This window comes from Monodelphis domestica, chromosome 2 (genome assembly GCF_027887165.1).
Source record: "Monodelphis domestica isolate mMonDom1 chromosome 2, mMonDom1.pri, whole genome shotgun sequence".
NCBI lineage: Eukaryota > Metazoa > Chordata > Mammalia > Didelphimorphia > Didelphidae > Monodelphis > Monodelphis domestica.
In genome coordinates, this window is record NC_077228.1 from 360,779,732 (window position 1) to 360,903,891 (window position 124,160).

The 124,160-nt window shown below is 35.8% G+C and overlaps 1 protein-coding gene across 4 annotated transcripts; it reads right to left on the minus strand.

Annotated features, from left to right (window-relative positions):
- Nucleotides 1-8,907: 8,907 nt before the first annotated feature.
- Nucleotides 8,908-96,788, minus strand: USP45 (ubiquitin specific peptidase 45). Of its 4 annotated transcripts, none has more exons than XM_001367781.4 (18): nt 96,621-96,788; nt 84,964-85,073; nt 73,565-73,734; nt 72,712-72,815; nt 71,867-71,967; nt 53,189-53,337; nt 52,493-52,588; nt 50,658-50,788; nt 34,718-34,805; nt 29,017-29,098; nt 26,721-26,812; nt 25,187-25,243; nt 24,867-25,010; nt 21,467-22,157; nt 17,622-17,719; nt 15,717-15,803; nt 14,743-14,896; nt 8,908-13,576 (listed from the first exon to the last, which is right to left on the minus strand). In XM_001367781.4, exons 2-18 carry the CDS (start codon nt 85,061-85,063, stop codon nt 13,446-13,448), a joined length of 2,475 nt encoding a protein of 824 aa, XP_001367818.1. In that variant the 5' UTR covers nt 85,064-85,073; nt 96,621-96,788; the 3' UTR covers nt 8,908-13,445. The 4 variants fall into 4 exon arrangements, with proteins under 4 accessions (XP_001367818.1, XP_056674597.1, XP_056674596.1 ...); XM_056818619.1 differs by having other exon boundaries at nt 73,565-73,731; nt 96,621-96,777; XM_056818618.1 differs by having other exon boundaries at nt 95,799-96,686.
- Nucleotides 96,789-124,160: the final 27,372 nt, after the last annotated feature.

Genomic DNA, 124,160 nt, shown 5'->3' on the forward strand with positions numbered 1-124,160 from the left:
AATTGAAATTAAAAGAATTCACAGATCACCTCCAGAAATTCTCAAATGATAACTTGCAGGAATATAATAACTATATTCAAGAGCCACCAAGTCAAGGAGAAAATACTTCAAACAGTCAGAAAGAAACCATTCAAATACCATGGAGCTACAATCAGGATCACACAGGGCCTAGCAGCTTCTACATTAAAAGTTTGAAAAGCATGGAATATGATATTCAGGAAGGCAAAAGATTTGGGTTTACAACACAGTCACCAATCCAGCAAAACTGAGTATACTCTTTCAGGGGAAAAAATGGTCATTCAATCCAAGCATTCCTAAAGAATAAGCCAGGCCTAAACAAAAGATCTGAAGTCTAAACACAAGACACAAGAGAAGCTCAAAAAGGTAAATAAGAGAAAATTTAAGGGACTTGTTAAAGACAAAATGTTTATATGTCTACATGGAAAGATTACTCTGAGTAGTAGAGAAGATAGAAGGAATTTACTCAAAAAGATGGTGGAAAAGTAAGCTGATTATGATGATGATATATATATATATGTAAATGTTATGATACAGGGGTGTATGGGGTGCTCAGGGAGGAGTAGTATCTCTGGTATGGAGGGCTTGTTGTGCCCTCCTAGGGCAGCTCTCCAACCTCTGACCCTCACCTGACATCCAGCTCTCACTTGTGGCTCCTAGTAGCTGCTAGCATGCGGCAGCAGCCACACCCCAGGCAACAGCTTTGACAGGCCGGCTAAACCTTGTGAGGGTAGCTATCGGGTTGTCGACCCCTGGTGAACTAAGGCTTTGCTCACCCAGGATGTGAAGACTGCTTTGGCCGAACAGATGGAAGAAACCAATAAGAAGGTTCAATGGCTGAGAGGGCAACGCAGCAAAGCACTGTGGAGTGCTTAGGGCATGTTGGAGCACAAAAGACAACACCACCATCCAATGCAGCTGAGGAAGTCTCCAGGTGTAATGATTTTTCGTGCCAATGGACCCAGGCTTCCAACGCCGAGAGAGTAGGACTGTCTCTGTGCACACTCATCTACATCACAGATGAAAGCGCTGTAATGGTAGAAATTTTAGGCTTCTGGGAGAGGTTATGAGCACTGTAATGGTTAAAAATGTGGCTACAGGATTTATGTAATATTGAACAATGGCCGCCAAGGAATTTACTTATGAAATTCCTAAAATGAAGCACTCAAGTCAGAATGAAGTTTATGGAGGCTTAATCACACTGGGAGTAGGGAAAGGAGAGGGAGAGAAGGAGAGAAGAGAAAAGGGAAAGGGGCTACTCAACCTCTGACCAAGGCAGAGGGAGTTTTAGGCCCAAAGGGCCAAGGTGGAAAGAATCAGTCCTTAACTCACGTGAGTGATCTGAAGGAAAGCTGTCTGCGGGCATCCTCCCTGTCCAAGCTCCTAACACCAACTCCTGTCTCGCTCTCTCCACAGGAAGTGAGCGAATTCCAGAGGCTGTTCCCTACCTCACTTCATGTGTCTCACAAATGCCAATGGTTGGCTCTAGCTTGGCTTAGGACAGCCCAGGTGGGCAGTTAGTTATTTCTGATTTGTCATTGACTAGCACATGCCCGTGTAGTGTGGGTGTGCACAATTTTTGGGTGCTAGACCAAGATGGAGACTTTTAAAATTCACAGCGCACAAAGACAATCATCATCCTCGGTTATCGAGAGACTACTACTATTACTACTATGATACAGAACAATATGTACATATATATGATATGTATGCATATGATATGTAAAAAATCAATCAAGGGCTAAAAGTGTGGGTTGCATTGAGAGAAAGGGAAAGGAGAAATAAAATGGGCTGAATAATATAACATAAAGATCATTATAGAGAGGGCAGGATAAGGGTGGTAATGGGCAATGCTTAAACTTTACTCTCATTGTAAATGGCTCAGAGAGGGTAAAACAAGTATACTGGTGGGGTATAGAATTCTATCTTACCTCCCAGAGAAGTATAAGGGGAATAAGAGAAAGAGAGAGATAATTAGAGGGAAGGAGGTGTGTGTGTGTGTGTGTGTGTGTGTGTGTGTGTGTGTGTGTGTGTGTGTGTGTGACAAAAAGCAAAACACTGGTGAGGAGAACAGAGAGAAAGGAATAGAACAGGATTTAAAAGGGGGTAATATGATAAATGGCAAAACACAGTTAGTAATCATAACACTGAATGTGAATGGGATGAACTCACCCATTAAATGGAAATGGATGGCAGAGTAGATTAAAACCAGAATCCTACTATATGTTGTTTATAAGAAACACATTTGAGGCAGGGTGACACACACAGATTTAAGGTAAAAGGCTGGAGCAGAATTTATTATGTGTCATCTAGAGTAAAAAAAGCAGGAGTAGCAATCATGATACCAGACAAAGCTAAAGTAGAAATTGATCTGATTAAAAGAAGGAAATTACATTCTGTTAAAGGGTAGTATAAACAATGAAGTAATATCATTACATTTATGCACCAAATGGCATAACATTTAGATTTCTAAAAGAAAAATTAAAGGAGCCCTAGGAGTAAATAGATAGTAAGACCATATTAGTGAGGAAGGCATTTCAACTTTCCCCTTTCAGAACTAGATAAATTGAACCAAAAAATAAATAAGAAAAAAGTAAGGGAAGTAAATGAAATGCTAGAAAAATTAGTTAATAGATATCTGGAGAAAACTGAATAGGAATAAAAAGGAATATACCTTCTCAGCAGCACATGGTACATATACAAAGATCAAACATATACTAGGGCATAGAAATATTGGAAATGCAGAAAAGCAGAAATAATAAATACAACCTTTCTAGATCATAATGCGGTAACAATCATATTTAACAAGGGTCTATGGAAAGGCAAATTTAAAATTGGAAACTAAATAATCTAATTCTTTAAAATTGGTGGGTCAAAAATCAGAAATAATTATGGACTTTATTAAAGAGAATGACAAGGAGGCATCATATCAAAACCTATGGGATACAGCCAAAGGAAAAAAAAGTATATCTCTAAGTGACTATAGCAACAAAATAGAAAGGAAGTTCAATGAATTGGGCTTGCAACTTAAAAAATTAAGAAAAAAGAACAAATTTAAAACCCCAGATAAAAACTAAATTGGAAGTCCTAAAAATTAAAGGAGATAATTAATCAAATGGAAAGTAAAAGAACTATTGAACTAAATAAGGCTAGGAGCTGGTAGAAAGAAAAAAAAACAAACCAACAAATAAAACAGATAAAGTACTGGTTAATCTAATTAAAAAAAGAAAGAAGAGAATCAAATTAACAGTATCAAAGATGAAAAGGATGATCTCAACTCTAATGAAGAGAAAATTAAGATAATTAAGAACTACTTTGCCCAATCATGTGGCAATATGACAATCTAGGTAAAATGGGCGAATATTTACAAAAACATAAATTGCCTTGATTAAGAAAAGAGGAAATTGAACTTCCTAAGAAAAATCCCCAGGGCTAGATGGATTCACAAGTGAATTCTATCAAACAGCCCAGGTGTGAAGTGATGAGGGTGTGGCCAAGATGGTGTCAGAAGCGAAAGAATAACATTTGTTTTGAAGGTAGAAATGACAGGCATCAGCAACAGATTAGATATGGAGATGAATAGTGAGGAATAAAGATGACACCGAATTTACACACCTAAAGGACTAAGGTGCCCCTCGGTCAGACTGATGCTTCCTGAACTTCTCTCTACTTCCTTTTCATGTGGTCTACAGGATGTTCTGATAAAATTGTTATTGACACCACCGAATTTCACCCATAGTTTCTTCATATATATATTTCTGTGTTTTTCACATGAATATATTCATGGGCTTCATCTCACCAAGACACAGTAATACCTGCTTAAAGGTTAAGTTTATTTCCTGGTATTAGGATTATTAGTTTTTCTTGTTTGGTACCCATGCTTTGTGAATTTGTATAGACTTCTAAGATCATGGATTTTTTTGAGTAGGTTCTTTCTTGGATTTTGACTATTAAAACTTCTGGGTAGTTTTGGAACTGCCATTCTTTCCACATTACAGTTATTTCATATAAAATTGAGCTTGATGGCTATACCTTGGGAATAGTCTACATTTTTGTTCCTTTCAATTTAAAGACTCTTTTTAGTTTTGCAAGACTCCAGGACAAATTTTAATAGCCTTTGTTAGGTGTACTGAATCTCTGTCCAGAAGGGTATTATTTGAGTATTTCAGTTTATGGCACATAAATCAAAATCTTAAAAGTGTATTAACAAGAGGTTTACTTCTCAAACTCCTCTTCTGCATCTTTTGTCTTTGATAGGCAGCAGTAATAAAACCTGCGTCTCAAAAGTCTTAAAATTTTTGCCCAAGATGTAATCACCTTTGTCAGTGCTTTCTAGGTTCCTTCCTGAAATTTCATCTGTATGCATGTTAATCAACAAATGTGGGTAGTAATCATTTACTTCTGACAAATCTTGGGAAGTTTTCTTTCTGGGAAGACAATAGAAATAATTTTTCAATTCCAAGCCTTAGTGCTCCTCTGTAAGATTCTTCCATCTGCCAACCACCTTTTCTTCTTTGAAACCTTCTTTTTCTTGGTTTTCACATCAAAGAGTTTTTATACCTTACTGTTCCTGATAACATGTAGCCTATATTTCTCAAGCCCATTTACCCTCTTTTCTATGAGGCACATCAGTTTGAAATTTAAACACTGATATTTATTTGATTCTAGCAGAAACACATTTTTTTAACAACTTCATGTATATAATGGGTACCATCATATTGCTTGTCTTCTCAATGGATGGGGGAGGAGGTGCAGAATTTTGAACTCAAATAAAAATTGAATACTAAATTAAAACAATATAAACATTATATTCAGTACTAATTGAAAAAGTCTACCTGATCTTACTGTTACTGGAAGTGAGATATCAAATTCTTATCTTTCTTGATAGTACTTCTCTTGGAGATTTAGCTGGGGCAATTGTTTTGTGGATGATTATAACTAAGAATCATCAATTTTATCACCTCTACCACCATGACACCTTGCTAGTCTTCTTAGTACCTAAAGGCATGGGGGAGAAGCCCAAGGTGGCCAGTAGTAGCAGAAAAATTTTGGAACCTCTCAGAATTTTCTTCCAAACTTGATCATGACAAAGCATTTTGAAAGGACATTGGTCAAAACAGGATGAGTAAAGGGGCTCTCCCACTAGACACAGCATGAAAAGTAGAGAGTGAGAAGGGATTCCTATGCTATAAGGGGGCAAAGGTGCACAAGGAAAAGAGCAGGTCTGTCCTATGATCTAGCTATACCTCTGCTGGGTTTCTACCCCCAAGAGATAATAAGGAAAAAGACTTGTACAAAAATATTTATAGGTGTACTTTGAGTTGGCAAAAAAAAAAAGGAAAATGGGGGATGTCTCTTGACTGGGGAATTGCTAAACAAATTGTTGTATCTGATGGTGATGAAATACTCTTGTGCTGAAAGGAATGATGAACTGGAGGCATTCCATGTGAAGGCCAGAGTCAGAGTCAGGGCCAGCAAAACCCCCAAATTCTTCGGGGGAGGGGAGGTGCTGGCTGAAAGTACCTTAGACTCACCCCTGAGCCAGGGCAGTGAGACTCCAGGCTTAATAATTGAAAGCTCGGTCCTGCAGTAGGGGCAGCAGCATGGCATGGGGTTGGGGGGGGGGGGGAACAGGGGCCAGGAAGATAGCCTTAGGGCAAAATTCGGCAGAGTGCTACACCACAGACCCACCCTTCAAAATAAAAGCCACTGGAGGTGGGGCTCAGAGCTGCAGCCTTAGTATCAGCAACAGCTGAGGAAGATAGCTTCAGGGCAAAATGCTCTGAAGCATGCTACACAAAAAACACCATAGATATACCAGCCCTCACTCAAGCCTCTGACATGGAAGGGAAGATAGTCCTAAGGCAAAGCCCTGTGAGACAGAAGCTAAGATAGCAATGACCACCAATATGCAGGAATCCCAATCCTCCACCAGGAAAAGGAATAAACAGCAACAAAAAAAGCTCTAGACCTTGGAAAATGTCTATGGAGAAAAAAAAGCAAAATACAGAAAGCTGCAACAGAAGAGAGCGAGAAAAACAAGCAAACACATGCAAACTACCACCCCCACCACCCCCAATAGAAATTGGTCACAAGCTCTGGAGAACTCAAAAAGAAGTTTGAAAACCAAGTTAGAAAGATAAAATGGGAAGAAAAGTGGGGAAAAGAAATGAAATATAAAAAGGAAAACAATAGCTTAAAAGACAAAATTGCCCAAATGGAAAGAGGCACAAAAAACAAATGAAATAATGAGCAAATTGGAGTCCTTAGCACCTAAAGTTCGAATCCAGGTTCTTTTCCAATTATATTATTAACACAGTCCACGAGAAAAGTTGTCTCTGATTTAGACATGATTCCTTATGTCTAGGATCCTCTACAACCACTTTCTGGAATCTTCTAGGAATGTTTTGCTAGAAAACTCCCACTCCTCATTAAACATAATGCCTACAATATAAGGTGGAAAACCAATTATTTGTCTTGTGAGATTCTGCTCCTTGCAACACAATGCCTACCGTGGGGCTGACAGTCACATTTGGGGAAGAAAAGTATATCCTGGCTGTCATATAAGGAGGATGCCTCTCAAAGATTCACTGATTTCTTCCCTGGTCTACCATGAACTCAAGATCACTGCAGTTAAGGTCCCAGGGAGTATACCTGCATCCTCTTGATTCTAGCTTATATTCATTTCACTAGTGACCAGGATCGGAATATATTCTTATTCCCATTTCTACTTCCAACTGTGGAGTCAATCATTCCCATCAATTGACAATTAATTGCCACACAGGGTAGTCAAAACAATCCAGCTGAGGTAGTAAGGCACCCTGAAGGAATGACAGGAGGCTGCATATACCAGATTAAGTTAAATCACTACCACTACCTTCATCACTATCTTCTCATATCTTGATGGAGAAGGCTCAAGATTCTGAACCAAGAACCTTGAGAAAAGCAGAGCTTTCAGTCTTGTGGTCTCAATCATCATCAAGAAGCAATGTCTGTGGAGATACAACCTGGCAATTTTGTTCCTATAGGTGCTACAGCTTCACCTACTGAAGACCCAGAGAAGAACATTCTTGCCATTGAAGTTCTTGGAACTGTCAAATGATTCAATGATAGAGATTGCTATTATGTTATCAATCAAAATGACATTAGAGGCATTAACATCTGCTTTCCTATTGCACCCTAAAGACCACGGTTTTTCCATCTGACTTACAGTTGAAACCTTCCATATGCATCCCCAACTTTCCCTCAGTAGAATCTGAATTCCTTGCAAATAGGGACTTTATATATTTATCTCTAGTACTTTGCACATATTACGTACTTAATAAAAGTTTTATTCACTTTGTCATTCTTTATGGCCTTGGTTGTCTCATTTTAAGTCACATTCTTTATCTTGTGTGTTAAAATACACCTATATGTAAAGGCTTCTTGTTTTGCCTAGTTTTATTCTTCTGCCAAAATTCCTTTGTCTCAGTCACAGACTAAAACACCTGACTTTAACAACTATATTTTTTGAGTGTTCCACCTGCTGAATTCTTTCTACTCTTCCCCTTAGGTTCTTCTTCAGGCTGTCTCTTTATCCTTTCAGCTCTAGCCTTTCTCCTCTTTCTCAGCTTTTTCTCCTTGAATCATTTTTGTATTAATAATTTTCCCTTAAATTATCAGGTCCTCTCAAATTTCTTTTCTCCCATTTAGTCTCTGGTCTTTTTTACAATTTTTACAATGGTGGTCCCCCCCACCCCCCCAATAACTTTGGATTCCTGTCCTTTCTTTCATACAATCATCACTAAAAGCAAGTAGAATGAATGGAATATATAAGAATGATGGACTGAAACTAAGATGATGAAATATAATAGGAATAAAAGTAAAGTACTAAATCCAGGTTTTTTAAAAAATTAATTGCACCAATATAGGATGGTGGAGACCTGGCTTAACAATTTATTTGCGAAGAACCAAGTGGGGCAGCTGGGTAGCTCAGTGGATTGAGAGCTAGGCCTAGAGATGGGAGGTCCTAGGTTCAAATCTAGCCTTAGACACTTCCTAGCTGTGTGACCCTGGGCAAGTCACTTGACCCCCCTTGCCTAGCCCCTTACCACTCTTCTGCTTTGTAGCCAATACACAGTGCTGACTCCAAGATGGAAGGTAAGGGTTAAAAAACAAACAAACAAAAAAACCCAAGTAATTTTAGCTGAAGGCAGATATTGTGAAAAACTCATGTGTTCTTAAATTGCAATATTAGAAACATAATGTCAAGTTGAAAGGAGTTAATAGTAACAGTTACCTTGAACCCTATGTATCAAACCCTATGTAGTATGATTATACCCACTTCTTAGCACCACATTTTTGGAAAGATATTGGCAAATCTGAAAATTATTGTATGGTTTAACCTTTAAGGAACTGGCTATCTAAGAGGGTGAATGAAGATTTTATCACTATATAGACTAGATGATCATTTGTTAGGGTTGTAGTAGAGGGGGAACTTATACCAAGTGGGAAATTGAACTAAGTGACCTCTATGTTTGTTACAGTTCTGAGATTCTATGAACCAATCAAATTTTTCGTGAAAATCTAAAAATGGAGATTTTAAACGTAAGCTAAGTATTCCTATAAGTTGTTTAAAGAGGGGAAAAAAGAAGGCCTATGATGTTGTTCTGGATAAATATTACTATAAAGGATTTATTTAATGATAGGAACCAGAATCATACATAATGAGGACTCTAAAGTATGAAGGTTTATCATAGTAGCACAGAAGCAAATATCTATAGGGATGAAGTCAGAGAAACAAAGTACCAAAAGCATCCTCAATAACAAAGATGAAACACTGTTAGCCAAAACTATTGTAACAATCTTCTTTGTAAAGTCAATTATGTATTATCAGTCTTAAGACATACATTGGATAAACCAATATTTATTAAGAATTTACATATTTTACCCAATAAAATCAACCTGTTCAACCAGATGCATGATTATCTTTTATAAAACATTGTAGAATATTTAAATTACAGATATAATGAAAGATATCCATTTATAACCAATCTAAAATTTTTTAATTAAAAATATATTCTCATCTCATCTGTCTGTTGTATTATATAAATACATTTCCTCTTGACAATTTTACATCAACAACAAACATTTCAAATAACTAAAAATACAGTCATATTTGATAATGCACTAAGTACTAAACTGAAGTTTAGTTTTATTGCACATAAAATATAAATCCTGTTAAGGGTATTCTATAAGAGATCATGCAGAAAAAAAAATAATCTGAGTAGACAAAGCATTTTTAATGATACTAAAAAAACATTAGATATTAGCTTAATTTTTATTTCTCATATTAAGCTATATTTACTTCTTCATGAAGCTATTTTCAGTATATATGTATTTTAGTACTGATGTCAATAATCACAGGTAGGATGCAAGCTATTAAATATATAACTAAATAGTTGTTTGCAAATCCAAATTCACAGAAAACTAATCCTTACTTTGGATGATTTATCATCACTCATCTACTAACTCACCACTCTTTTTCATTATCTTAAAAAAATATGCACAACAAATTTTTTAAGCTTTATTTTAAATGGTAAAATCTTGAATAGAGTAAGCAATATTGTTTTCTCTAACAAATTGATAGTCATAATTTTACCATTAAAATACAAAAAGTATTTAGGAGAAAAAAATATAGATATGCATATATATTCTAAACTACTTTTTAACTTCTGTTACTGAGGCTTTCATTCAGCTTAGGGCAGAATTTCAGATCATGGCAGTTCAAATTCGGTATCTATAAAATTTCCAATTACCTTTTTTTAAAAAGTCTTTATCATAATGGTTTTTCACCCTAGCAACCCTGAAGATATACATCTTTCCATTAATAAGATCAGATTTAATAAACTCTGGCAACATTCAAAACAAAAATTATATTTAAAAATGTAAAACGTATGATAAATAGAATAAATACATGCTTTTTCTATAGCAAAAGTGATCACAAGTATCTTTTCTACTCAGAAGATGAATATTCTGAACTCTTCATAAAAAGAGCCACTAAATTTGAAATTAAACAAGAAGAAATTTCAAGACTAGAGATTTCATATTTAATTAAAAGCTAAGGAAACTAAAAAATGATCCACCATTCTTTCATGTTATTTCTGGAATAATAAATAAAAATTACTCTGACTTTTGCATACTAAAAACCATAAAAAAAGCTAGTGTAGCTTTCAGAGCACTGAGGTAAATTATCAAACCCAGAATACACTGGTAAACATGTAACAGGGCTGAATGGAAAGACCACTGAGACGTCAAGTCACAAGAAATAGGTTTTGGTTCTGACTCTGCCACTATAAGCATTATAAGCCAGGAAAAAAAATTAATTAAAATCAGTTAATCATTCAGTCTCAGGGTCTTTATCTGTAAAATAAGCAGACTTCAGTCTGATCAATAACATTTTGAAGGAAAAGAGTCATTTTTTAAAAATAACTTTTTATAAACAACAGATGTCAAGAGATTTTCAGAACTTCAGGTATAGTTTATATATTTTTAAATGGAAGGACCTTGAAGAACTACAATTTCTCCTTGTTGGTATATTAGTGCAAATTTCTTAAAGTAGCAGTTATCTGAGAAGGCAAAGAGAACCTGGCTCTGAGGGGAAGAGTTGTGAGACAGGAAGAATTAGTAGAAGGCAAAAAGAAGTTCTACCCATCCCACTCTTAAGCATAGGGGTGGGGTTGGGGAAGGAAGAAGCAACACTTAAGTAAAGTTGTTCCAAATGGGGTAACTCCTCCTTTTAAGACATTGTGATTCTTTCCCTTTCCTTCCCCCTCCACCACAAGGGCTAAGGAATACGAATAAAGGCTAAGGAATAAGAATAAAGTTCTGCTAGTTTGGGTTCAGCAATCTACCTTTCCTAGTAGTTAAAGCTTTTGCTTGTCAGCAAGATGAGTTAAAACACATGGAATATGTTCCTTCATTTTGATTTAAAGCTGCATAAAAGTAAAGAGCTATCGTGGCCCTGCCAATCCTGGATCAGATCACCAAAGCTTCCTTTAGCTCTAAAATTCTATGATTATAAAACTTACACAATAGTAATCAAATACATGCTTGAGAAGCTTTTTGATAAATTAATCACTAGTGCTAACAGTTAAGAGTAGAAAAATTTTTATTCTCTGGACTTACTTTGCTTCATATGGTTTGGAAGAATTCTTCACTTCCCTTAATCTTTGACCTTCCTGAACTATCTCAGGCTTTATTTGTATAAGAGAGCAATAAAAGATAAGGAAAGAGAAAGGGCTGGCTCTAATTTCCTTTAAAAAACAATCTAACACTACAAGAAATAGTTTTTCAACAGAAATTCTTTAGTCTGTCATCTTTGGGAAATATGCAATTGTTAGCAATGGCCTGGTATGTTTAGAAACAGAGATAGCTGATACTTAGCACTGTCAAAAAGAATAAGCTGGATCAGTAAGCAGAAAGCTTACTAATGACAACTAAGCTAAAAAATCCTACACTTTCTTAGCATCTCATTCAATTAGGATGTATCTTATTAGGTCATAATCTTAATATTAAAAAAGCTTAGGTTTGTCAGATTATACATGCAATCTTTTTTCTTTCTCAGAATCTTAGCATGCATATATCAATCTCAAATTATCAAAAGTTCGGAACACAAAGATGCAACTGAGCTGTGAATGTTAATGCTTTATAAGAAAAAACCCAAATTGTGAAAAGTGTACTACTTAAGCCCTATACTTTGTATTCTATCAAAACCTTGAAAATTAATAATAAACTTTAGTAATCAACTAGTCACTAAAAGGTCTAGTTATTATTTTTGTGTTGGAAGGTCATGGTCTATGGAGGGCAATGCTCAACCAATCCACAGGTGTAACTTTTTCATTCATATTTTACAATACTTCCTACCTTTCTTCTCATAAAGAGCAACTGGAAGACAAACATTTTTCAGACTACCTGGATCATGACAGCTATTAATACTTATGCATTTGATTAAGGTGCCTTGATCTTATATAACTAGAATCAATGATAAGCCACTGAAGTGGCTGTGTACAGGGATAGGAACTTAAAAGAAAATGTCACCTTAACTTATGGGTATTAGTCAATATAAAATCTTGAGTTGTCATGTCCTATGGGATTATTGGTTTTTTTTTTTGTGACAAACTATATATTTTCTTGGATAATAAAGCCTTTTATTCATTGAATTTTTAAAAATTATAACAGGAAATAAATGTTTTGTAGTTGAATGCGGATTATAGGTTTGTTTGTAATAAATAAAACTGCTTGCAATATTTCTATGGTTGGGAAAAGAGTATCCTGAGTAATTTTTAAAAAGTAATCCCGAGAAGTAATTTTAATACTTTTCAGGTCAAGAATACAATTAATAGGATTTAATTTTACTTATACTTTCACTTTTTGACAAAGCTATAATTTGCATATATAAAAGAAAGCAATATTTTCAGTCATCACAAGGTTAAAGCAAAAAACTTCCAAAAATATCTGTACATATGAAATAATCAGAAATGCTTACATTATATTTAATTAAAACAAAAATTAACCCAACTTGAATGTATGTGATATGCTAAGTACAGAAAGGAATTGTAACCTCATAATTCCTCTCCTCAAAGCCACAGTCAATATTTACTAAAATATCAGACTATAAAATTTTATTATTTCTTGTTGTTGGAGAATGTTATAAAGAATGCAATTCTAAGAACTTCAAAATTTAATCTAGCAAATTTTCTCATGGTACTAAACAAACTGACTCCCTAAAACTAACTATTAGGAACCTATTACAAATTGCCAATTTATGAAATTTCACTTGGTGATCCATGTCTTCAAACTATTACATGTTGCCCAACAACATTAACTTGGTTGATTTTTTCCCCCCATACTTTTAGTTCTCAAAATACATCAAAGCAGTAAGCCAAATCATTTTTGTTTTGCAAAGCTACTGCTGTGGATACAGATGAAACATATACAAGAATTGGTAACAGGGAATGTGTCTAACTTCACATTATATTTTATGTTAGGTTTTATTGCTAGTAGTTATATTTTAGGGGATAGTAACTTGCTAAAACTATGTAATAATGAGGCAAATTACAATATTATTGAATTGTATCACCCAGGACTCACAAGGGCTATAGGTTCTAAGTATAATTGATATATTTTTTTGACATAACCTTAGAAAGAGCACAAATTGGGCATGTGACTTAAGAAGATGGAAGTTTAAAAGTTTGGGGAATTACAACTCATTTTAAAAAGGAATAAATGAAAAAAAAAATTTTAAGTTCAGGAATATCTAGGGGATTAAGTATAAGAAAGAAAAAACATAATAAAGGCACACTACATATTCACTTTACCCCTGCAGCATTTAAATAGAGGTGGCCTAAATAATCATTAACTTTTTAAACAATTATGAACAATGATCACTATAGTATCTTTTCATAAAAAAGAAGGTAAGCCTGTGCACTAAGTGCTCTGGATTCTGGAACCATTTGCACATGAGTATCACTAACATGCACCCATTGTCCTGGTGGTGCTCCCACTGTTTCTTTTAAACCTGAAATGCAAAAATAAATAACATTTAAATTAATTATTTTTAAAACATGTGGCAGTTGGCTCAAAGAATGTAATTTTAAACTAAGACATCTATATGCAGAATGGGTTTCTTGTTCTCTTAAAAATATATGTGAAGGTCTAGCAGTATCAAACCTTAAATTGTACTATAAAGCAGAGGCCAAAACAATATGGTCCTGGCTAAGAGATAGAAGGGTGGATCAATGAAATAGACTTGGGGTAAATGACCTCAGCAAGCTAGAGTTCGATAAGTCAAAGATCCTAGTTTTTAGGACAAGAACTCACTATTTGACAAAAACTGCTGGGAAAATTGGAAAACAGTATGGGAAAAATTAGGTTTAGTTCAACATCCCACATCCTATACCAAGATAAATTCAAAATGGGTAAACGACTTCAGTATAGAGTGAAATCATAAATAAATTAGGTGAACTTTCTTAAAATTTCTAAAGAAGTTGATGCTACAATTGTTCTTAGAATAAATGAAGTTTTACTAGTATTTAACTTAATCTTTTTTTATTCTCACTAAAGGTATTTAATCTACATTGGTTATTGTAAAGAACTAGATAATAGTTCTGCACACTATATTGCTTGATATTGCTGCATATAACACAAGTTCCTTCCTGAGTGAAGCACCTTCCAAGTTGTACTCTTTAAAGACTTTTGGAAGACAAGATGGTCATCTATGTAATAAGACAGACATGTTATGTATTTGTAAAAGATCATTGTCATCAAGTCAAGCAGTATTTTAGTCCAAGAAATATTCTTCTAATTATCAAGAAAATAGAAGGGTCCTGTCCATTACTTTTTTTTTAAAAAGCCCTTATCTTTCATCTTAGAATCAATACTGTGTATTGGTTCTAAGGCAGAAGAGTGGTAAAGCCTAGGCAATGGGGGTTAAGTGACTTGCCCAGGGTCACATAGCTAGGAAGTATCTGAGGCTAGAGTTGAACTCAGGACCTCTTGTCTCTTAGTCCAGTTTTATCTACTGAACCACCTACTTGCCTCTCACTAATTCTAATGAAGAATATCTAGAGTATAAATGTTCCTTTTTAGAAAAGTAATTTTTAATTAGTAGTAAAATGAAGACATTAAATATTCATTTATAGACATGAAGCAGCAATTCTAATATCTTAAGTAAGGATGGCATACCGTGGACATTTTTATTTCCAACAACATGGTCCAATGATTTCTTGGAAGTTGTTCTGACCTTCACGTAAGCTGTATAATGGCCTCCCCTCATTGAGCCACTATGTTCCACTATTCCATAAAGCCCATAGAGAACTTTCTCTCCTCTGGTTACATTCTTTTTTTTTTCAAAGAAACAAGGAAACAAAAATTACAAATTAGTATTTTGTACTAGTAGTGAGGGATGCTGAGGGAAATTCATGAGGTCAATTAAATTCATATTAAATCACTAAACAGTTGTCATAAAATTTGGCCATTGTAGAACTTCAGCACATAGAAAATGGGGATTGAGTCTACTTAAATAACAGAATTAGGAAAACCATCAGAGTTGGTATGTTACATTTGTTTAGAAAATTCTATTAGGCTATCTTATTATGTAATAGTTTGCCCTTTTAGGAAGCATAAGGAACTGTACTAGGATTAGATGAGCATTCTTGGAGTACTTCACTCAGTAGCCACGCCAATTTTCCTTAAATAACTCATCCTTTTCTGTCTGTGGAAAAACTGATTGGCAATCATTAATGCATTCAAGTATGAAAGCTACATACACCCCCTAATGGGGACAGACTTATTCAAGTAAAATTCATTCCTTAAGGCTTTACTTATGACACTGAAGGTTTTAAGGTCATCCATTGCATGACACAAAAGAGAGAAGGCCAAAAATTTGTTTCAACAATAACTGGGTGGCTTGTTTGCACATGGGTGTTCAGTGATGTCCTTTGCTTTCAGAGAAGCTATGAATATTTATATAGCATATATTAATATAGTAATTACTCAAGGACAAAAGGGCAGGACAATGAGTGTAATATTCCTGATTTGATTAACTAGTTGTGTGTTTTCTGGGGATAAATACATTTTTTAAAAAGGTGTACAAATACACTGTATAGAGTATATACTTAATAACTATTATCATAAAAGAAGTTTATCATATACTATACCTTGCACGTAACAGAACAAAAGGGTGCTAAATCTAGCACAAGTGGGAAATCCACGTGTCTGTTTACTTTTCGTAGACTCAAACCAGCCTTCAAGGGAAAAAAAGTGTAAATAAGCAATGTTGAAATCCATAGAATTCATTAAATTTTGCAGCCTTCACCACACCATGCCTCTGTTGCTTTCTCATTCTAGAACTTCCCTCAGTATCTGGCATCTTCTCATGCTGGAATACCCCTCTACCAGGTGGGTCCCCTTCTCTCACTGCCAAAGCCTTTCTAGAGCTACCAATTCTGGGGACAGGCTCAGGATGGGCTGTTTCCTTAGCCTCCCAACTATGTTTCTGATTCTATTTTCTCTATTCTCCTACATGAATAACTCCCTCTTTAGCCCCACTTTTCAGCTCCCTCTTATGTGCTGTCATCCCCTTTAGAATGAAAGCTCATTACATACTTGTTGCCTACTTTAAATATGGTTCTTTGTTACATGAAACCCAAAAGGTAAAAAAAAAAAAGTAAAATTACACAAAACTCAATTTCCATAGATTATTGAAAAAAACATAGAAAGGTGACATGAAGAAGTGGATAGAAGCCTGGTCTCAATGTCAGAAAGACTGGTTCCAATTACAACTCGGACAACTGGCTCAGTGACCATAAGCAAGTCTTTAATGTCTTATTTTCCTAGGCAATTCTCAAGACTACAAGTTGTACAGTTGTCATAATTAGTATAGAGTTTTTTCACTGGGAGGCTCCCTACAATGAAATCAAGAGATCCAGATTGAAAAATAGTGACAAACATAATGTTTATATTTGATAGGTGCTCCTACAAAGATATTTATGTACATTAGTGCTGTTTTTTTTTAAGTGAGTATGAATAAGCCGGTAATTTCATCACTAAAAATAATCTAAAGAAAAAAACCTACACACAGCATTATAAAGTAAAAAGAATTTTGGGATTTTAATCAGGTGACCTAGGGTTCCAGTTTATGTGTGACCTCTGGCAAGTTTGTAAATGACTTAACATTTCCTCTTCTATAAAATAGTTGGATACATCACCACATGATTTATTAAGTCTCCTGTAACTGCAAAGTTCAATGCTTATTTAAAATTTGCTTACTATAAATAAGGGAAAAGACTCTCAAAAGATATAAATTAAGTAAATACCACAAATTATTAAAGTTATATGCCCATTATAATCAGAATTGAAGGAAATAAAGATGGGCTTATTTAATGGATTCTACCTCTTGTTCTGATATTAAGACTTCCATGGGGAGGCCCTGGGGAAAAACAATTATAATTAGCTAACGAGGGCAATGTTTAAAAGGCATATATCTAGAACCTGCCCAGTTGGGACTCTGAATTTGCCTTTAACAAGAGCCCCAAACCTATGTTTTCTTTATTTCTAACTTGTGTTTTCAAGGATAGTTTTTGTACTTGGTTATTCCTATTAATCATTTCTCATAATTATTGGGAACTTAATTTTTTGGTCTCTATACTTTTGGGGGCTTTTACATGTGAGTTTTAAAATGTAAAATATTTTCAATGACAGATTTTATTTAAAAATCTTTTAAAATAAATTTTTATGATAAAAACGCTTGAAGTTCTCAAGTATATGATTCTATTTGATTTTGTTGTAGAACCTCTGGCAGTATCACCTAGGGCTTAAGACTACTAAAGATGTTGGAAAAATCACTATTTCACTCATCCACTTGCAAATATTTATTTCTCAAAGCACTGTGGTAGATATTATGAAAGAAGTAATAAGAATTTACAATCTGTACAAGGTATAATGTGACAAAGACACAAAATGCTTGGTAGATGTTATAAGATCCAGATTATGATTATAAACTATTTTTCAGTTTAGTGTTTATATCTGGAGTGGAACTAATAGCATTTGATGGGGATTTTTACCTGATGGAATCTTTTAAGATGGAGAATAAGAATGGCTGGAACAGCAGAAATGAGCAACTGCTTCCTTGCATTGGTATACATCCCTTCCGACTTCTTTTCTGTATAAAATATAATTTGAAAATCTATTTGTAAAATTGTATTAACCATATGACATAAAATTATTCATTATTGCACTGGTTCTGTACTATGTGTGCTACATTATCAAAAAATTTAAGTGTCAACAAGAAAGATCTATAAAAATATAAGAACCAAAATGAGAGAGATTCATAATGACCAGAACATAAATTAAGAAAACACTGAAAGACAAAAGAATTCCAGTGGAATACAATAGTGTTTCTTTCTCCTGGATTAACTGAAGTTAAAATACACTTCCTTTCTTTTAAGAAATTCTGAATTCTAAGAACAGAAAATAATTTGTCAATAAGAACTGCTGTGTTAGAGGACTTGGCTTAACTTTTTTATTGGAAGGAACTAAGGGAATATTGTTGATTCTGAAATGAGTGATGTAAAAATAAAATTTATAAATAAAAATACAAATGCAAGAAAATTAAATAGCATCAGCAACAAACATTCCAAATCAAGTTCTATAGACATCTGCAAATGTTTTATTATGACTCAGGTGACTAAAAATGTTATTTACATAACATTTTCTAAAACTGAATTGTTATATTCAATTTCTAAAAACAATGCAAAGTTTAATATTAAACTGAAATAAAAATATCATTCATTGTTTAACATTTTCAGAAATGTAGTATTTTTTGTTGAACAAACATACTGAACTCTACTGTCTCTTGTTAATTCCACCTTTTCTGAGTTATTCAATATGAAACTAAATACATATGTACAAAACTCCAAATCAATTATCAGTTCATTTTAGTATCCAAAAAGGCCAGGGAAAATTTAACCAAGCCAAAAGATTTAAGGTCCTAGACTACCTCCCAGCTGTAAGAGAAAAATCCTCTACCACATTATATGAGGATTAGATTTTAATGTTAGCAGTAGTCTTTAGATAATCATAACTGTAATTCTAAGATAGTTAAATGATGTTAGCATAAGTGAGGCCTTTTGTGATCATTTTAGTATAAGTATTAAGAGTTTGAATTAAGTAAATAACTGCTTTAACAATAAGTCTAATGTCAGCCTCACTGTTAACCTTAACCATCAAATTTGCTATATCATGCACCCTCAGCAATCATGGCCTTGAATTTGTGACTTAGCCTTCAGGCTCCCCATTCACACCCATGTCTATCAAATGACTTTCAAGTCACCACCAAGTGATTTCTTTTACCAATGAGAAGTATTTCCCAATTACTTCAACCAATCCACACCTCTCCATTTTTATCACTGTCCTGAACTATTTTTGAACTGGTATAAAAATTGTCTAATTCTTTGGGATATATAGGAAGGTCTCAGTGCTCAGGGTCTTTTGGTCTTGACCAGAAGTCTGGCTTTATTGGGAGACCAGCCCTCTCTGAATGAACCTATTTCTTTATGGCTTAGAGACTTTGCTTATAATTTGCATTCCTGTGGTTAGAAATTACACTATACAGCTAGAAGACATTGGAGAACCTAGACTAAGAACAAAGATCAAAGAATAATTTTAGATCAACCCTGGGCTAATTTCAAATGTCTAGTGCCAGGGTCAAACTAAGGCCCAAGAGCCAAATCCAATCCTTTATTTGATTGTGTTTAAAATCCCTATTTTGAAAACAAAATTTTATTGTATTTTAAAATATCTGATACATTCTTTGCTCATAGATTCACAGAAACAGGTGGTGGTGGATTTGGACTTTGGGCCATAGTTTGCTAATCACTAATCTTGTAGGCCTAGAACCATACCTGAGTCAAAGTATCTGTGTTCCCTTGCTCTATATATATGTCCACTGGAGACCTTAAACAAACAATTGTAACACATATAACTTAATTTATTCCCATCTATCTAAATGTCAGCGTTTTGGAACACAGAATTCTCTGATGTCAAAATATTGTATATCCTAGCACTTATTACAGTGCCTGGTTTATATCTGGTACTTAATAAATGCATATTTACAAAAAATATTAAGAAGACGATGAAGCCAAAAGACAGGAAATTGCTTGTCAACAGTACAGTAAGTGAGCAAAACCAGAAGAACAATTGTATACAATGACAACACTATTTGATGAAGATCAACTGTCAATGACTTAGTAATACAATGATCCAAGACAATTCTGAACGACATGATGAAAAATGCTGTCCACCTCTAAAGAAAGAACTATGGAGTCTGAATGCAGATTGAAGCAAACTTTTAAAAAACTTTTATTTTCCTTGTTTTTTGTGTTTTCTTTAGCAACATGACTAATATGGAAACACTTTTTGCATGACTACACATGAAAAATAACCTATATCAAATTGTTTACCTTTTTACTGAGGGGAAAGCAGGAGGGAGAGAATTTTGAATGCTATATTTAAAAAAAAGAATGTTGAAAATTGTTCTTACATGCAATTAAAAAACATTTGAAAAATAAGATAAAATTAAATTGTGAACTGATGTTCTGTACTGAGATTTCTGCATGTTATACAATAGGTATTTACTAAAATCTGTACTACAGAAGACTCACCTCCTTTAAAATGGCTGGACCAAACCTGGTAAAGTTTGTCAACAGAGAATTTATAAGGAAATTGAAGTGGATTTTTATATTTGGATTTTATAAATATAAATGTTTAAAGGATGTTGTGACACATGAGTAAATGCAGTGTACATTTCCCCTTGGGATCTCACAGGACAGCTACTGATACTTATTAATACAGGTTTACATTTTTTTTTATCAATTCAGACAAGGGTGCTTAGGCTCTACAAAGATTGATTCATGTTAACTAAACTCCAAAAGGATTTATTTATGTTAATTAAACTCCTAAGGGATTTATGTATAAGTCAGAATGACCAATTCCAGTTAGCTTCTTCTGTCAGTCACATAGCCTCTTATCAATTAATACATTGCTATTTGTATGGAGCACTTCTGAGCATTTGGTGAGTCAATTCAATTAGGAAATTAAAAGGTCCCATTAGAAAATACAAACAGATATTCTATTTGAAAATATAATTACTTCCAGTTATCTAGATTCAGAGAATACTGTCTCCCCTGCTCATTGCTGAAAGCACAATGAATATTCTTAACTGAATAACTTAACTTTCAAGTATTCTTATTCAGTCTAAGCTAAATGATCATTAAAATATCTGATTATTACTTAATTTGCTTTTTAAACTTGTTGTAATTCATAAATTTAAAGCTTATCTTACATTGGCTTATGTTTTATAGGATCACAGGATCATAGGATTTAGAAGTAGAAGGTCATTTAGTCTCACATCTTTATTCTGTAGATGAGACAATGAAGCCAAAAGACAGGAAATTGCTTGTCAACAGGACAGTAAGTGGCAGAGCTAGGATTTAAACTTTCATCTTCTACAAAATACATTTGTAACCTCCGTTCATTACACCTATACTAATTGCCTCAATGAGATTTAGACAATTTAAGGAGATCATTTTTATACTACATATTTTAGCTACATTACAGGGATCTTCCCAGAAACAGAGAATTAATAATATCTACTGTATATGTATATGTATTATTATATGGATTATTGCTTTTAATTTGTATTATATTTTCTGACCTAGTCTATAGGTTATGGGGCTCATTGTATTTGGGGGAAATCAATTCCCTTCAAACATTATTAACAACTGCTACTTATAGGGTGCTGGGATGACAAATAAAAAAATTATATAGTTCTTTCCTTTGAGGAGTTTGTTGTCTAGTATAGGGATGAGACAAAATAATATGAGGAAAAAAAATCAGACCAAGAGTTTACCTGTTGAATTGATTTTCTTTTGGTACATTTGTTTCTTTTCAGTACAGTTCTCACATAAAAGCTTGTTATTTCCCATTAGTAACTCCACAGACGTAAACTGGTAGAGACAGGACTGAATTGAACATTCTTTGGAAGTAGTTGTATAACTCTGAGAAAGGGTTTGGAAAGCATTCTGGGGGCTATGGGATAATGTATACTTCTCCACTGAACATAAGGAATTACTTGAAAAATTTAATGGCTGGTATTCACTGTTAAGTTCTGTACCTCTGGTTACAGTGTCACTTAAGCTAAGTTTGGCAGTGGCTTCAGTGACTACTTCCTTACCACTCTCGCTGGCAATGGCAAACGGAAGTTCAGGGACTATTGATGTATATGTAGGAACACCTTCATGCAAAAAGGATAAGCTATTGGGTCTAACAGAAATGGTTTGCTTTGAAGCACTTTCACATTCTGAAGCCTCACTGTCAGCATCAACACTACTTTCAGAATGGCTGACTTCTTTCTCACTTCCATCAGTCTGACTTGCATTTGCTGTAGTCTCAGACACCCTACTTGTGTCTCCTATGGACAAAATTGAAGAATCCCCATTTATTTCAAGGTTTCCATTTTTCTGATGCATGATAACAGGAATTTTCTCTTCTTCCCCAGATGATGATTTTCTTACAAGTCTTCTTTCATAATTTAGTTGATTCTATAAATGGATATGATGTTTTCAGAGAAAAAAAGGAAAAAAATGCACTTAAAAATTAGGTTTCAATATTAGTTAAACTTTTTAAAATCATCTACTAACATCTTATCATCTCAAACTAATACCATTTTCAGTCACTGAAATTTCTAAATTTGAATTCCTTGATTTTTAGAAGCTTAATATTATTTTAAGATAGATAAGAACTTACCAAGCATTAGTCAGCAAAATGTCGATATAAAATGATTAGTTTTGACCCCAAATTAAAAACAAAAGTTCATCACAAACCCTGTAATTAAATATCATGTTGACTACTGACAGAGGGGAAGAGTCTGTATTTGTTCCAAGTTTTGCTTAAAAATTACTTGAATTATTAATGTGACCCAGAATATGAAAAACAAGTTTGTTTGTGAGTGACAGAAATAAAAGAAGTCTACCTCAAAATCCAAAATGAATTAAACCAAAAGCTTTAGTCAGCAAAATTGGCTGTCTTTCTCCTTTCTCAGATACAAAAACCAAAGTCTCACAATTAAAGGAAGAAGAAAATCTACGAACAGAATAATAATTTTAAATTATATGTTTCAGTATAGTGCTAACATGTTGCATTCATAATTCCATAAATTCCTCTTTAAATTTATGCCATCTAGTTATTAGGTACATCTAGAAAGATTTTTCAATAGACTAAATGTAATAATAAAATGATACCAAGGATTATTTTTTTTTTGCATGGAAAAGGGGAAAATGAATGGGAGGAAATCCCACCATTGTGATAAATGTTCATCTGGGCCTCAATTTGTTTATTCTCCATTTAAAGTCTAGGGTGAACTGTCTTTTGCTTTACACCATTTTCCAATAAATAATTTCCACTTGTATAGTTTTCTTTATGACTTTTTACATTTATTTTCTATCATGGCAATATTTCTACCTTTGTATCAGCTGCCCACATGCTTTTTCTCTTCCCCATTCCTCCTTCTCCATGTATTTATATTTCTAGCTCATCTTTATTTATTCTTGTGTATTTCTTTGTTGACGATTCCTTAATATTCTGCATATTAGATTTTGTAGGATTTCAAAAGGAAAGTTATAACATAATTTAGCAAGTTAAAAAAGTGAAAAAATTCAATAACCATGAAAAATATTTATTTTATTCATTAATTTTTTTAAGTTGAAAGAAAAAAAATTGGCAAGTAATTAAATAGGAAGTATGAAATCAATAAGCATTTGACATCTATGAAGTGAACCAAAAAAAATTCAATAGGAAATTTAATTCTTTGCTTTTTAAGTTAAATTTTCTTAGCAAAATTGTATAATTTGTAAGTTCAGAAATAGAAATAGTTATTGTTCAATTAAAATAATGAAGTATATTTAAATTATTAATTGAAAGTATATTAAATATCTGATAAAATATTAATGACAGCTTATAATTCAACCAGAAGTTCTTGCAGAAGTATTTTTTTTTAAAAACACTTGCCTTCCGTCTTGAAGTCAATACTGTGTATTGGCTCCAAGGCAGAAGAGTGGTAAGGGCTAGGCAATGGGGGTCAAGTGACTTGCCCAGGGTCACACAGCTAGGAAGTGGCTGAGGTCAGATTTGAACCTAGGACCTCCTGTCTCTAGGCCTGGTTCTCAATATACACTGAGCTACCCAGCTGCCCCACAGAAGTATTTTGAGAAAGTTAGTGACTAGGAAAAAAAAAATAATTAGGTCTGAGTCTGCCTTTCTAAAACAGATTCCTCAAGGATTAATGGACACTTCTACAAAATCTAAAATTTCAATTTGTACTATATAATTTTATGTCAACTATTATTGTATATGACAGATTATCAAGCAGATGAGAAGATAAAAATGTGATTTTATAATTTTTCTTTTTCTGGATTTTCATTAGTATATAAAATTTCTGGAGAGGAAACTCCCACTACCAACACAAAACGACAATTGATCTGCAACTAAGAGAGTTTTAGAGAGTTACCTGGGGCCCAGAGAAGTTAAGGAAGTCACTGTAGTTCACAGAGAAAGGAAGAGAGGTGGGAGGGAAATCCAAGCTGATAAGTCTATCCACTAGGCCATTTTCTGGTACCATTTATTTTATATACTTCCACTAGTTATCAGGATATTAACTTATAAGTAGTAACTAGCATATCTAAAGGTATAAATTTTTCTATTTACTATATTTCACCTATTATGGAAATGTTAATGACCACTTTAGTAAGAAGGTGACATATTAAAGTTCTGTTTTGTTTTTTAATTTGAGGAGAAAAACAACAACTTTTTAGTCCACAGAAGTTATATTCAATAGAAGTGGGGATTAAGGGAAACCCCTTGGTCTGCAAACTTCAATAATACCAGCTCATCAGTCATTACTCATCTTAGAAAGATGCTTGAGGGTACTGAAAGGCTAAGTGCTTTGCCCCAGCTCATATAGGCAAAATGAGACAAAGGCAAGACCCAGGCCTTCTTGATACCTGAGCTACCCAATAAAGGCATAGTGACATTACTGCCAAAGAACAGGCATATGGGATACAAAGCAGTGTTTCTATCTCATCTCTAGTCCTGCTGAGTATAGTACCATGAAACGTTGAGTGAATATGCATACATATACATACATACTAAAATTAATGGAATAATTTAACATTAAATACATTAACCTTATTTGTACAGATTTTAAATGAACAAAAAATAAATCTACAGATCAAATGCATATAATATTAGCTTACCTTATCTTTCATTAAGGAGTGTTTCTTTGTACTTTTTAGATGATTATTCATTGTAGTAGCAGTAGTGCAGTTGTACTGATCTAGGTTGGTTTCTTGTAAATTCTTACATTTACTCATCCTTCCCACTGGAACAGGTTTTGATACCTAAAGTAGATCCATATAAACAAACTCTATAGCAAATAACTTTTGAAAATACTAATTTTGTTCTTATATTCACTTGAAACAGAAAATTATCCCTTCTCTTATACAACAATCTCAATAACTTAAGTAACAAGGAGAGTGGATTTTGCTTTTAATTCTTAGTTATTATTTTTTCTTACCCTTTCTTCTATGATGGGAAGAGAAAGATCAATGAAAGGTTCTTTCATGGCTGAGATCTTTGAGAAAAGAAGAAAAGCAAGAGAAGACTAAATAAACCATAAATATAGTAAAACTCTTTAACAGCATCTTCTTAAAACAGTTTTTGTTTTTGAAGAACTACAACTTAAAATGAATGCCATCAAAACTCCTGAAACTTCCTAAATTTAGAAATTTTTTCTTTGTATACAATTCAGAAGGCTGAAATAGTGACAGTGTAGACAAATCCTTTCAAATGTTACAAAGAGTTTAAATGTATGATATAAAGTTTCAATGATATCTGAAGTCATCTTAGAGGAAATAACACTTGATAACATTAATTATTTGGGGAAATTTAAAATGCCTTTGATCAAAAGTGTCGCAAAAAGAGAAATGTAATTTGGATAAAAGAAAAAGGACCCATAAAGTTATTTAAGAAAAATTGTTTTTACTCATTCATAAAACATTCTAAAAATTTAGAGTGATGCCATGATGATAAATACTTAAACATGACAGGATATTGCAGGTCATAATACATGATATGTTTTTTTACAAAGTGGGTACTGAGAGAACACAATGGAAAATGTGCCAGCATTTTGGGCTTATTTTGCCATTAGAAATATCTACCAATGCAAACCCCTAATTTTTCAAAGTTCCACAATAGCAATTAAAATATTTTATCAATAGATCCAGTTATTAAAATGAGAATTATCAAGCAATAGGAAGCTTATCAGATGATTTAATTAGAGTTTTCCAGATGAAAAAATTAAGTATCACATCTGAAATGAAAGTGAATACTGGGGGCAGCTGGATAGCTCAGTGGATTGAGAGCCAGGCCTAGAAATGAGAGGTCCTGGGTTCAAATGTGGCCTCAGACACTTCCTAGCTGTGTGACCCCTGGGCAAGTCACTTAACCCCCATTGCCTAGCCCTTACCACTCTTCTGCCTTGGAATCAATACACAGCATTGATTCCAAGGCAGAAAGGTAAGGGTTTAAAAGTAATAATAAAAAAAAGAATACCAAATAACCTTTTTTAAATGTCCTTAATATTGCAAATTTTATACTGTAATTGAAGGAAAATGAAGTATATATTAAAATTAATATTTTACTTGAATACTAATATTTTACTTAGGTTATTTACATTGATACCAGACCAATTTTCATCCAGTATTCTTCTCACTCCCATCCAAAAAGTAAGTTAATATGGGCAATATTATGTGCTCTCTTTACCCTCATAGGCTTGTTTTGAGGGTCAAATGGAAATACTATATAAAAACAAAATTGGGGGGAAGCAAATGTTTATATAGGTCTAAGATGACTTTTATATTCATATTCTAGAAAACAAGACAATCATCTAGGCAAGGAGAGTATCACATTTTAAAAGGGATTAAGCTATTATGAAGTAATTCTTCATTAATATATTTTTGCCAAGTTACACTTAAAACAAAACAATGATAAAAACTGATATGTGATAGTGCTCTATTATTTCACATTGAATTGCATTCCAAAATACCTACATTTTCACATTCCTCACACATGACTGTGCTAGTCAATTCACCAACAAAGATCCTATCTATGAAGTTCATCTTCACTCCTTCTCTTCCATATGCTGCAAAAATAGTGTTTTTAATTCAAAAACGTGGCAATATCAATAATAAAAATAAAATACATTTAATTCCATTCAAACATAATCAGAACAGTTTTATTTACATACTAAATATATATAAGATATCTTTCCTCCTCTCACATTTGCTCCCTCCCCATAATTTTGAGAGAATCCTAAACGTCTGAAGAATTGGTTATAACAGATGAAAAATTAAACAGTTTTTAATTAAACATTGCTGAAAATAAATGGTAGGATTATTCACTTTTCACATTTAATTATTTTTCCCAAACTTTGTGGATTTGTTCTTTAGTTGCCAGTGTAAACAGTAAAATACCCAAGTGGAGTTCCTATTTTATTAGGTAATAAAATATGCAATTTACTATTTCTGTTTTGCATTTACTTAGCAATATAAGAATAAACATTTTAAAAATTATAGTAGACATGTTTCTCTACCCATCTTTCTATCCTTCTAGGAATTATACTCTTTCTATTTCACATAAACTTTTAAAACAAAGTCACATGAAAATAAACAATTGCTGGGATAATTCTTTAAAAATAAGAATACTCTTAAAGAGAGGGAAGAAATTTATGTTGGTTACATGAGAAACCTATCTAAAAACAGATGTTATTTGTATGAATGTATTTATGTAGAGATGGACATCCAGAGACAGATACACAAAAAGACAGATTGAAAGAGAGGTAGATCTGGTCTGATCTGCAATTACACTGGTGTTGGCGACTTTTGGTATGGAAGAAGTGATACAAATTAGCAACTTTCCTGTAACTTTTGAGTCTAATGGAGTTGCTGGGATCATTAAAAGATTAGCTGAAATTGGGGAATCGCTGAACAAATTGTGGTATATGTTGGTGATGGAATACTATTGTGCTAAAAGGAATAATAAAGTGGAGGAATTCCATGGAGACTGGAACAACCTCCAGGAAGTGATGCAGAGTGAAAGGAGCAGAACCAGGAAAACATTATACACAGAGACTGATACACTGTGGTACAACCCAAGGTAATGGACTTCTCCATTAGTGTCAATGCAGTGATCCTGAACAATCTGCAGGGATCTAAAAAACACTATTCACAAGCAGAAAATAAACTGTGGGAGTAAAAACACCGACGAAAAGCAACTGCTTGACTACAGGGTTGGAGGAGATAAGACTGAGGAGAGACTCTAAATGAACACTATAATGCAAATTCCAACAACAGGGAAATGAGTTCGAATCAAGAACACATGTGATACCCAGTGGAATCGCGCATGGGCTATGGGAGAGGTGGTGGGAGGGGGGGAGGGAAGAAAAGAAAATGATCTTTGTTTCCAATGAATAATGTTTGGAAATGACCAAATAAAAATAAAAATAAAAAAGCAAAAAAAAATGATTAGCTGATATGCCAAAGACTTCCACAGCTAGCTAGAGGCAGAATTTGAACATGGAAGGGCTGGAAAGGGATGGCCCAACTCTCTATTGTAATTTGATCTAGATTATAATGTAATTGGGAAATATTTAACAAAATAAATAAAAATATAATACAAAGGAGATAATGTTAATTTGGGGTTTCCTAAGTCAATATACAACTTGTAGGGATCACTTTTGATTTGAGTTTGACACCATTATATTCACTATGCCATATTGCCTCTCAATTATACACTAAACATTATAATATGAAGCCTTCTATAATAAATCTTTTATATGTGGAAAATGATAATGATCTAAATTTAATTTTTAAAAATAACTTATCTTAAGAAATAAACTAATTCTGAAGAAAGAAATGATAAATGTTAATAGAACATTCAAGTTACCTTCAGTGGGTATGTCATAAACTACCATCAAAATTAAATTATTTGAACAATTTTTTCAAAACCTGTAAAATTCAACATAATCAAACATCAAATGTGAGGAAGAGAATGATATTATGGGTATATAAAGGTAAAATGTCAAAGACTTCAGAGACAAAATCATGCTTAAAAACACAAAAAACTCTAAATGAAAATGGGTTGAGAGAAAAATGAGTCTTGAGTTATCCTATGCATACACTAGATGGCACTACTCTAACATGAAAACCTAGTTAGGTCAGATGGAGAATGAGTCTTTAAAATAATCATTTAAAAGGAAATATAAAAAAACAAATTATAAGGAATACACGAATTGTTTTTAAGTTAAAACTATAGATTATGTAAATGGGACAGGAAGAGTCAACATACCTTTGACTTTTTTTCTAGTTTCTTCATCTGCAGTTTTAGCAGTTGGATTATTAAATGCTTTTAGAATCCCACTTTGTATTCTCTGTAAAACAATTCCAGTAAGATTTTTATGATTAAAAGGGTTAAATTGATTGAAACAGGCACAGTTTAATTTGTTATATATGATATGATTGGTTCTTCTGAATGTAAAAATGTATTCCTCTACAAAGGCATTGCTGTATGTCAAATTTGTCAGAAATCTGGAAGTACACAACAGGTGTCTCAAAAGATAAATCAAAACCCCTTGGAACCTCAATTTCCTTTTCTACAAATTAGAAGGATTAAGCTATCATCTCTAAAGTGAATCTTAGTTCTAAAATTCTATGAATCCCAATTTCTGAAGGTCTATTCATTTCTTCAGGCCCCCAAAACATCATTTTGAAGTTCCCTGTAGTTTATAAGTGCTAATGCAGTTCCAAAGTGTAAGGAGCCTGATCTCTTCCCAATTTGAAAGTTTAGGGCTCAGCATTTCAGTGATTTATGATTCCTCAACCATGGCTAAAGAAACTAATAAAGAATGGTGTAGTATGCCACTTTATTATTCTGATGATTTAAACTTTAAAAAAAATTCAATTTGAGACAAGTTATTTTGCAATTTCTACACTTCTAGTCCTAGATATAGAAATTCTCCTAAAACAATCTTCAAACTATTATGCAGATTAGGGCAAGTGAAGACCAGGATATCCTTTGTCCTTATCAATTTTAGGTATTAAAAACTCTAGTCAGACTATATGTAGAGTCAGAGGGGTTTCTAGGAACTCAGGTGATAGGGTCCACATGGGAAGAAAGTGCTTAGCTCAAGCAAGCAAGTTAAAGATCTTCAGCCTCCTGAGGAATTCTAGGGGATGAAGCATTTGACTGGTTCATGAAGGAGCTCTTAAATGGATCATGAATTTTCCTGGCTGAAGGAGGTCCACAAAACTCTTACATGCCTCCCCATCATCTCCCTCTCAGGTACAGCTTGTCCCTTAAACCCTGTGTTGGTCTCTGATCCTTTGTGTTGGTACTCAGATCAAAGCCCAGCAGCCCCACCAGTTACATAATTATAGCTCTACTAATTCTCAGAATAGATATTAATGTCAAATAATGGCAGAGTTTGGCTTGGTTTGAAATACATAAGATCTGTAAAATTCAAAATGATTTCTTTACTTAAAAATCACTCTTATTTATTTCATCAGTTTCTTTATTCTATCTCTGTCCTGGCACTCCAAGCTCCTGCCCCAGAACCCTGGTCTGATGGGTTCATTTCTACTACTCTACTTATCCTCAATCCAAACTCACCTCAGTACTCCCAGGTCATCTTCAGGATGCCAAATCACTGCTCTCCAGCCTCCAGCCTCCAACCTCCAACCTTCACCCTCTACAAGCTCTTAAACTTCCCTCCGTGGCACCCTGCGCTTTTGATTAGTAAACATTCTTCATCCATAGCTTGAACTTGAGCTACAGCAGGCTTACTCACAGTCTCATGGAGGTGTTTCTGCTTCTGTTCTCTACTCTCCACTTCATCCTCACCTCCCTGTTCCCCCAGCTCTCCCTGAAAGCCCAGGCTTCTAACTGTTGGGTACTCACAACATGGCCCTTGGATCCAGACTCATTTTGCTTCCATCTGCTCATGCTTCATTATCACCCCCAACTCAACCCCTGCCGCTACTTCCTCTATAATATAAAGTCCTTGAAGGAAAGGCCGTTTTGCTTACTTTTATTTGTATCTCCTACATTCTGTATAGTGACTAGCACATAAGTGCTTAATAAATGCTTTCCTAATCCATCTATCTCCACTCATGCTTTTGAAAGTTAGGTTAAAGAAAGACGGAGTCTTTGGTCAGGGTATTCCTAACAACTGTAACACATTAATCAATTAGCAGAGGGATCTAAACTATTTTAGATCCCTGTATTTTAACAGTCTCTCAAGTACTAGAATAACTGCTAAGTATAATTTCAATTGAGTAACAGCAATCTCTGATTTTACAATATTCCTCATTTATAGAAATCTTTATTTTCAGAAAATAAAGACATTTTCAGAAAATGTTGAAAACAATATTAAAGAATTTACAAATGTAATTAAAATAGAACTGAAGAAAACTAGAAATCTTTACTGAAAGAAAATTATTAATAAGAAACTAGCAATTTCAAATATAAAAAAATTTTAAAATAATTGTAGTAGCTAACAATTTTCAATAAACTTCAATGTGTTCTTATCTAACTCTTAATTTTAAAGGAGCAACTTTTAAAGCTAAAAATTATTTCTCTAAATAGCTCATAAGTTGTTAGGGTTTTTATAATTAAGCCAAAGAGAAGGTTCCACACAAGCTCTGTGCAATTGTTTTCTCCGATATTGTTCCTGTGATGTGGGGACATTCACTTTTAACTTTCTATTCAACAGGATTACTCTCCTAACCTTTACATTCACCAGAAAACATTTTATGAAAATAGCCTAAAAGAAGGTCAGTAGCTATAATTATTTCTAAAGGATTCTGGTGGCAGACATATTGCTGTAGGCTTTCTTCAATCAAAAAACACATGGTAGTGACACTCTACAACAATAGCACGATTAACAGCTGTGGAGTTCCCAGGCTAGACAATGCTGCTACTGCTTGGGTACTCACTGTATCTGACTGGCACAACTGTCATTGCTCACAAGACTGAATAGATCCACAGACTTGACACTCTAATTTTGTCACACTATCTAAAGGCCCCAAAAAGAAGGGGGGAAAAGAGCTTGTCCTAGTAATTTTTGTAAGCAGTTTGGGGTCACACACACACACACACACACACACACACACACACACACACACACACACACACACACAACATTGGAGATTGGACCAAATTTCAATAACCCAGTAGCACAAATTGTAGAATATCTATGTATTTATATTTGTATTATAGAGAGGTGTGAAAAATTCAAAGTAAATTTAAGTTGGATTAAATATATAATATCTAGTTAATGTGTGTTTGTAAATCAAAGGACAATTCCTTTTGTCAGTGTGTCTGAATTAGTCTTATTTTAACTGATTTTAACTAATTTCATCATCTATAGAAAAGTAGGTATCACATTACTTTGACTATTTACTACATGAATTTTGCAATTTCTTATTTTCCTAGGCTTCCTCCACTCTACAGTTACAATAGTTACAAAAGACAGGACAATACTATAGTTAGTCATTTTTAATTTTACCCAGTAACAAACTTCATGCTTTGTCAGATGATGAAAAAACAATTGCTGGTCACTAACTTCTAAGTAATAAATATTAAAGTAAAGAGAAGTCCACAGACAGCACAGTTAAAAACTCTAACCCATTCATTAGGATTGTAAGCTGACTGAGAAAGAAGAAAATAGTTATGTATTTTGAAAGCAAAATCAGAATCAAATTGAAGACGTATTTGTTGCTGCACATTCCACTTTGAAATATGCAAATAATAAAAGTTATATTACCTGATGTTGATCAGGTGCTTGCATTACCTCATTTGAGCCATGCACAACATATAAGGTAGAATACTAAGAGGTATTATCATCTCCATTTGGCAGAAGACATAACTGAGGTTCAGATGTGATCCAGAGCTTGGATCTGAACTCAGTTCTCTTGGCTTCAAGTCTAGTAGTCTTTCCACTATGTTATGCTGCCTCTCACTAATGACATTATTTATACATGTTAAAATTTGCAGAGAATTTCCCTCACATCAACCCTCTGAGATAAGAATTATAATTAGTCCATTTTATAAATAAGAACATAGAGGCTCACAGAGGTTATGCAATTTGGCCAAGGCTACTCTGCTAGAACTTTGCATGAGTCAGGGTCTTCATTTCCAAATCTATGGTTCTTTCTACTCACTATTTCAGGTATCATTTCTGTCAGAACTATAGTTTACCATGATGACACATATTAAGAAATAAAAATTCATGATGGGAACAGAAAATATATAGTTGTATATATATATATATATATATATATATATATATATATATATGAAAGTAGAGTTGGAGGTAGTACTCCAGTTTGGCCAGAATGCCAGGCAGGGCACTCCAAGGTTGTGAGTCTTGTGAAAGAGAATTTAAACTCACTTTTGTCTATTTTAAGTTAATCAATGAAGAACCTAGAGTCCGTTCCCCCCCCCTCCCCGCCCCCTTAACAGTTAGTAAGAACCTTTTATTAGAAAAGGAAGTTCATACCCTAAAAAGACCACAAGCACTACCCCACCCTGGGCAGTGCTGGGCAAATTGGAAGACTATGATTGATTCCTGAGATATGGCAAGGAGAGCTGATGGGTGGAGAAAACTGAATAGAAGCAGGAGCCTCTGGGACCCTGGGGGTTCTTGTGTGGTCTTTTGCCTCGTGGGTATGAGCTCTGGTGAGGTTCTTTTGTGGCTTCACAGGATTTCAGCTTCCTGATTTGGATTTTGGATTCTGGTGGACTCCTGGATTCTGGAGATACTCTCTTGGGCTGGTGAAATTTTGCATTCAGATTTGCATTTGCAGTCTGGAGGAACTCGAATGGGACCTAGGATATTTTTAGCTAGGCAATATTTTCTACCTCCTTTCTACATTTCCCTCTCTTACTATCACTATTTTGCTGTAATAAAGCTACTAACAGTCTCATGACTTAACATTTAATTATTATATACATATATATAGTTATTATAAACAGTGACTACAATTTTTTAAAAATGCTTAGATTTTTGTAAAACTCATTTTTATTATTACAGTCTGGATGTCTGGGGAGGACGTGACACCATCAATACAGAGTTGTTGTTCATTGTCTCAGTTGTGTCCAACTCTTTGTGACTCCATTTGGGGTTTCCTTTACAAAGGTACTAGGACAGTTTAACATTTCCTTCTCCAGTGCATTTTGCACATCAGAAAACTAAGATGAACAAGGTTAAGTGACTTGCCCAGGGTCACACAACTATTAATTGTCTGAGGCTAGATCTGAACTTGGGAAGGTGAGCTTCCTGACTTTAGGTCTTCTATCCACCACACCACCTAGCAGCCTTGACACCATCAACAGAAACAGTTAAGCTAGAAGGACGGCTTGTATACAGTTCCACAGGATGAAGCTTCTAAATGGCTAAATTACAAGCAGGGTTTTGTGATGATGAAGTTTGGCTAAAGTACATCATGAAACAATGCTCATTGGGACAATCTTATCAAGTACACATTTTAGGCTGACCTGTTAGAAAATTCTAATCCCACCTGGACTTCCCTCCAATGGAAGTTTAGCAGGAAGAAAAATTGGAGAACAATAAAGACACAGAGCTTCACTCCTTCGGTTCACAAGAGATGAAATAATGATTTATTTTCTTTGAAGGATATGCCTTCTTTATTGCAAGTTACTTTTTGGCTTAATTAAAATATTAGTTCTTATGGTTATTTTATAAGAAAAAATCATCTTATATGAACAAATTTTTTAAAAAAGGCTGAAATTTAGGTTCTTCTAAATAATCAAAGTCATGAGATGTCAATGGATTGCTTATGGCCAGAAGTTATACAGTTGGGCTAGAGTGGCAGAATCTTGATGAAGGAAATGAAAAGAACCATTTGGAAACTGATCTCTTTGGAAACTAAATTCTATAATGATACTACATATCTACAAGTCAATATATGGACAATAGGCATATTGACATTTAAAAATTTTTTTGAAAAATAACCATAAGGAACTTCACCTTTGTTTCTTCTATCCTCATTGCATCCAGTAAATAATGCAGAAGTTCTTGACTATCCTGCTGTTGGAAACCCTTAAATCGTGGGGCCCTGAGATTTAAAAAAGAAAGAGAAGGGGGGGGGAGGGAGAAGAGCTATAACAATCATTTAATGATATACAAAACTTTGTGATTATTATATAAAAACATTTGAAAATAACAATAGTACACATTAAAAGCTTCAACAAATAATAACACTTGTGACATGCTACGTCAAACTTTTCCTTGGTATCACATAAAGATAGATGGAAGACATGAATAAATATTCAATAAATGTGAAATCATCAGGACAAATTAACAAAACATAATGTTCAGTTTTACAATACCTACAAAGAACTACATTTATACTCTTATTCCAGACTCCAAAAGGGCAACAATAGTACTTTACTTAAGTTATATTTCTTGTCCAGAACCTAATATATTGCTCTGAACAATAGGTACTTAATAGATGTTTGTTGAATGGAAATAGTTTCCATATTATCTCTTGTATAATGAAAAATATTTTCTTTAAAAATACTAACATATTGGGGGCAGCTGGGTGGCTCAGTGGATTGAGGGCCTAGAGACGGGAGGTCCTAGGTTCAAATCTGGCCTCAGACACTTCCTAGCTGTGTGACCCTGGGCAAGTCACTTGACCCCCATTGCCTAGCCCTTACCACTTTTCTGCCTTGGAGCCAATACACAGTATTAACTCCAAGATGGAAGGTAAGGGTTAAAAAAAAATACTAACATACACTGGATGACCTTCTTACAATGTTATTTGTCTAGGAAGGTGCTTTAATGTACTGAAGTTAACAAAAGGACCCTTAAAACAGCCTGAAAGCATAATTTGCAGAAGCATAAGTACTTGAAAATTCTTGATAGCATGCCTGGAATTATTTGCCAATCTAGATTTGCAAAAGAGTATATAGAGCCTGAAAAACAGGAATGGCGTGTTTTAAAAATCTAATTCTGAGGTTCCTAATAATAATAAGCAATATAATAATTATTATATATAATATATGTCAAGTTATATATATATTACTATATAAGAAAAAAAAAAAGATAGCCCCTATCCTTAAGGACTTTATATGGGGGAAGGCAATCAGTTAATCAATAGACTTTTTTTTTAAACCCTACCTTCCATCTTGGAATCAATACTGTGTATTGGTTCCAAGGCAGAAGAGTGGTAAGAGCTAGGCAATGGGGGTCAAGTGACTTCCCCAGGGTCACACAGCTGGGAGGTGTCTGAGGCCAGATTTGAACCTAGGACCTTCCGTCTCTAGGCCTGACTCTCAATCCACTGGACTACCCAGCTGCCCCCCAATCAACAGACTTTAATTAAGCATCTACTATATGCCAGGCACTGTGCTAAGTGCTGGGGATACACAAAGAGGCAAAAAGATAGTCCCTGCCCTCAAGAAGCTTATAATCTAATAGAAGAGAAACATGCAAACATATATATGTATGTATGTATATGTTGTGTGTGTGTGTGTGTGTGTGTGTGTGTGTGTAAAACATGAACTGGACTATATACCAGATAAATAGGAAATAATTTACAGAGGGAAGGCACTAAAATTAAGAGATTGGGGGAAACTTCCTGTAGAAGGTGGGATTTTAGTTGGAGCTTAAAGAAAGTTAGGGAGGTCAGTAGTTGGAGCGGAGAATTCCAGGTATAGGGGATAGTTAGATGGACTGCCCGGATACTGGAGATGGGAGAGTCTTGGACATGGAATAGCCAAGAGGCCAGTGCCACTGCATTGAAGAGTACAGGAAATATAAAGTGTAAGAAGGTCAGAAGGGGAGGACAGGGTTGGGTTATGAAAGGCTTTGAAAGCCAAACAAAGCATTTTGTATTTGTTTCTGAAGGCAACAGGAAGCCACTAAAGTTTACTGAGTTTGGGAGTGATCTGATTAGACATGCATTTTAGGAAAATTACTTTAATGGAAGGAAGATGGAGTGGGGTGAAGAGAGATTTGACAAAGTCAGAACCCACCAGCAGGCTACTGCAATACTTTAGGTATGAGGGATGAGAGCCTGCATCAGAATAGTTGCAGAGGAGAGAAGAGGGCACATTTGAAATATTGCAAAGGTGAAATCACAAGGCTTTGGCTATACCTGGGATAGAGGGGGAGAGGAGCAAATAAGAGATAGTGAGTAATCAAGGATGATTCTGAGGCTGTGAGTCTGAGGGCCTGGGAAGATGCTGCCCTTAGCAGTGATAGAGGAGGAAGGAAAAGGAGAGAGTTTAGGGGAGAGTTAATGAGTTATATTTTGGACAAATTAAGTTCAACCTGTCTACTGATATCTAGTTGGAGATGTCTGAAAGGCATTTAGAGATGTGAGAGTGGAGATCAGCAGAAACTAGAGCAGGAAAATATTTGGAAACCAGCATATAGATGATAATTAAATCCATGAGAGCTGATGAAATCACTAAGTGATGTAGTATAGAAAGAGAAGAGAAAGGGGTCCAAGATAGAACCTTGTGAAACATTTACAGTTAGGGGGCATAAAACTGGTTAAGTTGTGGACTATTCCAGCCACATTGGAAAGCAACTTGGAATTAGTCTAAAAAAGTGACTATAAAATATTTCTACTAAATCCAAAGATTTCACATTAAAGTATACTCCAAGGAGGTAAACAAATGGAAAAAGACCCACATATGCCAATATCTGCATAGTAACACTTTTTTGTAGTAGTAAAGAATTGGAAACAAAGTATATGCCCATCAATGGTAAATGACCAAATAAATTGTGGTACATTAATCTAATGGATATAATAATATATTACTATGCTGTTAGAAAATTATACACAGAGTGACTATATACAATGTCACGGGTCTTGCCCCCACTCCCAAGTTACTCGGGTCTCTCAACCTAAGGATTGTCCTCAACTCCTCATTCTGTTTCATCTTCTCTCTTCCCAAATGCAACTAAATGTCATGCCTCGTTCTTACCTTTCTAATAACCGTTGTAAATCACCTTGTGGGATATCTGACCTTTTGCAGTAGCCTGGTGCCTGGTTTTCCTGTCTCAAGTCCCCCACCCCAGTTGTCAAAATGATCTTCCTATACGACACAGGTCTGACCACACCAACCCTCCTATTTAATAAACTCTGATGGCTCCCTATTGCCTCCAGATTAAATATAAAACCCTCTGGCTTAGAAAGCCCTTCCTAAGCTGACCTCTTAATCTATCCACCTGCTATGTGATCTAGTGACACTGGTCTCATTGCTGTTCCTTGCACACAATGCCCCATTCCCTAGCCCTAGGAATCTGTACTGGCTATCCCTCACATCTAGAGCTCTCTCCCTCTTCTCTGCTAGGTAGTTGCCTTCAAGTCTTCAGCTGTCGTTGAACCTGACAAGAAGCCATTCTTGGTTCTCCTTAATTTTCCCTCTGATATTGTCTCCAATTTATCTTGTTTCTACATAATGGTTTGTATGTCATCTCCCTATTAGACTGAACTCCTTAAAAGCTGGAATTGTTTTCTTTGTTTGTATTCCTAAGGCTTAGCACAGCACCTGGCACATAGCAGGCACTTAAAAAATGTTTGTTGATTGACTAAATCATTGTAAATGGAAAGAAGAAAATAACAATTAGGAACTGTAATTAAAATGACCAAACCTGGTCCCAAGAATCGAGGAGTAAGGGTATGAGGCATATCAGATTTGGTTGATGTGTTGTACGGATTTGCAGCTTTCTTTTATCGTTGTTTGTTTAGAAATTAAGGTGAGATAAAAATGAAAGGAATGACATTTTAAAATAAGAAAATCTGAAGAACTAGAATATCTTTTTATACCATGATTTGAACAAATTCTTTTAGCTGTTATCTTCTTGTGGCCATTACAAAATCCAACCTGCTTTCATACATCATTGCTGGCACTGTACAACAGGTTTCTGTACATTGGCACTAGCTTCCATATGTCATCACATCTGTGAATGGTCAACACAACTTATCATCTAAGAGTCCTCCACTTTTGCCAGAAGCATATTTTGGAAGAGAAAAGCACATCTTTTAGCTGTCAGATTTGTAGGATCAATGTGATCTATTTCTTTTATTATTGCAATTGTTACTTTTCCCCAATAATAATCCTGTTTTGCTTTTCAAATAAAACTACAGGGTTTTTTTTTTTTTAGAGGTGTGGAAGGTGGGGGGGAAGAATGGGAAGAATGCGGTTAAAAATGAAAGACCAGTAGGATTACTTCTGAAAATGAGAGAGCTGCCTTCAATTTTTTAGTAACACTGCTTTGGCACTATAGGAGAATTTCTCAGAAATATTTGGAATGTTCTATTTCCAAAAAAATACTAACACTAACATTTACATTTATCTTATAGGTGACCAAATTTTACTTTATAAACTATTAAAATATTGTAGGCAAAAAAGTTTTATTTTTTATTTGGAAAGTGACATTTCTACTTTTACAAAATAAATCCACTTTTATAGCAACCACACTAGAAGGACTTTCATCATTGACACTGCTGCAGCAGCCTTCTAACTGGTTTCCCTATCTTAAATTTATCCCTACTCTTACTCCATCCACCTAAACATCTGGCAGTGATTTTCCCTAAGACATTGTTTTATGTCACACCACCTACACAATAAATATCAATTCCCTGTTACTTGCAGGATCACTCACACACACACACACACACACACACACACACACACACACACACACACACACACACACACACACGGATTTGTTTGGCATTAAATTTTGCCTCACAACCTGGCCTCTTCCTACATTTTCAATGCTTTTCATTCTTCCATTCACTCTACCATCTTGACCTATTTGCTTTTTCTCACACATGAAACTATCTCCTATCTTCATGTCTTTGTACTGGCTGTCCTCCAAGTCTGGAATGCTCTCTCTTCTCATCTCTGCCTTTTAGAATCCCTGGCTTCCTTCAAGATTCAATTCAAGTGTCTCTTCCTCAAGCTGACTTTTCCAGGGCCCTCCAGTTTCTAGTACCTTTCTCTCTAAGATTATATTCTCTCACCTATTTAAGAGTATGTTTCTTAAGGGCAGGAACTATTTTTTGCCCTTCTTAAGCTCTAGCACTTAGTACATTGCCTGGAATATAATAAATACTTGTTTAATTGGTTTCCCTTAAAACACAGATCTGATCAGGTCTCTCAACCAACTCAAGTGACTTCCTCTTACCTGTAGAATAAAATGTAAAATGAAAAAATTCATTTAATTTTTAAAATATAACACAACTTGGCCCCTATCTCTTTTTAGCTTCACTGGACGAACTCCTTCTGCACTTTGAAAAATAGCCAAAGAGTACTCTCTATTCCTCACACAGTTTAACTACAGTCTCTCTCTGGGCCTCCCCCATGTCTAGAATACACTCACTTCTGTCTCATGGACTCCCTTTCTTCCTTTAAGATACAACTCAAATACTACCTTCTACAGGAAGCCTTTCTTGAAGCTAATTATGGGTGTCTTCCCTCCCTGACTACTTTTTATTTAGTCTGTAATACCTACATATGTGGACACCATCTCTCCTGATAAGACTATAAGCTTCTTCAGAGTAGAAATGGCTTTTTTGGGGTTCTTTGTATTCCCAACATCTATTTTATTGTTGAGCTCAGTCATGTATTTCTCTTTATGACCCCATTCTGGGGTTTTCCTGGCAGTTACTAGAGTGATTTGCCATTTCCTTCTCCAGCTCATTTTACAGATGAGGAAACTGAGGCAAACAGGGTTAATTAACTTGCCCAGAGGCACACAGTCATTAAGTGATTGAGGCTAGATTTGAACTCATGAAGATTAGTCTTCACAATTCCAACACCAATGCTTTATCTACTGTGCCACCTGTGCTACCCTTAGATTAGTACCTTGCAAAGAAAACCCCAAACAGTTAATAAAATCTTATTGATAGATAACTGAATCTATGCAGATGACCTTCAAATCTATATGCTGTCTTAATCGCTCTTCTGAACTCTAACTGTACTTCTCTAGCTGCTTATTAGAAACTTCAGATTGAATGATTCAACAAATGCAAAACTGATCCCCACCACCCCAAACCCAGCCCCATTAATATTTCCTTGTATCTATTAAGGACACCACCACCATTCTAGGTGCTCAGGTTTGCGACCATACTGTTATACTTGACTCTTCACTCACCCTAGATATTCAGTTGTCAAATCTTACCTTTCTATCTCCACCATCTCTTGCACCTCTCCCCTTCTCTGTACTCACATGACCATAACCCTAGCTTATAGACTCTTATCATCTCTTGAAAATATTATTATGTCCTCCTACTTGGTCTCCCTCCCTCAAAACTCTCTTCACTCCAATCTATCCTCTCCATAGCTATCAAAGCAATATTTCTAAAGTGTAGGTATCATGATGTAAATTCCCCACACGATATCCCTATTACAACTATGATTAATATAAATTCCTATGTTTAACTTTTAAAGTCCTTTATAACTTGGATTCACTTGATCTTTCAAAAGCCTTGCTATATATAGCTTTCTCTCAGGCAATCTACAGTTCACCAAACTGTTCTTCTCGCTATTCCTCACACACCACACTTCATCCAACGTTCCATCTATTCTTCATGCCTTTGCAGTGGCTGTCCTTCAGGCCTGTAATGCACTGGAACCTCACTGCTGCTATTTAGGCTCCCTTGTTTCCTTCAAAACTATTAAAGAAAGACCATCTACATCAATTCTTTCCTTTTTTCTCAACTGGTTGCTAATACCACCCCACTGGAAATATCTTTGTGTGTATCTGCATTTAATTGCCTGTATAAATGTTGTTTTCCTCTTAAAGAACACAGAAACTACTTTTTTTTTTTTTTTTGCTCAGCACTTTGCATAAGGCAGGGCTTAGTGAATGGTTCTTGAATGACTGAAGTTTGTTCAAGATTTGTTCAGATCAACACTGTAAGTAATAACTTTAGATATAGTAGAAAGTGTATAGATTTCATTTATAATGGTATTTCTGAAACAGTAAAATGAATAAGCTTTTGGTATTCTATGGAACTTCTGATGATGGTTGATTCATACGCTGCAATCTCAATCTTTTGAAAGGCATTTGCAGCTAAAAGAAATTTTGTGTGTATGCATTTCCTAGTTTTTAAGCCTTATGTAACTTGTTTATTCAGAATAAATCTTTAATCAAAGAGAACCCGGGTTCCTTGTTCTTCATAAAGCCAACCTCCCTACAAATATATTTGAATTCATCCTTTCTCATCTTCTTCAGCAGATTCCATCTTCAATCATCTTCTCTACCTCTTAAATCTTCAAACTCTCCCTCCCTAATGCCTTCCAAAATGCTCACTTCTCCAGCTTTAAAAAACAAACAAAACAAAAAACCTTGAGTAGAACCAACTAGTCTCTTAAGCTACCATTCTCTAGACTTCACAATCTCTTTCTCAAAGACCTTGAAGAAACTGTTTATACTTGCTACTTCCACTTTCTTTGCTGTTATTCACTCCTCAACCCTTTGGAATCTGGCTTCTAACCTCATCACTCAATTGAAACTGTTCTCCTTAGTTAAAAATGATTTTTTACTGAATATAAAGAAGGAAACTATAAACAAATTAGGCAAACACTTGTCAGCTCTTTGGGAAAGGAAAGACTTTAACACCAAGCAAGAGCTAGAAAAAAAATCACAAAATGTAAACTCAATAATTTTGATTACATCAAATTAAAAAGCTTTTGTACAAACAAAACTAATGCATCCAAAATTAGAGGGGAATCAACAAATTGGGAAACAATCTTCATTACAAAAACTTCTGACAAAGATCTAATTACTCAAATTTATAAAGAGCTAAGCCAATTGTACAAAAAATCAAGTCATTCTCCAATTGATAAATGGGCAAAGGACATGAATAGACAGCTTTCAGTTAAAGAAATCAAAACTATTAATAAGCACATGAAAAAGTGCTCTAAATCTCTCATAATCAGAGAGATGCAAATCAAAACAACTCTGAGGTATCACCTCACACCTAGCAGATTGGCTAACATAACAGCAAAGGTAAGTAATGAATGCTGGAGGGGATGTGGCAAAGTTGGGACATTAATATATTGCTGGTGGAGTTGTGAACTGATCCAAGCATTCTGGAGGGCAATTTGGAACTATGCCCAAAGGGCGACAAAAGACTGTCTGCCCTTTGATCCAGCCATAGCACTGCTGGGTTTGTACCCCAAAGAGATAATAAGGAAAAAGACCTGTACAAGAATATTCATAGCTGCGCTCTTTGTGGTGGCCAAAAATTGGAAAATGAGGGGATGCCCTTCAATTGGGGAATGGCTGAACAAATTGTGGTATATGTTGGTGATGGAATACTTTTGTGCTCAAAGGAATAATAAAGTGGAGGAATCCAATGTGAACTGGAACAACCTCCAGGAATTGATGCAGAGTGAGAGGAGCAGTACCAGGAGAACATTATACACAGAGACTGATATACTGTGGTACAGTCTAATGTGATGGACTTCTCCATTAGTGGCAATGCAGTGACCCTCCACAACTTGGAGGAACCTATGAGAAAAACCACTATCCACATTCAGAGGAAACACTGTGGGAGTAGAAACACTGAAGAAAAACAACTGCTTGAATACATGGATCGAAGGGATATGTTTGGGGATGTAGTCTCTAAATGAACATCCTAGTGCAAACATCAACAACATGGAAATGGGTTCTGATCAAGGACACAAGTAATACCCAATGAAATTGTGTGTTGGCTGCGGGAAGTGTGGGTGGAGGGAGGGAAATAATGTGATTATTGTAACCAAGGAATAATGTTCTAAATTGACTAAATAAACTAATTCAAATGGGAAAAAATAAAAAGAGACTTACTAGCAATGTGAAAAAAATGATTTTTTAAATAATCCAATCTGATGATCTTTTCTCAGTTCTCATCCTTCTTACTTATATGACACTAAGGATCAAACCTCACTTCTTAGATACTCTATCTTGTGTATCTGTAACATCACTCTCTCTGGTACTTGGCACAGCTGTCTGACTTTTTTCCAGTTACTTCTGTTGGCTCATTATCAATACTATACTTTCTAATTGGGGGCACTCCCCAAAGTTCTTAGTTCCTTTTTTTCCTTCTATATACTCTCTCAGTAATAACTTCATCAAGATGACTCATATTATCATCAGTCTTAGTCTCTCCTTTGGGGTTCCATCCTTATCAGTAATTGTCATTTCAAACTAGATGTCACGAAGATATCTTAAATCCAAAAATCCAAAACTCACTCCCCCAAATTCACCATTTCCAAACTTCCCCATTTCTGCTGAAGACAACCATCATCGTTCTAGTCTCCCAGTTTAATAAATTCATATCATCCTGGTTTCTTTATCCCACATAATTTATCAGTTGCCAAATCCCTGATATTTCTGCCCTCACATTTACTGATTTCTCTCTACTCAAACAGCTTCCATTTTAGTTCAGGCCCTTTTCACCTCTTTCTAGATTATTGCCATGGCCTTTAATCTGGTACCTCTACCTCAAATCTCTCACCCCTCCACTCTATCCTACAATAACACACTTGTCAAAATACTTTTCCTTAAGTACATATCTGACCAAATTTCTTACCTAGTCAATAAATTCTAAGGGCTTCCTATTGTCTCTGGAATAAAAAAAATACTCCTGTTTAGTTTTTAAAGTCTATACAAACTGGCCCCATTCTATCTTTCGAGCGTCACTCGATATTATTCCCTCCCTTGCATTTTTCAATCTAGGTAAATTAGGCTTCTATTGCTTACATAGAGCACTCCATCTTCCAACTCTTAAATTTGTGAGCTGGCATTCCCATATACCTATAACATCCGCCTCCTTGCCTCCATCTTATCAATTCCCCTCTTTTCCTTTAGGATGCAGATTAAGCACTGTCTTTTGCATGAAATATTCCTGCTCTACACAACTACTAGTACCCTCCCTTCCAAAATACTTTTTATTTGTATTTATTCATTTTATATTTATGTTGTATGCTTTTATATGTGTATTTGTTGTCTTCCCCATTAGAATATAAGCTCTGCAAGTTTGTTTCACTATTTGAACTTCTCTGGCACATAGTAAATTCATTGTACTTTCTGACTGATTGACATGAACAGAATAATATAGAGTGGGGAAAAATGTGCAATATACAAGTAACAACTATCCCAAGATGCTCCCTGACACAAAGCATTGCTATTTTAACACCAATATTCTCCTACTGGTGTTGTTTGGCTCTAAATAATAGCACATTTAATACAAAATCGAATCTCATAGGATTATAGGATCATAGGGGATAGTGTGGCAGTGGATAAGGCAACAGACTTGAAGTCAGGAAGACTTGGGTTCAAATTCTGCCTCAGCCATTTAGTATGTGATATTGAAAAAATGCGACACGGGGAAAATCACTTAACTTCTCTGTGCTTTAGTTACTTTATGAGATTTGGAATGCTTTCTGATGTCCCTTCCAGCTACTCACTCATAAACATATGATCCCCTGAAGAATCAAAATTATAGGTGACATGAAGAATATTGGAGGGATACAGGGTTGGCCATAAAGCTATGTTAAGGAGTAACAAACAGAAAGTCCAAATGTTGTACTGGGATCCATGGAATGAAAAACATGCTGTTGATAAGATCTTTGACACAAAGATTTCTTTGAAGAATTTATAGAAAGACATGAGCACAGATGGCAAAGCATCAATGAGTTATAATTTATATAATCAAAGGGAAAGCCCATACTAATGAGATAAAGAAGCAACTAAAATATAATGATATACTACTACCATGCCAAGTACTGTATTGTTATAATTTTAACGATAAGTGAACAGAAGCTTTCTTAAGTGTTTTTTTCACATTCTGATTTTTTTCTTTTTTAAATTTAGAATATTTTTCCATGGTTACATGATTCATGATTCCTCCTCCTTCCCAAAGCTGACAAGCAATTCCACTGGGTTATACATGTATTACTGTTCAAAACCTATTTCCATGTTATTCATATTTGCAGTAGAGTGATCTTTTAATATCAAAACCCCCATCATATCCCCATCAAACCACATGATCGATCCTAAGTTTTTCTTCTGTGTTTCTGCTCCCACAGCACTTTCTCTGAATGTGGGTAGCTTCTTTCTCATAACTCAGAATTTTCCTGGGTCATTGCATTGCTGCTGGTAGAGAAGTCCATTACGTTCAATTGTACCACAGTGTATCAGTCTCTGTGTACAATGTTCTCCTGGTTCTGCTCCTTTCACTCTGCATCAATTCCTGGAGGTCTTTCCAGTTCACATGGAATCTTCCAGTTCATTATTTCCTTTCAGCACAATAATATTCCATCACCATCAAATACCACAATTTATTCAGTCATTCCCCAATCAATCACATTCTGATTTAAATGTCATCACTGTTAGTGTTATAGCTTAAGAACCTACTCTTGTATAACCCAGTGGAACTACTGGTTAGCTCTAGGAATGGGGAGGAAAAAGGGGAAGGAAAAAGAAAACGAATCATTTAAATAGGGGAAAATATTTTTAATTTAGATTAGACCCTTCCTTTAAATATGAATTCTATCAAGTTCTCTTCTGTTTTTTATTTTCTATAGGCTAATCATACTTTGGGATTAAATATACAATTTCACTCATAGCCTTCCTTTAAAAGTTATTTCATGAATAAAAACACCGATGAAAAGCAACTGCTTGACTACAGGGTTGGAGGAGATAAGACTGAGGAGAGACTCTAAATGAACACTATAATGCAAATTCCAACAACAGGGAAATGGGTTCGAGTCAAGAACACATGTGATAACCAGTGGAATCATGCGTCGGCTATGGGAGAGGGAAAGGCTGGGGCGGGGGGGGGGGGGGGGGAGGGGAGGGGGAGGTGGAGGAAAAGAAAATGATCTTTGTTTCCAGTGAATAAGGTATGAAAACGACCAAATAAAATAATGTTTTTAAAAAAAAGTTATTTCATTTTCCTTCTTCATACCAGATTTCCATAAAACAAGACTCAGGCTTATTTTGGATTCTTTTGCCACTCCTGTGGTTTTACTGTATTTATTCAAGGTTTTGCATACCTTGAGTTCTAAGTAAATATTTACCCAAACATTTTCTTTCGAAGTCAACCTAATTCTTTAGGTTGTTTTTCATGTCAATATACATCCACTCCCTAAACACTAAGTACAGAGATATTATTATGATTAGGATTATTTTTAAACCCTTACCTTCAGTCTTGGAATCAAGACTGTGTATTGGTTCTAAGGCAGAAGAGGGGTAAGGACTAGGCAATGGGGGTCAAGTGACTTGCCCAGGGTCACACAGCTGGGAAGTATCTGAGGTCAGATTTGAACCTAGGACCTCCCGTCTCTAGGTCTGGCTTTCAATCCATGAATCACCCAGCTGCCCCCAGTATAGAGATATTATTGACTTCAAACTGTTTTAGCCTATTCAAATCTCTATAAAGTGCAAGAAACTCAATAAAGAGGCTTTAAGAACTGAAAGCCTGAAACTATTTGTCTTTTCACTGCCAGAAATGTATGAAATTTATTTATATTTGAATCTATACTTAATACTTTTTTAAAGGAAAATTAACTACTATAACATCTGAAAAACTTTTGAATGGCCATCAACTGGCAGTATCATAAAGTAGGAAGCATAGTGAACCTGGAGCCACAGCACCTGAGTGTGAATCCTAGCTATGGCATTCATTCAACCTATATGGGCTTCAGTCTCTTTATCTGTAAATTATGGAGGCTGGACTGGGATAAACCTGAAGGTTCCTTCTAACTTCATATTTTTGATGGTTCAGCATTTAGCAGTGCCTGGCATACAGTAAGTACTTAATATATGCTTGATGACCAACAGTCAACTTTAATTGTGCCTCATATATAGCTAAATTCATTCATGTGTAATAAAGTAAAACATGTATATATCTTTTAGTATGGAAAATTTGGTCAGTCATAAAGTCTCCAACAGAAGTCAGAAGTCTGTGGTCTTAATATCCAGAATAGTGGAAAACAAACAGAAGGGCCCTGTAGCTATGTTCACAATCTGGCTCCACAAACACTTGACAGCTGCAACACTAACAAAATTAACAGTGGATGAATTAGTACCAGGCAACAAACAGTTGTTAGGAGAAGAATTACCCTTTTCTTTTTCCCTTTCAAAAGTTACTTTATATTTCTTGTCCATATAAGTAATTCAACATGTGCTACAAAGATACACTTTAGAAACATGTAAAAAAAAAGTGCTACATATAGGACAAAAAACATGTCCTGTATCAACCCAACACTACATTCAATTAAAGTTATGAGGAAGACATATGAATGGTTTTGTTCGTCTTGCTATCAATTAAATGTACTTTTGCCTACTATTTCAAATGATGCTTGCTACTTGCCCTGTTTTTTCCAAAGCATTTGACATACTAAATTTTGGCTGGTGCAGAAATGCAAGCAAGAACTGCTACTGATAGCAAGAAATATAAAAATCAAGTGGTCTTGCTATGTTTGATATGACCTATTTAAGATCTAAACTAAATCTTTTCTATTTTTATTATTAATTAAATAAAATAATGAAATAATTAAGTGTTCAAAATTGTTGAAGAAACTGACTGTGCCATACTACAAAATCACCTGCTTCCTATTCCATGAAGAATTTAAGGTAATAATGGTTCCTATACTCAATGAGACATTCTATTATGTTCTTTGCTTTGTATCTGTCACACCATTTGAGCTAGAGATGATAACTTTTTTCCTCGTATGTAAATATAGTATCTTAATCCTAGAAAATAAGGCAATTTTGATTTCCTGTTGCTTATAGATCCTCTGGTAGAAATAGGTAAAAAAATCTAATCCTCCACAACAAACTAAAAAGATACACCTTTTATTACCTAGCAAATATTACTACAGTTTGTTATAACATTACAATTTCATGAGGTTATTACAATGCAAGCTGAGGCTATATTAGGAGTCAAAGTTCCAATTCATTTAGGTTCTCTTTTGAAAGCAAAAATAAAATATACATATACAGATTTAAAAGCAGTTTTTCTGCTCTTTCAATCAGACCACAACTAATTTACTGAGTATATAATATTAAATATTTATGTTTACATAACACTCTAAAGTTGACAAAACTGATTTTCTATATATTACTTCATTTGATGAGGTAATCCTCAGCCTTGTGAAACACAGTACAGCTATGATTACCTCCATTTTTCAAGTGAAGATACTTAAGTAAATAAGTGACCCATCCAGGCCATGCAGTTACTAAGTGGCATGGCTGGAATTCAAATCTAAAACCTGCACTCATTTCACACCATGCTGTTTTCTATAGTGTACTAGGTGCTTATGGGATAAGAAGGTATCTCTTTTAAAATTTTTTTATTGTTTTTATTTTTTACTTCACAGCCACACTTTATATCCAATTAAAAAAACTATTTCCCGGTTAAAAGGAAAAAACTAATTAAGTAAATGCAAAAGATGTAATTATCTTTTCTTACAAGTAGGACATATACCATTCTGTCATGTGAAGTCACCAACCTTTCTCCAAATATGAAGGAAGTGTGTTTCATCATCTGATCTCCACAGTACCAATCTTTCAAGGAAATTAAAAAACAAAAACAAAACATGTGGGGATAGGAGAATGGAGGACTAAGAGAGAAAGGAATGGTAGGGTTCTGCCATAGTTTCCAATTTGGTGTAGATCAACTGAGGATCTGGAGAAAGATTTTAGAGAATTGTATGGAAGAGATAAGCACAGCTGAGTTGCTTAAATAATGGGTGGAAACTTTTGTAGCCAAGAGCTCTTTTTCATATGCTCTTTACCCCATTTCCTCTCATAAAAGTGTATTAAGTAGTAGAAGGGCCACGCTCAAGATGGAAGAAGTACAGATGGTCAACAAGCATTTATTAAGTGCCTTTGGGGGCAGGAAGGTATAGGAAGCACAATGGAGAGAGCCTTGGGCCTGGAGTCAGGAAGACCTGAATGAAAATACAGTCTCAGACAATTGTTGTATGTTTTCCTCATCTGAGAAAGAAACTGCCAGTATTGTGGCAAGAAAACTCCAAGTGGGACCATGAAGAGTGGGTCACAACTGAAACAAATGTCAAATACTATGCTAAGAGCTAAGGATACAATAAAAGGCAAAAATAAAAGGGGTGTCTTTAAATACCTCTTCATTCTGTTACTTTTAACCCTTTGGTTACTAGATCTTTTATAGTAACTTTGTATAATGTTTTCTTGGCTCTGATTATTTCACTCTGCATCAGTTTGTATAGATCTTTTCATGCTTTTCATAACTCACATCATTTCTTACAACATAGTAATATTCCATTATATTCATATACCATAATTTCTTTAGCCATTCCTCAGTTGATGGGCATCTACTTTGTTTCCAATTATTTTTTATCAGAAAAAGTATTGTTGTAAATATTTTGGTGTATATGGGGACCTTCTTATCAATGTCTTCCTAGGGTAAGCTTAGTAATAGAGACTCTGATTCAAAGATTTGGATTTTTTTGGATTTTGTCCAAATCCATTAAAAGTGCCAAATTAATTTGGGATAAAATTAACTACAATTCATACACATTAAATCTAGATCTAAAATTTTAATTTTTTGTGTATTTATATAATTAATTCAATTTCATATTTTAACCATTTTTGTTCTAAAGAGTAATATGATTACTAAAAATTTCAACTGGGATCCCTTAAATTATTTGTATTCTTAAAGTCACAGGAGTTATTTTAATGTATTCCTTTGTGCCTTGGTTTCCTTATCTGTAAAGTGAAGGAACTGAATTAAATTATATTTAAGGTCCCTTCTAGCTCTAAAATGCGAATTCTGTAATTTTAAAGAATTGAACACACTATTAACAGCAATATAACTGTGTGACGGGGTCATTCAAACTTAATAACATTTGTACTCTCTGAAATACTTTTTGTAGTACCAGTTGCATTAAAGGTAACTACCTACTTCTGACAAAGCTGGTTAAAGAGAACTTTAGGAGAAAGCGGTCCTTTTCCAGGCTCCTTCATGCTGTGAAGGAAGAGGAACATAGCTGAAGTCAGAGTTCCAGGACTTGACAGGTTCACCACTAGTGGATCCTATAAAAAGGAATTTAATTTTCTATCAGTAATATGAATATCCTAACAATGAACATTCTAAAGAAATGTTATGCTGGTTTGTTTAAACTTACACAGGTTTAATTTAAACTATTACACTTAAAACCATACTAAGACTTTTGGAACACTGTATTTATTTGTTTAAAGCCTTACCTTCCATCTTAGCTAAGAATACTGTGTATTGGTTTCAAAGCAAAAGAGCAGTAAGGTCTAGACAATGGGGGATCCCTTCTCTAGGCCTGGCTCTCATTCTACTAAGCCACCCAGCTGCCCCCAATTTTGTATTTAATGATTTTCTCAGTGAACTGTTTCCAGCATAAAATTATCACTAGGGCTAAACTTGTTCAAAAGCCAAGATATCATTTGGAGTATAGAGGGAGTGAGGTGGAAAGGATGGGGAAAGCAAGAAAAAAGTTTGGAGCAATTTTTTAATGTGATTTTGAAAATGTAACCATGTGGCTTTAGGGAATTACAATTATTAATAGCACATTTTGTCTATAGTAATACTTGTCCAAAAATCCATTGCCAGATTAATATAAGAAAGGAGAAATTATGCTTCTTTATAGTTTTTGTATGTCAAAAAGGCTTTCTGCCTGAGTAATGACTACATCAATTGATAGCTACTCCTAAGATTCTTGAAAAAATTTTTTTACGCATAGGTCATTCTTCTACATACATTAAAAACTTTGAAGTCCATGGGGTAAAAACCCTAACCCATAAATTTGCAAGTAAAAATAAGCAGGTACTTTAAATAAGGGCTATTTTAACAGGGGGAGACTGTGCTTCCATAGAAGTAAAATACTAGAATATAAACTTTATTTCAAACAACAGTGATAACAGGTAATTTATTCTATGTCTCCCAAATAAATAAATCTCAGCTCAAATAAACAGTAGGGTCTGTAAAGAGCAATCTACTACTGAATTATATCTGAATTTACTACAGGCTTTTTGAAAATTACTTTTATTTACAATGCAGAAGAAAAAAAAATTTAAGTATTCATCATGGTATGGCTGGGTGACAATAACCTGACAATGTTGGGCTTATCTGATCTCAGGAGGCTCTCAAATCTATTAGTCCATTATAAGCACTATATTTGAAAGGGGTTGTAGAGAAGAAGCCTGGAATTATACAAAGAAAAAAAAATCTTTTTCCCTCAAAATTAAGTAGTATTTTAGAAAGGGTATCACTTAAGGCAAGATCAAACTGTGTATATTAATACTAAATAAATATTATTATTAAAATATCAAAGAAATTCACTGCCTTCCAAAAGTGATGATACTGTCAGGAACAATACTGATTTGTAAATTATATGTTTTGTTTGGAAAAAATTAGTCATACTATTTATATATATATTTTTACACACACACACACACACACACACACACACACACACACACACACTTCACTTGCATGGTATTCATTGAGAAGATATTATGTTCTAATTTCAAGATGTTTGAGTTTTGACATCCAAAATTGGACATGCTTTTACAGAAGTTTTAGATATTTTCTATGTTTTATTTTACATAATTTTTTTAATCAAAAACAAAAAATATTTAAAATTTTTGAAGCTCAAACTTTTTTTTTATTTAAAATTATTTCTAGCCATTGTCTCTTATCCCAGGTATGGAATTCTGAAGATGGCTCATTCTTGTACAACTATGATTTACACAGATATTTTTACTTACCAACTGAGGGTCTGAAGTATGAAAAATTTTTAATTTTGTCCCCTTCTCTTTGACTTCATACATCAATTCATTGAGCATGTGAGTCTGTGCCAAGTTCTAAAAGAAAGAAAATTAAAGCTGTCTCCTTTAACAAACATATTACTAATTTATATGTACATACAATTATTTAATTTGTAAATTTTGATTGAAACTATTGGCCTGGTACCTGCCTGAATAAAAAAATAGTATTTTAGCAATAACTAGAAAAAGTAACCAAACTTTAATATGAAATGGATTTCAGTCAATAACATTTCTCCTAATTTTTTAGTGCATCCAAAAATCCCTTATGAAAAGAAATTGCAGAGATTCTGCCCTCCATTTAAAATAGTCTCACTCAGCTATATCTGAGCAAAGAATACTGAAGTAACATGCCATTACCAAGAAAATTCATTTACACAAGATCTATTAAGTCAGAACTTAAAACAGAACTGGCAGTGTTAAGAATTTGAAAACTGAAAGTCATGGTTACTCTAATGTGAAAAGCTTGTATTTGTAAACATACATTTATGATGAATATTTCTTTTGTTATGGTTAGAATGGGCTTACTTTTCTTTTCCCATTTCAAGAACAGACCATTTCCCAAAGGAACAAAATATTAAAATATTTCTAACATTTAAAATCAAATTAAAATTACAATTTTTAATGTTTATATCTTACCTGCATGACAGCGTTAAAAAAACAAGTGTTCCCTAAGTTATTAATTCCTTTCACAGAAGCTGGTAAACTATTGATTTGGCATTTTCCTTTCCATAGTTCACCTGCTTCACATTTTTCTTCGCAAAGCCTTATTACTTTGGAAAATGAACCTATAAGTATAAGCAAAACCCACAAATTATTTAGAATGCATGCAATCAGAGAGCAAAAATTATTAACCTGAATATAGAGCTCATAAAAGAGAAGCATGAGTGGTGAATACATGAAAATAACTCACATGAAGAAAACTATTAAACCACATAAGATGGTATATAATCCAGAGTAAAATAATGTGGTACCCTAGCATAGTACCTGGCACATAGTAAGCTTTTTAATTTGACTTAATAAATGCTTTCTGATTGTTTGATTGGTACATTCCTTCCTCCCATCCTTGTCCTTTTGTAAAACCTAGAATTAAATTTATTATTTTTTAATTGTTTCTTTTTATATTCTTATCATTTATTGCTCCTACCACTGAACAATTTTTAAAAAGGAAAAAGAAAATCCCATGCATAGTTGAAAAAACAAATTCCCACATTGGCCATGTCCAAAAATGCATCTCTCATTCGGCATTTAAGTCTATCACTGCTCTGGCAGGGGATGGGCGATATGCTTCATCTTTTATCCTCCAGACTCTGGTTGGTATATCTATGCAAGAATCATGGAAAGAAAACTCTTTCAAAGTTATTTTTCCCCCCATGTTGTATAACTGTATAAGTTTTTTTCTTACTTCTGCTCACTTTGTTATTCATCAATTCACAGACATCTCCCTAATTCTCTCTGACGGAATCCATTTCATGCTTACTTATGGCACATTAATTCATATTGATATTCATATATCATATTCATTCTTCCAAAGGGGAATGTAAATTTTGTTGTAATATACATTTTGTTGAAAGATAATTTGTGATTCTAAAAATACACTTCCAAATTGGCCAAGACCAAGAACACAGAAAAAGTGAAACTGAAAAATAAACTAAAAATTTTAAAAGAACTTTTTTGTTACTTAAAACTATTTCCTGTGAGACCCCCTCCCCCCAATCTCATATCACTCATATGCCTTCTGCCACTATCTCTTTTCTTCTCTACTTTCTTTACTGTTTTTTTTTCTATCTAATACTTTTCTGTCTCTTTTTGCCAAATCTTCCTCCAGATCACAATCTCTAACCACAGGTGCTCCATAAGTTTCTGTCTTGTGCCCTCTTCTCTTCTCCTATACTACTTCACTTGGTGACTATATCAGATCCCATAGATTTAATTACCAACTCTCTTCTGATGATTCTCAAATCTACCTATCCTGCCCCAATTGTTTTGCTTACCTCCAATCTTGCATCTCCAACTGCCTTCAGACTCAACATGTCCAAAATGGAGCTCATTATCTTTTCCCCTAAACTCTCTTTCCTCTCCTATCCTCCTGGTTAATCAGGCTAGCAACTTGGAAGTCATTCTTGAATCCTCACTATCTCTCGCCCTCCATATCAATCTGTTGCCAAGGTCTATTGGCTTTGTAAAACCTCTTGAATATGTTCTTTCTGATACTGCCACCACTATGGTGCAGGTCCTCATTACTTCATGCCTGTACTTTTGCCAATAACCTACTGGCTAGGTCTGCCTGACTCAAGTCTCTTCCCACTCCAATCTATCCTCCGTTTGGACACTAAAGGAATTTTCCTAAAACATAGGTCCCACAGTGTCAACCTCTGCTCCCCCCCTCCCCCCCTTCACCACCACTGCCACCCTCAATTAATTAATCATCTCCAGTGGTTCCCTATCACTTCCATCATCAATAGCAAGATCCTTTTGGGCATTCAAAGTCCTTTATAACCAAGCCCCTCCCTACCTTTCTAGTCTTCTTATAATTTATCTTAACCTGCTCTAATATCCCTGCTATATATCCTTTGACCCAGTAGCACCAGCCTCCTTGCTGTTTCATCAATGAAACAATCCATCTCTCTCTGATCCAGGCATTTTCTCTAGCCATCCCGAAGGCCTAGAATGCTCTCCTTCCCGATCAATGCCCACTGGCTTCCTGAGCTTCCTTTAAGTTTCAACTAAAATCTCATCTTCTACAGAAAGCCTTTCCTTAATTATTCCCTGAATTTTAGTACCTGCTCTTTCATAATTATTTCCTACTTATCCTATATAGAGCATGTTTTTATATATTTCTTTCTTGTCACTCCAGTTAGACTGTGAGCTTCTGAATAGCAGGGATTGTCTTTTGTCTCTTGTATCCCCAGCACAGTGCATGGCATATAGTAAATGCTCAAAAAATGTATAACTGAATTGAATCTTCCGTGTCTAATCTGTTCCACTAATCTCTTTTTCTGTTTTTAAATAGTCATGAATATTACAGCTTTATAAAAATAATTTGAGGTCTAGAAGTTCTGGAGTGGTCATCTAGTCCATACCTTTCAATTTAAACAAAGTTAGACCCTCCACCACCACATCCTATGTACAGAAAAAAAACCCTGTCTACTTTGGTAGGCAGCTGACATTTGAGACAGTGTTTATCCAATAAGTGTTTCATGATTTAATTATTATGAAATCATACTTAAGATTTACATGACTGCTAATAAAAGCGTGCCTTTCTCATATTTTTAATACCTCACTGAATAAGTCTTAATTGTTACAGAATAACATTTATATCCTGTTATAGAAACTGAAATAAAATTAACAGATGAAGAAGCTATCTATATATTTTGATAGTCTGAGCTCTTAAAACATTTTCTCTACTGATATATGTGGAAATAATTAGAAGCACAAAATACCAGAAGAGCATATTTTCCTAGCCAAGATAAAAATAGATATAAATCTGTATATGGCAAATAAAAATAAACTTTCCATAAACAAAAAGTATTTGCAGTTATATTCCTTGGTTGATATATTTATATATTTATATAATATATATAATACTATCATGCCACAACAGTCTAAATATCACCAAATAAATAATCTTAATTGATAATGATGAGATCACTCAGTAGTGGTGATCTTTAAGTTATTATCCAATTTTAGGAACTTTCTAGAAGACAGTTCCAGAAACTTTCCATGTCATGCATAAAACCAATTACTTAAAATTAAAATATGCAAATAATTTGTGGACTAGTGTACTATAGTTGTGTACATGAGTGTTCAAAAACATCTGGGACAGCATCTTACTGTAAACAATGTTCATCGGACCATCTGGACAAAACTGCAGGCAAAAAAAAGTATAAACATATGGAAAAGCAGATTTTTCCCTTCCCTTTAGCAGTATGGGATGACAAATGTCAAACCTAAATAAGTGCACGCTTCACTGTGCGATGCTTTGCAGCACCACCTGGCTCTCCATGCATAGCCACCATATATGGACAGCATTGCCACAGTGGACCTTATCTTCAGGGCAAACTCAATAAAATCATTTTATTTCATGGTTAAGTAGCAACTTCGCACAAGTAGCAAGAGTCTATTTACGGAATTTCAGAGGAAGAGAAAATATAAATATACAAGTCCAAATAAAATGTAAGATTTGAAATTGCATTTTTTATTTAATATCATGTATCGCAGTCAGAAACAACTATAAAGCTTTGTTGTGTGAATGAAATGTTTTCTTTAAGTGCCATTTTAAAATGATTCTTAACAGAATCACTATTTGTATTCTCAGAATAAAACTGCTCCAATATCTACAAAAATGACTTCACTTAAGAAGCCTACAAATATTTGCCATGTTTTTCAAATAAATTATTTTACAAAGCACATTATTTATATTTCAATGCTTGTTTTACAACTGAAGTAAAAATAATTAATATATAATAGACAGTACCAGAACTATAAGTCTTCAAATAGATAATGCCAAGTCTTAAAGTCTCCTGGGTAGGAATCAACTATGCTGCTTAATATCTGAAGAGCTACTCAACTAGTATCTATATCACTTTATTCAACATATACATATATATCAAGTTTTATTATCTCAGTGTAAAGATTATCAATTTATCAGAACATAACTGAGGTAAACTTAAATAGGTTTTGTTTAATAAAAAACACAATCATTTACAATAAAAAATAGCTACCATCTCATCAAAGTAGACTATATAACTGTAGCATTTTTGGTTGTTCAGTCATTTCAGTTGTGTCCAATTCTTCGTTGCCTCATTTGGGGTTTTCTTGGAAAAGAAACTGGAGTAGTTTGCCATTTCCTTCTCCAACTCATCTGACAGATGAGAAAATTAAGGCAAAAACTGGTTAAGGGCCTTTGCCAGGGTCACACAGCTACTACATGTCTAAGGCCACTTTGAACTCAGAAAGTTGAGTCTTTTTCTATCCAATGTACCACCTAGCTGCCCAACTTTCTTTTTTCCTGGTTCAATTTTATTACAAAAAATCTAATTAATATCGTAACTATTCTTCTTAAAGAGAAAATTACTCAATTTAAATAATCACAAGAACAATTTTTCTATTTCTGGCATTTTTCAAGTATCAGCAATATAATTTAAAAGTAAAAACTGTCCTATCAATAAAAAGGCTGATCAATCATATTCAATTTTTATCTTTAATTTCTTTGACACAATTCCTATTTTTAGGCTGAAATATGAAAGTCCAAAATATATTTTATAGATATACAAATAGATATATAGCAGGTAGACATAAATACACACATACATATATAATGTGCATGCATACATACAAAAATAATATCAGAAGTTATTTATATTATCTTTCAAATTTTGAAATAGAGATATTCTTGAATATCACTAAGAGTATAATATACGCAACACATTCAGTTTAGTTCCAGGACCATAAAAACATTCTTAAAAATTAATCAATCCTCAAAATACTATTTACAATTTTTTTTTTAAAAATCATTTACCTTCCATCTTAGAATCAATACTAATAAGTATTGTTTCCAAGGCAGAAGAGTGGTAAGAGCTAGACAACTGGAATTAAGTGACTTGCCCAGGGTCACACAGCTAAGAAATGTTTGAGGCTATATTTGAACCCAAGACCTCCCATCTCCAAGCCTCCTATCCACTGAGCCAGACATCTAGTCGCCCCTTCAAAATACTGTTCTATAATTACTACTCAAAATTCGAAGATTCTTAACTATGGTTAAGAAACGGTAAATAGTATCTGTAGTTAGATTTCTGAGGTTATCTAGTCTAAGTTCCTCATTTTATAGGTGAGAGAAGTGGGGCCCATAATGGATTTAAGTCACTTTAACCCTGCAAAAATGCTATCAAGTCAGCAAGAAGTTATTAAATTGCACCCCCCAAATGTAGACTCTAAATGATCACTCTATTGAAAATATTAATAACAAGGAAATATGTCTTTATCAATGATACATGTAAAACCCAGATGAATTGCTCACTGGTTCCAGGAAGGGGGAGGGAAGAGGAGAGGGAAAGAATACAAATCATGTAACCATCGAAAAATGCTCCAAATTAATTAATTAAATAAAACCCCAAAATAAGTAAACAAATAAATTTGAAGAATAATTTGAAAAAATAAATGGAGAATCTGGAAAAAACAAATAAAAGCAAAATAAATAAATTGCCCCCCATTCCTCAATTATCACAATATGAACTATTCTTTTTGATGAGAGAGGAAGCATAGAATGAATGTGGAATTAATTAGAGAACTAAGTTAGAATTCTACTTTTGATATTTACTAGCTATAACCAGGTGAAGGCAAATTAACTTCTGAAGCCTAGTACCTTATCTGTAATAAGGATAATAATACTTGTCCTCTATCACACAATGCCTTTGTGAAGAAAGCATGTTGTAAACTGTATAATATTATATAAGTGAACTATTATTTAAAAAATCATTTTGGCTTTTGGATAGAAATTTCATACTAACAATCATAAAGAATTCACTTTCTTAAAGCTCCTAGGGTGAAGACAAAAACCATCTTTTTAAATTTAAATATTTTTAAAATTACATATAATATTTATACAAAATGGATGTGAAAAAGCTATCCTATATCAAATATCATATATATGTGATAGTGAAAAATGTAAATCAAAATTAGGAAAGTTATTGATATACATCATTTATTGACTTCTTTTCCAGTTTATAGTATTTCTGCAATTAATCTTTAAATCCATAGGCTGTTAAAAAAAAACCATACAGACACTAGACTTTGAACTAATTAGGACTAAAATTGATAAGTTTAGTCAGTTGAAGGCCAGACCATTATGTAAGAATTTCTATACTCTGTAAAAATGTCAATGCTATTTAAGGCAATTGAATACAGAACTATAAGCCTTCAAATGGATTATGTCAAGTCATAAAAGCCTCCTGGGTGAAAACCAAATTTGCTGCCTAATGTCTTGAAGAGCTATTCAACTAATATCTAGATAACTTTATTCAATATGTACAAACATCAATTTTTATGATCTTTAAGTTCCATACTATAAGGCAATATAAGACAAACTGTCTGAAGTACCTGAAAAGAACCTGGAATTATTTTCTGAACCACCATTTTAGCTTATTTTAGCTAGGACAATCCATAAGATTGTCCTACTGTACTTTACATGATGTTGCCACATTCAATAAGCCAGAGACTTATATCATTTCACGGGCAGGACAATACCTTTTATCCATATACACATATACTTAATTGCTCAGACATTACTTTAGAATGAGTAAACAGTAAGAAACAGGATGAAGCAGTGTAAGGAAAAGTGGATTTACAAGCCCTGCTACTTCTGTCATCAGTGATTCTATACACTTACCTCCTGGACCTTAACTTCTTCCTCTTCAAAGGAAGGAATAGGCCAGGTTACTTCTGGAATAATTCTTTTAATTCTATTACTTCTAAATACAAGGCAAATCTAAAATACATTTTATCTAAATAAAAATTGTCAATAATAAAGCATCTTTTTAGTGCACTATTGTAGTAAATAAATGGGCTGCTCCAAATTAAGATTTAAATTCAAGGCAAGCTTTAGGATCACCCTGTTAAAAATAAAGTGGGATTTGCATTTTTAAAAATACAAGAGCCAAAAGGGAAAGTTAATATCTGCTTATTTACTAGAAAACATAATATGCAAACATCATTACCGCGACATAATTTTTTCACATAATGCTCATGTAGTGCTTCCAAAGGAGCCAATGTCATTTTTTATATGAATTTGAATATAACATTAATATAATTTTTGCCTCATTTTCCTTCTTATATAAATTTCTAAGTGGCTCTCCCAAGAAGGAATTCTTGTTTTTGTGTGTATTCCACATATTTCCCTAGGTAGATTTTTTTTCTTTAAAAGTTAATGCTGGGTAAAACAAATTCTAGGCTCAGATGTGAAAATCACACAGCTGCAAGCATTCTTTTGGGAACCCAGCATTGGGGGCTCATCTCAAATGCTTAATGCAATTACCTAAATCAGTCATGTAGCATTAATGTAATTTGCACATATTTTTCAGCTTAAAAGAAGTTGAGTCTTTATGAGAAACTGAGTAAGAAGTGGGGATCTTTCTTGTTGCCACACTATACTAGTATGAAATCATTTTTTAAAAAAAACCCCTCTAATTCTATCAAACATACTTTAAAAAACATGCAATTTAATTTTAAAATGTACTTTTAAAAATATGCAATTTAACACAAAGGTTGCTGATGCCTATAAACTTTATCATGCACTTTTTGAAAGACTACATCATCAATACTAGGTTACACACATATGACATTTTTTCATCATGAAAATTAACATTTACATAAATAACTCATAATAACTAGTATTCCATTTAGAAAAAAGAAAATACAATTGTGAGGTCAAGGAGTGGGCAAAAAAATCCCTATAGGTTTATTTTTTTAAATAGTGAAAAACAAATACTAAGGATTGTTGAAATTACTAAGGAAATTAAGTTACAAATAATTCAAATTGCCATTGTTTTCTTCTCTTAGGATTACTATATTTATTTATTTTAAAACCCTTACCTTCTATCCTTATAACTAAGACAGAAGAGTAGTAGGGGTAGGCAAATGGAATTAAGTGACTTGCCCAGGTCACACAGGTAAGAAGTATTTGAGATCACATTTGAACCTGGGTCCCCCTGATTCCAGACCTGGCATTCTATCCACTGTATACCCTAGATGTCCTGCTCAATCTATTAGTAAAAAGGAATTTAACAGCATTCCAATTTAGAAATAGCTAGCAAAAAAATCTAACAAATTATCATTTGTATTTTAACTTCAGATTTAATTCATATTAAAGAGACAAAAGCCAGCATAACAGTAATAGAACTGAGAAAAGTATGTTCAAGTCTTGATTCTAACACATACCAATTTTCTCACATGGAGGGAATTTCTTCAACCAATAAAGTTACTGGTTCCAGTCCAAAGAGTTAATACATAAAAGAACAAGAAAATTACTATTATTTTTATTTGTAAAACCCTTACCTTCTGTCATAGAATCAATACTGTGTGTTGGTTCCAAGGCAGAAGAGCGGTAAGGGCTAGATAACTGGAATTAAGTGACTTGTCCAGGGTCACATGGCTAGGCAGTGTCTGAGGCCAGATTTGAACCTAGGACCTCCTGTCTCTGGCCTGGCTCTCAATCCACTGAACCACCCAGCTGGCCCCAAGAAAATTATTTTAAACTACTAAGCAGCACTGGACTGGAGCTCCTAGTGGTGAAAATTTGGAATCAGATAAGTTCTTTTTCCCACTGCTGAGAAGGGTGTGATATTGAGTGATCAGAGGGATGTATGATGGAGCAGATAAAACACTTAAATAGGAGTCTGGAAACCTGGACGTTCTTATTTATTATTTTATAGCACTGTACTGCTATTAAAAGGGTCAAATTTTTATTGCACTGTATTATTGGTACTCCATGAAGTATTACTCTGATATATCATTGTGGCACAGAGGGGACCCAGAGCTCTCAAAGGCAATTCTGGCAGAAAAAAGCTTATCTGGGTCCTATAGCAAGCAAGATTTAGAGTACAGGCCAAATGACAGATTATATATCTGTCAGTTGAGGTCTGGTTTAGTTAACTTTGGAGATGCTTATCACTAGAAAAAGCTTTCTCAGAAGTAATTTACTTACATAAAGGTGTTGAAGGGCTACAATCCATCCAAATCATGAGAATATATATGCTGTAAAAACCACTAATTTCTATCACAAACTCTCATACTTTTTTCAGATCATGGGTTGGACTTAATGGCCACTGAGGCCCAACTCAAATTCTGGGATTCTCTGATCTTAAGTTGGGTGAATATGTTTATAGCAATGGATGTTTCCTGAAACCATCCAAGACTTTATATACCAAGCTTGTTTTCGAAAAAGTTATGCTTAACATGCAAAAAAATGTGGAAATAATGCTTATCACTTGCACAATGCATAGATTATCTATCTCTTCAGTAAAAAGAGTACTTGGAATTTTAAATAGCAAGTAATTATTGAGCACACATTACATGTTTGTAAGCTCCACCAAACTTAATACTAATAATTCAAATTCTTATCATAGTTGTAATTTATTACTTCAAAGAATATAGGATCAGTCAAATGTGAGCATTCATTCGAGAGGGACAGATCTCAATCCATTTGTGTCTTTGCATTCTTTTATTTCTTTCTATAAATGCTTCATGGAAGGCAGAGAAATGGTTAAAAAAATATGCTCCTAACACTATGTAGGTACACTGGCTGTCCATCTATTACCCCTTGTTCCCACTACATTGCCAGACCATCTCTTTTACTTCATCTAAATAATTCTTCACCCTTAACATGTTGTGACCTATTTTATCTTCTGTCTAAAAAGTTAAAATTTTTGAGTACATGATCTAATGCAAAGTATTATAATTAGAAACAAGAAAATACTTTATACACAATGACCACAATAATGCAAGGTCAATTAAGTGGCACAGTGTTTAGAGTACCAGGTGTAGAGTCAGGAAGAATCATCTTTCTGAGTCCAAATACAGTCTTAAAATTTAACTGGCTCTTTGATCCTAGGCAAGTCACTTATCACAGTTTATCTCAGTTTCTTCATCTGTAAAATGAGCTAGGGAAGGAAATAGCAAACCACTCTAGTATCTTTGCCAAGAAAACCCCAAATGTGGTCAAAGCCGGACATGACTGAACAGCAAACAATAGTGCAAACAGAAAGTGGAACTATATAACAATCAAAACTAAAAATGTTACAAAATTACAAAGAATAAGCACAGCTCTAAATAAGAAATATGAGAAACATCCCTTTGCCAAACTGGAAAGATTCACAGGTAGAGTGAATATATTTCCAGATATTTTCCCTTAAATCATTAGTTTTGCTTATTTTTTCCCTCTTAAGAACTTGGAATACAATATTCCATGAGATAAAAAAAATATAGGCTACTAAGTATAATATCCCAGAGGGAAAAATGGACTTTAAAATTAGAGACCAGAAGAACAAAGAAACTCTGGAACAACACTGGAGTGAACACTGGCAACAATGGAGTGAAGAGAAACAAAACAATAAACACAAATTAAAAAGATAAAGGAACTCTGAAGTTGCAACATTTGACATTCAAATATTGGAAGATACTACTTCTATCTCTTCTGAACCCTATCAACATGAGGAGTCAGAGAGGAAGTCTAAGTAGACAAGGCTTGGAAATGGTTCTTGTTATGTTTTAATTATCTTAAAAGAAAGACAGAAGAGACTGGAAGAGGAATATTCTTGGGTGGGAGAGGGGAGAAGGAAAAAGAATATTAAGGAAAATCAATTCACATAATCAGGGTGAATAAGTAGTTTATAAAAGTAAGGAAGGGGTGGGTACAAAAGATAAAGGTTTTTTAAAAGTGCTACTGTTATACAAAATGCTCAGTAGTAGGCAGGGAGATGAATTAAAGAGAAATAACTAATTCTTAAAAAAGTGGCAACAAAAAAAGTTTTTAAATAGTTCGTTGCTCTAAAGGGTATGTGATCACAATTTGATCACTTTTTTCCTTTCTTTTTTAAACCCTCAGAATCAGTACTGTGTATTGGTTCCAAGGCAGAAAAGCAGTAAGGGCTAGGTAATGGGAATTAAATGACTTTTGAAATAAAATATGTAAACTGACTGGAAACTATTACTTGTTGAAATGGAAAAGGTAAACTGAGGGGAAACTGTTTCTTCAGCAATGACTGTTGTTCTCTGGCTGGCTGTGACTAGAGAGGCTGCTACTGGGACCTGAGGCTGCTTATTTAATGGAGGTAGAAACAAGAAATTCTGGAGGTCAGGGATGCCACCACACAGGGATACTGGTACACAGGGGAACTACTTATAAGGGACTGCTCTGGGGTTTGCCTATTGATCCCTACTGATTGCTGATGGATCAATCTATTTCCTAACCCCCTCCCTTAACCAACCTCTCTCTTTTACCTCTCTCACCTCCCAAATCTTATTGAAGCCTTTGCTTCTTCCCTCCCTCCTGAGTGAACTATAAAGATACTACAATTGCTTTCTCAGTCAGGGGGTTTATTGAGATAACAGGATGGGAAACTGAGGTAAGAGGGATGAAGATTTCACTAGACTATGGGGATAATTTTAGAAAGGTTTGAGGAAGTATTCCAGTCAAAACTGTGACTCTTAGACAGTTAGGGAGATGGAGGACAACAGCAGTTCAAAATCTTCTTTCTTCTTCCTCACAAATCAGCCAGATCTCTCAGCTTAACCCTAGAAAGAAACAAAGTTCAAAGTCTCTTCTTTCCTCCTGGCCAGCTCAACTCTCTTATAGACCACCAACTCAAAAGCTTCTCCCCTGGTCAGCTTCCACTGCTCAGAGCCAGAGAGACAAAGACCAAGTCCCAAAAGCCAAGTTTTTCTTCTCAGTGTCAACTTCAACTTCTCAGAGCCAGAGAAACAGAGACCAAGTCCAAAAGCTCAGTTTCTCCTCCCAGTGTGGCCAGCCAAAAGCCCCCCAATTGTCCCTCCTGGGGACATTCCATTGGAATCTTCTCTTGACAGACATCTAGAGCTAGATCTCCAGCCCTGCATCTTGGTCCACAAGTCCTGCAAAATCTCTCTCTCTTCATGTCTCTATCACATTTTCCAGGGTCACACGGCTAAGAAATGTTCAAGAACAGATTTGAACCAAAGACCTCCCATCTCTAGGCCTAGCTCTCAATCCACGGAGCCACCCAGTGCCCCATTATAATCTCATTCTATAAACTCTAGTATCACCTATATTAAGTAGATCAATGTCCTATTACATTTAATTTAAAATTTCCATAAATCTGATAACTTTTGTAAGTGGTTCTTTCAGCACTCCAGGCAACTCTCTTAAGACAGTATGTTACTGATGAAGTGCTGACCTGCACTGGTAAAGAGAATTTCCTCACTCAGGGAGAAATAGGCACCTCTTGGTCAAAATTTCTAATTCAGAATCACAGGTCTTACCTCTATCCTTACACATAAGAAAATAAGACAAGGTCATACTTTAGGGATATATAGCAGCTACAAAATATTTGTGCCCAGAGGCAAACATCTACATAATGTTTATGACATCGGCACCAGTACTAGCCAAATCTTACTCTATTATCTTCAACTTCCACTCATTATTCAGCCATTTTCAGAATAAAGCTGCAAAGCCCACAAAACAGTGTCACCTCCAATTGGGACTGCCCTTATGCACACTTGACAAACCTTACTGCTGAATAATATTACATTGCAACTTCAAGACATTTAGGATGAAGTATCAAATAACTGAGTATAATTTGAATTAGATTAAAACATAATTAGGGAAACTATGTGGTAGAGTGGATAGTGTTGGGTATGTAGTCAGGAAGACCTGAATTCAAATTCAACCTCAGATACTTACTAGCTGGGTGAAAGAAATATGGTGGTAATCACTGCCCTCAAAGTGTACGTAGTCTATTTAGAAGCAGTTAAGTGTCTTAGTAGAGAAAGAGTCAGGCCTAGAGGATGGGAGGTCCTGTGTTCAGTGAAGATTGAATTGTAAACCAGTCTATTTTTATATTTTAATTCCCAAAAGGTGGTAACTAAGTATTTGAAGTAGACCTACCCATTTAAACTACTAAAAGGTGTTAACTAACTACAAAAGGTGAACTAACCAAAAAATGTATAATCTAACCAAAGAAGGTGTGAACTAAAGAGTGGGCAGTCCTGGAAAGGAGCATCTGCTGTGATTGGTAGAAAGAAATTTAGGGGAGTTGACACAAGAGAAAAAAGATTTTTAAAAAGAGGACCAGAGGACTTCCGGTCAAGATGGCAGCGTAGAAGCAGCGAAAGTTCAGACCTCAGAAACCCTTCCTTACCGATCGCAAACAGAGTGCTCCTAGGCCACCGAAATTCAAGCTGAACAACAGGATAGACCTGGGGAAACCTCCTCCTGGACCTGGATCAAAAGGTACCGCACCCCAAAAGCCAGAACCCTAGATCACTCGGATCTAAGGGGTATACAGAAAGAAGGTCCCAGGACCCATCCCCCCCAACCCAGAGTGCTGAGCCCACGGCAGCAGCGGGAACCTCAGGGCTCTGAGGACTCACATTGAAAGCAACCTGAGCCAGTCTCCGGGGCGCCCAACACAGACGGCAGGGAAACATAGATAGAAGAGGGAAGCCGGTAGCCCCCTGGCTGGGTCCTTCCATCTGAGTCTCAAGGGAGGTCCCAGCTTTAGGGCATCAGCTGAACCCAATCCCATCAGGAGCCCTCAGAGCTACTGAAAGGACAGAAAACTCAGGGCTGGCAAAGGGGTTGCTCCAAAGAGCTTACCTTGAAAGTAACCCAAGCCAGTTTCCGGGTATTCAACACAGACTGTGGAAGAGGAGGTTGCTGCTTTTTTTTTCTTCCTTTTTTTTGGCAGGGGATCATTCGGCCCACACCACCTGAACCTAATCCCATCAGGAGCCCTCAGAGCTTCTGAAAGAACAAAAACCTCAGGGCTAGTGAAGGGCTTATCTTGAACACAACCCGGGCCAGTCTCCAGACATTCAACACAGACTGTGGAGGAGGAGGCTTATTGCATCAGGGCTCATTCGGCCCAAACCAGGTGAACCTAATCCCATCAGGAGCCCTCAGAGCCCAGAGGCCACGCATCTCCCCCCTTAGAGAGCAGGGTCTTCTGAAAAAAAAAAAAAACAGAAACCAAGAGGCGAAGTCAAGATGGCAGCCTAGAAGGAGCATAGACCTGGCAGCCTGGCCAGAGCTTTGGAGATCCTCCATATCTGCTCCAGCCGTCCAGGAAGTTTAAAACTCAGAGTAAACCCAGCCCAACTAAGCGGAACTCAATCCCATCAAAAGTCTCCAGAACACAGGGAAACCCAGGCTCCCCATCCATCCTCATCTGCTGGACTTTAAGCCAATCAAAAGCCTCCAGAGGACAGGAAAGCTCAAACCCCCAACAACCATCCCCCAGAGATTACACCAAGAGATCCTCTGTTAAAGCTCCAAGAGGGGAGACTGATAGAAGTCCCCCCCCAAAAAAAAAATGAGAGGAACAAGAGTACAGACAAATACGGGGAGGAAAGAAGGGGCGAATTTGAACAAACAACAGAAACAGAAGAAAGAAACTACAATAGACAGCTACTACTCACCAAATGGAACAGAGGGGGAGAGATCAGCAAATGATAAACCAGAAATCCCAGCGAATTGGATACAGGCTGTGGAAGAACTCAAAACACAACTAAGAGAGGCTGAAGACAATTGGGAAAAGAACTTAAAAATTAAGATAAGTCATCTGGAAACAGAGGCACTTGAACTAAAACAAGAAAATAGTGTCCTGAAAGCCAAAATCATCCAGCTGGAAAATGAGGCAAAGGAGATGAAAGACGAGATAAAGAGGATGAAAGACGATCTTCAAAGAAAATCAGACCAGAAGGAAAAAGACGACCAAAAAGCCAGAGATGAAATCCAATCCTTAAGAACCAGAGTAAAACAACTAGAATCAAGTGACCTCACAAGGCAGCAGGACACTATAAAACAAAAAAGAATGAAAAAATTGAGGAAAATGTGAAGCATCTCATTCACAAAACAGATGATTTAGAAAATCGTTCAAGAAGAGACAATTTAAGAATAATTGGACTACCAGAAGACCACGACAAAAGAAAAAGCCTGGACATAATACTAGAGGAAATTATCCAGGAAAATTGTCCCGAGATCCTAGAACAAGAGGGGAAAGTGGAGATTGAAAGAATCCACAGATCACCCCCTGTATTTAATCCCCAACTGACAACACCAAGAAATGTTATAGCCAAATTCAAAAACAATCAGATGAAAGAACAGGTATTACAAGCTGCCAAGAAGAAGCCATTCAGATACCATGGAAACACGGTGAGGATAACACAGGATCTGTCTGCATCCACACTGAAGGACCGAAAGGCATGGAATACGATATTCCGGAAAAGCAAGGGAACTAGGCCTACAGCCAAGAATAAAATACCCATCAAAACTGACTATATTCTTACAGGGGAAAGTATGGTCATTTAACACAACAGAAGAGTTCCAAGCATTCATAAATAAAAGACCAGACCTGAACAGAAAATTTGATGCCCAAGCACAGAACTCAAGAGAAGCATCAAAAGGTAATTAAAAAAGAGAGGGAAAACAACAACAACAACAACAAAAAATTTTTTAAGAGACTCAATAAGTTAAAATGATATGTATCCCTATAAGAAAAGAGGTCATTGGCAACTCTTAAAAACTGTTGCTATCACCTAAGCAGCTAGAAGAACTACACTCAGAGGGAACAGTGACAAACTGTATAGGATGAAAGGACAAGACATAAATAGGTATATAGATATATGCATGCATAAATACATATACAGGTGTATGTATATATATACATGACTAAAGCTAAAAAAGAAAAGAGGTTATGACTAAAAGAAATGGGAAAAGAAACAAATGGGGGTAAATTTATATGTCACAAAGAAGCTCATGGCAGGAGGGGGGAGAACATTGATACACTGGAAGGGTAAAGAGGTTGGAGATAGGAAATACTCAACTCTTACATACTTTGAAATTGACCCAAAGAGAGAAGAACAATCCAATCCATTGGGGAAGAGAATAGATTTGCGCCCTATAGGGGAGCAGAAGGGTAAAAAACAGACTGGTGAGGAGGGAAGCAGTACAAGGGAGGGAGAGGGTGGGGGGGAAATTTTAAAAAGACTACAGGGGAAAATAAGGGAGGGAATAAGAAGGGAGGGGGCTAGAAAGGGAAGTACAAGGGGGACTGATTTAAAGTAAATCACTGGACTCAACATGGCAATGGGTTCGAAGCAAGAACACATGTGATACCCAGTGGAATCACATGTCGGCTACAAGGGGTGGGGGGGGGGAGGAAAAGAAAATGATCTTTGTCTTTAATGAATAATGCATGGAAATGATCAAATAAAATACTATAAAATTAAAAAAATATATATCCATTAGTTCTCACCTCAAAAAAAAAAAAGAGGACCAGAGACCAGATGAAATTTGATATCTCTCTCTCTCTCCTCTCCCTCTCTCTCTCCCCTTTCTCTCTCTCCCCCCTCTCTCTCTCTCTCCCCTCTCTCCCCCCCTTAATATCTTCCCTCTATTGTAAATAAACTATCATAAATTCTTTACTTTAGTAATTCATTTTGGGATTTAGTAATTAAATCCCTGGTGACCACCAATTAATATATTCAAGTCCACCCAATAAAAATTAACAGTACAAATCTGATATTAGATACTTTTTTTTTTTAAGTGTAGCACCACTGCATTAGGACATGGGTTAGTATTTAGTAGAAAAGGGAAATACTTCAAATACTTGGAAAAAATCTTGGACTTTTCCAAAGATGAATGAGAAAACATAGTAACTTCTAGACTTCTTTTCCAATCTCTACAAAAGCTTCATGGGAATAATTTGCATCAAGAATATCTTTTATGAAGGTCTGAGAAAAGAGTAAGCAAATTTTTTAAATTATATCCTATAGCAAACTGCATTTTTACATGAACAAAACTGTTAGAGGAAGAGAATATAAGATTCTAAAGTGTCTAAAAAATCATTTTGTTATATAGATTTTAAAGGTTCTTCACCCAACAGTGTTAACTAAGCTTTTTTCAATATATAATTTTATTTTTGTTGAGAAACTCAATGTGAGGAATATAACTTGCATTACTTTCAATATTTTGTAATTTTGAAATAAATGTTTTATTATGGAGTTAACTTGGTTATATTAAAACCATAAATGATTCCCTGAAATACATAACAGAAATAACCATATTTGATTATCCTTTGATTAAATGCAATGACAAATGATGGTTACAAAGGACAGATGATCAGCTTTCTTCTCTTAGTAAGGAAGCAATGAGAACTATGAATGATAAATGCAAAGGATACAACATAACTGTTTCTGTTACAAGGAGGTGAGAACTCCCTAATAGAGTGAAAGATATGGTGAAATGATTGGTGAGGAAAAAACAAAAGGCATCAATACAATTCTTTTAAAATTAATCATACAAACCACTGAGAAAAACTTGAGGTTAGATGTTTTTAAAAATAAAATCAGAGTCCCAAGAATCAATTTACCAAGGAATACTCAAGATATACATAAAAACATCGACAAAGATCCAAAGAAGAAAGATGAAGAGGCACGTGTTCCTATTTCTTTGCAGTGGTTGGGCATCACTGCATATGACTTCATTACAAAGAATAGTTCTCCAAGGGAATGGGGGAATATTCTGGGAAATGGTGATTTAAAAACAAAAGATATTAATAAATATTCACAAAAGTCTTCACAGAAATAAATAACTTGATTTTTTAAAATATACATTAATCATCTGAGGTACAAATCAGTCATTTGCTTTCTAAGATGGAAGCTGTAATATAACTCACACAAACAAAAACTTTTTTTACAGTATGCAGATGTTTTCTTTTTAATAATATAATATATACAGTGGAACTTTTGATGACTTCTTTTAAAACTTCATTTATACAGAATCATATCTACAAAATTAACATTTTAATGAAATAAAAGTGTCTATTATGCACATATCCAGGAATATAAACAAACTTCACTTCAGACAGTTGGACACACAGAAATTTTTTTAAAACTTCTGTTTTAAAAACGTTCCTAGGGGGCAGCTGGGTAGCTCAGTGGATTGAGAGTCAGACTTAGAGATGGGCGGTCCTAGGTTCAAATCTGACCTCAGACACTTTCCAGCTGTGTGACCCTAGGCAAGTCACTTGACCCCCATTGCCTAGCCCTTACCACTCTTCTGCCTTGAAGCCAATACACAGTATTGACTCCAAGATGGAAGCTAAGCGTTTTATTAAAAAACAAACAAACAAACAAAAAAAAACCATTTCTGCATCTCCAATGCCTGGACCAATACAATACTTGTCTAACCCTAGTCAGCTCCAGTCTACTCAGCTCTTTCCCAATGTTTCTACCCCAGATTTGGGTCTCCCTTGAGTGCTCATCTGAAGCTTTTATAATCTAAATTTTAACCATTTAGGAATACATCGCTAATTATAACACTACTCCTAGTAGTTGTCCTAATATCTTTTTGTAAAACTAACACCTTGAGGGATTTCTTGGGGGGAGCTGAAGGGAGCAACCTTAAGAAATGTTGAATGACTCAAACAATAGCAATTATATTATGTGGGAAATGCCTGCATTCTTTATTATTATTGTGCAATGTATTCAAGGTGTCACTTATATGTATGAATTACCAAATATATGTCACTGCATCACAAGTCTCTGTGATAATTCATAACTTACTTGCTTCTGTTTTTGAAACATGCTTCTGGAGAAAATCAACTATTTGAGCCAAAGCTTTTTTATTACGATGTGTCGATAATTCTTCATCACACTCATAACACCTAAAAAAATATAAAATTTGAATGAAATTGATAAAAAAATACCTCAATGACTTTGCAATTTGTAAATTATTTTGTAAAATTTTGTAAATTATTTTTCATCTGTGTAATGTAAAGATGAAAATAGATCTCAAACAATGAAACTGCTTTTTAAAGTGAAAATTCATTTTAAAGTTCTCAAAAGTAAACTTGTAGGAGTGCTATGATAGAAATTTGTAGTTAGGAGGCTTGGGATCTAATTTTGGATCAGTCATTTTCTAGCTACCTGACTCTGGGTAAGTCACTTAATATCTCTACACTTTAGTTTCTTTATTTAAAAAATGGAAATATTATCTCAGAGAATTGAGACAGTCAAAAGAAAAAAAGAGATGTAAAGTTCTTTGTAAATCGTAAGTATCAACTATTATTATTATTATTACTATTATCCTGACAACTTTAGTAGTCAAAGCAAAAGCATTAACTGAGTGGTGTGGAATAGTGGAAAGATTAGTGGATTTGAAGAGAAAATATATAGTAACAACTCCTGGCTCTAGTACTTGCTATATGTATGACTGCAACCTTTCTGGGCCTTGGTTTTCTCACCTTTAAAATGGGAGAGCAGCCATTGGATCTGATGACTTCTAAAGTCCCTTCTGCCTCTGAATCCGATAATTCTACATACTATTGCCAGCTCATCTTATAAACCAATATTTAGCCATTACTTTCCTTCAGTCCTAATATAAGTACTCAATAAACTTTAATACTTACCATATAATCCATGTGCTAAGATTGATAATAATACAATGGGGTTCTGTGCAGGAAGTCTGGAAGTGTTTCAAAGAATGCCGGTCTTCTGAGTTTTGACTACATCCCTGAAGTTGAACAGAATTCCATTTCAATATGCGAACTAAGAGCCTTGATTTCAAATTAATTTTACTTTCTATCAAATGAAAAGTTAAGTGAGATAATCTTTCTTTTGTGAAATAGAAAACTGCTTCAGAAAATTTTTTATTAAATTGTATTTCTTATCTAAATACTCTTTATTGTATTAAGTACCTAATATGTGCCAGGCATTGTGCAAATATTATGTCATTTGATCTTAAGCACATATCACATTCCAAAATGCAAGTAGCTAATGACTTAGGATCTATGTTCCAAACTTAATCTCCAAATCTCATTAACTATAAAATTCCCTTACTATAGTCTTATTGCAAAGGTACATACAACAGAAGCAATTAAAAGCCATATAATACATTTTTTCAGAGATCAGTATTTAAGAGAATCAGAAAAAGTTGATTTTATTGATTAAGGTAAATGGAAGTTGAATGAACAAAGCTAACTCTTCTACTGCTCCAGAACCAATCTTGAGAAGGGACTCTGTGGTAGTATTAACATAATCATAAGTATACTACCTCAATCATAGATAAATTTTTTAAATTCACATTGGCAAAATGTTTTTCTAAACCCAGGAAATTATTCTGGAAGCCTTTTTTTCTATCTAAACATTAAAAATAACTTGTGTCTTATAAAACTAGTGACAAGCCCCAAATGCCATATGATTATCTAGTCAAATCATTAAAAGAATGAATAAAAGACTATCTTCCCATAACATTTTTCTCACCTGAAAGCCACACTTGAGGCACAACCAAATATCAGATTTTACTGACTCTCCATCACAGAGCCTTCTTTCCTTTAAACATTCTGAACAAACAGACCACAAATTCTGAGCTACTGCTCTCTTCACATGGTGGACACTGACAGCTTGACTTACATGCTGACACGTTAAACCTGCTAAAAGGAAATGTACATTTACTGGATATGAATATTAAAAAACATTCTTCCAAAGGCAGACTCTTAAGTAATTTATTATATATATTCAACATGTATTCCACAACATGCAAAAATGAATTAAATTAAAATAACTAGAATGAATTTGCTAAAATTTAAAATTTGAAACAACAAAATGCTCTTTTTCTCATTCAGGACATATTGGCAAACTCTCATTGCAAAGAAGGCTTCTATATAACAAACCTATTAAATTATAAAGCAGGATAAAATAGGGGAAAATGAGCAATAACCTATATGGCATAAGAATTTTCTACAGAAACTATTTCTAACTAAATGCTTTCACTGGTCATTAACCACACAAAAAGTCAATTCCAAATGGGTGACAGTTGTTAGGGGTAAAATTAGGTGTAAGACTGAATATATTATATTGGTGGTCACCAGGGATTTAAATTCAATCCCAATGAAATACTCAAGTCAGTATGGGATTTTATGGTGGTTTATTTACAATAAAAGGAAAAAATTAAGAAGAAGGGGAAAGGGTAGAAGATCTGCTCTGGCCTGGCCTAAGCCAAGGAGAGTTCAGAGGCCTTAGCCAAAGGGCCTTCTCAGAAGATTAAATCTAGTTCAGTTTCCAGCTGCGAGGCCTCCTCCAAGAAGAGGTGCCTCCTCGGAGGATAGTGCCTACAGAAGGTCAAGGAAAAGGGGAGTCAGCCTTCTCACTCACCAAGGTCAATTCCAGGAAACCGCTTCACCTAAACTATGCTACAGAGCTAAACTCCAACTCAAAGTCCAACAAAGCCGCAAGCACACCAAACACCGCCAAAAGCTCCCAACGCCACCAAGAGTTTTCACAGGAAGTGAGGTGAAATATATAGCCCATTCTTTACATCACTTCCTGTGTCACACATGTACCAATGGTGGCTTAAGCTTGGCTTAGGACAGCCCGGGGGTCAGTCAGTTGTTTCTGATTTGTCACTTGCTAGCACATGCCGGTTATAGGCCATCCTCCCCTACAGTTAATCCTTAAGTGGGGGTGTATACATTCCTGGTTACTAGAATTCTAAAGACTAAACAGGGTGGAGTAAAACTAAAATTCACACAGTTTACATGAACTCTGAACCCCACAAACATGTATCAAATAAGCTCTTCCCAAGATCTGATGCTACTATCAAATAGAAAAAATAATCTGGTTTTCCTGAGATTCCCCTCATTTAATATCCCAACAACCAAATTCCTAAAATTACTAAGTATCAATTCCAAGGCAAAAGAGTGGTAAGGGCAAAGCAACTGGGATTAAGTGTCTTACTCAGGGTCACATAGCTAAAAGGATCTGAGGCCAAATTTGAACCCAGAACCTCCAGTCTCTAGGCCTAGCTCTTTTCTGACTATTCACTGAGGCTCCTACCTGCCTCAAAGCAGGATAGTGTAATAATGTAAGGTTTCCCCTGAAGTTTTTTCCTACATTTTTCTGTAATTATCATACTATCTGCCATTTTGCCTAAATATTTGTCCCTAGGACCAACAATCATGCATTAAATGGACATACATGTAACATCTCAGGGCTTGGTTGTTAAACCCTCTTTGTGGATAATAGAGCTATCTTGGTGGCCTATATTCCCTTAGTACTGCCATAGTTTTTTCTTGTTGAAATGACTTATTTAATTTCCCTTCTTAAATCTTCAATTATTTCTCTTGTCCCTTCTTGTTTGTCTTTATCAGCTTGGTACATGTAAGAAGCTACTCTCCGACTTCCGGGTAAACATGGTGGCAATCTAGACGTGAATCGCTTCCTCTCCCTGGCACCGAACGAAATAGAATACCTCAAAAGAGCATAAAAATCACCTTTGGAAGAACGGAGGGACTCTCCAGTATCCCACAGAAACGAAGGTACATGGGGTTTGAACATTTCCACAATATAAGGAGGAAAAACTTGCACAAAAACGTGAACTGAGCCACCCTCCCCCCCCACCTCCCCCACCAAACCAGAATAAGGTATCAGAGCACTCACTGGGACAGCGAGTGAGTGAGGAACATCTCTGTCTGGGGGGGAGGGGAGACACACCAGGGTCCTTGGGACCTAAAGACTGCTAGGAAACGACCTCTTAGGACGGTTTCACGGGAGAATCCTGCGCTGAGCACAGGGGAGGCCGCGCTGAGCAAAGGGGCAGCTGCACAGAGCACAGGGGCCTGCGCTCAAGAAACCTCGGAGGCTGGGAAGAACTAGTCTGAGGCAACCTAAATTCACAGAAAACCTGCCCATATCACCCAGACCCCAGACCAAAAAGGAGAGGGGAATAAAATCACCAAAGGAATGGCTCACACGGCCCAAAATCAAGCCTCCAAGAAGAAAGGGGAAAAAGTAACTATTGAAAACTTTTATGGTGGAAGTACCAAAGGAAAAGAAGAGAAAGAGGATGAAATCCAAACAAAATCAAAACATGCCTCCCAAAATGGAAATTATCCACAAGCTCTGGAAGAACTCAAATTGGAGCTTATCCAAAAGATGGAAACCTTCTGGAAAGAAAAATGGGAGAACGAGATCAGCAGTCTGATAGACAAGACTTCACAATTGGAGAAAGAGATGGAAGCATCTAGTAGAAGGGCAGACAAAGCTGAAAAGCAAAACCAGTCCCTAATGACCAGAATTAAGCAACTGGAAGACAGTGAGCTTGCAAAACAGCATTAATAAAGCAAAGCCAAAGAATTAATGAATTAGAAGAAAACATAAAATATCTCACTGAAAAGGTCACAGACCAGGAAAACAGAGGAAGAAGAGACGTGAGAATTATTGATCTGCCCGAAAAACCAGAGATAAACAAAAACTTTGATGCTATACTACAGGAGATTACAGAAGAAAATTGCCCACATGTTCTGGAGCAAGGGGGCAAAATAGAAATAGAAAGGGTTCATAGAACACCCTCTATACTAAATCCCCAAAAGACAACCCCCAGGAATGTAATTGCCAAATTCAAGAGCTTCCAAGAAAAGGAGAAAATCCTACAAGAGGCCAAGAAGAGGAGCTTCAGATATAGGGGGGCTCCCATAAGGATCACACATGACTTAGCGGCTAACACACTAAGAGAACACAAAGCATGGAACACGATATTTAGAAAGGCAAGAGAGCTGGGTCTCCAACCAAGAATCAACTACCCAGCAAAACTGACTATATACATCCAGGGGAAAGTATGGGCAGTCAACAAAATAGAAGATTTCCAAGCATTTGCTAAGAAAAGACGAGAACTCAGTGGAAATTTTGATATTCAATCACAGAAAGCAAGAGAAACATGAAATGTTAATATGAAAGAAAGGGAAACGGGGGGAAATCTTATCTTTTTCTTTAAGTCAAACTCTCTTCTATAAGGACTACATTTACATCAAATTATATATATTAATATATGGGGAAAATGTATTGTGTAACTCAAAAATTATATGCATCATAAGAATAGTTAGAAGAATCATGCATAGGGAAAGATTGGGGCATCAAGAAGATTTGGTGAAAGGTGGGGCAAAGAAAGAAAAAGGGAGGGGGGGGAATCATTGATAATACTAAGATTTACTTCAAGAAATGGGAGGGGGGGACTAAATAGAATAATCTTGCCCATACAAAGATACACATGGGAAGGGGAGGGGAAGAACTCTCATATGAGAAGGAGAGGAAGAGGGCGTGAAGTGGTATTACTTAAACCTTACTCTCAGTGAAATCAACTCTGAGAGGGAAGAACATCTCGATCCAGTGGGACCCTGAATTCTATCTTATCCAACAGGGTAAGAAAGAAAGGAAAATTAAGGAGGGGGAGGGGAGAGGGAGTATAAAAAGGGAGGGAAGGAGAGGGGGGTGGGGAAGGGAGCATAAAAAGGGAGGGGCTAGAAAGGGAAGCATATCAAGGGAGGGGACCAGGGGGACTGACCTAAAGTAAATCACTGGTTCAAAAGGATATAGCTAAAGAAGAAAGGTCAGAACTGGAGGAAGATATCAAAATGCCAGGGAATCCACAAGTGACAATCATAACTTTGAACGTGAATGGGATGAATTCACCCATAAAACGTAGACAAATAGCAGATTGGATTAGAAGCCAAAACCCTACCATATGTTGTCTTCAAGAAACACATGTGAGGCGGGTTGATACTCACAAGGTTAGAATTAAAGGATGGAGTAAGACCTTTTGGGCCTCAACTGATAGAAAGAAGGCAGGAGTTGCAATCATGGTATCTGACAAAGGATGAAAAGGGGGACCTCACCTCCATTGAAGAGGAAATTAAGGCAATCATTAAAAACTATTTTGCCCAACTATATGGCAATAAATATACCAACCTAGGTGATATGGTTGAACATTTACAAAAATATAAATTGCCTAGACTAACAGAAGAAGAATTAGATTTCCTAAATAATCCCATGTCAGAAAACGAAATCCAACAGGCCATCAAAGAACTTCCTAAGAAAAAATCCCCAGGGCCTGATGGATTTACCAGTGAATTCTATCAAACATTCAAAGAACAGCTAACCCCAATATTATACAAACTATTTGACATAATAAGCAAAGAGGGCATTCTACCAAATTCCTTTTATGACACAAACATGGTACTGATTCCAAAGCCAGGCAGGCCAAAAACAGAGAAAGAAAATTATAGAGCAATCTCCCTAATGAATATAGATGCAAAAATCTTAAATAGGATACTAGCAAAAAGACTCCAGCAAGTGATCAGAAGAGTCACTCACCAGGATCAAGTAGGATTTATACCAGGGATGCAGGGCTGGTTCAATATTAGGAAAACCATCCACATAATTGACCACATCAACAAGCAAACCAACAAAAACCACATGATTATTTCAATAGACGCAGAAAAAGCCTTTGATAAAATACAATATCCATTCCTATCAAAAACACTAGAAAGCATAGGAATAGAAGGGTCGTTCCTAAAAATAATAAACAGTATATATCTAAAACCATCAACTAATATCATCTGCAATGGGGATAAATTAGATGCATTCCCAATAAGATCAGGAGTGAAACAAGGATGCTCATTATCACCTCTATTATTTGACATTGTACTAGAAACACTAGCAGTAGCAAATTGAGAAGAAAAAGAAATTGAAGGCATTAAAATAGGCAAGGAGGAGACCAAGTTATCACTCTTTGGGGATGACATGATGATTAACTTAAAGAATCCTAGAGATTCAACCAAAAAGCTAATTGAAATAATCAACAACTTTAGCAAAGTTGCAGGATACAAAATAAACCCACATAAGTCATCAGCATTTCTATATATTTCCAACACAGCTCAGCAGCAAGAACTAGAAAGAGAAATCCCATTCAAAATCACCTTAGACAAAATAAAATACTTAGGAATCTATCTCCCGAGAAAAACACAGGAACTATATGAACACAACTACAAAACACTCTCCACACAACTAAAATTAGACTTGGACAATTGGAAAAACATTAACTGCTCATGGGTAGGACGAGCCAATATAATAAAAATGACCATCCTACCCAAACTCATCTATCTATTTAGTGCCATACCCATGGAACTTCCAAAAATTTTTTTTACTGATTTAGAAAAAACCATAACAAAGTTCATTTGGAAGAACAAAAGATCAAGGATATCCAGGGAAATAATGAAAAAAAAATACAAAGGAAGGGGGTCTTGCAGTCCCAGATCTCAGACTATATTACAAAGCAGTGGTCATCAAAACAATTTGGTACTGGCTAAGAGACAGAAAGGAGGATCAGTGGAATAGACTGGGGGCAAGCAACCTCAGCAAGACAGTATGTGACAAACCCAAAGATCCCAGCTTTTGGGACAAAAATCCACTATTTCAGAAAAACTGCTGGGAAAATTGGAGGACAGTGTAGGAAAGATTAGGCTTAGATCAACACCTCACATCCTACACCAAGATAAATTCAAAATGGGTGAATGACTTGAACATAAAGAAGGAAACTATAAGAAAATTAGGCGAACACAGAATAGTATACATGTCAGACCATTGGGAAGGGAAAGATTTTAAAACCAAGCAAGACTTAGAAAGAGTCACAAAATGCAAAATAAATAATTTTGACTACATCAAATTAAAAAGGTTTTGTACAAACAAAACCAATGTAACTAAAATCAGAAGGAAAGCAACAAATTGGGAAGCAATCTTCATAAAAACCTCTGACAAAGTTTTAATTACTCAAATTTACAAAGAGCTAAATCAATTGTACAAAAAATCAAGCCATTCTCCAATTGATAAATGGGCAAGGGACATGAACAGGCAGTTCTCAGCCAAAGAAATCAAAACTATTAATAAGCACATGAAAAAGTGCTCTACATCTCTTATAATCAGAGAGATGCAAATTAAAACAACTCTGAGGTATCACCTCACACCTAGCAGATTGGCTAACATGACAGTTATGGAAAGTCATGAATGCTGGAGGGGATGTGGCAAAGTAGGGACACTAATTCATTGCTGGTGGAGTTGTGAATTGATCCAACCATTCTGGAGGGCAATTTGGAACTATGCCCAAAGGGTGATAAAAGACTGTCTGCCCTTTGATCCAGCCATAGCACTGCTGGGTTTGTATCCCAAAGAGATAATAAGGAAAAAGACTTGTACAAGAATATTCATAGCTGCACTCTTTGTAGTGGCCAAAAATTGGAAAATGAGGGGATACCCTTCAATTGGGGAATGGCTGAACAAATTGTGGTATATGTTGGTGATGGAATACTATTGTGCTAAAAGGAATAATAAAGTGGAGGAATTCCATGGAGTCTGGAACAACCTCCAGGAAGTGATGCAGAACAAAAGGAGCAGAACCAGGAAATCATTATACACAGAGACTGATACACTGTGGTACAATCGAAGGTAATGGACTTCTCCATTAGTGTCAATGCAGTGTCCCTGAAAAATCTGCAGGGATCTAAAAAACACCATCCACAAGCAGAGGATAAACTGTGGGAGTAAAAACACCGATGAAAAGCAACTGCTTGACTACAGGGGTAGAGGGGATATGACTGAGGAGAGACTCTAATGCAAATACCAACAACACGGAAATGGGTTCCAATCAAGAACGCATGTGATACCCAGTGGAATCATGTGTCGGCTATGGGGGGGAGGAAAAGAAAATGATCTTTGTTTCCAATGAATAATGTTTGGAAATAACCAAATAAAATAATGTTAAAAAAAAAAAAAGAAGCTACTCTCCTCAACTCGTCCAGTTCCATTTGATCCCAGTCTGGACACTGACTTCTAAAATAATTATGTACTACAGGGCAGGTGTTTCTAACAATTGCCTCCTTAATTGACTTATGTCCCTTTCCTTGCATATGTCCAATCCAATCCAACATTTCCCCCAGGTCTATCAGTCTACCTAGTAAAGTAGAGGGTATTTCCCCAATTTCCTGCTTCACTCTCTGGAATTTTGTTCAGGTACCCAGTCTTTGGGAATGGACTTTCATCATTTAGATTACTGCCTGTCTTACCCTGACCAATTGTTGATATTCATAATCTGGATTAATATTCCAATTTGACTTAAAGGTCAATTAGGGATACTATCATTTTCACTGGTCTCAGTAATGATTTTCTGTTCTTCCTGTTCTGTAAATAATTTATCTAAAAGAATATCAAAATCATTATAAGTCAGGATTAAATTGTTTGATTATTTTTTGGAACTTCTTTATAATTGCTCTTGGTTCCTCCTCAAAAGATGGAGTTTCCTTTTTAAAACTATCTATATCATCAAGAGAACAATGTACACAGAGACTGATACACTGTGGTAAAATCAAATGTAATGGACTTCTCTGCTAGTAGCAATGCAATTATCCAGAACTATTCGAAGGGACTTATGAGAAAGAACGCTATCCACATTGAGAAGAACAACTGTGGGAAAAGAAACACAGAAGAAAAACAACTGCTTGATCACATGGGTTGATGGGGATATGACTGGGGATATAGACTCTAAATGATCACCTTAGTGCAAATATTAACAATATGAAAATAGGTCTTAATCAGTGGTACACGTTAAAACCAGTGGAATTTCATGCCAGCTATGGGAGGGGGTTAAGAGAGGGGAGGGAAAGGACATGAGTCTTGTAACCATGGAAAAATATTCTAAATTATTTAATTAAATAAAAATTAAAAATTAAAAAACCAAACTACCTATATCACTTTGGGCAAAGCCCTTATGCTATTTAACATTAATTCATTGTCAGGGGTCATCATTGGAATGTCTCTCAAAGGGAAAAAAGTGCACACACTCTTCTCTGGTTCTACCATCTCTCTAATTTAGTGGTACCCTCTTGTTTATGAGTACCATTTTTCTCTAATATTTCTATATTATAGACTTCAGGTAATTTACTTTTAAGGTTAATTTGTTACATCTTATTTGCTATTGTTTCAATTCTTTAAATTGGTTGAAGATGTAGGAGAATACCATCTTCACCAGTAACAACAACAGTATTACACCCACTACTAATGGCATATAGCTCAAAAAATCCAATAAGGTAATGGTAAGCAGTTAGGGAATGCTATTCCCTTAATATAAGAAGGAATAGTCAAGTAAAAAATTTGGGGTTCAGCTCCCAGGTACATGGTGTTGTAAAACCCCACTGGTCACTGAAGCCACTGCTTGTAAAAGCAGGCTTCTAGTTTGTGGTTGTGGCTAGCTGGCTCATTAGCACCCTCTAGGATGACAGTGAAGGAAAAAAAATTGCCTGACTCTATCTGTTATGGATACTAATATCAATTCTTTAGGTTCTGTCTCCTACCTGGCTCGCCAAGAAATGTTAATTGTAATCTATTGCCAGTAATATTGCAAATAAGAATAGCCAAGAATGCTAATATAGGAGTTAAGTGGGGGGAATTCCATGTAACTGTTTCAGCCTGAGCAATGGATAACTGCTGTAGACAAAAGTAAAAAAACCTCCATATATTGAAAAAGGTTTGAGGAAAGGTAAGGAAAAGTAACAGAAGGTTGAGAATTAGGATCCCTAAATCCAATGGGGGCTAAACTTTTACCCCCGGTAGTGGAGGAGAATACTGAGAGATGGGGACTGAATAGATGTTACCCCACGAAGCAGGTTGAGGACAAAGGGACTTGATTCCAAGACACACCTTCCTTTTTGTTCTCCCTGCTAGGCAGCCTAATAAAGTCCTTGCCTACCAGATGGTGAGTCAACCCCTCCCCAATATTCCTTCTGAATATTTAAATTCTCCCTCCTACTACAAAGTTAAAGACAGCTCCTTAGAGTAAAAGATCTACTTTATTCTCTTTTGGGAAAGAGGGGATAGAGAAATTAACAGGAAAAAGAGAAAAGGGTTGCCCTAAGCTATAAATCCCCTATCTCTGATAGAAGACTTCAGTTAAAAGTCCTTTCTATTCAGTTCAGATCTTCACTGGGCAGACTCTTTCAATTCAGCCAGGTCAAGGAGGATAACAGCCAAGCATCTCTTAAGCCTTCCTCTTTCAGAGAGGTTGGCCAGAGAGAAGTGAAATCAAGTGATGTAGAGACCACACCACTAAAGAAGTGTGTCCAGAAGTCAGCTTGGGCTAACTGTCCCCTCCTTTCCAACCTTCTATAGAATCTCTCCCTTCCCCCACTGGGGTCTGTAAGGTTGCATCATATTTCTCTTGAGCTATTCTTCTTTTACATTTCATCTCTTCTGTCTGTGCCCATTTCTTTCAATCACACCCCTTCCCTCTAGTTCACAAGAACTGGACTAAATCTAAATCCCCAGAACTAAATAACCTATTCTAAAAATTATCCATATATATATATATATATAAAATTCACTGCCTCCTTGCATCCTTTCAGATCACTCCTCCAACTCCCAGTACTTTCTCAGCCTAGTCAGGCTTCTGGGTCTTTGGTAGGCCTCAAAGGCCCTGTTCACTCTGCAGTCACACAGAGGAGAAAAAAAACTGCCTCTCTCTTTTTTATATAAGTAAGTTTACTGTCTCCTTAGATCTCTTGCGGCTTTAAATCAGTTTGGTTATTCATTCTCTCTGCCAACTGCCAACTTCTGGGTCTAGCTAAGCTTTTTGGCCTAAGCAGCCCTCAAAATGGATTGATCCTCTCAGCCACCACACAGAGGAAAAACAGTCTCTCTCCTCTTTTCTGTTGATTTTCCCCCAGAAACTCTAACCTGTTCTCCTCCCTCACCTGCCACTGGGTTTTTCAGCATTCCAGGGAACAGAAACACCAGCCTCCTCCTAGGGAAAAACCTCCAGGAGACCCTCTGCTGTACATGTTGGCAGTTGGAAAACCCCAACTGACTCAGGCTACCCAGAATTCCAATAGGCAGCCTTGACAAGCTTCTGTCTGGCCTTAAAGAAGTCTTACCCACTATTCTTTACTCTGTCCTTAGCTGCTAAGATCCCAATTAGTCCAAATGGTCCTCATTAGCCCTATGGTTTAATTAATCCTAATAGTAAAATATTAAATATATTAATTTTTAAAAATCATTGCAGTCGCTATTTATATAATTAACTCAAGTCAGGAGTCTGTTAGTAGTTTTTAACAATTAAGTTTTAATCAAAATGAAGATAAAGTAAAAAGAGGGAAATATAGGAAGAAGACAGAAAATATCACCTAGCTAAAATACCCTAAGTGGAATCAGGAAGCCCAAATCTGAAGCCTATAAAGATGCCAAGTCCACAAAAGCCCTCAAAGTGCACAACAGGCACCAGAGTTCCTGCTCCAGCTGCAGTGTCAACAGAGAGAGCCCTGCCTCCTTCACCACACCTTTTCTTCCTGTCCTCCTCCAACATGCAACGTATGCATGTAAAATGGGATGCAAGCTAGGAGAAGTTTGGGTTGGAACCTGGGGAGTTACTGAAGGTAACATATAGGATTTATATACATTTTTTAAATCCTCAAATTATTTCAAGACAGTTTAAAAATTATAATATAAAAAAGTTTAAAGTTTATGCTAATATTTAAAACAATCCAAAGGCACAATTACTAGGTTTTAGTGAAATTTTAAAAATTTGTAAATTTAAAATATCTGATGCTCTGTGGATAGTGCTAATAATCATAGAATTTTCTCTGTATGCAAAATACTAACTATTCTCCAAGTCCAATCAAAATTATCTTTGGTACACTTAAGTCTTTTATCCTGGTTTCCTGAGTATGATGCAATAACATGTCAAAACTTATCTGTCACAATTCAACTTCTTAGCTTTAAAAATAATAAAATGTGAGTAATATTTTTCTCCTTCCCTCTTTTTTCTGGTTTCAAATGTCATAATTTACCAGCAATGTCATCTGAAGAGTCTTCATCTGGAGGAGTATTAGGTCTTCTGTTTCTTTTGGTTTTTTCGGAAATAGCCCTGGATGGATCTTTCACCCGCATCTGTTTCTTGCTGAAAAAGTAGAAAAAATTAAGTTACACAACATTCAACATTTCTTCTAATCCATAAAAAAGGATTAAAAATGTAAAACATAAATAAGACAAATATCCTATTAGGCATTACAGTCAGTCCAGTAGAACTTAAGACTCATATTTTCTGTATCCAATATTAAAAGGTTTCAATATACTAGAAGGAAAAAAAATGTATATCTTGAACATCTATAATCATGAAAGTCTTTAAAAGGAGCTTTTCACTCTTCAGAAAAGGTATTTATAGGTTATTCTGACTGCTCTAATTCCACTTTCCTAAAATGAAAGCTATAAAAAAGTTAGAATTTTAGAGATTTAAAAAATTCCTTAGAACATTTTAAAATTTCTGAAAATTCCCTATAAATAGTTCTTTCATCTTTTTGATCAAGTATTTTATTTCAGGAATCTTTCATTATTTAAAGTTTGGGTTTATTTAATTTGTAAAATCTGTATTGCCTTCATGTAAAACTGAAAATATACCGCATAAATTACTTTTCATCTACAATTCTAACTTCATTTAAAGACATGTATCCTTCCTTATATCTTACTTTTTCTTCTACATTGTTTCATTTTATATTTCCTAAATATATGGCATAATCCTTTCACTAATAGAAAAGCAGGTTTGTAGACATAACATCTACTTATAATCAATCTCTATAAAAGATCTCCTTTAATGCCTCATTAAGATATTATAATAAATGTCATTGCCAAAGCCTGTGTTAGCACAGCAAAATATGAAGACACACATTCCCAAAATAATGGGCACTAGAAAGTTAATCTTTTTTATCATAGGAACCTTCCAAATAGATGTTACTTTATAACTACAAAATTATAATTCCATGTTATCAAAAATTCCAGTTACCAGTCCTCACTTTTAATTTAAAAAGTACAATGCTTTGCTTTTTACAATTCAGAAATGTCTTTATTTTTAATTGCCCTGGCTTACAGTTAAGATAAGTGGAGAATAGCCTAATGTATACACAGATATTCCCAAAAAAATAAAATTTAACACCAGACCAAATATGGATTGAGAAATAAAAGCAACAAACTACAATAAATATTTTTACCCTGTGCTGGCAAAAAAGAACATCTAGAGCTATAGTCAACTAAGGAAGGAGTCCAGGCAGAAGAGCTTAGTAGACAAATGATCACTGAGAGGTCTTCCAATTTCAGTTCCAGCTAGGAAGTAGTCAAGCACTACCCTGATTAGAGGAGGGAAGGAGAAGAGACTGAAGTGCAATAGCAAAGAAGTCCCTTGGCTGTTAGGCATCAGTAAAATTCTGGTCCTCAGCCCAGACCTCAGAACTCTCAAAGTTTGTAGCAAGCTGATATGTTTCCCTAATGACCTTAAAGAGTTTAGCACAGATCCAGGAAGGTATAGGTGAGTTTGGCAATTTCCAGCACTTTTTTGCTTATAGGGCCAGAAACAAGACTCCAGACAATGATTATCAGGGCCAAATGAGCCACTCTTCCATCATTCCATATGCTGCCACAGTTAAAGCCTGGCCATGACCAAAAGTTCTGATACAGGACACAAAGTTATCATTAAAAAGTATGCATAAAACAACAACAATAAAGAAATTTTATGTAATCAGGAATATCCAGAACATATTCCTAATGAGAAAGAGCCACAGCCCATTATGAAGAGAACTTCAGAATATATTTCAAGAAGTCATAAATGAAAACTGCCCAGACCTATTAGAACAAAAAGCTAAGTGAAAATGTAAAAAACCTATCAGTAACCTGAAAAAAAACTCCAAAACTAAAATTCTCCAAGAACGTTGTAGTCAAAATCCAGAGTTTTCAGGTCAACGAAAATGAACAGAAACAAAAAGTTCAAGTACCAAGATACCACAGCACAGTCAGGACCACAAAAAAATTAACAGCTACCAAATAAGGACAGTAGAGTTTGGAATATGATCATCCAAAGGGAAAATATAAAGGCTTATACTCAAGAATAACTTACTCAGGACAACTGAGTATAATTCTACAGGGAAAAAAAAGACATTAAATGATATAGAGGATTTCTAAGCATTCTTGATGAAAAGATCTGAACTGAAAAGAAACTTAGAAATGAAAATAGAAGTTAAGAAAAAACAAAGAAAGATAAATACACTGGAGTAACTGGAAGGGAATAACTATATGATGGCATGTAGACATTCTAATAAAGGGAAAAAGAAACGTTCCCCTGGTACGTTAATGTCTTCAAGAATCACAGAATGAATTAAACAAGGCAAAAAGAGGGCCTAAGAGTGGTTTTATTCTGCTTTGATGATCATATGTGAAAGAAATCAAAAGAGAAAAAGAATATATTAAGAGGAAAAAGTGGAAGGGGGCAGAGGCTATTTCACATGTGGTATATGCTTCGATAAGAATGGTATAAGAAAAAAATTATACAAGTATAGAAGAAGTGAAACAATCAGGTGCTACATGAACCTCAATTTCATCTGAACCAGTCAAAGGAAGGTTGAACACGCACAAGTGCAAAAAAAACATTCAATTCAACTGGGCTGAATAAACAAAAGCATGGGAGTTAAAGGGGAAGGGAAAAACAAGGGTAGGATTAATCAGAAGCAAGACAAACTCAAACTATGGAGGGTAGAGTTTATGAAAGGGGAGTAAAAGGACAGAAAGAGTAAAACATCTGTCAATAGTCTAGGCAAGAGAAAGGGAAATGGGAACAATAAGTCCATAAAGACAAATAAAAGTAAAATAAAAGCTCTGGAAGAAAGAACTACAAGGAAAATTAATGATTCAGAAAAGTGTTACCCTTACCCAAGACACAGACTTTCTGAAAACTAGAAGAGACCAAAGGGAAATCAATAATTCAATGAGACAATAATATTAGAACAAAAATCAAAAGATTAAGAAAAAATAGAAGAAAATGTGAGATATATATCTTTTGTCTGTCTAAAACTGACCTGGAAAACAGGTCAAGGAGAGATAATTTAGGAATCAATGGACTCCCTGAAAACCATGTTGTTGTTTGTAAATTCTAGAAACGATTACCCCAAAAACACTGGACACTATTATAAATAAACCAAATCTAATTAAATCAGAGGGGCAAAATAAAGATAGAAAAACCCCAACAATCACCTCCTGAAAGGAATCCTAAAAGGAAAAGCCCCAAGGAATGGCATGGACAAAATCCAATGCTCCCATTAAAAAAAGTGTGTGTGTGTGTGTGTGTGTGTGTGTGTGTGTGTGTGTGTGTGTGTGTGTGTCACAAGCAATTGTTTAAAAAAAAGGAGTTCAAGTACCAAAGACCAAAAGACCAGTTAGGATCATAAAAGACCTGGCAGCTTCTACTAAAAACCAGAAGATAAAAGTCACAAAAGCCAAAGAAAAAAAGCAAGAATAATTATGTGTTGAAGAGCTAAGTATAAATACTACAGGAGAAAAAAAAAACAGACCTTTAATGGAAAAGAGAACTTCTAAGCATTCCTGATGAAAAGACCAGAACTAGGCTAAGTAGGAATTGTGAAGTAAAAAATGCAAGACACAAGAAAAACCTAGAAAGGTACAATTATTTGAGCAATTGGAAGGAATTGGATAATGATACAGTCAACATTCTAACAGGGGAAGAAGTACCAAGTACCTTTAGAATTTTAATGTCTTCAAATAGTACTTAGGGAGATCAAAAAAAGAAAGCTGAATTTCTAGAGATAGATTGGTTCTGTTCCCATATCTGAAAGGGAAGGGAAGGTAAAAAGATTACATTAGAATACATGATTCCAAGTTGGAATACACTAGAGAAAGCAAATGGAACTATCGACTTCTCATAACTGGAGTGCATGAGAAAATGAGTATACAGAGATAGAGGTGGGAAGTGAAATTAACCTCACTCATCCAAAATGAATTAGGGCCTCTGATCAGTAAAATGGCCAACCACAATTTCAAAAGAAACATTCTATCCACCTAGAGTTAGAGAGGTGAAGGACTCAAAGTGTGGAATTAGACATTTTTTGGACACTGATAATGTGGATATTTGTTCTGCTTGAGTATAGATGTTGGTAAAAGGAGTTTTCTTTTTCTTTCATTCTCAATGAAAGATGGGGATTGTGGTATGAGAGAAAAGGATTTCTGTTGATTAAAAATATACATATACATATATATTTTAAAAATAAATTAAATGGAACATTATTGTACTATAAAAAAGGATCAAAGGGGGAAACTAAGTGGCTCAGTGGATTGAGAACCAGGCCTAGAGATGGAAAGTCTTAGGTTCAAATCTGGTCTCAGACACTTCCTAGCTGTGTGACCCTGGACTAACAAGTTACTTAATTCCAGTTGTCTAGCCCTTACCACTCTTCTTCCTTGGAACCAATACACAGTATTGATTCTAAGATGAAAGGTAATCGTTAAAAAAAAAAAGGACAAACATGAAGAATTCAAAGAAATATGGGAAAACATCTGATATAGAATAAAGTAAAATTAAAATTAAATAATGTCTCTCCCAAATAAAAGCTGAATATTTAATAATTGTCATGACTAATTTTAATCTCAAAAAGTGATTAAGAAAACACCTCCCTCCACTCAGTAGTAGAAAAACTGCAAGTTCAGAATGTTGTATACACTGTTAGATATGCTAAATGTGGTTTTTAACTTTTTTTACAAGGGAATGTTTATAGCAAGAAGTAGCTATGACTTAAAAGACAAAAAGGTAAAGCAATTTTTAGAAAAAGTTAAGCATACACTTAATGAGCAGTATTATGAGCAGGATAAAATATTCCACACCAGTTAATTCCAAACCAGATTAAGTGAAACATTTATGTACAAAATCTTTTTAATTTTAATAATATTATGACATTCTCTCTAAAATTACACTTACCAGCTTTCTTGAATAAGATGATTACTGAATATAACCCAACCTTTTCTTTATTTAGAAGCATCATCTTATTTTTTATGGTACTTTGCAATTTACAAATTGCACGCTACCTCATTTGAGCTCATAAAAAATCTGTGAAACTGTGAGGACAAGAATTATCCCCACTGTATGTAGATGAGAAAATTAAAGTTCAGGCAGACAGAATTATTTAGTTTTGGAATAGAAGTTAGGAAGACCTAAGTTCAAATTCTGCCTCAGACACTGGCCCTGGGCAATTCATAACTTTTCTGAAGTACAGCTGACTCATTCCAGTACTGAATCTGCAATACTATGATCTTAAGTGACTTTTTCAAGTAATATTTATATTTTGTTAATGGTATAAAGAACTAGGACTAGGTTTTCTGATTCAAGTGCTGGTTCTTATTATATACTTAAAATATTGCATTGTAACAATGAAGTGCCCTCATATACTTTTTAGCTGTATAGAGTTGCTTTATCTCTAACAATTTCACTCATTGTGTGTGTGGTTTTTTAAAATAACTTTTTATCTTCTCTTTCACTGTCAAGAATGTTCTTTCTTAGTGCTGTCAGTGTCTGCATCCACTTCCCTTCTAATGGGCTACTTTTGATTTGAAGATTAGGAAACCAAGGTTTCTGAGCAAGGATCACTGGCATCCTTCCATTAAGACAGTAAAAGAACTTTTAGCTCAAGGAGTTAAGTTACCAACCTCTATTTCTTGCTGTTCAGAAGCATAGATTTCCAATTTAAGTTTTTAAGCGGCATCCTGGATAGGTGAAACTAAAAATAACTGCTTCTCTTGTTAACATTTCAAGAATTTTCTTCAATCTTTTCTTTTTATCATCTGATTAATGCCCCCTACTCCTATAACCACTTCCTACTTCTCTGGTTTTCTACTGCCAATATTCTTCTTTGATCACTCTAAGATTCTGAGGCAATGACTTACCAATGGATATCACCAACAGGCCTCGCTAGCTAAATACCAACTTGGCATATTTCTAAGTGCTATACAGCAACCAATATTTTTATAGGTATAAAGAATATTTAAGAATAAGAAATAGGGTTATATCTGTATGCAAATGAAGGGATCTATTAGCAAGGATTTACTCTGAGCATTAATTGAAACATTCCTTTAGGTTCAATTATTGCTAAGATTGTTCACTCTAAATTTCTGAGTGAAAAGACAAATATGCAGCAGATGGATTGTTCGGAGCAACAAAGTGGCAAAATATGACCAGAGTTTAAATCTTGCCTCAACTAACTAGCTGTCTAACCTTAGAAAAGTCTCGGTTTTCTGAGAGGAGTATGATAACTTATACAACTAATTCAGTCTCAATTTCCTCATCTATAAAACTGGAATGATTACATTTGCCCCACCTAATTCATGGGGCTACTGTGCTAAAAATGTATTCTAAACCTTTAAATGTTACATTCAGTTAGTAAACATTTATTAAATGTCTAATGTGTCAGGCACTGTTTTAAGCTCTAGGGAAACAAAAAGATGCAAAGGACTGTTTCTGCCCTCAAGTAGCTCACAGTCTAATGGGAGAACAAATATATATACAAACAAATATATACAAATAAGCTATATTTAGGATGAATAGGAAGTAATTTTTAAAAGGCACTAAAATTTAGAAGAACTGGGAAAGACTTTTGGGACTTAAAGGAAGCCAGTAGGCAGAGATGAGGAGGGAGAGCATTCCAGCACAGGGGGCAACCAGAGAAAGTGCCTTGAAGAGATAGTGTTTATGGAACAGCCTGGAGATCAGTGTGATTGAAGACTAGGGAGATAAAAGAAGACTAGAAATGGAGGGGCTAAGTTATGAAGGCCTTTGAACACCAGAGTATTTTGTATTTGATCCTGGAGGTGTCTGAGAACCACCGTAATTTACTGAGTAGGAGGGATGAAGTGGCCAGACCTATACTTTAGGAGAATCATTTTGGTGGTGGAAAGGAGGATGGATTGAAAAAGGGGAAAGATGGCATAGGCGAACTCACTGGAAGGTTACTGCAATAGTCCAGGCATGTAGTGATGAGGGTTTGTACCACAGTGATAGTAGTGCTAAGGGAGAAAAGAGGGGAATACTATACTAAAAAACTGAAACTGAAAGGCTTAGGAAACAGGTTAGATATTGGGGGGAGAGGGGGAATCAGGGTTGGGGGCTCGACAAGATAGTAAGGAATCAAAGATAATTACTAGATTATGAACCTAAGATATAAGGAAGTTTCTGTTGCCTTCTACAGTATAGTAATGGGGAAGGTAAGAGGAGAAAGGAGGTATGTAGAAAGTTAATAAATTCCTTTTTTGGACATGTTGAGTTTAAGATGTCTAGTGGATATCCAGATCAAGATGTCTGAAAAGCAGCTGGAAATGAAAGCTGGAGGTCTGGTAAGATAGGTAGAATTGAGAATCAGCAGAATAGAGATAATAATTAAACCTATGGGAGCTGAAGGGATCATTCAATAAAGAAGTAGAAGAAGAAAACCCAAGAGATATAATCTGTAGATAAATTCAGCAAGAGAGTATAATCTAGAAGGACATCCAGCAAAGGAGACAGAGAAGGAGTGGTCAGCAGGCAGGAGGAGAAGCAGGAGAGTGGTGTCCCAAGAATATCATGAAGAAAAATAATCAACAGCATTAAAATCTATAGAGAGATCAAGAAATATGAGAAAGGAGGGGCAGCTTAGGTGACTCAATGGATAGAGTGCTGGTCCTAGAGTCAGGAATACCTTATCTTCTGAAATTAAATCTGACCTCAGACACTTCCTAGCTGTGTGACCCCAAGCAAGTCACTTAACCCCAACTGCCTAGCCCATACCACTTTTCTGCCTTAGAACCAATACTAAGGCAAAAATCAAGTTTTTAAAAAGGTAAAAAGGGAAAGAACAAGAAAGGGACATTGGATTTGGAAATAAAGAGATCACTAATAACTTTGGAGAGAATAGCTGCAGTGTGATATGATGAGGTTAGAAAACAGAAAAGGTTAGAAAAAGGAGAGTAAGAGGAGACAAAGTGGAGGCACCTAATGTAGAAAACTTTTTCAAGGAGTTTAGCTAAAAATGGCAGGCAATATGAGATAACAGTTATGGGGGATGGAAGGATCAAATGAAGGGTTTTTCAGGATAGGGGAAAATGGGCATGTTTGTAGGCAATTGGTTAGCAGCCAAGGGACAGGGAAAGATTAATAAGTGATAGAGACAGCAATCTGTTAGAGGAATTGGGATGAAATGAGTTCTTTTGTACAAGCTGAAGGGTTAGCCTCAGGAAGAATAAGACCAACTCTTCATATGATAGAGGACGAAGGAAAAGACTGTGGTAAAAGGCTTATTATTGACATGAGATTAGTACGAGAGATGAAGAAGCTCATGGAGAATGGTCTCAATCTTTTCTATAAAATGAAAGTCCAGGTTCTAAGATAAGGAGCCATTCAAAGTTTGAGGAAGAATAAAAAAGTTTAGAAGAGCCAAAATAGAGAGTGAGTTGATAAGACAGTAATAGAAAGATTACTTAGAAGCAATGAGGGCCCATAACATAAATTTGTAATGAACTCAGTCAAAATGGTGTGATTTTTTCCAACCTTACTCAGCAGTGTATGAGTAAGACAAAAGGCAGTGAAAAACAGTAGTAATCAAAGGTCAAGGCTTGGCAAGGCACAATTGCAGTATTAATAGGACCAGACTCAAGATAAGAGTATAGTGTTAGGGATAGGTAGGCAGCTCAGTGGTCTGAGACCCAGGCCTAGAGTAGATATGTCCTGCATTCAAATTTGGCCTCAGGCACTTCCTAGCTGTGTGACCAAGTCATTTAATCCACAATGCCTAGCCCTTACTGCTCTTCTGCTTTGGAACCAACATACAGTATCAATTCTAAGAAAGAAGGTAAAGGTAAAAAAAAAGTGTCGAGTTAAATTGATTCAATAAGGGGTTCAAAAGGGAGGAAAGAGAGTGGTTAAGGGTGATGGCCTGGGAAAAAACAGAGTAGTTTAGGTCACAATATGAAGGAAGAGTAGGATCAGGTAAGGGTGAGGAGGAGGAAGCAGAGGAAGGTGAAAAGTCAACAGATTATTAGGAGTTTGGAATTCTTGAACATGGAGGTGGCATATTTGTGGGTGATAGAAAGATCAAGATTATATGAAAGGACAAAAAAAAATACTTATAGATTACAAAACAAATGCTTTGAAAAGACCAAGGAAAAAGGAATTATTGACCCATGGAATGTTAAAGATGATGATATGGTGCAGAAGAGTGGGTTCAGGAAAGGCACAAGAAAAGGTGCAAAGACAGAAGAGCAGAGAAAGAACATAGTAGTCTGGTTTGGTTAGAGTATAGCACACAGAAAGTTCTCTACATAAATTCACATTAAGTAAATTCAACTCTACATAAAGCCTTTTGAAAGAAATCCACATTCCGAAAAAACAAACAAAAAAACAAAAACAAAAACCTATGCTAATTTTGCCATGCTCTTTCTCTCTAATTTCTGCTGCTCAGCTTGGCACTTTTCAGCCTTCCATCCTCCAGACTCCCCAAACAAAAACTTCCAAGTGAAAGAACAGCAGCATCCCCGTCACTACCAAAAGGAGATCTTTGCCCCACTCTGTCCATCTACCAATGTGTCTAGCCCCTACCTATCTTCTGTCTTTGTGTTATAGGGTGCAACCTGTCTGTCCCTGGCCCTCCATGTGTCACCTATCTTCCTCTCTTGTCTATGTCTGGTGCCCACATGTATGTGTCCCCCACTTCTCAGCTCCCAGGGACTGACCCCAGGATCCAAAAGTATCTCCTGCTGCTACTCTCTCTTCTGTCCCTCTCCCCATGTGTCCATGAACTATATGCCAGGTCTGCTTCCATTTACTACCTGTGTAATCTTCTATAAGTGACTTTCATCTCTCTGGATCTAGGCTAAATTGAAGGAATTGGTCTAGATAGCTTCTAAAATCCTTTCTAGTGGCAAATCTACGATCCTATGAATTAGTTGATTAAAAAAAAATGAGCTACTAAAGGGAAATCCTAATGGGCAATTCTATGTATTAATCTTGCAATGGTATGAAGGAGGCTTTTTGTTTTTGTTTTATTGGAGGGGATGGGCAAAGGTAGAATGACTTGTCATTCTTAGAATGTTGTCAGTTAGAATGAAATGGTAAAAGGCAAGAATTATACTAAAATGATGCCAGTAAGAATAGGCTATAGATTGCAAGATAGGGGAATGGTAGAATTCATAGAACTTGACCAGGGAATGAATGGATGGGGAGAAGGGGAGAACTCAAAGATGAAATTAGGGTTCCCCAAACTGCCAACAAAAGAAGTGGTTTAGTCAAGAAGGGATAAGTTTTGTGGGGAAGTTGGTAATTTTATTTTAAATGTTGACTCATGGGGCATCAGGTGACAATGTCCTGTCAGTAATAATGATAGAGATCTGAAGCTCAGGAGAGAGGTCTGGCCTAGAGACAGGGATTTTTGAAGCCATCTGTGTAAAGATAATAACTGAAACACATGGAGTAAGTCTGCAACAGAGAAAGAGTAAGGAGAAAAGGAATCTGACTACCAATGAAGAACACCAACAATAAGAGGCTGAGAATGCACTTCTGCATTTTATCTGCAAGGTGATAGAAGAATCTAGAACAAGAATGCTGTTGAAACTTAAAGACTGTAGAATTATTTCTCCTCTATGACCTTCCAGTTTAAGCAATATGAACAAACACGAAAAATTTAGCTAGTCACCCAAGAGTTATTTAATCAGAAAAGGCTGATGACTCCAACATTGCCTTTTTTAGTTTGTCCTTTAGGCTAAACACTTAGGAAATTCCTTCAGGGTCCTAAATAAATTCCCAAATACTGAATACATGCATTCAATTATTTTTTACCTTTAATTTCTCTAATCAGAATTTTTCAATTAGTTTTTACTTCTAACTTTCCTGCCCAGATTCTCCCAGCCAAGTAACATATTCGAAGTTTCAGCACCACGGAGTAAAAAAAAGGCAGACCGTACAGACTGCTTACATGTTTCTTTAAAAAGGTCATTAAAAAAAAAAAAAACCTAAAAGACCCTTGTGGTATGAGTCTCTCAATAAATGACGAGGGTTCTTAATCTTTTTTTTTTTTTTGATCATGGATCCTTTTGGCATTCTGAGGCAGTCTTAATACTACCGTAGGTCTGTCCCTTACGTTCCTATCAGAAGTCAAAGTCGCATTTTCAATTAGAGACTCGTGAAAAATTATTTGTTTCCAACACGAGTTCAAAAAGTCCTTGAAATCTATCTATGGTGCCTCTGTGGAGCCCAAGCTAAGGAAACCTTGCTCTATATGTTATGAAGGAAAGCATGAGAGGCCCCCAAACCAACTCAGAACAGCTCCGAGCCGGCCCGCCTCAGACCCTCTGCAGGGCGGTCCCCGCGGAGACGGGTTCAGTAGCCACTTCCTAGGCAGGCAGGGACCAGAGGCCTCGTCCCCCATTCCGTGGGCAGCCGAGATCTGCGTATTCCGGAGGCCGCGACGGCAACGTTAGACCGCGACCTCAGGGCAGGCGGATGCCCTTTCTCTCCGGATCGGGGTCAGGCCCCAGGGTTCGCCGTGCCCTGTCTCTTCCGCCTGGCACGCCGCACCAGCCCCAGCTGAGGCCAATTTGAGAACGGGAAAGGGCAGGACGTCCGAGGCCTGGACACTCAGTGACCGCGTAACGAACTCACCCGAGCCAGCCTGGCCCGCTGCAGCCACGACCCCTTCTAGCAGCCACAGCCGCCGCTGCCGCCCCCTCCGAACACGAGACCAGGATGACGTCGACGTCGCCACGCCAGAGTAGGAGGGCGGGAGGGAGAAGTGGGAGGAGATACGTCTTGTACTGCCCTCACACCCAGCGTGTACGGAGGGATCTCATTTCCTCGTGCTCTAGGGGATTCTACGGAAGCCGAGGAGGGCAGTACATATTCCGGAGAATGAAATCTTCTCAGAATCACGGAATCTCCGAAATAAACGGAGTTATGTCATGCAGCCTATTTCTCTACGGCCTCTTTTCCACCACTCCTCTTCTTGCTTTCCATAATCCAGCCAAATTAAATTGGGCTGTTGGTTTATCATTCCTTTGCCCAGGTCATTGTTGGTCCCCATGCTGGAACATGAGGAGGAGGAGGAAGAGAGAGGGAGGAATTGGGGCGGGAAATGTGTTACTTGAGCTGAACTTAGAAGGAAACTAGGGGTTCTAAGAGTCCAATTCATACAAGAATCCTGCGCCAATCTACTTCACAAATAGTCAATCATCTTTGATGGGGGGGGGGGGGGAGGATCCTGTAATACCACTACTAGGTCTGTAACCCCAAAAGATTAAAAATTTTTAAAAAGGAGGGGGAAGGACCTATTTTTACAAAAATATTTATAGTTGCTATTTTTGTGGTGGCAAAGAATTGGAAATTAAGGGAATATTTATAGATTGGGGAATAGCTAAATAAATTGTGGTATATGATGGTGAGAGAATACTATTGTGCTAAAAGAAATAATGAACAGAATGATCTCAGAGCTACAAAGACCTTCATGAACTGATGTAGAATGAAATAAAGCAGAACCAGGAGATCATTGTGCACAGTAACAGCAATACTGTGGAATGATCCACTGTGAAAAACTTAGCTACTCTCAGCAATACAATAATCCAGAAAAATTCTGAAGGATTTATGAAGAAGATTGCTATCTACTCCAGAAAGAAATGTAGGAGTCAGAAAGCAGATCAAACCATATTATTTTTCACTTTAGTTTATTTGGGTTTTTATTTTGGGATTTTGGTTCTATTTGAATATTCTCTTACAAAAATGAAAGATTATGTTTTGCATATATATATATATATATATAACTCAGATCAAATTGCTTATCAGCTCTAGGAAGGGGAAGGGAAGGGAAGGAGACAATTTGGATCATATAACTTCAGAAAACATGTGGAAAATTGTTATTACATGTAATTAGGAAAATAAAATATCTTTACAAAAACAAAATAAAATAATTTTTCTTTCTCTATTCTAAATTCCTTATCTATTTATAGTGCTGATGTCTTGGCCAAATAATAAGCTATCAATAATTGGGGTTGTGGTTTAGTCCTGCCATTTCCTTCTACAGCTCATTTTACAAATGAGACAACTGAGGCCAAGGTCATATAGTTAGTATCTGAGGTCAGATTTAAACTCAGAAAATGAGTGCTCCTGACTGTAGGCACAGCATGCTAACTGCCCATACCAATAATGGAATTTAAATTAAATCAGAATATTAGAATGCCCTTTTCTGCTCATTTTATCTAAATCCTAAACTGCCCTTAAAGATTCAAGTCTTAGCTCTTCCAAAAAGCTTTCCAAGAAAGCCTCAATTACTCTGATTTCTTCTTATGCCACATGTCCCACCCCCAAACCCCCATGCTGCCACCTTATCTTTGCTAAGGATTTTCTCTCCTGTTTCATTTTTTAAAAAGACATTTTTTTCTGAATTAGCCACATTGAAAAATGTTTTTCTCATTCTGCATCTTGATTCCATCACCTCTGTCAGTTAGTTCTTGGGAATCCTGACTGGTCCTTGCATTGATCAGTTCTCAAGTCTTTCAAACTTTGTCTTTGTTATTGTATACATGAATTTTTCTGTTCTTTTCACATCACTTTCAATCAGTTCATACAAGTGTTTCTAGATTTCTCTAAAACTATCCTTCATCATTTCTTATAGTACAATAGTATTCATTACATTAATTTAACATGAATTTGTTCAGCTATTCCCTATTTGTTGATACTCCCTTAGTTTCAAATTCTTGCCACTCCAAAAAGTGCTGCTCCAATATTTTGTACACATGGATCCTTTAAATTTTCTTTGATTTCTTTAGGGGTGTAAGCCTAGTAACATAGTTATTAGATCAAAGGTTATGTATGTATAGTTTAATAACTTTTGAGCTTAGTTCCAAATTGCTTCCCAGAATGGCTGGCCAATTCATTACTACCAACAGTGTGTTCGTGGTATATGTATAGTGGTGTGTGTGTGTGTGTGTGCATATACATATATATATTTATATTTATATAAAATAAAGAGATGTAGCAGGGGTTGGAGTACTATGTGTAAATGGGCTAATGGGGGTCATTCCCAGAGTTTCCCTGGTGTGACAAGGAAATCACTTTAAAAGACTGATATATATTAATTTAAGGTCGCCAAGGAATTCAGCTATGTAATTCCTTAATGAAAACTCAAGTCAGCAGTCAACCTTTTATGGAGTTTAATTACAAACAGGAGGAAGAAAGGTATTAGAGAAAGAGAGAGAGAAGGGAATAGGTCTTAAATACCCCCTCTGTTTAGGCTGGGCCAAAAGGCCCAAGCCCTTAGATAGCTGAGGCAAAGAAAAGAGATCAGTCCCTATCACTCACGTGACCAAAATGGAGAAACAGTCTCAGGGGCCTCCACCTCCAGCTTCCTTCAGAGCAAGCTTCTCAGAGCACAACCTCTCAGAGCAAAACCTCTCCAACCACCCCTCAGTCCTCAGATCCCGCTATCTTTAAGGAAACCACCTCAGTTCCCTCCCCTCAGTTCTCACATCTACCAATCACTGTCCATGTCTTTCCTGTGCCAATGGTGGCTCTAGTTTAACCCAGGACCGCCCAGAGGTCTGTGGCTTTGCACATGTCTGTTGAAGGTCATATTCTCAAATAATTAAATCTTGATCCTTTGCTGCAGCCCTTCCTAAATCATGTTACTCTAAATAGAGTGGAAATTGGAAGTTCCAAAGACCTGGTTCTGTCATTCCAAGTATCTCTATTGTATCAATTTTAAAATCAATCATGACTCAAAGAACTTCCTGTTCTATGCTTAAGCATAGGTCAAAGCCCTTTCCATTGTTCAGCAAAAGGTTTCTGTCCTAAAGTAATCTTAAGTAGGGAGGAGAAAGACCCTCCCATGCCAAGGGGGTTCACATTTCAATAGACTATCAGTAGGAAATTTTTCAAGTATGAAATTTCCCAATGGTGAAATTTCCAACATTTATAAGTCTAAGAAATTTTAAGGTTTACACTGGGAAACATCTGGGGACTCCAGGGACAGGTACAACAATGCTAAATGATTCATTGAAATTATCCCCTTATTGGCTACTGAGCAGGAGGAGCAAATGATTTAGTGAATCCTTAAATGGGGATCATTTTCCATCTACCACTCTATTTTCTTCTTGTCTCCAGATCCTATGGAAACTATTAAACTTTTGCCTGGAGTAGGAGTCATGAAGACTCTGACTAGATAGCAGCTAAATCACATTTTACAACGACTAACCGGCTAACCTGAAATTGGATCCTAACAAACTGCCTCTTCTGCTTTATGTTTCTTTCCTAAATATAGGCAACCAAACAGAAATACCGAAATGGATGTGTCCAGTTTTGTAGGCCACTTTCTGAGTCCTCAATGGAGTGCTAGTACCTGCTACCCAAGATAGCACCTAAAGGCCCATTAAATACGTATTCCAACTCCTATTATATATTGTGAAAATTTATTTTTCACATACTGTATTAATTCCTATATAATAGGGAGAATTACTTTGTATTCCTTTGTCTGGGATATGGGTCAGAGATACCATCTAGTCTGTTACTTTTTGCATTTTCTTTGACCTTGGGAAGCCCAAATAATGTCTTCTTTTTCAACAAAATTTGTTTAATAAGTGGAGACAAGAATTCTTTCTAGCCTACTTGACCTGTCCACCTATGGGGATAGGGACAGGGTGCATAGATTGATGGACCACACCTCTAAATTAGCTATCACTAATTAAAGATGTCTTGGGATGTTCAAGAAGGGGCTGAATAATGTGCTCCTAAAAATCTATTTATTAGGCTGACTGACCCATCTCAGGTAGTTCCTGGTTATGAGACCAATATCACTTTATCAGTTATGATGCTAGCCTAACTAATAAACCTGATATGATAAATTAACTTACATTATTACAAAAAAAATCATTCCTTAGAGATCATTTTAATCATAACTATTATTTTATATATAAAGAGAATATATAATATATTATATATCCTATAGTATGAAATATTGATTCATTTATATTCTTCAAGGTAGAAGCTACAAGTAAGCCCTGGTAGTTAGAAAATTCTAAGAAGTAAAATCAGATCTTTATAAACATAAGAGATAAAACAAGCTACAAAACATTATGGAAAACAACAGTAATTCAGTCAGTCAATCAACAGAACTTATTTAGTAAATTATATTCTGGGCACTGAGCTACGTCTTGATGATACAAATAAAGAAAAAAATCATCTCTGTTTTCATGGAAGACACATTTTAATGGGGGAGACAGTGTGTAAACTTCCAGGTACATGCAAGATATGTTCATAGTATATAAAGGTATTATGAAAAGGGAAGGCATTAGTAACTGAAAGAATTTGGGACAAAGATCAGAAAAGTCCTTCTGTAGAAAGAAGAACTTTGACCTGAGTCTTAAAGAAAGTCAGGGAAACCAAGGCAAAGTTGAGAGGCAGTAGAGATGGTGTCATGTTCACAAATTGCAAATAGGCTACTATAACTGGAATATAATAAAGTGCTTGCAGGAAGAGTAAGATGTAAGGGTAAGAAGGAGGAAAGCAGCCAGGTTATAACGTGCTTTAAACATTGAACAGAGGAATTTATATTTGATCCTGCAATAGGGAGCTACTAAAGCTCCTTGAGCAAGGATAGTCAGACCTACACTTTAGAAAATCACCTTGGCGTCTGAGTGGAGAAAAACAAGGGATAGAGAGCAGACAGAAAGCTATTTTAGTAGAAGGGAAGGTATAGGAGAGATATTATGAAGGTAAAGGACACGTTTTGGCCATGTGGATCATGTGATAGTGAGGATTTGAGATTGACACCAAGGTTTTGCGCTCAGGTAACAGGAAGAGTGGTGATACCCTCAACAGTAATAAGCAAGTTTGGAAGGGTGGAATGTTTGGAGAGAAAGATACTACGTTTCATTTTGGACATGCTGAGCTTGAGATGCCTATAAGACATATGGATTGAGTTGTCTAAGGAGGTAGTTGGAAATGTATGACTGCAGCTCAGCAGAGTCTAGGGCTGAATATAAATTTGGCAATCAACTGCATAATCATGATAACTGGACCAGTGGGAACTGTTGTCATTGTTTGCTCTTCATTTAAAAATATTTTTTTTAATTTATTTATTTCTTCAATTTAGAACATTATTCCTTGGTTACAAGAATCATATTATTTCCCTCCCTTCCCTCCCTCCACCCTTCCTGTAGCTGATGCACAATTTTACTGGGTATTACATTTGTCCTTGATCAGAACCTATTTCCATATTGTTGATGTTTGCACTAGGATGTTCATTTAGAGTCTACATCCCCAACAATATCCCTTCAATCCATGGATTCAAGCAATTGTTTATCTTCCGTGTTTTTACTCCCATAGTGTTTCTTCTGAATGTGGATACTGGTTTTTCTCATGGATCCCTCCTAGTTGTTCAGGATCACAGCATTGCAATTACTGGAGAAGTCCATTACATTCGATTGTGCCACCGTGTATCATGTGTATAATGTTCTCCTGGTTCTTCTTCTTTCACTCTGCATCACTTCCTGGAGGTTGTTCCAGTTCACATGGAATTCCTCCACTTTATTATTCCTTTGAGCACAATAGTATTCCATCACCAACATATACCACAATTTGTTCAGCCATTCCCCAATCAAAGGGCATCCCCTCATTTTCCAATTTTTTGCCACCACAAAGAGCTCAGCTATGAATATTCTTGTACAAGTCTTTTTCCTTATTGTCTCTTTGGGGTACAAACCCAGCAGTGCTATGGCTGGGTCAAAGGGCGATTAAAAAATATTTTAACTCATCTTTTTATTACATTTTAAGTTCCACACTGTCTCCCTTCCTCCTCATCCTACACTAGAGAAGGCACCATTTGACAAAGATTTTATACACATAAACACATATGTAAAAATCTATATAAATTTGTACACCTTTTTGGCCCTCAAAATAGTCATTTTAATTTAAAGCTCAAACAGTTTGATTTTGAGGCTGAAACTCAGGCTGTTCCTTCCTAAGGTCTTGGGTAGCGACCTCCCTCCTTTTGTCTACAACTTTTGTCTCTGGTAAAGACCTGCAGGGCGGAAACCAGCTCCTTGTTTAATCTGTAAATAAGTCTTTAGATGGTGAAGTAAGTAAATGAGCTAGGCAGACTCATGTAAGGAAGAGTGCTCATGCCTGTGTATAATTAGAATTTGACTCTCTCTCCCAGCATCCCACTTTCATTCTCACGTTACATCCTTACATTTTGGAGATAAAATTTTTGTGTGACCCTACCACACACTCTGTTTTCTCAAAAATCTCGGCTGTGAAGGTGGGGTGAGGTGAGAGGCAGGAAAATTTTACTCAGGCTCTTTTTTACCCAGGTTTTACTTTTGTTCTATTTCTTTTACTTCAAGTGATTTTTAATAAGCTTTATAAAATACATTACTTGGAGTTATTGTATATTAATTTAAATTTTACTCCTGGACAGCCATTGCTAATACCCCATGGTTACTCCTGGTGTCTAGAACCTGCCTTTTGTCCTGACCTTTGAGGTCTGATTCCTCTAATCAGAGAGGCTCTGGAAAGGGACATCAGGAAGAGCATAAATTGATGGAGGGGACAGGAAGTCTCTTTTTTTTTTTTTTGAGTCTTGGATTGAGGAATGCTCAAGAGCTAACTCAGTCTGTAGTTGGAAGATCTAGCTAGTCAAGCAGTTCAAGTTTCTCTGTCTGTCTCTGTCTCTTCCTCTCTCCCTCCCTCCTTTTATACTATTTAATAAATAATAATTATAAAATTATGATATAGTCTCCAGAGAATTTTAATTATTCACTAGTATTTATAATTTCTTTTTCTTGAGATGAATATTCACAGTTATTATTCAAACAATATTACTGTTACTATATACAATGTTCTCTTGTTTCTGCTTGTTTTTCTTCTCATTATTTCATGCAGTCATCCTTTGTTTTTGAAGAAGACAATGTCATCACAGGGTGGTGTCTTTTGACTGGTGCATAAATTGGATTTAAATGAGGCAGAGTTGCATGAAATTGTAGGCTTCTTTCACTCTTTCAGAGTCCAGTGGCAAGACAAAAGTCATGATGACTGGTGATGGCTTGGGAGGCAGTGAATGACCATGGTGCCTTCCATGTCTGACCAAGCTCTAAGCACTCCATCTCACTTGCCTCAGCTGCTTTCATGGCCTTTAGAAACAAATTGTTCTCATCTGCCCATTCCTTTGGGTGAAGTCTTCCTGTTTGGGTTAGATATCCCCCTAACTCACCAAAGGAATTGAGGCGTGACAGTTACCCTCATCCTGATTTAGTCCACTTGTTGAAATGGTTTTACCAGGGTATGGCTCTGACATGCTATAGCTTTTTAGAGCCATGGGTGAGAGCTGGGTGAAAGGTGGATGTGAAAGGAGGTAAGCAGCCCTTAAAAAGGGCTTGGTTAGCCTTCACACTAGAGGTACTAATGTTCCCAGATCACTCCATATACCCCAAGGGTAATAAAAGATAACAAAGTCATAAAAACTAGAGAGGAGAGACTATCCCAAGGAAAAGGTGATCAACAATGTCAAATGTTGCAGGAGACCAAATAACATTAGGACTATAAAAAAAGCCATTAAGGAAAAGTTAAATAGCACAAGAGATAGAGTGCAAGGCCTGGAGTTAGAAGGACCTGGGTTCAAATTTGACCCTAGACATTTCCTAGCTGTGTGCCCCTGGGCAAGTTATTTATTAACCTCAGGTGCTTAGCCCTTGTCACGTGTCTCAGAATTGATAGTAAGAGAGAAGTATGAGGTTTAAAAAAAGAGGAAAGAAAAAAGGCCATTAAAATTAAATATTGTTAGCTCTAATAAGATTAGAGAGTGCTATGTTAGCTGATATTTATTTTTTGTGGGAACTTTTCCAGGTTTAATCAAGACTTATGTGTATAGCCATCTATGAGTTACAAATGTTATTATCTATTAAGATGTTCATTGATACTTCCTATGAATCTTAAACATTTCATGCAATTAAAAAAAACTTCTATATCTGAGCCACATTGCCTCATTGTCCTGTTGACTTTATAATTTTAATTTTAATTAAAAAATATTTTCCATATTTCCATGATTCATTTTCTTTCCCTCCTATCTTCCCTCCCCCCTCCCAGAGCCAATAAGCACTTCCACTGGGTTATACAAATGTTATTACTTATACTTATTTCCATAGTATTCATTTTTGCAATAGAACAACTTTTTAAAACCAAAACCCCAACTCATAAATGTAAGAATTAAAAAGGGTTTTGGTCAAATCAAAAGTTATAAAAAGTCATTGTGGTCACCATTTATAAAAATTAACTCAAGTCATGAGGCTGTTAATAGCTTTAGCAGCTTTATTACAGCAAGGTAGAGATAGTAAGGGGGGGAAATGTAGGAAGGAGGTGGAGAATATTGCCAAGTTAAATACCCTATAATTGCTGATTCGAAGAAATCCAACTCAACTCTGACAAAGGCCCCTTCAGGTCCCAATCTCCAACACAGAGTCTCCAATGCAGAGTACATCCAATCACAAAATGAATCCATTGCCGAATGAATGCTCAGCTCTTCAGTTTCACCTTTTAAAAGCCCTTTCTCACGTCACTTCCTGTCTCTCTGGTTTCTACTTCCTTTCAATGAGGGCTGTTCTATCACATCTCAGGAAGCAATCATAGTTTTTTTAATTTGCCTGGCACTGCCCAGGGTGGGCAGTGCTTGTGGGATCCACTTCCAATCTTTGAGGGCATGAACTTCTTTTTCTAGTAAAAATGTTTTACTAAGTGTGAAAGGAGGAGCACTCCAAGTTCTTGATTGATAAAGTTAAAATAAACAAAAGAGGATAATTTCCTTTCACAATACCCATATAAACAAAAGATAAGTCATATGTTTTTCTTTTGTATTTCTACTCCCACAGTTCTCTCTCTTGATGTGGATAGCATTCTTTCTAAGTCCCTTGGGATTGTTTTGTAGTAGCAAAGCCCATTACATTAGATCTTTCCACAATGTTTCACTTTCTGTGTATAATGCTTTCTTGGTTCTCCTCATTCCACTCTGTATCAGTTCCTGGAGGTTCTTCCAGTTCATATAGAAATCCTCCAGTTCATCATTCCTTACAGCACAGTAACATTCCATCATCATCAGATACCACAATTTGTTCAGCCTACACCAAATGAAGGACACTGCCTCATTTTTCAATTTTTTCCACCACAAAGAATGTAGTTATGAATTTTTTTTGAACAAACATTTTTCATTATTATCTCTTTGGGATATAAACCTAGTAGTGGTGTTACTGTATCAAAGGGTATGCATTCTTTTAAAGCCCTTTGGACATAATTCCAAATTGCCTTCCAGAATGGTTGGACCAATTCACAGCTCCACCAGCACTGTATTAGTGTCCCAATTTTGCCACATCCCCTCCAACATTTATTATTTTCTTTTACTGTTATATTGGCCAATCTGCTAGGTATAAGATGGTAGCTCAGCATTGTTTGATTTGCATTTCTCTAATCAGGAGGGATTTAGAACACTTTTTCACATGATTATTGATAGTTTTGATTTCTTCATCTGAAAATGCCTATTTATATCCCTTGACCAGCTCAATTGGGGAATGACTTACATTTGACTTAGTTCATTATATATTTGAGAAATTAGACATTCATCAGAGGTTTTTGTTATAAAAATTTTCCCCAGTTTGTTGCTTCCCTTCTAATTATGGTTGCATTGTTTTGTTTGCACAAATCTTTTTTAATTTAATGTAATCAAAATTATTCATTTTATATTTTGTAATGTTCTCTATCTCTTGCTTAGTCTTAAATTTTTTCCTTTCCCACAGGTCTGACAGGTATTCTATTTTATGTTCCCCTAATTTTTTTTAATTTAATTTTTAACATAATAAACATCAACAGCTAAAAACTATGTAAGCAAACGTTCTTTTTTTTTTATTTAGAAGATGTGATTTAGCTATTTCCTGATCAATAACAATGGAGATACTCGGAATAACAGAATCAGGTCTTGGAAACTCTTCATTCTCCACCCTACTCAGTTTGACAAGATTTTTAAGGTCTGCATCAAACTCAAGATTTAATTTGTCTGAGGAGATGGCCTTCAACAGACATGTGCAAAAAAAGGACAGACCTCTGGATTGTCCTAAGTCAAGCTGGGTCCTCATTGGTACAGATGAGACACAGAAAGATGATGTAAAAACATCCATATAAGAATGTCACTTCCTGCCTCATGTCTCTTTCCCTGGAGAGACGACTCTGGCTGGCAGCGTACTAAGCGTTCCGACATTTTGGAGTGTTGGATGGTGAGTTTGTCCTGGAGCTGACTTCAGGTTTGGGCATCTTAGCTAAGCTTCTTTGGAGGTCAAGCTGATTCTTACCTCATTCACACTCAAACCCTTACTTTCTAGATCTCCTATCTTCCTGCCCAGTATTAGCCCCTTCTTTCCTCCTTCTTCTTAAAATCTTCTCTACTATATCAATTAAATCACCACAAAATTTGGCAGCTGATGGGTATTTTATTATTTGGGATTCACCCTTTACAGTCTGGCTGACCACGTCAGTTGTAATGAAATACCCTCAATCTTCCTAACTTTACTAAGCCTTTTTCTACTGTGACTATTTTTTTAATAGCTTTTTTTGATCAGCTGTAAAGGTAAGTAAATTTAGATTTATTTTTTTTTCTCTTTTCTCCTTCTCTCCTTAAATTAAATAGAACACAGCTGTTTTAAATCTTAGCAACAGGGCCCTAAGGTCCTAGCTGGGAAAGCTGTTTCTAAATCTCCTTTCCCTTAGGGAAACTGCCTAGATTAGGAGTGGAAAAAAAACCTGTAGGAAGTTTTGGCTTTGTCCTACTCCCCACATGTTTTGTGAAGACCATTAGAAAAATAATTACTATATATATATGTACATATATATATAAATGAATACTATATTCTTCAACATTTATAGGGCGGTTGAAGAATTAGGGACATTGAGGAATATAGCATACCTCCAATTTTTTATATTAATAAGTAATGTCATTTTTATACTCCTCAATACTCTGTTTAGAGATGCTAAAATTAAAACAAAAAATTGAGGATAAAATGCAAGCCCAATTAGAAGATTTAAAATGTTTCTTACAGGATCAATTGGCGAACATCCATTCTACCAGAAACAGACCTGTTTCTGAACCTTTGAATGAGGAAATTTCCTTCCCTGTAATAGAGATGGAAAACACCTTTCCTATAGCTCAGCTAACAGACTGCTCCTCTCAGCTAACAGACTGCTCCTCTCATGTTCTGCAAATTTTGGCTGAATTGAATCCCCAAAACCCTTCCCCTGCAATCCCAGTTTCTCATGTTCCTTCTCCTACACAAAATCAAATTCTAGCCCAAAGGAGGTCTTGTCCTCCTAGAGAAACTCTTCCTAGTCGAACTGACCCACAGGTCAAAATTCAACTAGACGCTTGTTTCCTCTATAAGAAGTACCTGAAATAGGACAGAATGGGGATGTGGTGAATTTAAGACACAAGATACCATTTCCTCCCCAAGAAATAAATGAATTTACATGAAATATCCCCACATATGAACAAGATCCCTTTCTAGTAACGAAAAAGATGACAGACATATTTTTTCAGTATAATCCATCTTACAAGGACGTGGAAAACTTGCTACAGGCTTTTTAAACTGAACATGAGAAAAATAAAATAATTGCTCATGTCAACAAAACCCAGGGGTGTAATGCAGCACATTGTCCATCTCAGGATCCCGAATGGGACTATAACAACTATAAGAGTTAAAATGGTGGGAGCCATAAACTGTGGCAAATAAAAGAGTGTTTGGCTTAAATTGTGACCACAGAAAATATGGTTTCAAGACAGTGTCCTGTTTTAAATCAAATATAAGGTGGTCGCCAGGGAAAAATTCCCAAATATTAAATATATCCAAGTCAACTGGGTGTTATAGAGATTTTAATTAATACAAATAAGGAATTAATGAAAGGGAGAGAGAGAGAGAAAAAAAAAGGAAATAATGAGAAAAGAGCTAGACAAGCCTAGGCCAGCATGAGCCAGCCTAGGCTGAAAACCCTAAGAGAGAGATCAGGCAGTCTTTTATCAACTCACCACGAGATTTGTCCCAAGCAAGATTCTAGTGTTCAGAGAGACATCAGTTCAGCTTCAGCTAGTTCAATCAAGTTCAGCCATCAAGCCCTTCAAGGTAGCTTTGGCCAGCTGCCTCCTCCAATTCAGCTTTTCCCACCTGAATCTCCAGAGATCTCTTTTTGACCTCCTTTTAAAGGGAATTTTCTTCTATGTCACCTCCCCTAAGTTCTCATATCTACCAATCACAGTAGACGTTTTCCAAAGGACTGACCATTCTTAATTCACATCTGAGTAGACTAAACTTTTGATTAAGTTCACACTTGAGTAGACTAAAATCTCTGAGTAAGTTCTCACCTCTTTGCTCTTTGTAAATTTACAAGTTGCCTGACCTTTATAGGTACTTAGCACCCTTTTGTATTAGATCTAAGAATAGGCCCAGCTTAAGGGTTTTTGCCTTATTATAAGTATGGGTTTAAGTACTTTTCATTGTTCAGCAAGGAGTTTACAACTTTATCTTCCCCTAAAGTATGCTTAAGTAAGGGAGTTGTAGAGGTCTCACATTCCTGATCTAAGCCCCTTCATTGTTTAAAATGGAGAATGGGGGAGCAGCTGGGTAGCTCAGTGGATTGAGAACCAGCCCTAGAGATGGGAGGTCCTAGGTTCAAATCTGGCCTCAGACACTTCCCAGCTGTGTGACCCTGGGCAAGTCACTTGACCCCCATTGCCTAGCCCTTACCACTCTTCTGCCTTGGAGCCAATACACAGTATTGACTCCAAGACGGAAGGTAAGGGTTTAAAAAAATGGGGAATGGTCTTAACCAAATCTTATGAATTAGGGTCTGAGAATTTTTAAGTTTCACACAACCCTGAGGATTATCTACAACTATACCTTTGTAGAGAGGCCATCCTTACAGCAATGAGGGGATGTACAGACAGTACAGATAAGTGGATGAAACTTGAAAAAATTAAGCAAAATGAGGAAGAAACACCCTCCAGATTCATGGATAGAATAATCAAGTTTGGGGACAGATACCTGGATTTTGACCTATCTAAAGAGAATAGCTTAAGACAAATTAGAAGGATCTTTGTCAATAACTCTTGCAAAGTGATTAAGGATTATTTTAGAACACATTGTCCAAGATGGCCAGAGATGGACCTTGAAGAATTATGAAAAACAGCTTTATATGTTTTAAAGGGAAACAAAGAAAAGGAGGAAGAAAATAATGATGTCATAGAGGAAATGAAGAAAGAATTGAGATATTTAAAAGATAAGATAGCTAAAATAGAAAGTGGGTATGCTAATGAACCTATGACACTTGCCCCTCTCCAGAAATCTAATTACTACTACTATTACTAAATACTACCTGCCACTTCTGTGGGAAGAAGGGCCACAGAATGATAGAGTGTAGATCTTTTCTCAAGATTATCGGAAGGAATACGCAGTTTAATAACAACTACAGAAGTGATAATTATAGAAATAACTATAATTATGACAACGGGAACCACAACTTTAGGAATGATTACTATAGGAATAGATATTGGGAAAATCATAACTCAAATCAAATGACTCCACGACAATATAACTTAAGTGGTGCTCTTCCAAAATGTACTCAAGGTTCTAATGTCCCTCAGGGGGGTGCCCTTCAGGGGGGTGCCCAAGGAACTTCCCAAACGCAATGAAAGTTTCCAGGGGGGGGGGGCTGGGGCACAGGAATCAGAGGATAAAACCTTTGATTTTCTGGACCCTGATGTCCTACTACCTGTTGTCCCTGTCCACTACCCCCCCCCCCCATACTAATGAACTCCATGTTACTTTAAAGGTGGGTAACACCTATTATGATTGTCTTTTAGACACTGGAGCTTACTGGTCTGTATTAAAGAGAACACCTGATTTACATTGTTATTCTGTTGGCACAGAGAATGAAATGGGAGTATTGTTACAGACAAAAGAGTGGTTGCCATAAACTGTGACTGCAAAAATATGGTTTCAAGACAGTGTCTTGAGTTAAATAAAAAATAAGGTGGTTGCCATGGTAAAAATTCCCAAATATGAAATACCCAAGGCAGCTGGGTTTTATGGAGATTTTAATTAATACAAATAAAGGAATTAAGGAAAGGGAGAGAGAGAGTAAAAGGAAATAATGGGAAAAGGGCCTAGGCCAATGGCCTAGGCCTGAGCTTTAAGAGAGAGTAGTCAGTCTTTAATCACTCACCACAAGATTTTGTTCCAAGCAAGCTCTAGTGTTCAGAGAGACCCTCCAGTTCAGCTCCTGAGCTCCAATTCAGCTTCCAAGGCTGAATTACCTTTTAGAGGCCTTCTGATCTCCTTTTAAAGAGAATTTTCTCCTATGTCACCTCCCCTAAATTTTCACATTTACCAATCACAGTAGATGCTTTCCACAGGACTGACCATTCTTAATTCACACCTTGTTATCACTTTCTCTGGGCAGACTAAAACCTCACACCTCTTGATAAGCTTGCTTGACCTTTTAGTGATTAATTTGACCTTTGTAGGTACTTAGCACCTTTTTTGTATTAGATCTAAAAACAGACCCAGCCTAAGGGTTTTAGCTTTACTTTAAGTATGGGCGGGGTACCTTTCCATTGTTCAGTAAGGAGTTTTACAACTTTATCTTCCCCTAAAGTATGCTTAAGTATGGGTGGAGTAATGTTAGAGTTCTCACATTCCTGATCAAGTACCTTCATTGTTTTAAATGGGTTTAGTTAGCTTAATCAAATCTTCTGAAGTAGAGTCTGAGAATTTTTAAGATTCACAAGTCTGAGAAATTTTAAGATTCACAGTATCAGGAATATCCCAAAGAGTTAAAAAACTTCCTTCTAAAAAAATGCAAAGGAAGGAGGACTTGCAGTCCCAGATCTCAAACTATACTATAAAGCAGTGGTTATCAAAACAATTTGGTACTGGCTAAGAGACAGAAAGGAGGATCAGTGAAATAGACTTGGCGTAAATGATCTCAGCAAGACAGTTTATGACAAACCCAAAGACCCCAGATTTTGGGACAAAAATCCATTATTTGATAAAAACTGCTGGGAAAATTGGAAGACAGTGTGGGAGAGATTAGGTTTGGATCAACACCTCACACCCTACACCAAGATAAATTCAGAATGGGTGAATGACTTGAACATAAAGAAGGAAACTATAAGTAAATTAGGTGAACACAGAATAGTATACATGTCAGACCTTTGGGAAGGGAAAGATTTTAAAACCAAGCAAGACTTAGAAAGAGTCACAAAATATAAAATAATTTTGACTACATCAAATTAAAAAGGTTTTGTACAAACAAAACCAATGTAACTAAAATCAGAAGGGAGGTAACAAATTGGGAAAAAATTTTCATAGAAACCTCTGACAAAGTTTTAATTACTCAAATTTACAAAGAGCTAAATCAATTGTACAAAAAATCAAACCATTCTCCAATTGATAAATGGGCAAGGGACATGAACAGGCAGTTCTCAGCCAAAGAAATCAAAACTATTAATAAGCACATGAAAAAGTGTTCTACATCTCTTATAATCAGTGAGATGCAAATCAAAACAACTCTGAGGTATCACCTCACACCTAGCAGATTGGCTAACATAACAGCTATGGAAAGTAATGAATGCTGGAGGGGATGCGGCAAAGTAGGGACACTAATTCATTGCTGGTGGAGTTGTGAATTGATCCAACCATTCTGGAGGACAATTTGGAACTATGCCCAAAGGGCAATAAAAGACTGTCTGCCCTTTGATCTAGCCATAGCACTGCTGGGTTTGTACCCCAAAGAGATAATAAGGAAAAGACTTGTACAAGAATATTCATAGCAGCGCTTTTTGTCGTGGCCAAAAATTGGAAAATGAGGGGATGCCCTTCAATTGGGGAATGGCTGAACAAATTGTGGTATATGTTGGTGATGGAATACTGTTGTGCTAAAAGGAATAATAAAGTGGAGGAATTCCATGGAGACTGGAACAACCTCCAGGAAGTGATGCAGAGCGAAAGGAGCAGAACCAGGAAAACATTGTACACAGAGACCGATACACTGTGGTACAATCAAATCTAATGGACTTCTCCATTAGTGTCAATGCAGTGTCCCTGAACAATCTGCAGGTATCTAGGAGAAAAAAAATTATCCTCAAGCAGAGGATAAAATGTGGGAGTAAAAACACCAATGAAAAGCAACTGCTTGACTACAGGGGTGGAGGGGATATGACTGAGGAGAGACTCTAAATGAACACTCTAATGCAAATACCAACAACACGGAAATGGGTTCGAATCAAGAACACATGTGATACCCAGTTCGCGCATCGGCTATGGGAGAGGTGGTGGGAGGGGGGGAGGGAAGAAAAGAAAATGATCTTTGTTTCCAATGAATAATGTTTGGAAATGACCAAATAAAATAATGTTTAAAAAAAAACTTCCCCCTAGAATGGTGTCTGTAGGACCCCTAGAGGTATAACATTCCTTCCTTTTGATGCCGGACTCCCCTTTAAATTTACTGGGGAGGACCCTTCTATGCAAATTCAGAGCCACAATAACTTGCTCCCCAGATGGTTCCTTATCATTGGAAGTACCTGAGGAATCTTTAAATTTACTCCCTGTAATTCTCTCAGAGTGTCAGGAGGAAAAAGAGCATCCCACCTTTGTAATACCTGAAGATATACCGGAGTCCCTTTGGGCCACATCTTCTTCCAATGTAGGCTTACTCGAGTCAGCTGTTCCTGTGCAGATAAAAACTAAATCTAGCCCACCTCCTTCCATTCCTCAGTATCCCCTCTCAAAAGAGGCAATTGAGGGAATTACCCCAGTAATTAACTCATTAGTTGCACAGGGAATAATAATCTCTTGTAAATCTGAATACAACATACCCATCCTGCCCATTAAAAAACCAAAAAGGGGGCCCTATGGCAAGCACTTCTATAGATTCGTACAGGATTTGAGGACTGTGAACAACCACATTATAAAGAGACACTCCATAGTTTCCAATATCAATACTATTATTTCTTCTATTCCTAGCACATCTACATACTTTACAGTATGTAAAGTAGTAGACTTGTGCTCAGCCTTCTTTTCTATACCCATACATGAGAACTCCAGGAATATATTTGCTTTCACCTGGCAGGGCCATAAGTACTCCTGGAGTCTCTGCCACAAGGTTTCATAGACAGCCCGAGCTTATTTGAGCAAATTTTGAGCCAAGATACAGATAACATAAAATTTAAAAACAGCAAATTAATTAAATATGTAGATGATCTACTCTTGGCTTCAACAGATGGAGAAGCATGTCAGGAAGATAGTAAACACCTTCTTTTGGTATTGCACAAAAGAGGGCATAAGATCTCGAAGGACAAGGTTCAGTGGTGCCTACCTAAAGTAGAATATTTGGGGTTCATCCTGATTGTGGGTGCCCACTTTATTACTCCCAAATGGATTGAGAATATTCAAAATTTAAGCACTCCTACCACTAAGAAACAGTTGAGAGCAACTTTAGGAGCAACAAGTTTTGGAGACAATGCATTCCTTGCTATGGGGAAATTACTAAACTCCTTATAGCACTAACAAGGGATTTGGTCCCTGAGCCCCTAAATTAGAGCCAGAACACCTGTCACCTCTATCAGATCTAAAAAAGGCTATCCTGTCTGCCCCACTCTAGGCATCCCAGATTACAACAAGCCATTTACTTTGTATGTACATGAGCAAAGAGGGGTAGCTTCAGGTGTTTTAACTCAGACTTTGGGGCCTTCTCAGTGCCCAATTGCTTATTATTCTGCCCAACTGGACCCAGTAGCATCAGGAGCACCACCATGTCTTGGAGGAGTAGCTGCTACAGCCTTACTAGTGACAAAAACTGTTGATCTAGTATTGGGATGCCCATTAACAATTATGTGCCCACATGAGGTAGAAGCATTGTTGCTAAGACATAGAACACAGGCATTTTCTGATCAGTGAATTACAAGGTATGAAATAACCTTGTTAAACAATGAAAACATTACCTTGAAATGCTGTTCAATCCTTAACCCTGCCACCTTGCTTCCAGATTTACCAACTTCAGGACAACCATTACATAGTTGTGAAACACTAGTGTCCATGGCAGAAAAACCTAGAGATGATCTCTTGGACACTCCCTTAAACAACTCAGATATGGTCTTATTTACAGATGGTTCTTCTTTTATGAGAGATGGCATACGCTACACTGGATCTGCTGTAGTCACAGAATTTGCCACTGAGTGGTCAGCTTCACTTCCCTCTAATATTAGTGCTCAAGGGGCAGAATTCATAGCTCTGAAATATGCCTGTATGATTGACAAGGGTAAAAAGGCAACAATTTATATGGATTCTAAATATGCTTTTGGCATTTGTCATTCAGTCGGGATGCTATGGCTCCAGAGAGAACTTTTAACCTCAGCAGGAAAATCCATAGCTAATGCAGAAATTATTAATGAACTTCTTTCTGCTCTCAAACTGCCTGAAGCTCTAGCTGTAGTTCATTGCTCTGCCTAAACAGGTGGCTCTGACCCTTTCTCTAGGGGAATATAACAGATATAGCATATAATATAATATAGCAATAGAATAGATATAGCAGATAACTGATGCAAAGCTAGCAGCCATAGAAGGGCCTGAATTAATTTTAACATTAACAACCACTGATGATTTAAATTTATCACTTTCCTATAATGAAAAGGAAGTGGAAAAATGGAAACAAAAATTCAAAGCAAAACAGATTAATGGAGTATGGGTGTCATCTGAAGGAAAACCTCTGCTCCCTACATGTTTCTATCACCAAATTTGCCAATTTGTTCATAAAAATGGTCATTTTGGTATCCAGGGTATCGTGGACTCTGTTAAGAGAGTATGGATAGCCCCTGGTATAACTACCATAGCCTCTAAAGTGTGTTCAGCTTGCTCTACCTGCCAGGCATATAACTAATATGCCTTTCATGGCAAAGCTTTTGGTGGGTGTCCTCTGACTTACACACCTTTTGAGCACCTAGAGATAGATTTCATAACAATGCCAAAGGCCGGACATTATAAATTTTGGCTAGTCATAGTAGATCAACTGACCAGATGGCCAGAAGCATTTCCTGCAACTCGAGCCACAGCGGCTTTTGTTGCTAAGGTGCTTTTAAAATGAAATTATTCCTCGTTTTGGCCTGCCAGCATATATTGATTCAGATAGAGGAAGTAATTTTACTGATTCTGTCTTAAACCAAATATATTCTTGCTTGGGGATAACTCCTAAATTCCATGTTCCATATCATCCCCAGAGCTCAGGCCAAGTTGAAAGGATGAATAAAAAACTTAAAACTATAATTGGCAAATTATGCACTGAGACCCATTTAAAATGGACTGAAATTTTCCCTCTGGCCCTATTTTATCTTAGAAGCAGGCCTAGAGGAGACCTACACATCTCACCATTTGAGATGCTTTTTGGACATCCGCCTATACAGGCTAAGCCTTTCTCCCCGGCATATACATCAATATTAGGGGGAGATACTACTATTGCTTCCTATATACAGGAATTACAGCACAAACTGCATGAACTCCATGAATCTGGAACTGCAGTACAAGCCTTCAACAGACATGTTGAAAAAAAGGACAGACCTCTGGGCTGTCCTAAGTCAAGCTAGGTCCTCATTGGTACAGATGAGATGCAGAAAGATGATGTAAAAACATCCATATAAGGACGTCACTTCCTGCCTCATGTCTCTTTCCCTGGAGAGGTGACTCTGGCTGAGTGTGCTAAGTGTTCTGACATCTTGGAGTGTTGGATGGTGAGTTTGCCCTGGAGCTGACTTCAGGCTCAGGCATTTTAGCTAAGCCTCTTTGGAGGTCAAGCTGATTCTTTCCTCCTTCACACTCAAACCCTTACTTTCTAGATCCCCTATCTTCCTGCCCGGTGTTAGCCCTTCTTTCCTCCTTCTTAAAATCTTCTCTATTATATCAATTAAATCACCATAAAATTTGGCAGCTGACTTAGGTATTTTATTATTTGGAATTCACCCTTTACAGAAGAGAATATCAAGGAGAAGTCTACATAGAAGAGTGATGGTAAGAAAAAGGCTGTTGGAACTGGCAATTAAGAAAGCATTATTAACTTTGGGGAGAGTAGATTTGGTGGAATGGTGAAGCTAGAAACTATACAATAAAGTGTTTAGAAGAGAGAGGAAAGAGGAGGCATCCATTATAGATGTCTTTTCAAGGAGCTTATCACAGGGGATGGAAGATAATAAGATGATAGTTATCTAGGATGGAAGGAAAGGGCCAAATGACAGGGTTTTGTGGGTGGGGACCAGGAAAGAATCCATTAGTGGTCACAACTGCAACAGCCTCAGGAATTCAACTATACCCTGATATACTTGAGCCCAGAAATTTCTTTTAAGCCCCCCAAACCCCCTCACCCCACCCCAAATCCTTGCCTCCCATCTTGGAATCAATGCTGTATATTGTTTTCAAGGAAAAAGAATGGTAAAATCTAGGCAATGGGGGTTAAGTGACTTGCCCAGGATCATACAGTTGTGAAATATCTAAGGTCAAATTTGAACCCAGGACCTCCCCTCTCTGACCCTGGCTGTTAATCCACTGAACATATAGTTGTTCCCAACTCAGAAATTTCAATTGAATCCTGATAACCCTGAAATTAGAAAACTGAATGCTTTACTGGGAAGTTTCAGCAAATCCTTTGCTGCAGGTAGCAGAAAGTGAGAATGAAGGGAGACCAAGGCAGCACTCAATCCTAAGTTTTTTCCTCACCATCCATATCTTGGAGGTCATTGTGTCCCTTCCCCATATACTGGTGAAAATTAAAGGACTAGATAGGAGCTTGGGATATATAGGAAATGTGAGGGAATAGGTGTGTTTGGTATTGAAATAAAAACGAATCTGTTAAATGGCTAAATGGAATTGGGGTGCTTGGACTCCTAAAACTGGGGAAACACAATTAATGGGAGCTTTAGATATTTGAGAACTCTGAAGAGAGGGCTTGGTCTTTAGGCAATGAGGGCCAAAGCAACCATGTTACAAAGGAAAAAGACTACTGTAGCTAAGCAATGAGAGATAACCAGGCCAATGGATAATGGCACAGCTGCTTCTATTTATTGAGAGTTATAATGGTGAAATGCCCACTTCCCTGTGTCTTCAATTTACCACTCTTACTGAGGCTAACTTTCATTTCTTTTCTCTCAAAATAAAAAGTCAGAAGTGAGCTTGTGTTCTCAAAAAGAAACCAGTTTCTTTAAAACATCAATTATGTTCTCTGTGTGTGTGTGTATGTGTGTGTGTGTGTCCATGAGAGTAGGGTAGGAACTAAATAACAATAAAATAGTGGAGATGGAGGCTATGGTAACCTGGCAGTGGAGAGAGAGAGAGAGAGAGAGAGAGAGAGAGAGAGAGAGAGATTTTTCCCCCAGTTGCTGGTATTACCAAATGACCAAAGAGATTTTTATTGGTAAAATGGAATTATAATTCACCCAAAATAGAGGAAAAATTAAAATAATCTGGACTGAAAAGAAACCTAGGTACAAAATTGGGCTAATCGTAATCCAGTGGATAGAGGTTTGCTAAAGTATATAGAGATATATAGATGGTAGGCATTGGTTTTATTTGAGTTGTGAACTAGGGCAACTTCCTTCTTTTTGCGGTTGTCAAACAGGTTCAAGGAAAGAGTCTCATTCCCTATTCAGGGACAGAGTGGAGGTGTTAACTAAGGGAACGCCACACTTGGGTATCTGGAAGGGAGAAGCTGGGAAATCGTTGTCCCACCCACTGTGGGGTGAAGGTGAAGTTCAGAGAATGTGAGTTAGCTTTTCTCTTTCAGTTAAATAATCCCAGAATACTACCACAGTTAGAGTTGCATTTACAATTCAGTAGTTACTGATTAAACAGTTTTCTGTGCATTTCTTATAAAATTGATATGGGTTTTTATTTTTTTATTTTAGTTCTTTAGTCTAGCTCTTTTTTTTTTTAGGTTGCCTCAGTCAAAGCTATTATTTTTTAAATTTTGAATTCTTTAGCCATTCTTGCAACAAAATTAAGCTTTTTATTTTGTATTTTTGAATATTTGTATTTTGAATTCTTTAGCCATTCTTGCAATAAAATTGGGCTTTGGATTCAATTTAATTGTTAGAACCTAAATATTAGAAGCTAGAGTTCTAAATCTAATATGTAGGTAACTAGTGCTACAGTTGTTTGTGTACATATTACCCAGGAGTAAGTCCCTACCTCTGGATGGAACTAAATGATATCATTTGAGAATAAAGGATCCCAAAGCATGTGATGAAATCTGAGAGCAAAGTTGAAGCAAACTGAGATGAATTACAGAGAGTTCAGCCAAGCTCAAGGTAATTCATAAACTATTTAATTTTTAAAATATTTAGCTGGATATAAAACTAGAAAATGAAATGCATAATTAATGGCACTATAAGATAGAAATTAAGGGATTAGCAAGACATATTTTAGGGGGAGGAAACTGTACATATATTAAAAAATTATTGCTTTAGAAATATAGGTAAATAAAGCTATTTAACATCTTGCTCTTGACCCCAATTTACAATTAAAATAATGCTTCAGTGGGAAGCTGGGTGGCTCAATGGATTGAGAGCCAAACCTAGAGAAGGGAGGTCCTAGATTCAGATCTGGCCTCAGACACTTCCTAGCTGTGTGGCAAGTCACTTAACTCCCATTGCCTAGCCTTTACCACTCTTCTGTCTTAGAACCAATACACAAAGTATTGGTTCTAAGACAGAAGGTAAGGGTTTAAAAAATAAAATAAAATGATCCTTTAGCAAATTTGGGAACCACATTAGGAAGACTTTAAAAGGTAATAAAGAAAATATTACACTTTATGAAAGTTTGCTTGACTGCAATTTACTTATAGAGTAAAGAATAAAAATTCCTCCTAAACTCACAGCAATCCAGTTTCAAAAACCTGGATTATTTTTGTCATCCTTTTAGGAGCCTTGTTTGTTTATTAATTCTCCCAGCACTACACATAATATATTTATATATATAGATAATAATTTAATAGATTTTAAGGGAATGTGGCATAAATAGAAAGAACAAAGTACTTGAAGATTAGGGTACAAATGGATTTGAATCCTGGCTCTGACAATTTCTGGCTAAATGATTGTGGAAAGTTGATTTACTTTTCTGAGACTTAACTGCCTCATCTGAAATATAGGCATAATAATGCAAACTTTGAAATATAATAATACAACTTTGAAACCCCTTACCTACTTTAGACAGTTGTTATGTAAATTTTAAAATGCAAAGTAAGTTGTTGATCATGAACTAGACCAGAGGTGTCAAACACATAACCATTGACCTGAATAATTAAGATGTATTTGGAAATATTTAACAATATTTTTAAAAAAATACAATAAAACATAGATAACATTGCATTTTAAAACTAAGTCATACATAGACTCTAGGGATCCTTACATGTGGGCTAATGGCTCTGTTTCTATTTGACACCTCTGGTTTACACTATAGGCCTCTAGTCTGTTATTGACTGGACCCCAGGCTTCCTCACAGAATTTAATTCTGGGTAAGTTTATAAAATGGACATTTTATGAGTATTCCTACCAGTTGACATGCCAGCCATGTTACCTGGATATTTAGATGCATCACCGTATTATACATTTTATTTAATTGTTTTTATTACAAGAGAGTAATGTTTGTAACTAATGTAATAGATCAAAAGCTCCTGACAGGTCTATCATAAAGGAAACTCAGGTTTTGAAGAAGTTTTTATTTCTTTTCTACATAATGACATAACAGATATATGTGCATATATATTTTTATATATATATGCCTACACATATAAACAAGCATATACAGGGATAACAAAATATATGTATACATTACATAGGATTTTCCAAAAATCTTAGTGCCTTTTTTTTTTAAAAGATACTAAAAGCCATTAAAGTTTAAAATTGCACTAAAACTTTTGGGAAATGTATATATATATATATGCTTTTTAATTTGTTGCCACCACAAAAAGAGCTGCTATAAATATTTCTGTATGTAAAGGACCTTCTCTTTCTTGGATCCTTTTTGGATATAGACCTAGCAGTCAATGGTATAACTACAGTAGGACAAAGGGTACCCACTATTTAGTTATTTTTTATATTTTTATTGTAGATAACTTTCCAGAATGATAGACCAATAGAGCATCAACATACCTGATTGCTCATGGCCTTTTACTTTCATTTTTGGTCATCTTTGCTACTTTGATTAATGTGAAGTAGAATATCAGAAGTGCTTTAATTTGCATTTTTCAAATTAGTAGATATTTGAAGCTTTAAAAATATGCTGAAAAAGTCTTGATCAATATCTGAATATGAGGGAGTACTATTGTGTTGAAAGAAATGAGAAAACTGATGCTCTCAAAGAAACAGAATGAAGTGATACAGAGCGAAGAATAACAAGAATAATTTATATCATTATATTATAAAATATATTATAAAAATGAATGATTATGAAGAATTTATGAGTTAATGAAGAATTAAATGTCTAGAACTAGAATAATATATACAATAACAACACTATAAATACAACTTTGGAAGCTGTAAGAACTAGATCAATAAAATGATCATTCATGATTCCATAGGACAATTGTGCTATCCATTGCAGAGAAGTGAAGGATACACAATGAGACATGTTTTTTCTAAAGTTATTGAGGGAATTCATGTTGCTTGATTATGCATACTTACAAAAATTTTCTTTTTTCTTTTCAATTGGTGGGGAGTAGGAGAGAGAGAAATTATGTTGTTGGTTTGTGGTTTGTATTTAAATGGGGCAGGCTGTGCTACAGACATGAAATGTTACCTGGATATTTAGATGCATCACCATATTATACATTTTATTTAATTGTTTTTATTACAAGAGAGTAATGTTTGTAATGTAATATAAAGACAAAGCATCAATAAAATTAAAAAATAAAAAACATTAATTTTGATAAATGGAATAGAAATAATTATACTAATAGTATATAGCTTATTTATTTGTTTAAAAAATTTTTAAATATATTACTATTTCCCTGGACCTATAATCTCATGAATATAACACCCCTTTAAATGAAACAGATCACAATCCATCCCTATTTGTCCTTTTGTTCAGCCTCCCATAAATTTTTCACAGGCCTGTTCAGTGTGCTGGGGATTCACGAAGAGATTTTAAGGGACCTGTGAATTTGGATGAGAAAAGTAACAATTATTTCCATATAACTGATTTCCTTTTTAAACCTATGTGTTTTATTTTATTCCTTCAAAAACATTTTACTGAGACATTATCCATATAGTTCTTCAAGCTGCCAAGGGGATCTCTACTGCACCCCTCCCCCCAAAAAAAGGTTAAGAACTCTTCCTTTCGATCATATATTTAGAGCTGGAAGGGACCTTTGAAATAATCTAATTCAGTCCTTCGTTTTTATAGATGTGGAATCTGAGACCTAAAGACTGATTTTCCTAAGTTCTTATAGGTAGTAAATAACAGAGGTCTTTCACTGCACTAACCTCTCTTGGTATTTCATATATAAAAGTTTGGTGTATTCCTCAGCTACCACGTTGGCTTTCCCAAAGGTTACTTGAATTTCAAAATATACTGGGTATATATTTAAATATCCTTAGCAGGCAAGCTCCCACCATGTTTGCCTTTATTGTCTGCCCAAGTATACAATTAGTTCAATGGAAAGACATGATGAAATAACATCATAAAGAAAGTAGCATTAAATCACCTCTTCCCTCAAACTTGGGACATACCCTCTTAAAAATAAACCATGTCTAGTTTTACTGATTTCTGAAGTTTGATTGTTCACATTAAATATTTAATAATTGGTTCTTACAAGCCTGTTGGAACTGGCTACAGCATACTCCTGAAAATAAGCCTTAAAAAAAAAGTAAGAAAATGGGCCTAACAGTACCAGATTTACACACTACCCTAAAAAGTATATAATTACCAAAACCATTTGTCTGTTAAAAAGTTGATCAGGATAGATTAGGTATAAGATCTAGAAACAAATAAATATAATAGCAGTATTTTTTCATGTAAAATTTTCATTTAATAAAAAATATTTTCCCTCTCTCCCAACTCCAACAAAACCCTTCTAACAATCCAACCTTTCAATATGTAGGCAGTTATGCTATAATGACAAAAGTGTTTTCAAAAAGCACAGTAATATGCAAAATTAGGCAAAAAAAAACAGTTTATGGGGAAAATGGAGTTGGGATAATATGATCAAAACTTCATCAGTAAAACACACAAAAATGATAGGAACCTAATACAAATGGTATCACAGTCTTATTTTGTTAAATGGTTAAGAAATACATAAATACCATAAAAAATGACAGCATCTATGACCTTGAGCTGCTGTTTCCTTGTTGGCCAAGTCTCTAGAAAGTTGGTCAAATTTCAACACCAGGCCTCAGGGGTGGAGGCCATAGAAGTGGGGTGAGGCTGAGGTGGACTAGTCCAAAGCTATTGCTGAACCAGAAAATGTGCAATAAATATGGCATTTTTACTTTGACAGGGAATTGAAGTTTGCCTGAAAAGTAGTTGTTGGAAGGACTGTAGCTATTGTTTTCCTGATTCTATTCACTTTACTCTGTAGCAATTCATTTAAATTTTCCTGAAAAATGATCTCCTTTAATATTTTTAGAGCATAGTAGTATTTCATTACATCTATACATATCATTATTTGTTTAGCCACTCCTCAATTGGTGAAACTTTCTTAGTTTCTAGTTTTTGCCACTACAAACAGTTATAGCAGTAGGGTTCAAAAACTGTAGAAGGACCTAAAATATAGGAATAAGAGTTCATTATTTAAAAAAAAATGCTGGGAAAATTGGAAAGCAATCTGGTAGAAATTAAGTTTATAACAACATCGCAACATAATTTATCACAATAACTTTCCAGTGGACACAAGATTCAGATAGAGATAAAGAGTTATGTAAAAAATTAGAGGAGCAGAGTAGGAAATATTACTGCTCTGAATTGGAGAAGAGTAAAGAATAGAGAGGATCACAGGAAATAAAGTGGAAAAATTTGAATAAGTACATAAAATAGAAAGTTTATAGGCAAATCAAATTAATAAAGGCAAAATTAGAAGTGGACACCTTTGAAACAAGTTTCT

Coding starts and splice junctions, on each gene's coding strand:
- USP45 (XM_001367781.4), bottom strand. CDS start 85,063: ATGCGGGTGAAAGATCCATCCAGGGCTATTTCCGAAAAAACCAAAAGA. Junction 53,338..71,866: donor TGTTTCAAAAACAGAAGCAA/GTAAGTTATGAA, acceptor TTATACTTATAG/GTTCATTTTCCAAAGTAATA. Junction 34,806..50,657: donor TTTAACCAGCTTTGTCAGAA/GTAGGTAGTTAC, acceptor TTTAAATCTCAG/GGCCCCACGATTTAAGGGTT.